Source organism: Hemitrygon akajei, chromosome 13 (assembly GCF_048418815.1).
Source record: "Hemitrygon akajei chromosome 13, sHemAka1.3, whole genome shotgun sequence".
NCBI lineage: Eukaryota > Metazoa > Chordata > Chondrichthyes > Myliobatiformes > Dasyatidae > Hemitrygon > Hemitrygon akajei.
In genome coordinates, this window is record NC_133136.1 from 75,382,692 (window position 1) to 75,525,905 (window position 143,214).

At 40.0% G+C, this 143,214-nt stretch overlaps 1 protein-coding gene across 3 annotated transcripts; it reads left to right on the forward strand.

Moving 5' to 3' along the window:
• The first annotated feature begins 17,285 nt into the window (after positions 1-17,285).
• On the forward strand, positions 17,286-98,994 carry ccdc149a (coiled-coil domain containing 149a). 3 transcript variants are annotated; one of them, XM_073064899.1, is made up of 13 exons: positions 17,286-17,517; positions 35,854-36,015; positions 52,287-52,325; positions 53,539-53,646; positions 61,313-61,429; positions 65,136-65,308; positions 69,488-69,560; positions 72,525-72,609; positions 78,821-78,965; positions 83,525-83,601; positions 90,472-90,504; positions 92,313-92,414; positions 98,172-98,994. In XM_073064899.1, the coding sequence occupies exons 1-13, from the start codon at positions 17,470-17,472 to the stop codon at positions 98,735-98,737; spliced, it is 1,728 nt and encodes a 575-aa protein (XP_072921000.1). In that variant the 5' UTR covers positions 17,286-17,469; the 3' UTR covers positions 98,738-98,994. The 3 variants fall into 3 exon arrangements, with proteins under 3 accessions (XP_072921000.1, XP_072921001.1, XP_072921002.1); XM_073064901.1 differs by lacking the exon at positions 17,286-17,517 and adding an exon at positions 20,260-20,385; XM_073064900.1 differs by lacking the exon at positions 90,472-90,504 and having other exon boundaries at positions 17,288-17,517.
• Positions 98,995-143,214: the final 44,220 nt, after the last annotated feature.

Genomic DNA, 143,214 nt, shown 5'->3' on the forward strand with positions numbered 1-143,214 from the left:
CAAATGTACCCGCCTCAACCACTTCTTCTGGCAGCTCATTCCAGGTGTTCACTACCCTTGGTGTAAAGATGTTGCCTCTCAAGTCCTTTCTCAATCTCTCCCCCCTTATCTTGTAACTGAGCCCTCTAGTTATGAACTCCCCAAACCTCTGGAAAATACTGTGACCATTCACCTTATCGATATTCCTTATGATTTTATAAACTTCAGCAAAGTCACCCCTCACTCTCCTGCACTCCAAGGAATGATCCAGTGTGGCCCTATGACTCAGACCCTCCAGTCCAAATAGCATCCTTGTAGATCTCTTCTGCACCCTGTCCAGCTTGACAATATATCTCCTGTAACAGGGTGACCTAAACTGGACATAATACTCCAATAATGACTTATATAACTGCAGCATAATGTCCTTACTCCCATCTTGATGCCCTGACTCCAGAATGCTAAACAACATCTTCACCACTCTATTTATCTGTGGGTCCACTTTCAGCAAACTATGCGTTTGTACTTCCACAACTTCCAAAACACTCGTCAGTGTCCTGCCATTCATTGTGTTTGTCCTGTCCTGGTTCAAATGTCCAATATGCATCACCTCACACCTACCTGAGCTCTCTTTGCAATTCATTGTAGCCTGCTTCACTGCTAATAAGACCCAAATTTGTTATCATCAGCAAACTTTCTACAGCATACAATCATATCTGAATCACTTACATAGTGAAAAAATAGAGGTGCCAACACTGGGGCACTCCACTTAGTCCAGGCCTCCAGTTGGAGAATCAACCTTCGCCCTCTGCTTCCTATCGCTGAGCTATCACTGAATCCCATCCAATCTGAACTTCTAGATCAGCCTGCTATGTGTGACCTTGTCTACGGTCCATGCAAACAACATCCACTGCCCTACCTTCCTCTCTTCAATATCTTCCGAAGAGTTTTGCTTACGACGGACAAAACCAAGCTGATTCTTCCTGATCAGAATTCTCTCCAGTACATTCTCTATTCAGAAATCAGGCTCAATGGCCGGCCTCCAGGCCCTGGTCTGCTCATGCTACCTTTCTTGAAGAATGGAACAATATTAGCTTCTCTTCAGTCTCCTAGAACTTCACCAGTGGCTAATGATGAAGCAAATACTTCTGCAAGGGTCTCTCTGATTTCTTCCGTGGCCTCCCAGTAGGTATATGGGTGCATATGGTCAAACACAGGGGATTTCATAGAGTCCTGGAAAAGTACAGTGCAGAAACAGGCCTTCCAGCCTGTCTAGTCCAAGCCAAAACTACTTGAACTGCCTACTCCCCTCAACCTCCACTGGAAACAAAGCCCTCCATATCCCTACCATCCATAAACATTGAAATTGAGCTTGCATGCACCACTTGTGCTGGCAGCTCAGTCCACGCTCTCATGGCCCTCTGAAGAAAGAAGTTCCCCTCATGTTCCCCTTAAACTTTTCACCTTTCACCCATGACCTTTGTCTGTAGTCCTACCCAATCTCACTGGAAAAAGCCTGCTTGCATTTAACCTATCTGAACCTCTCATAATTTTGTATACTTCTGTCAGATCTCCCCTCAATCTTCTACATTCCAAGGAATAAATCCTAACCTATTCAATCTTTCCTCATAGCTCAGGTCACCCAGACCTAGCAACATCCTTGTAAATTTTCTCTGTACTCTTTCAACCTTATTTACATCTTTCCTATAGGTAGGTGACTAAAACTGCACACCTTACTCCAAATTAGGCATCACCAATATTTTATACAAGTTCAACATAACATCCCATCTCCTGTACTCAGTACTTAGATTACCTGTGACACCATTTTCAATGAATTATGGACCTGTATTCCCAGTTCCCTTTGTTTTAACACAATTCTCAGTGCCTTACCATTCACTCTGTAAGACCAGCTGTAACTGGTTCTACTGAAGTGCAGCACGTCACAACACCCTGGGGACTTACCCACCCTGATTTGCTTCAGGATAGCAAACACCTCCTCCTGTGTAATCTGTACACAGTCCATGAAGTTGATGCCAATTTGCCTCACTTCTATAGACTCTGTATCTGCCTCCTGAGTAAAGACAGATGCAAAAAATGTATTTATGATCTCCCCCATCTCTTTTGACTCCACACATGGATTACCATTCTGATCTTCCAGAGGACCAATTTTGTCTCTTGCAATCTTTCTGCTCTTAACGTATCCATAGCATCCCTTAGGATTCTGCACCTTGTTTGCTCAAGCAACTTCACACCTGCTTTCAGCCACTCAAAATTTTGTACTCTCAAAATTTCACTTTTGACGGTCTCCCACTTACACCTTTGCCAGAAAACAGCCTGTCCCAATTCACACTTGCCAGATTTTTGCAATACCAGCAAAACTGGCCTTGCTCCAATTTAGAATATCAACCTGAGGACCACACCTATCTTTTTGCATATTTACTTCAAAACTAATGGCATTGTAATCACCAGATGCAAAGTGTTCCCCTACATAAACTTTTATCATCTGCCTTGTTTCATTCCATAACAGATCTACTGCTGCACTCTCCCTGGTTGGGACTTCTATGTACTGATTAAAGAAATTTTCCTGAACACATTTGAACTCTTTCCCATCTAGCACTTTTACAGTTTGGGAGATCCAGTCAATATGTGGAATGTTAAAATCACCTACTATCACAACCTTATGTTTCTTGCAGAAGTCTGTAATTGCTCTACAAATTTGCTCTTTTAAACCCTGCAGACTGTTGGGTGGTCTATAATATAATCCCATTCACATGGTCATACCTTTCTTATAACTCAGTTCTACCCATAAAGCCTCACTAAACAAGTTCTCCAGACTGTCCTGACTGAGCAGTCCCGTGACACTTTCCCTGACCAGTAATGCCACCCCGGCCTCTTTAATTCCTCCTGCTTTGTCACATCTAAAACAGAATATTGAGCTGCCAGTCCTGCCCCTCCTGCAGCCAAATCTCACTAATGGCTACAGTATCATAATTGCATGTGTTGATCTATTTCCTGAGCTCATCTGCCTTTCCTACAATACTTTTTTCATTGAAATATATGCAACTCAGGACACTAGTCACACCTTTTGATTCCTGATTTTGTCTGAGGTCTTATCAACATCTGTCTCCACAACCTCTCCACTAACTGTTCTGGCACTCTGGTTCCCATCCCCCTGCAGCTCTCATTTAAACCCCATCGTGCAGCACTAACAAACCTTCCCACTAGGTTATTAGTCTCCTTTCAGTTCATGTCCAAACCATCTCTTCCGTATAAGTCCCTCTTCCCAGGAAGAGGGTCCAATGATCCAAAAATCTGATGCCCTCCCTTCCACACCAACTCCTTAGCCACATGTTAACCTGTAAAATCTTCCTATGTTTGGTTTCACTAGCACGTGGCATGGGCAGCAATCTTGAGATCACAACCCTGGAGGCCCTGACTTAGCACCTAACTCCCTGAACTCTCTTTGTTGAACTTTGTTACTCTTCCTACCTATGTCATTGTTCCCTACATAGACCAAACCTCTGGCTGTTCACCCTCCCACTAACAAATGTTGAGGACTCAATTCGAGATGTCCTGAGCCTTGGCACTCAGCTGGCAATGTACCCCATTCCCGTTTTGATATGTCAATCCATGGGCTCCTCTACTGTTGCGATGAGGCCATGCTCAGGTTGGAGGAACAAAACCTTATATTCCATCTGGGTGGCCTCCAACTTGATGGCATGAATATCGATTTCTCTAATTTCTGGTAATAGGCCCCACCACATGCTCACCTTCAGCAGTCCTCATCCCCTTTTCCCTCTCTCACCTCATCCCCTTTTCCCTCTCTCACCTCATCCCCTTACCTGCCCATTGTGTCCTTCTGGTGCTCCTCCCCCCCCCCATTTCTTTCTTCCATGGCCTCCTAACCCCACCTATCAGACTTCCCCTTCTCCAGCCCTGTATCTCTTTCACCAATCAACTTCCCAGCTATTGACTTCATCCCTCCCACTCCCAGTTTCACCTAACACTTTGTGTTTCTCTCCTCCCTCCCCCACCTTTTAAATCTACTTCCCATCTTTTTTATTCCATTTCTGCCGAAGGGTCCTGGCCCAAAACATAGACTGTTTTTTTCCATAGATGCTGCCTGGCCTTTTGAGTTCCTCCAGTATTTTGTATGTGTTGCTTGGATTTCCAGCATCTGCAGATTCTCTCTTGTTTAGGCAACATACCATCCAGGAATCTTGTTCTTGCCCACAGAAACCTCCTTTCTGTTCCCCTAATGAATCCCCTATCACCACAGCTCACTTCTCCTACACCCCCTTCCCTCTGAGTCAGACAGTGAGAGAGACCTGAACATTATGACTTTCTTCTGCTAGTTTATCCCCTCCAACAGTATCCTGTTGTTGAGGGGGATGACCACAGGGGTACTCTGCACTGGCTATGTAACCCGTTTCCCCAGTTTCCTGTGTCCTGCACCATGGGTGTTACTACCCCTCTATATGACCTATCTATCACCCCTTCAGCTTCCTGAATGATCCGGAGTTCATCCAGTTCCAGCCCCAACTCCTTAATGTGGCGTGTTAAAAGCTGCAGCTGGATGCACTTCTTGAAGATGTTGTCCTCAGGGACACTTGAAGTTTCCCTGCCTTCCTACATCCCACAAGAGGAGCATTCCACTGTCCTAACTGGCATCTCTACTGCTCTAACTGATCAAATGTAAAGAAGGGGGAAAAACCCTTCCTATAGCTTTATTTTTGCCTTCTCTGACTGAAGCCTCAAAGAGCTAAAGCCTCAAATCCTCCACTCTATCTTTGTCCACTCCAATGATGGCCACTTGGCTTGCCCCTGCCTTACTTAAATTTGTTGTTGCCAATCAATACTGAATGCTTATTGGCCATTGCTCAAAGCTCCAAAACTGCTGCGAGTCCCTTCCTTTTCCGCTTGATCAATGAACCTGAGTGAACTACATCTTCTCAAGCTTCTGATCTCTCTGACTGTCCACCGGATAAATTATATCTCTTGACCTTACAGAGTTATCATTTATCATTCATCCAAAGTTTTGTATTCAACTAACAAAACACAACAGCAAAGGTTTCTCTTCCATTTCCGAACAGTTATTATTGGGATAGAAACTGAAATATACTGACAAATAGATTCCACTTTAATAGTCCAATTTAAAGTATAAGCACTTCAACAAGCCAAAGTTTTTTTAATCCCAAAAGTCAAGAAGAAATAATGCCCTTTGTTTCCTAAGTGAGATTAACTGGAACATTTTTACATGTAGGTTTGTTCTGAAGGCAGTCAATTGTGAATAGAATCTTGTGATAGATTTGACTGAGGCTGAGTTTATTGTGTGACTCAGAACAGGTACTATTGACCAAATGCCTACAAGAATTGATCCAGAACAACATCTCATTGCATGGATTGTCAACAGTAAGACCTCATGGAGTCAACTCCAGGTTCACACAGGATGGTAAATTACAGCATCTTACTCCAACTGTATAATTCATATTAATTCGTCATGAGAGATGCTGGACGTTTTATGGAGGGTGGAAGAAGTCTTTTACGAGGTAACATTAGAATCAAAGAACATTACAATTTGGAAACTGTTCATTTTGTCAGTCACGTGAGTGTGCTGCACCTACGCCACCTACTCCAAAACCATCCCATTGTTTGTTTTCTATTTATCTTTAATATCCTCTCTTGAGGAATTAATATTTTAATTTTTTTGAATAATTAATCACTTTTGTGTCAGTTTGTGCAAATAAAACTATTATGTGCTTTTGCCCTTTGTGCTATCACAATTTTGTATTTTATCATTATAATTTCAGATAACAGTGGACAGAATTTATCATTATTTCCTTGATTATAAGCATGAAATCTTGATTGGATTATCAATTACCATCCAGACCTTTACTTTAATATCCTATATAGAGTCATTCAAAATACTTCAGCGGCCACTTAGAGTTGATACAATATGTCTGTGGAAGATGATATTAGATATAAATCCAATGGCTCCATTTCTTATTTTTATGGCCTTCACTGTCAACTTCAAGGGTATGGTCTTGTGACTCTTCTTTAATTAATTCTTTCTATTCTCTCCATAAATACTGCTGGACTTGCTGGGTAATTTTTCTTCATTTTCTTTTATTTCAGGGTTCCATTATTCATGTCTCACACTTCCAGCATTTTTAAGTGTTTCCTCTCTCCATTTATCTCCTTCTAACTCAATCTGCTCCAGACAGAATATCTACTTTTAACAAGCCTTCAGTGCCCTTTAGCAGCTGTCACCAGAAGAAAAGTTTTCATCACTACCTCTTGCTTTCCACTTTCTCTTGGTACTCTCTGCCTCTCCTCACTTCTCTGAAAATTAAAGCATGTTTGATTTCTAAATGTTCTTAGTTCTGATAGGAGGACCTTGATCTGATCCATTAACTCTGTTTTTCTCTCTGCCTGTTCAATTTTTACACATTTTCTATTACAGATTTGGAGCATTTTCCTTTTTTTTTTGCATTTCATCCTGGTATTATTGACATCAATGTACCTCCCTATACCTTCTGCGCAAAGGGGCGATAGTCAATAGCCTCATCCCTATTGCAGCCTTGAACGTACCTTGTGGCAGCACTGAGTCTTCAAGCTTCTAGAAAAAACCTCACAGGGAGGGTCACCCAGCCAGGCAATGCTTGCTTGTGATAAAAGGGAAAGCAAAGAGAAATGAATAGACATTTATCATATTTGCAACATTTATTATTGTGAATTGAGGGAGAACTGAAAAAGTACAAAGAAATTTGGGTATACTGTATAAAGACCTTGTGCAAATTATTCTGTAGTGTCGCCTAACCTTCCCTTAGACAAGCTTCTCTAAGCAAGAGGGAGAATAGTGTGATATGGGCTGATTTCTCACCAGTAGAAGTTTGTTGCCTTCTACAAGGAAGAGCAACACACACAAAATGCTGGACGAACTCAGCAGGTCAGGCAGCATCTATGGACAAGAGTACAGTCGACATTTTGGGCCGCGACCCTTCATCAGGGCCTTCTTCTACAAGGAAGAATTAAGTATTAATGGAGTATTAATGAATTTGACCGTCACCGTGGTATGGCTGACAATATGTGGTTAAGGTATGGAGAAGTAAAAATTCCAATTATGATGAACACGGATTAGAAAAAGATTTTTCTTGAAGTCGGGGGCAGTGATTGTCAGGTAGAATGCTCTGAGTGGCGTAACTGTGATTAGATCATTGTTCTGACGAACAGACATCAACTAAATATTGACGCTCTTTCACTCTCCACAGACACACTCAATACTTCAAGGATTTAGTAGTTTTACTGCACATTTTTCAGCTTCCTTGCATTAATAATTGTAATTAAATTATTGAATTGTTTTCCTTTCTGTAGTTAGATCCTTGCAGATATGTTCCTAGTCTTGATGTCCACTAATACCTCTCCCCATCTCCCTTAGAGCGGGTGCCAAGAGGATTTGTGCCTGACAGGGCAAAAGAAATGCTTCTTCTTTTCACCCTTCCTGTAGTAAAGGTTGCAGCTGCAGCCCTTGAAACTTTTTATTCCCGTTCACAGCTTTTAGACATCCCTTCAAGACCTTGTACTGTTTAATATATCTCCTCTTTAAGAGTTTCTTGCTGTAATCTGGCCTTCCAGCATTACTCTGCTTCGATAATGGATATATAATCAATGAATACAAATATTGCTGGCTATATATTAAACCAACACACACAAAATGCTGAAGGAACTCGATCTATGGAGTGGAGTAAACACGGTTCCGGCTGAGACCCTTCATCAGGACTGGATAGGAAGGGGGCAGAAGCCAGACTAAGGTGGGTGGGGGAGGAGTAGAAGCTGTCAGGTGATAGTTGAGAACAGGTGAGGGGGAAGGTATATGGGTGGGGGAAAGGGGATGAACTTGAGAGGAGATGGTGGGTGTGTGGAATGCACTGCCTGTGATGGTGGTAGAGGCAGATACAATAGGGTCTTTTAAGAGAATCTTAGATAGGTACATGGAGCTTAGTACAATAGAGGGCTATGTGGTAGGGTAATTCTAGGCAGTCTCTAGAGTAGTCTACGTGGTCGGCACAACATTGTGGGCCGAATGGCCTGTAATTAGCTATAGATTTCTATGTTCTATGTTCCATGAGATAAGTGGATGAAGTAAACGGCTCAGTGGAGGGAAATAAAGTCGACATGTCAGGCCGAGAAAATGCTGAGCTACTCTAGCATTTGGTAGGTGATGTTCAAGATTTACAGCATTTGTAAAAATTCTTGTGTTTGTCATATTAAATGTTTGAGCCGTCAGCCTTTAGGATATTGCATTCTGGCTACATGGATACTAATTGCTGCAAAGTTGAAAGTTCAAAGTAAGTGTATTATTAAAGTACTTATTTGTTACCATATATTACCTTGAGATGACCTTGCAAGTGACCATGCTCTACACCACCATCCCCTTGCTCCACCTAGTTCACAGACCCTTTTTTCAAGTACTTATTTCCATACATTTGACTAACTAAAGTCAGCCTTATGGCTACTAGGAAGATTATGTGCTTTAGTCTTAGGCTGTTTCCATGTATATATAAGGAGAGATTTTCCTAGACATGAGCCAGGAAGATTTTTCTCTATAATTTCTTAATGCATTATGAAGTAACACATTCATTGCTGTAGTGGTTTTTCTCATATTGTTCAGCTGACTGAATGTGCCATCTGCCAGAAACACAAAATAAGAAATGTCAAGATGCTGCAATCATAGAACATGCAATAATCAATCATTTACTGCATCCTTTATCAAACGTGACATTGAAATTGTCAAATTTAAGTGCAATTTGCTGCTTTGGGCTGATTTTTCCTACTTTAACTGGGGTGGGGGGTGAGCTGAAATCACAAATTTTCCATCTTCCTCATTGTTCTTTACCGGTTAGAAAAAAGCAGTCCAATTTCAGAAAAATCCATCTCTGTTTTCCACAATTCTCAACAGTTGGCTGGCGCATCCATACTGTGGGGGTAATCATTGAGATGACTTTACATGAATGGAGTTGGACACTAGCCATGACTGTTTTGAAATCATGTAGGGAACTTTTAGAAATCACTGGGACTAGTATTAGCCTCGCAAGGCAGGCATTGGTGGGAGAAGGGGATGGTGAGTTGGGATGGAGTGAACAAAACATTAAAAATCGCAGTAGAGGTAGGCTAAGTGACCTCTTGACCTCTTGCTAAATGACCTTCTGCAGTTTAATAGGGTCATCTCTGATATAATCTTGACCTTGACTCCATTCTTCTCTTTGACCCCATAACCTTTGAAACAAAACTAGAATAGCCATACGAGGGGTGATTTATTAGTTTGTGGCCTAAGGTAGGAGTCGATTTTAGAAAACCTAGAACATTTATTTTTCAACATAGTCCCCTCCTACACTTAGTCCAGCGGTCGTGGAGCATACGGATCTTGAACCTCCAGTAAGTGTCCACAGCAGGGGTGATTGATAAGCTCATGGCCTAAAGTGGAAGGAGATGAGTTATACAGCTCTTGTTACATGCACATGCATTTCAACTCTTTCAGTGATTATGCAGAAAGTTTGAAGTTAATAACTCATCAGTTAATAAATTCAGTAGTCTTCCAGCCTGTGAGAAGAAACTGTTTCCCATCCTGACAGTTCTTGTCCTAATGCCATGGTATTCCTGCCTGATGGTAAGGGTGTTTAAAGAATTTGTTGGATGAATGGAAGGGATCATTGTCAATTGTGACCCTGTAAAAAGTTCTTGGGATTTGGGGGTCCATACCAAACTTCTTCAACTGTCTGAGGTGAAAGAAGTGCTGTTGTGCCTTTTTCACCACACAGCCGGTATGTGCAGACCATGTGAGATCCTCAGTGAGGTGTAAGCATGCCAAGGAACTTAAAGCTGTTCACCCTCTCAACCCCAGATCCATTGATGTCAATAGGGGCTAGCCTGTCTCCATTCCTCCTGTAATCCACAACCAGCTCCTTTGTTTTTGCAACATTGAGGGAGAGGTTGTGTCAGGGTGATGACTTCTTTTCTATAGGCTGCCTCATTATCATTTGAGTTTCAAAACATAATACCTCTCACTGGTAAACACTGAAGCAAAGTATTCATTAAGGATCTCCTGCAACTCCAGTCACATGTTTCATCTTCTATCCTGACTTGTCCTTCCAATGAGTCTCTTCAGGCCTGTGCAGGAGCTCGAGAGTATTGGGCTACAAGGCTTTTAGGGCACCTGAATTGATTAGTTGTTGCTTAAAGAAAGTTGTTTATCACTTAAAGTTCATCGTGTTTTTTTCTTGAGTGACTCGCTCTTTGTAATAAAGTCACCAGTTGCCTTCTGTATAATCATGCAAGTTTATTTTGATAGGCTCAGGAATTTCCTGTTACTTGTATTAATTAAATGGACACCCAGTTAGCACTAATTCCTAGTTTTGAGAATGTTACATCTTGTGGTGTTGCTCGGCAGATGTTCTGTTGGAATTTTTATGAATAAACATTTGTCACCATCTCTCCATTGGAGTCTGTCTTTCTTCTGCACTTGGGGCTCCAACATTGCCAGTGCACATTGTAACAGAAGAACCCTGTCAAGTAATGGACCCAGTGGAGGTTGAACAGTGGTGTTTTAACACCAGTTGGCTTTAGGTGAGAATGTCATCTATTCTCAAGTCCATGTTCCAAGTGTCTCTAATCTACATTCCGAGTTTCTCAAATCCACCTTCCGAGTCCACATTCTGACCTTTTCTTAGCAATATTCCTAGTTTCTCAGGTCCATGTGTTAAGCTTCTCTAGTTTTCTTTCTGGGTCTCAAGGCTTTTTCTGGTCTAAGCATTCCCAGTTCAAGGTCGTCAAGGTTTTCCAGGTTTCTGAGATTTATTCAATGTTGACAAGGTTTAATCCAATGTTTCCAAGGTTTACGCAATGTCTCCAAAGTTTTTTTCAATGTTCTCCCTGTCTCAAGGTTCCCAAGTCTCCCTTGAGGTTCCTGAGGCTCCCAAGTCCTTCTTGAGCTTCCCTAGGTCTCTCTCAGAGATTTCAGCTCTCCTTGGGCCATCGGGTGTCAGCCATAGGGAGGAATGGTACTGTGATGAGCTCTTTGAGCCTGTGCAGGGAGCCAGAGATTGTTGGGCTCTGAGGTGTTTAGAGCACCTGAATTGTTGTTTAATGAGTGAGTGTTGTTAATCGTTGTATTTTTTTCCTCTAATGACTCACTCTTTGTTATGCAGTCTCCTGGTACTTGCTGTTTAAACTTGTTAAGTTTATTTTGATAAGCTTGGAGATTCCATGTCACTTGTATTATTTAAATGGACACCTGATTAGTGCTAATTGTGGGGTCCTAGTTTTGAGAATGTTATGCCTTGCGGTGTTGAGCCACTGATGCTCTGTTGGAATTCTTGTGAATGAACTCTGGTCGCCATCTCTATATTGGAGTCTGTCTTTCCTCCATATTTGGGTTCCAACATTGCCAGCGCACATCATGACAGTCCTACCCTCACTCTAGTCATCATCCTGTACATTATATACATATGTGTAGAACATCTTGACATTTTCCCTAATTCTACCGACCAAAGCCTTGTCATGTTCCCTTCTAGCTCTCCAAAGTCACTCTTTAAGCTACTTCCTGGCTACCTTATAACTTTCAAGAGCCCTGTCTGATCCTTGCTTCCCAGAGTTAAAGTTTGCTTCTTTCTTCTTCTTTACTAAATGTTCCACTCTTTCTTTCAGCCATGGTTCCTTCACCCTGCAATCCTTTCTCTGCCTCAATGGGACAAATCTACTCAAAATCCCATGCAAATTTTACCTAAACAACCTCCACGTTTCCGTTGTACATTTCACTAAGAACATCTGTCCCAATTCACATTCCTAAGCTCCTGCCCCATAGCATCATCATTTGCTCTCCCACAATTAAATACATTTCCATACCATCTGCTCCATCCCCGTCCAAGGCCGTGCCAAAGATCAGGTGGTTGTGGTCACTGTCTCCAAAATGCTCATGTACTGAGAGATCTGTCACCTGATCAGGCTTATTGCCTAATATTAGATCCTGTATGGCCTCTCCTCGACTCAGTCTTTCCACTTATTATGTCAGGAATCCTTCACAAATCACATCTCGCAAATTCTGCTCCATCTAAACCCTTTTCACTACGAAGGTGCCAATCAATATTAGGGAATTGAGTCACCCACAACAACAACCCTGTTCTTTTTGTACCTTTCCAAAATCTGCCTACCCATTTGTTCCTCAGTGTCTCTGCTCCTGCTGGGGATATGGGGGAAAAGTGAATGTAAGTTGCAGGTTACAGGTACAGCTCTGGACTGCCCCTGAGTCACAACTACTGGTGGCATTTGGGTTAGGGAGGGGTCTCCACTTCCGCAGGGATCGCTCCCTCCATAATCCCCTTATCCATTTGTCCCTCCCCACTAATCCTCTAGGCACTTATCCATGCAAGTGGCCTAAGTGCTACACCTGGCCATAGACCTGATCCCTCATTTCCATTCAGGGCCTCAAACAGCCCCTCCAGGTGGAGCAACACTTCACCTGTGAATCTGCTGGGGTCGTCTACAGTGTTCAGCGCTCCCAGTGCAGTTTCCTCTACGTTGGCAAGACCTGAAGTAAATTAGGAGACCACTTCGTTGAGCACCCCCGGACCATCCACCACAGCCAGGATTTCCCAGTGGCCAAACACTTTAATTGCAATTCCCACTCCCATTCCAAAGTGTTGATCAACTGTCTCCTCTCGTGCCAAGATGAAGCCACCCTCAGGGTGGAGAAGCAACATCTTATGGGTATCTTCCAACCTGATGGCATGAATATCAATTTCTCCATTCCGGTGAACAAAAACTTTACCCCCCCCCCCCCCCTTACCTATTCTGACCTTTCACTTCTTCTCACCTGCCTATTACTTCTCCCGGGCCCCCCACTCCTTCACTTTCTCCTACAGTCCACTCTCCTCCCCTATCAGATTCTTTCTTCTCCAGCCCTTGACCTTTTTCACCCACCTGGCTTCACCTTATCACCTTCCAGCTAGCCTCTTTTCCTTCCTCCATCTTTTAATTCAGGCACCTTGCTCCTTCCCTCTCAGTCCTGAAGACGAGTCTTCACCAAAAACGTCAATTGTTTACTCTTTTCCATAGATGCTACCTGACCTGCTGAGTCCTCCAGCATTTCATTTGTGCTGCGTAAGAAATAGCTGCCCATTGACTTGATAGTCTCATTTTGGGCACATCAGGCAGAAATCTGATAGATCTGGGTTTTAGTCCATATATTGACAACCCCACCCCAGCTGAGGTTCTGAAATTCCTGTCATGGAAAGATATAATGTAGAATGTCACCCTGGTTTTCTGTAACCATATAACCATATAACCATATAACAATCACAGCACGGAAACAGGCCATTCCGGCCCTCCTAGTCCGTGCCGAACTCTTAATCTCACCTAGTCCCACCTACCCGCACTCAGCCCATAACCCTCCACTCCTTTCCTATCCATATACCTATCCAATTTTACCTTAAATGACACAACTGATCTGGCCTCTACTACTTCTACAGGAAGCTCATTCCACACAGCTATCACTCTCTGAGTAAAGAAATACCCCCTCGTGTTTCCCTTAAACTTTTGCCCCCTAACTCTCAAATCATGTCCTCTCGTTTGAATCTCCCCTACTCTCAATGGAAACAGCCTATTCACGTCAACTCTATCTATCCCTCTCAACATTTTAAATACCTCGATCAAATCCCCCCTCAACCTTCTACGCTCCAATGAATAGAGACCTAACTTGTTCAACCTTTCTCTGTAACTTAAGTGCTGAAACCCTGGTAACATCCTAGTAAATCGTCTCTGCACTCTCTCTAATTTATTGATATCTTTCCTATAATTCGGTGACCAGAACTGTACACAATATTCCAAATTTGGCCTTACCAATGCCTTGTACAATTTTAACATTACATCCCAACTTCTGTACTCAATGCTCTGATTTATAAAGGCCAGCGTTCCAAAAGCCTTCTTCACCACCCTATCTACATGAGACTCCACCTTCAGGGAACTATGCACTGTTATTCCTAGATCTCTCTGTTCCACTGCATTCCTCAATGCCCTACCATTTACCCTGTATGTTCTATTTGGATTATTCCTGCCAAAATGTAGAACCTCACACTTCTCAGCATTAAACTCCATCTGCCAACGTTCAGCCCATTCTTCTAACCGGCATAAATCTCCCTGCAAGCTTTGAAAACCCACCTCATTATCCACAACACCTCCTACCTTAGTATCATCAGCATACTTACTAATCCAATTTACCACCCCATCATCCAGATCATTGGTAGACCAACGTTCTGTGAAAGTGCATATTACACTCAGGACAATTATATACTGCCCTGGAATCTCTCAAGAAGTCATGCCTGTTAATTGGTGGATGCATGCTCAACACTACATTGCACAGTAGATGATTTATGGTGATTGAATAAATCAAACTGCAAAAATTTATTTTAGAATACTGTAGAAGTGTCAGTGATACTTTCTAGCTCCAGTTCTATAATTAGGTGCATACTTCCATAAAAAAACTATAAATCAATGGCCAAGATTTAATAATAAAAGTGTATTCATCCATGTTGTTTTATTTTATCTCATCTTCTTAAAAACTCAGAATGCAGAGCAAACATTTTTTGATTGCAGCTATGGACAAGCTGGGTTCCATTGCAAAGTAGCAAATAGGAGTTGGAATAGGCCATTCAGCCCTTCCAGTCTGCTCTGCTATTCAACATAATGATGACTTAGCTCATACTTTTAAGGTTTACTCCCATACTCTTCACATACTCCATGCTACCTTTTGAAGGATCTGTGATGAAGGAACTTATACAGTAGGAAGAGTAAGGTCAATGATGAAATCTAGTGTTGGTGGGAACCATTAGTAGCAGGAGGCCCTTCAGGTCTTTATTGTTGGAAACTTCGGTTGATTCTATAGTTAATTTTCTGCTCAGTCTTCTTATACATTGATATCTTAATAAACAAAATATTAACTATTTCAGTCTTAAATATTTTTAATGATTGAGCATGCAGTTTCCTCTTGAGTAAAAGAAATCCAAAGATTTATAACATAAGACCACAAGACATAGGTGTGGAATTAGGTCATTTGATTCCGCTAATGCCTCAGTGTAAATCCCCCAATGTAAAGAAATATTTCCTTATTTCATTCATAAATGGCATACTCTTTATCCTGAGATAAGACCATAAGACAAGAATGAGGCCACTCTGCCCTTTTTTACTGGAGGAAACACTCCCTGGCCTTCAACCTGCCAATTTCTCTCAGAGTTTTGTGTGTCTCCAGTTCACATAATGGATAAAGTTGAAACATTTCCATGAAAACTCCCTAATTATCTTTGAACTCTGCTCTCCTTGTGGACCACATACCATTAACTACCTACGTCACCTTCATGTTCACTTTCTGTATCTCATGTACCAGCACACCAAGATTCCTTTCTTGCAACGAATTCAGTACTTTCTAACTATCTTGGATGCACTCAGGCTTTTCATTCTTCCCACCAAAGTGAAAAACTTCAGATTTCCTCACACCTACTACACTCTTCTTAACCAGTCAAAGAGTACTTTTTAAAAAATCGCACTCCTCACTTGGCTCCTCACTTTCACTTAGCTTTGCACCTTCAGCAAGCCTGGTATGTTAAATTCTGTCCCTTCCTACAAAGTGTGATATAGAGGTTCCTTGGGACACAAATGACCCAACTTATAGAAAACCAACTTTATGGCATTACTTCCTTACATTTTAAAATCCCTTTAAGTAAGTGATAATAATAATGTTTCACGGTGTTCATTAATGACTGGATGGAGTACATACTCCACTAGTTTAACTGTGCACAATGTTGGGTGGTTATTCAATCAAATGAAATAATTATGTTCACTGCATGTAGGCAACATGATGCGGATAGTTATCGAAAATGGATGTTTCAGGCTTATGGAGAAATTGGCTTATAGATAGTTATAGTTATATTTTTGGAACCTATACTGTACATAACCCAGGGACTGCCTGTACTGATTCACATGTCACCAACCTGTGAATCTGTAAAAGAAAACAGAATCTTGGCCCGAAATGTTGACTGTTTATTTTCCTCCATAGACGATGCCTGACTTGCTGAGTTTCTCCATCATTTTCTGCATGTTGCTGTTTAATACAACTCTATGTTTTCTACAATTTAATGTTCTATCCATGCCAACATATTACTAGCAATAGAGTAATGCAAAACGGAACTAAGTCCTTCAGCCCAACTGGTCCATGCGACCGAGATGCTTACCTAAGTTAGTCCTATTTGCCCGTATCTGACCCATATTCGTCTAAACCAGGGGTTCCCAACCTGGGGTCCACGGACCCATTGGTTAATGATATTAAAAAAAGTTGAAAATCCCTGCTCTAAACCTTCCCTATCCATGTACCTGTCCAACTGTTGCTAACCTATCTGCCGCAACAACTTCCTCTGACAGCTCGTTACACAACATCCTCTGAGAAGAATTGCCCCCTTTAAATCTTTCTCTCTCACTCTTTAAACCTATACCCTCTAGTGTTTAATTCCCTTTCCCGGAAAAAAAAACGACGTGCATTCACCCCCTCATGATTTTATACACCTCTATAAGGTCACTTCTCAGTCTCCTTGTCATAATAATCTTGAGTCCTCATTTTATGTGACAATCCATTGTGCCTTCTGAAAATCCAGACTCACTGTTTTTAATGCGACACAGTAGAGCTTCTGCCTCAAAGTACCAGAGGCATGTAGGTTGGTAGGTTAACTGGCCACTGTAAATTGCCCTTCGTAGGTGATTTGTAGAATCTGGAAAGAACTGATGGGAACATAAGAATATAAAAAGTGGGATGAATGTAAATGGGTGATTGATGGTCAGCACAGACTGGGTGGGCCGAAGGGCCTGTTTCTCTTGCTATATCTCTTTATGGCTATGTTCTTTTTTTTATGACGTTCGCTATAATCAAAACAAAATCACTAGATTTGATAGCACGATTTCCCCTTCATAAAACGATGCTGACTCTTCCTAAATATATTACGATTTGCTAAATACCCCATTAACTAACCCTTGTTGATAGATCGCAGCGTTTGTCACTAACAGCACTTGCCACACAACCAGACCACAAAATTGGATTCACATACGACAACCAAATCAATACATTTAAGAATGGAAGGTCGGGGGAGGGGATAATTTTCTTTCAGTATTTAAATCAACCAGTTGTTCCTCCTTTCCACGTCGTGGTACTGCGATTTGAAAGAAACGGACAGTAGTGATTATGCTGGTGTTGTTCGGCTCACCTCCTTGCTGAACTTAACCTGGCTCGACCTGACGTCGAGCTCCGTTTACACATGGAAGTGAGGTAGTGCAGCTAGCAGGAAGCGACTGCCGGTGGCTGACTGATCCCAATCGTCACGCTCATTTTCTCTTTGGTAGCTTCTGCCGGCTGTGTTTATTTAAAAAAACACACACATACATATCCAGATTGGTAATAAGATGACCTCCAAGAGGAGCGAAGGCGAATGGCAGGGGCTAGTGAACGAGGTGAGCCTGCATAAAATAAGTCAATCCAAACAAGGCTGGCGTCCGGAAGGGAAATGTCATTCAGCCATCTGTTAGGAATTATATTCAAGATATATTGGTCCTGACGGGGACAGCACGGAAGCTCGAGTAATTACGCGACCGAAAGCTTCCTGTTTTTAAAAAAATTATTATTCATTGCTATGGTGTTAAATGTACTGGGGGCCAGATGTAAGAACACAGTAACTGGCGAGGCTGCGGTTCTCTTCCTGTCTCGGTTAGTTGAAAGTGGGAGCTGCGTGCTCTGGAACCAGGGATCAGGGTTGCACCTGAGCGTGGGGCGGCATCCGGAACTACCCCTTCAGTGTGGGGAAAACCCCAGAATGTATGACAGTCTCTGGAACTGCCTCAGATTCAGACTGAACCCCAACATGCAGCGCCAGTGTTTCGGCCAATCCTAGAGTACGGATCAGTGAGGGGGGCGCATCCAGACTGATTAGGATAGTACCTGGGTCTGTGTGGAACTATTTCAGAGTGTCGGGCAAGTGTGGAGACGTTACTGCCCTGGTGTGCGAGAACAGTGCGTGGGGCAGCATTATAAGAGTGGGCTATTAACCCGGTGAGCATGATCACCACTGATCTTAATTTCCTTACCCCATCTCTATATTGCTTGTTTCCTCTATAAATAGAAATTTATCAACTACCTTTGAATGGAATCATTCAGTGTTACTGAGATTCACCACCCTCTGAATGAGGAAATGTATCCTCTTCTTTGTCTACCCTGTATCTTGTGACTAACCACTGGGGTTAATCCAGTCAATGGAAATACCCCCACCATGCCCCTTCCCAACCCTTCCCCATCTACCCTCTTCAGCCTGCTAATTATTTTGCATATTTCTCAATGAGGTCCCATCTTATATTTTTGAATAGGAGCTTTCAAATTTCCTTCATTTGACAAATCCACCATCCTAGCAACCAGACTGGTGAATCTTCACTGATCTGCCGCCACAGCTGCTATCTCTGTTAGGTGGAGACCAAACGTGTACACAGTGCCAGGTGCAATCTCATTGAGGCCCTCTTTAATTATAGTAGGGTATCTTTCCTGTTGTACTCAAATCCTTTTGCAACAAAGGCCAAATAATTTGCCCTCCTGATTGCTGCGCCTGTGTTAGCTTTCAGTGACTTATGCACAAGGATACCTAGATCCTTTTGAAAAGCAACATTTCCAAAATTTTCACTATTTAAAAACACATGCTCAGCTGTAGGGACGTGTGTCATCAGCAAACTTGGAAATGCTGCATTTGCTCCACTCAGCCAAAATATCAATAAAGACTGTGAATAGCTGGGGCGCAAACAGTAATTCCTCTGGTGCCCTACTAGTCACAGCCTGCCAATGTTTATCCTTACTGTTTCGTTTTTTATCTGTTGGCCAACTCTCATTCCTCCAGCATTTTGTGTGTATTACTTTCATCCTTTGAATGTGTTTTATCCCCATTTCTATATGCCTTAGACTTGTTCACCAGTCTCCACACCCGTGACTGTTAAACGCCATCGATAAATTTGCCGATGACACAACTATTGTGGGCAGAATTTCAGGTGGGGACGAGGAGGTGTACAGGAGTGAGGTAGATCAGCTGGTTGAGTGGTGTTGCAGCAACAACCTTGCACTCAACATCAGTAAGACCAAGGAAATCATGGTGGACTTCAGAAAGGCTGAGTCGAGGGAACACACACCAGTCCTCATTAAGGGATCAGAAATGGAAAAGGTGTGCAGTTTCAAGTTCCTGGGTGTCAACATCTGGGGTCCAACGTACTGATGCAATTTCAAAGAAGTCACAACAGCGGCTATACTTCATTAGGAGTTTGAGGAGATTTGGTATGTCACCAAAGACACTCAAAAATTTCAACAGGTGTACTGTAGAGAGATTTCTAACTCGTTGGATCACCGTCTGATATGGTATGCACAGGATCAGGGAAAAAAACTGCAGGAAGTTGCCAGCTCCATCATGCTAGCCTCCCCAGCATCTAGGACACCTTGAAAAGGCAATGCCTCAAAAAGGTGGTATCCATTATTAAAGGCCTCCATCACCGAGGGCATTGCTGCCATCAAGGAGGAGGTACAGGAGCCTGAATCACATTTCAGGAACAGCGTCTTCCCCTCTGCTATCAGACTTCTGAATGGACGATGAACCCAGGAACACTTTCTCGGTATTTTTTTTTTGCTCCCTTTTTGCACTATTGAATTTTTAAGAATATACTTCCTGTAATTTATCGTTTTTATTACTATATATTGCAATGTACTGCTGCTGGAAAACAACAAATTTCACGACACGTGCCGGTGATTTTAAGCCTGATTCTGATTCCTGAGTGGGGAGCTTATCTGAGATCTCTGAGCAATGTTGAACGCACCACATCCATGTTCCAACACTGTGCATAGAACTGCCCCAGAATGCGGGTCCTACATGGAGGCGTCTCAGAGCGCGGGCAGTGATGGAACAATCCCAGGAGAGAGGGCAGTGCACGGCTCTGTTCCATACTGCACTGTCAGTGCATTTAATTACCTCAGAAGGTGTTATCAATACACAGTAAATGGGACAGTTCGTGGAATTACTTCCGGGCGCGGTGCCAGTTCACGTGGAACTACACTTGAGCATCTCCGGGCTGGTTTGGAGTGCAAATCCGGCTTCGGTTCGGATTCTCCACGTCATGGTTAGCGGTGTAGCCAGTGCGCTTGCGCCCAGCTGGGGCAGGAGGGTGTGCCCGGAGAACCGGTCGTGGCGGTGGCATTGTCAGGAGGGCCGGCGCTGGGTGCTCGTTCGGAGCCTGACTGTGGCAGAAAAAAGACACAAGTTTTTGATTAATTGTCTGGACGGCTTGATTAATTCACCAGCGGTTGGTTTTCAAAATCTCCTGAAATCTAGCTGTTTCCCTTCAGTACCGGATGCAAGTTACCAAATTATTGGGGGAAAAAACATTAGAAAGTGGCTTTAAATCGTAAGATGCTAGAAATACTCAACAGGTTGAGGGGCTTCTTAGAGAACGCAGGAGGCTATTCAGGCCAGCTCCCAGCAGGTCAATCTTACCACAATCTTGTCACTAATAATTAACGGTGAAATTTGTTTTGTGGCAGCAGTACAATACAGGCATAAGAAATTACTTTAAGTTACAATATTAAAAAAAATACAAAGAGGAATCGTGAGATGAGTGTTCATGGGTTAATGGACAGTTAAGAAATTTGAAGGTAGAGTGGAAGAAGTTGTTTCTAAAATGCTGAGTGTGGGTCTTCACACTCCTGTACCTCCTCCCTGACAGTAGTAATGAGAAGGGGCATATCCTGGATGGTGAGGGTCTTGAGGCACCATCCTTTGAAGGTAACCTCAGTGGTGGGACAGCTTGTGCCCATGATGGAGCTGGCTGATTCAACAACCCCTGAAGCCTTTTACACTCCTGTGTATTTGTGCCTCCATACCAGATGGTGATAAGGCAGACAGAAGGCTCTCCACGGTACAGCTGTAGAAATTTGCTAGTCTTTGGTGACATATCAAAGACTCTTAGATTCTTACTGCGCTCTCTTTATTTCCATCTACCATCTGGACAACCGATCAAGTTAACGAGGAAGTGAACTAGTATAAATATTTTTAATTTCTTAAAAATATTTTGCAATAATCAAAATAAAGATTGATGCATGAACAAAGACATATGGAAGAAGCTAAAGTATCATAGACATAAATAATACGGCAATATTATTTTTCAGTTATGGCAATTTATAAATGTTATGGTGATGGAATGATACAAAATTAGGGCTTCATATCCAGAAACCCTTATGAACAGTGCATTGTTTTTAAAAGTAAAATTATACCTCAGCACAGAATTTCAGGTCAGCAATTAAGGAAAGTAATGTGCTGCTGGCCTTGGTGAATCAGTCCTGTGATGTGAGTTTCCTATTTCTTGATTTTTGAATAATAGTCTGGTGCCTTCTCAGAGATGGGACTTGTAGTATCGAGCAATGGTGATTATTACTCAGTTACTGACGTAGATTGTTAAGTCATAGTTAATAACTGGCATAAAAATATTAGTTATAGCTCATTCAACAACATTTTTAATGTTTTGTTTAATGAGAATAATGCATGAAAGATTAAGTTCCCTTTACTATGCTGATCCTGTGTTGCTTGCAAATCTGAAGTCTGTAAAACCCTTCCTATTAGTGATTAAGCAACTTTGGATCTTCATAATTTATTGTACAACTGCATACTCAATTTATGCCAAGAATTCTCCTTGTTTCTTAATTAATGTTGTGGTGCTGAATACAGCAAATCATCTGCTTATTCCTGGACTTGTGATCAATAATACAGAACAATAACAGGAAGCATAGAGGGTTTCACCATCATTATAATTACCTCACTTGCCTCTCCTACTGTGCCTTCAGCATTTTATTGTAGAATTAGCCTGTATGTTTAATGCTGTACTTGCCACAGCTGAAGGGTGTATTAGCCATTATATGCTTTTAGGAAGTCTATTCAATTGGTAATGGAGCCTGGAACTGTCCCAGAATGAATTAAAAGTTTCTGCATGGATTAGTTTACATATTCAACAAATAGTATAACTATGGAATTATAATGATCCTTTCTAAAATAAGTTTTGTGTTATTTAATGACATAGGATGCCAGCTGGTGGTATAGTGGCATCAGCACCAGACTTTGAGGCGAATGGTCCCAGGTTCAAATCCAGCTGGCCCCTTGCATGGTTTCCATTTATGCTGGGTTAAGCATTGAGTTAGCAACTCAGCTTCATAAAAAGAACAGACAAATGTTAAGGAAATAGCAAAAAATGCTGCCCGATGCACCACAAGCTGTGAAAGAGAACAACAGCAATGATATAAGAGGGGTCAGTAATTATATCAGAAACAAACCCTAATCTGTTGTACTATTTTTTAATTATTCTTGTCCAGAGCTAGTTCATACTATGGTAGTTTAAAAACATCGTGGCTTTTGAGCAGGAGTCATTCCTAAAGAGTTGAAGAAGGATAAAGTGGGGTATTCAGATATTTATTTTATTGGTGATTTCATTATCATAGCATGCAGATTTTTTTGCTATTGTTTATTATTTCATTGTGGTGGATAATTAAAATTATTCACATTGACATAAATTTGCCTATATTTCCCTTTGTGGTATTCATTTTAGATATCTAATTTCTGTAAAAGTTGCCTTGTCTGTAGCTGGGAATAACTAAATGAGTAATTCCAATTCAAATTTTGAAGCAAGTTTATTATCGAAGTACATATACGTCACCATATACAGCTCTGAGATTCATTTTCTTGCAGGCATACTCAAAAATCCATAATAGAATAATAGCCATAATAGAATCAATGAAAGAATGCTCCAATCTGGGCATTGAGCCAGTGTGCAAAAGACAACAAACTCTGGAAATACAAAAAGAAAGAAATAATAATAAGTAATAAATATTGAGAACATGAGATGGAGAGTCCTTAAAAGTGAGTCCATAGGTCGAGGGAACATTTGAATGATGGGACAAGTGAAATTATTTCCTTTGTTTCAAGAGCCTGATGGTTGAGGGGTAATAACTATTCCAGAACCTGGTGGTATGGGTCTTGAGGCTCCTGTACCTTCTTCCTGATGGCAGCAGCAAGAAGAGAGGATGACCTTGGTGATGAGGATCCCTGACAATGGATCCTGCTTCCCTGTGACATGTTTTGTGTAGATGTGCTCAGTGGTGGGGAGGGCTTTACCCGTAATGGACTGGGCCGTATCCACTACTTTTTTGTAGGATTTCCATTCATGCGTATTGGTGTTTCCATGCCAGGCTGTGATGCAGCCAGTCAATATACTCTGCACTACACATCTATAGAAGTTGGTTAATGTTTTAGGAAATCTTCACAAACTCATAAAGAGTGGAGTTATCTTCCACATTCAAAGTGTGAGATTGTTTCTGTTTATATTGGAAAAAAAAGCATTAGTTTGAAATAGTGGTTTTTACTGACTGAAAATCATCTGAAGCAGTCATTAACTGAGCAACTGATTCCATGGTTGATGCCTCTCAGAAACTCTACAGTGATTTACTATTCTCAGCTCCTTGGATAGGCATCTGTTGAGTTTGTCTATGCCTTTACATAGGCTCATACCAAGGGTTTGGGGGAGCAATAAATGAACCTTTTCAGAGTATAAAGGCTTTAATGTAAACAAACACAGACACCACTTTCGGAGCATTATTTAGATAAGCTGACGTATAGTTTCCAACATTTTGTTTAAAATAAACATATTACTAAAGCCTAGGCTCTGTAAGGCATTGGTCAGACCGCACTTGGAATATGATGAGCAGGTTTGGACCCCTTTGCTGGCATTGCAGAGTTTCCAGAGTAAGTACATGAGAGTGGTCTCAGGAATGAAAGAGTTAACAGCTCCAAGCTTGTACTCACTGGAGTTTAGAAGAATGAGGGGTTATCTCATTGAAACCTATAGAATATTGAAAGGCCTAACAGCGTGGACATGGAGAGGATGTTTCCTAACATGGGGGAGTCTAGGACCAGTGGGCACAGCCTCAGAATATAAGGATGTTAGAACAGAGATGAAGAGAAATTGTTTCACCAGAGGATGGTGAACCTGTGGAATTCATTGGCACAGACGGCTGTGGAGGCCATGTCATTGGGTATATATGAAGTGGAGGGTAATAGGTTCTTTATTAGTAAGGGTGTCAAGGAAAGGAGGAGAAGGTAGAAGAATGTGGTTGAGAGCAATAATAAATCAGCTATCATTGAACAACAGAGTACTCAATGGGTCGAATGGCCTAATTCTGCTCACATGTCTAATAGTCTTATGGTCTTTAGGGTATATTTACTAACTTGGAATTAAAGTATAAATAATCTTTCTGATAAGGGGTTATAAATGAATATTTAAATATAAATTTGTCCTTGAAGGCTGAAGTGTTTTCCTGTGGTTGTTGGTCTGCAAGATGGTATAGAATAATGTTGTCACTTTGTTCCCAAGGTTGCAGAGCTTGTCAAAATTCTTTTGCAAACATTTTGTCAAAAATAATGTTTAGATTGTTGTTATAGAGTATCAACAATTTTGCATTGGCAGTGAAGCTGAGTATTGACAGCATTTCAAAGATAATTATTTGTCATTGATAAAGCTGTACAATGTCCCAGTAGTACCCGGGATAATATAAAACGAGGAGAAAAGAGGCTGCTGAACTTGAACTTTCTTGGCTCCCTGTAAATAGAGCTGTTGTAGTTATGTGCTTATTCTCAAATATCAATGATTAAAAAGGCAAGTATTGAAAATAATAATGTCTGTAAAGCATTCCAACCATTAAAGCGTTCATGAGATATTAGCTCACCATGATTTAGTCCAGCTAAACCCCAAATCATGGAATTATAGAATGGTCACAGCACGTAAGGCCTATTGTGATTGCACCAATTCTCTGTCAGAGCAATTCATAAATTCCACTTCTCTGTTCTTCTCCATAACCTTACAGATTTTCCTTTTCTGTGTGTTTATCCTTTTCACTTTTGAGGTCCACAATGAAAGATGCCCCTAGCCACACATCACCAGACAGTGCTTTCCACTTTCCAACTCCATACTTCCTAAAAAAAAGCTTTACCTCATGTCACTCTAAATTCTCCTGCCTTTTTACACCTGTGACCTCTAGTCCACATCCTCTACAAAAGGAAATGAACTCCCAGTACCCACTCCATCCAGTCCCCTCGTCATTTTAAAAACTTCCATAAAATCTCTCATCATCCTTCTTTTCCTTAAATAAAACAGCCCCTCCCACTCTGATCTACTTAACCCAGGAATGATTGTCATAAATTCTTTCTGAACCATGTCCTATGTTTCACATTCTTATTATGAGGAGACAACTTGAGCCAAAACTTCAGTTCAGGGCAGACCAATATTTCATTAACATTCAACATGATTTCCCTGTTCCCATTTTTCTGCTGATAACATCCCAACTTGTTCATCCATATCAGGAGGTCTACTACTTCTGCGTTCCCCTGGACAAACATCCTGCATCCTATATAGTTATTCTATTCTTCCTACTAAAATGCATCACCTTCCATTTCTCTGCATTAAACTTCATCTGTTACACATCTGTTCATTCCACCAACTTGTTTATATCCTGCTGTAGTTTATCACTATTCTTTTCACAGTTTGCAATATTGCCAAGTTGTATGTCATCGGCAAATTTAGAAATTGTAGTTGACACGTTCAGTTCTAAGTCATTAATACAGATCAAGAAAATGAATGGCCCTAACATTAATTTCTAGCAAAGACATTACTTACTTTACTTCAATTTCAAAAACAACCATTCACCACAACCCTGTATTGCCTGTTAGACAGCTTTGTATCCATGCTACCAATGTCCATTTTAGAGCATATGATTCAATTTTACTGAGAAGCCTGTTATGTGGCACCATATCAAAAGTACGCAGACCATATCAACTGTATTAACCTCATCAACTCTTTCTGTTATCAAAAATTATATGAAATTAGTTAAACATGATTTACTCTTGATAAATCTGTGCTAGCTTGCCATAATTAATCCATTCTCCTCAGTGCAACTATAAATTCTGTACTGAATCACAATTTTTGAAGCTTTCCCAGCACTGAAGTTAATCTGACTGATCTGTACTTGCTAGCTTTATCCTTGTTCTCTTCTTGAACAAGAAAGTATCACTTACTACTCTCCTGGTTCCAAAGAGTATTAAAATATTGCAATTCCCTCCCATATTTCCCACAAAATCTGAGCATGCATCCCATACTCTCCTGGTGATTTACTCATCCATATGAAGTATAACCAACTACTTCCATAGTATCAATGTTTAACACATCAAAGATCTCGAGTATATGCTCCCTCTCTATTAATTTGGAAACATTTTCTTCCCTGCTGAAGAGACAGCAAAAGTACTCACTTAACACCTTAATAGTGCCCTTACATTCCATGTGTATGTTCCCGTTCTATCCTTAATAAGTTTCTCTTCTCCATGCACTACCCATTTACTATTTATATGCCTCTGTAACACTTGGATTCTCATTTTTTAGCAAATGATCTTTTCTCATATCCTCCCTTAGCCGCTCTTATTTTTGTTTTAACTTGCCCTTAACTTCTTCTGTAATCAGTCTAATTCTCATTGGTATTTACAATCCAACACCTGCATAAGCAATTCTTTTATTGCTTTATCTTCCACTATTTTTCTTTGGTCATCCAGAGATGTTATTTATTGGTTGGTGCCTTAGTTGTACCTAAACCATCTCTTTATGAAAGGTAGCCCAATTGTTATGCTACAGCTTTGCCTGCCAACTTTTGCTTGCCATTTATCTTTTTCATCCCATGGAAGCTGGCCTTCCTCCAATTAACAGCAGTTATATTGATTTTATAGCAGAAAATTCCATGAGCAGATGTAGGTTCAAATTAATGCTAACAGCATTATGGGTACAATTGCAATGTGTTAGAAAGGCACTGTGAAGGTCTAACTGTTCCCTGTGGCATAAGGGAACCAGGGCTAGACCAGGATACAACAGGAAGCAATAAGCGAAGGGAGAAATAATGGAAGAAAGATCATTTTATATATAAATATATATGCAGGATATTAATTTTGTTTCCCTTTCTCCACCACATCCACCTCCCTTACTCAAGTTAAGGAAGAGACTTCTTTATTGGAACATTATTCTTGGATTTCATTTATCTTCCAACAACATTTGCCTTCATCCTTATCCAGGGATGTTGCCTTTTCCCCCCAAGTTTAGATTTCCAAGAACTTTATATCCAGATGGCTAGAAATTCCAGTGCACCCAACTGCAGGCCTCTTAGTTCAACACTCCATTTTAAAGGTGATCTTGTTCCAACAGTGCCCAACAGATTAAGACCATGGTGCAAGTTGCCCTGCGGCAATATTTTGGCAAATGATGTTGTCACGTATATCACTGACTCAGAAGCTTTGGAAGTTTTATTTGGGTCTCACAATAGGGAGTACCTTGTCAATTTTTGGATTGTCTAGTTTTGAGCTGGAATTGTTTGGCGGTGTGATTCACTTTGGGTGAAATCGATTTTCAGTTGGGAAAAGAAGCAGCACTATAAGATACAATATTTAGGCAATAACACATATTAGCAGTGCTATAGTAAGTGTGGATCAGTTATTGACTCTTCATAGAAGAGTTAAGAATGTACTATAGGCTTTCTATTTACTGGAGGTCAAAATATAGGCATTTTTAAACTCAACCAAGAGAAAATCTGCAGACGCTGGAAGTCCAAGCAACACACACACACAATGCTGGAGGAACGCAGCGGGTGAGGCAGCACTTATGGAGAAGAGTACAGCCGATGTTTTGGGCTGAGACCCTTCATCAGGACGAAGTAAATCAGTAATCCCAGTAAACTGCTCACTGGTATTTAAATTCAGTCTACCTTTCTGATTTGTTGTGTGATTTGTAGTGTAACATGGATCAACTACCAAAAGATGTTAAATTGTTATTAAAGGAAATAATTCCTCCAGCTATTTTTTTTGATAAATGCTGTTAAAGTATTTGTTTTGGAGCTAAAAATATTGCCAAGTATGCATAATATTTCTGATCAATCAATGCTATTTAAAGCATTTGAAATCTTCCTGTTGCATGTCTATCACTTTGCAGTAAAGATATTGACTATGTTTTCTCTCAAAAATGTAATTAAAAAAAACAATTATATTCACTGATTTGTTCAAAGGCAATTTTATTGCTTTACAGGCTCTTTAGGAGCTGCTGATTCTACTGGAGGTTGTTCTCTGTAACCTTTGAGGCTGACTTATCAGTGAACTATCATTTGGGTTGGGTTTTACCCTTTTGCTATAAATGCTGACCTCCTTCAGCTATGCAGGTTGATGGAAATTTTCATGGAATGTAAATGTAGCCAAGGGTTCCCCCAACCCCTTCAAATAATAGATTGGTTACCAGACAAAAGGCCATTTGGCCCATTATAGCCATGGCAGCACTTTACCAGAGGAACTCTGGTGCTTTCTCTGCACCGTAGCAAACTTCTTTTCTAATTTATTTTCGATCCCTACTAACCACGTACCACCATCTCCCTTTGACTCCATCCCAATTTATTCCAACCACCATCTTGCCTCCAAATTTCTTTTGGTGAACAAAATTCTGTCAGATTTAGATTCAAGAGTAAAAATTTGGCATTTGCAAATGAGGTCAAAATTTCTTTTGTCCTATACATGAATCCTCGTTTGTCTCGTGAAAGGGCCAGCTTTTATTTGATTGTTCTACTGCCAGTCCTAAAATCGCTAATCAATGGTAACCATTTCCAGCCATTTAGTTCCCCTTAATGATTTCACCTTTTAATCTTCTAAATTACAGGAAATATGATCCATGTTATATAATCACTCCTCATAATTTAATACTGTAAGACCTTGTATCATTCAGGTTAACAAGACCAATATATCCTTTCTAAGGTGCTATATCCAGAACTACATTTCATACTAGGTGTCGCTTAACTAGTGCTTTGTATTGCAGCATCTTAACTTCCCTTTATATTCAAGTCCTCTGTTGTAAAGGCCTGCATTCCAATTAATCTAAAAGCAAAAACATGTAAATGCTAGAAATCTAAAATACTGGGGTCATTCAGCAAGTCAGGTTTATTATGGAGAGGGAAATGGACAATGTTTCAACCTCTTATCAGAATTGGAAAAGTTAATAGATTAATTCCAATTAGACTTTTAGATTAATTTTTCTATCCATTTTAAAGATCTACATACATGACTACTAAATCTAGTTGGACAGATCTTTACCTTCCCACATTCTGCCATTTAACCTAATTTTTCATTTTTAGTCCAAATAGATTACACTGAAGTCTGTCTTCCTTTGGCTTAATCTACTGATAACCATCTGTGATGTTGTACTTTTATCTACACTGCTTCCAGTATCTCATTTATTTATGCCACTACTTCAGCAATTTATAAATATGGTGAATACTTGCAAACACAATGCAAGGCCTTACATTGCCCAGTAACCTAATCATCCCAGTAACTTAATTATCTCCTCTCAAAAACTCAGTTTTCTCTGGTTGGAGATCTATCCTGTCTCTGATTAGGTGAATATTTTCGTAGTTGGTCTCTTTGGCTTTAATTATGGACTCCAGTTATTTCCTAAGAACTGATGTTTCGCTGACTGATCCATAATATTCACTACTCATCTTATTTAACCAGCAAATAGAATGTGCTATTTTCCAATTTAAAGGATGGATTCTGTATCAAGAGAACTTTGGAGGATTATAATGAAGGTATCTTTAACTTCCTCATCTATTTCTTTGAAACTATGGGAGGAAATCACCTGACCCAGGGCATGTGCCATTCTTGTTATTTTTAACGGTGAAATTTGAGATCTATTCAACATATTTCTTTATTTATTCACTCCCTCCAAATTTCTTTTCATAATCCTTTTCTGTGTATTTTGCCATTTGTTTTGTTGCCTTCTACTTTTTTGTTTCTTTATAGCAGAAGGCAAAAACTTAAATAATCATACAAAGTAGAATTATAGAATTGTGCATGACAGAAATGGGCCTTTATGACCCACCTTGTTCATGCTAATCCCATTTGACTGAATTAGGCTCAGATCCCTCTCTTCCTTTCCTATCTAGGTTCCTATCCAAATGCTTTCTAAATGTTATAACTGTAAGAGCCTCTACCTCCTCTTCTGGCAGTTCAGTCCAGATAGGCTTACCCTTCTGATTTCCTTTAAACTTCTTTCATCTCACCTTAAACCCGAGACTCTCCTGTTCTTAGAAAAACGCAGTTCACCCTATCTTTGCCCCACATATATTATAACCCCCTGTAGATTACCACCTCAGCTTCCAGTATCTCCTGATAACTACAGCCGTCTATTCCACGCAACATTCTGGTAAATCTCTTCTGCACCTTCTCTATTGTTGCTGCATCCTTCCTAATGATCAGAATTGTACATGATATTCCAAACATGGGCTAACCAATGCTTTGCTTAGCCGCAACATGGCATTCCAAGTTTTATACTCAACGACTCATCCCATGCCAAGCGTCTTCTTCGCTACCAAATCCAGCTTTTTCTGAGCCATGGATTTTCACCACAAAGTCCCTGTGTGTTTCATCACTGGTGCCATTTATTCTGTTTGTTCTACTAGAATTTCACTTCCCAAAGTGCATTACCTCAATCTTATCTGGATTAAATTCTATCTGCCACTCTTCCACCACCTTTCCAGCTGATCTATATTTTGCTGTATCCTTCGACAACCTTTCTCACTATCTACAACTCCACTTATTTCCCTGTTGCCTGCAAACTTACCAGTTGGACCCCCTACATTCTCATTCAAGTCATTTATGTATACTAAGGGTATACCCCAGTGGCTCCAATGACTACAGACCGGTGGCATTAACTTCCCACATCATGAAGACCCTGGAGAGACTTGTTCTGGAGCAGCTCCAGCCTATGGCTAGGCCACACTTAGACCCCCTCCAGTTTGCCTACCAGCCCCGACTAGGAGTTGAGGATGCCATCGTCTACCTGCTGAACCGTGTCTATGCCCACCTGGACAAGCCGGCGAGCACTGTGAGGGTCATGTTTTTTGACTTCTCCAGTGCATTCAACACCATCTGCCCTGCTTTGCTGGGTGAGAAGCTGACAGTGATGCAGGTGGGTGCTTCCCTGGTGTCATGGTTTATTGATTACCTGGCTGGCAGACCACAGTACGTGCGCTTGCAACACTGTGTGTCTGACAGAGTGGTCAGCAGCACTGGGGCTCCACAGGGGACTGTCCTGTCTCCCTTTCTTTTCACCATCTACACCCGGACTTCAACTACTGCACAGAGTCTTGCCATCTTCAGAAGTTTTCTGATGACTCTACCATAGTTGGATGCATCAGCAAGGGAGATGAGGCTGAGTACAGGGCTACAGTGGGAAACTTTGTCACATGGTGTGAGCAGAATCATCTGCAGCTTAATGTGAAAAAGACTAAGGAGCTGGTGGTGGACCTGAGGAGGACCAAGGCACCAGTGACCCCTGTTTCATCCAAAGGGTCAGTGTGGACATTGTGGAGGATTACAAGTACCTGGGGATATGAACTGACAATAAACTGGACTGGTCAAAGAACACTGAGGCTGTCTACAAGAAGGGTCAGAGCCATCTCTATTTCCTAAGGAGACTGAGGTCCTTTAACATCTGCTGGACAATGCTGAGGATGTTCTACGAATCTGTGGTGGCCAGTGCTATCATGCTTGCTGTTGTGTGCTGGGGCAGCAGGCTGAGGGTAGCAGACACCAACAGAATCAACAAACTCATTTGCAAGGCCAGTGATGTTGTGGGGGTGGAACTGGACTCTCTGACGGTGGTGTCTGAAAAGAGGATGCTGTCCAAGTTGCATGCCATCTTGGACAATGTCTCCCATCCACTCCATAATGTACTGGTTAGGCACAGGAGTACATTCAGCCAGAGACTCATTCCACCGAGATGTAACACTGAGCGTCATAGGAATTCATTCCTGCCTGTGGCCATCAAACTTTACAACACCTCCCTCGGAGTGTCAGACACTCTGAGCCAATAGGCTGGTCCTGGACTTATTTCCACTTGGCATAATTTACTTATTATCATTTAATTATTTTTGGTTTTATTTTGCTATATTTCTACTCTATTCTTAGTTGGTGCAACTGTAACGAAACCCAATTTCCCTCAGGATCAATAAAGTATGTCTGTCTGTCTAAATATAACAAAGGTCCTGCCATCAATCCCACAGCACACCACTTGTTACAGACATCCAGTCAGCAAAACACCCATCCACCACTACTTTCTGCCTCCTATCTCCAAGCTAATTTTGAATCAAGTTTGCAAAACTGTACTCTAACCTTCTGGACAAGCCTACCATAGCTTTGTTGAAAGCCTTAAAGAGGTCAATATAAGCCACATCTATCTTTTTTCCTTCATCAAGTATAATAAGTTAGTCAGTTCTCGATTATTCAGGATGGCAAAGGTTATGCGGAGCAAGCAGGAGAACGGGGTTGACAAGGGTGATAGATCAGCCATGATGGAATAGCGGAACAGATTCAATGGGCCAAATGGCCTAGTTCTGCTCCTATGGTTTATGGTCAACCAAAAATCTAGTATTTTAAATAATTAATGGCAGTGGAAGTCTAAATACCGGTATCTTATAAGGGATGACTTTAAACGTATGTACACATTGGCTTTCTACTTCATATTCCCCCATAGTTTTGAATGGTTTTAATTGATTTAAGAGAGGAAACTTAAATATGTCAATCATGAAATTATTTTCATGAGAAAACAGGCAAATATAAATCAGGTATCCTGACCTAAATAGAAGAAATATTGCAATATATTGGACGAAAAGAAACTAGGTCTTTAAAATCTAGTCATAAAGTAATTGTGAAGTCAGTACAGAGTGATGAAAAAGAAATTATGCTTGACAAATTGATTGGAGATTTTTGAAGTTGTAACCAGCAAAATAGGTAAGGGGGAAACAATGGATGTAGCACAGTTGGATTTTCAAAATGCATTTGTTTTGGCTTTGTACTGGAAATTGTTAGAGAAGATTAAAACTCATGGGACTGAGAATAATAGCATGGATTAAGGATTAATTAACATTCTGAAAAGTAAATTATTTTGGCATTGGCAGGTGCTAAATAATGAGGTAGAAAATGGATCAATGTCTGGGCATCTGCTGTTTACAGTCTAAATCAATGATATTTGCATTGATAAGGAGAATTGATTGAAATGCATCCAAAAGTAGGTGGGAAAGAAAGCTCTGAGGCTGGAAAGGAATATGGGAAAGTTAAATGAATGTGCAAGAATGTGGTAGGTGAAATACAGTGTGGAGAAACATTACCTGCATTAATGGAAAAATAAGAGAAGCAACGTATTTTTGAGTAGTATAAAATTTTACGTCCGGATATCCTTTTACATCAGTCGCTTGAAGTTATTATGGATGCAGCAACCACTTAGAAAGACCTGGCACTTCCTTGAAGCCTAAGAATACAGAAATTGCTTCAAATGTACCAAATTTTAATAAGATCGCACTTGGAATACAATGTACAATGCTGGTATCTTTGCCTAAGGAAGACTACATTTCCTTTAGAAGTCGTCCCGTGAAGGTTCATGAGATTTTTATCCAATAAGGATGAATAGGCCAGATCTGTGTTCTCTACAGGTTAAAAGAACAGAAGATGACAGCAGCATACAAAAGTCTCAAGAGATTTGGCAAAATAGTGGTTGAGGAGTCTGGAGCAGATTTTTCCAAACCTTTCTTTATGGCATAACTCTTCCACATTTGCCAGCTTTCTTGAAATCCTACTACTCTATATTTTATGTTTTAATATTTTAAACTATCATCTGTCTGACTCCAAAGAGGACAATCTTCCTTTCTCCTCTCTACAAATCTTAACCACTTACACCTCTATTTCTCAATCCACCATTACACAATTTCTAATATCTACTTTCTGGAAATATTGAGTGTATCCTGAGAGTATATCTGGTTCAATTTAGGATTTTTTGATCGAGAAGGTGTACAATTTCAGACTAAGACATGGGATATTCAGGTAGAAGAAGAAAATATTCTCCTGTTTCAAGGACTGCATTGATATTTGGTTGTTGAGTATGTTTCAAACCCCTTCTGAATTATTGTGTGAAAACTTGGGACATTAGGGGATGTGGGGAAAGTGAGGGAAGGAGGAAGTTGGAAGGCAGAGTTGAAATGCAAGATCGTGAGTGATTTTTATTGAATGACAAAGTATTCTCAAATGGCTGAATGAGCTACTTCTGGTTCCATTTATAGTGTTGTTATTGATCAGATAGATGACAGCTGTATTACAAAGAGTGTCAGCAGGGTACTGGAGCCGCACAGTACCCTTGCATGCATCACCATATAGTGTAATATCTAATCAGCTAAGCTTTGTGAGTATAGATTTCTTTTGCTGTCCTGGTCCTCGATCTAAATTAACTTTATAGCCATGTAGAAATGGTAATGAGACTCTGTTACAATGGTTGGTCACCTAAATTGATGCTCATTAATTAGAATGTTTTACTGTGTTTGAATAACAAATTATGGATATCCAAGAGCGATTGGAAAGCTGAAATCCCGTCAAAGCTCTGTTTATATTTTCACAAACCAGGAGGTTGAAGCTTGAATGAGTTTCAGCACTCATTTTGAACCCCAGTATTTTTTCATCGTCATTTTGTTGTGTTAGCTGACAACAGGTGCAAAGAGGTTGCTGAATTTTCCATGCATTGCGGGCATGGTGATTTCACACAAGAAAAAGGTTGCTCTGAGTTTATCTGGGGGCGATCAAGAATTAGTGACTGAAGTTGAATGCATTGGACATAATGAATGAGTTGAAAGAGTGACTGTGTGTCTGTTTCCAATTTTAATATCTCTCAACAATTTGCAATTGAAAATCCCTTTATGAGCACTGCATAACTTGAATTCATTGAAGACTCCTTTAGATCTTTCTCCTAGCCCTTTGTCGGACTCATTTGACAGTATTGAAAGGAAGAGCAAATGAATGTTATACGAGGGGGACTTTTTAAACTAGTACACCTGAGTTTATAAAGTCCTTGGGATAAACACAGTAAAAAATCCAGCTCACATCCACTGCATCTCCAACATGGCAGGGCCAGATATTAACCTGGAAATCAGGCTGAATTCCAACCTTGTGCTAAGGTGATGATTGTAAGATCGGTTTGATAGGTAAAATTGCAGCTGAAATCTCCCAACAAAGGGAGGTGGAATATTAGCAGAGGAGTGTACATGCCCCAAGGTGGCCAGGCTGACTTGAGTACTAGGAAAGTAAAATTAAAATACTTGTGACATTTCACCATTCCCTGCTCCATACCAGGTGGTGGAAGGGAGCATGTGTTTTACCAAAATAGCTCCTACATTTCCCAGTTCATTACCATATTACACCCATTTCAGAATTAGCATGGAAGTTCAAGCAATTTTCCCTTCATCCTGATTCCCCCATGATCAGGAGAAAAAATGAATGCTTTATGGGAACATGGGTTTGGAACATCCCAGTATTTAGCTCAGATGAAAACTAAGCCTCTGAATGTTTCATTGGCGTGCACTGAAGGCCATGTTGATACTAAATGCATTTGATTTTCTGTGGCATGATTGCTTTAAAAATGCAGCAATTATTGTGTTCTAATATAGTCATTTGAAGAAAACGGGGTGGGTTTTTTAAATGGTAGCATATCTTTCAGTGGATAGTGGAAGCTACCTGTGGTACATTTGAAAGTGCTGCCTGCTTCTGTTGTAAAGAACAAAGCCTAAGCTTTGATCACTTTTACTCCTTGCTTTAACCTGACTTCAAAATGTTTCTTTTGTTCCAGTATTTGATTTGCAAAAGGAAGCTGGAGAGTAAGAAGGAGGCTCTGTTGATTCTCTCCAAGGAACTTGATACATGTCAACAAGAGCGGGACCAGTACAAACTAATGGCTAACCAGTTACGGGAACGCCATCAGTCACTGAAGAAAAAGTACAGGGAATTAATGGTAAGTTTCTACATAAATCTACAAAACTGTGCTCACCGGATGAATTTTGGGAGGACGTAGGACCCCTGTGTCGATTTTATAAACTGCTTTTTGCAGTGTTTTCCCTTTTTTTTTGGCAGACTGAAAAATGCAAATCAGCAGAGCGTATAAAGAGGTGCAAAAATTTAAACATTTTCTCATAAATCAAATAAACCTGTTTAGTACTTGAAATCATACATAGCTTTTTATATATATAATCTCTAACAGTACATGTGAAATTATTAAATCTTCTATAAACTCACATCATTAGCATCATCACAGATACATCCTCCCATGTTTTCCTCTCCATGTACACTGAACATATAAAATTTAGCTTAATGCCTGACAGCTGAAACATAAACATCATTATAATTTCTATCTCTGATTGCCTTGGTTAAGAAGCACAGAATTAATAATTATTCACATTCTCCTTACTGTGCTTATTTTTTTAAAAAGTGAATAAAGATGAATTGAGGAATATTCTTCAATCCTCTTTTTACAGTCAGTAGGTTCATTACAGACTCAGATCAACTCAGTTAATCTTCTGAGATCGGTTCTCTGCTTCTGACGGTAAAATAAGCAGAACTGCTGTGGAATATTTAATCTTATGCCCTACGCTATATCCTCGACTAATTGTTTTCCTTGATGCATTTTTAATATCCCAGCAGTCTTGAAATTATATTCTATGCAGTATTTTGTTAACTGATCTAACATGCAAGGTATTTTTCAACTCTGTGAGGAGAAGATAATTTGTAATCTTGTCTTACTGAAGGCTTAATGTTTTAGGGTATACATACACCAGCTTTAGCATCATTAGACTTGATTTGCGAATCTCTGGTGGAGGTTGTTGTATAAACCAGTTTGCAGCCTAGAGGCTTTGGAGTGATTAAGACAAAAGCAATCGCGAATAAAGCCCATTGCAGCCTATGGTTTTGTACCACCCTGCAAATGACAGACTGCATCATAAATATGGCTTGCGCAATTTATATTTAAAATACAGTACAGAAGTGTCCCATCCAAGGCTTTTGCCATATCAGGGTATAAAAGGTCATTTACAACATCAGTAGACTAGAATCAACTAGGGAGATGTTATAGATCAGCACTTCAAATGTACAATAATTTGGGAGGAACTTGTGGACTATTTGTTTCATGAACTATAAAGACATTCTGTCTTTATCTTCTTCTGTTTCTTCAAATCAAAACCTCAGATGCATCACGCAATCTGCTCAAGAAACTCAGCGGGTTGAACGGCACTTGTGGAGGGAGAGGTTTTGTCAGTGTTTCAAGATGAAATCTCCATCAGAACTCGGGGGTTTTTACCCAAAATAGAGTCCTGATACAGGTTTTCAACCCAAGGCATTGATAATTTCTTTCCCCTATAAATGCCACTCAATCGCCCCCCGCCCCTCCACAGTGGATTGTTTGTTGCTCCAGATTCCAGCATCTGTAGTCTCTTGTATCTGCATCAAATGCATTCTGGAAAACAGTTTTCATTCCAGCTTTGTCATTTTTAATATTAGTAATAACTCCTGATTTTTGCCCCCACAATTAAGTTTAGGCTAAATGGTTAAGTTGAGAGTTCCTGACAGGTTCCTAATATGAAAATTTACAATTATTTAATACAGTTTTACCCATTCCTTGTCTGTACCTAGATATTCCAGAAGACCAATCTGCATTTATTTGACCAAATTAGAATTGCCAACTTTTTATTTGAGTTAATGATAAATGGTATGGCTTAATTTTCTATGCACAGGACACGTTTAATATCCAACCTTGTCCATTTGATTTTTGAATAAATATGCTCCTAGGATCAAGAAACAAAATATTGATCAAAAAATGTCAAGTATATAATTTTGGCTTTGCTGTCAGGCAATTAAAACTAGATTTAGTCGAAGTGAAATGCAATAAAAAATGGGTGGTTGTTTCCAATTGTTTCACATTACTCAGGAAATTCATCCAGGCACTCTCAGAAGTTATTTACCTTTACATGATTAATGTCATTTCAGTATCAGCTTTTTCCACACCCTGATCGTCACTCCCTTGTCCCCTGAACCTTAATTTTCCATGGTGATTTTATCATGGAAAGTCTGCTCTTGTCTGGAGGCCTCCATTGTGACTGTTGGCCTTGACTTTAATTATAATGTCAACTATAATTGTACTCAGTAATCACTGGAACCCACCCGTTCACTCAGTTTGAGTTTACTGATCAGATGTGGTAAATTGCTGAATACTAAGTACAATATAAGACCTGCTTTTGTATCCCTTTCTAAGAGGAAAATTACATTAACAAATTTGTGTGTATTGGTTCCAGTTTGGAAGATGAACAGCTTTTCTGATAGTCACAATATAGTTTCCTTTTGCTTCTCATACTTAAGAGAAGAGAATGCTCAGGCCAAAGAGAACTGTCACGGAACAAAGTATTTTAATGTGAAATCTGCCTTATAAACATAATAATGGGACAGTGGATTTAATGTCATTTGTGTAGATGAGACTAGCAAACATTGAAACAGGTCTCATCTAATGAGGTTAGTTGTGCTTCAACATTCACCCCTACCTGAACCGTCCTAGGCGTACAATGCATCCACCTGTGTTCATGGTTACTGACCACCTCTGTCTCCCTCTTGCCACTAATGCCCTCCTGCTCCCCAATTTTCTCTCCACCAAAACTCCCTCTTCATCCCCAACACCCCAGTCAAACTTCATCACCACAGAACCACAAATGGCATGGAAGAAGCTAATTCTGCCCATTGTTGCTCTGTGGAGTCTGTTTAAGAATAACCCAACTTCTACCCCTGTCTCACTTCTACCCTTGTCACAAAAGTCAGGCAAATATTTTTGTTTATTTCAGACCAGCTCTCTTTTAAACGCTACAGGTGGATCTGGCAGTGCCTTCTAATCCCGAGCTACTCGCTATATTAGAAAAAAGCTTTTCCCTCATCATACCTCTGGGTTTTTTTTTGTTGTCGCCTTGATCCCTTCAGCATTGGAAATAATTTCTCTATCTACTCTATTTATGCTGTTCAGATTTTAAATTCCTTTATCATCCCCTCCTTTCCAAGGAGCATGGTGCCAACTCTTCTGGTATATTTATTTAACTAAAGTCCTGCATCCTTGGATTTATTTTGGTAAATCTGTTCTGTACTGTCTTGAAAGTGTGGCATCCAGTGGCTGAAGAAGTGTTTCTTTTAATGGTTCATCAAAACTTCATTGCTCCTATATTCATAAGAATATGAGAAATAGGAGCAGAAGTAGGATATTTGGTCATCGAACTTACTGCACCATTCAATAAGATATTGGTTGTTCTGTCCATAGGCTCAGCTCCACCTACCTGTCTTTTCCTCACAACCCTAATTTTTCCTGCTATGTAAAAATTCTAATTGTTTATATATAGACTTAATGAGGTAACCTTTGCTGGTTCCCTGTACAGAGAATTCCATAGATTTACTCCTCTCTGTGGAAAAGCAGTTTCTCCTCATTTCCGTACAAAATTTATTCCCATGAATCTTGAGGCTATGTCCCCTAGTTCTAGTCTCATTTATCAGTAAAAACAGCTTTTGTGCCTCTCTCTTATCTATCCCTTTCATAGTTTATATGCTTCTATGAGATCCCCTCACATTCTTTTGATTTTCAGTGAGTATAGCCCCAGGTGACTTAATCTCTCCTTGTAGGCTAACCCCATCATCTCTGGAATCAATCTGCTGTACCTTATCTGTACCGGCTCCAAAGCCACACATTTTATGCCTCTATTTGTAAAACTCTGGTTTTTGTATTTTATAAAATGCTAATTTTGTACATAAGACCTGCCTTCTACCTTCTAAAGTAGATTTCCTTTCCAGTCTCTGCTCACTCAACTACTCTCATAGTTCATAGTTCAAGTTTAATTATCATTCAACCATACCTGAATACCCATGAGTTCAGCCAAATGAAACAGTGTTACTCTGGGGGCCAAAGCACATATAAGATATCAGTAAAATACGGTAACACAGAAAATATAGTCCTAGACCCCGAGACCATGAATGTTGCAGCAGTCTGCAGTTGAACACAATGTGGCTTGTCATCTGCTGAGTGAACACTTTGGGGGCAGCACCAACTCCAGCTTGGACGCTGTATCACATTGCCATCAGCACTGTGGTGGGGTGTACCGACTTCAACGCCTCTCTCCTGTAAAGAGGCAACACCACGGCTTGACGCCTGGTCTGTCAATAAATCAGTGAATCGGACAGGCAGCATTTCATATTAACAATGTCCAAAAAGGTCTTGCGATCACAAAAAAAAAGCGGAGAAGACTGTCACTCGCTGTTAGACAGCAAACTGCCTTCACGCACCATCTCCTCCGACGCCTCTCTGACACAGGCGCCAGCACAATCCCACCAAGCCCAGCTCCTTCCGTTTCTCTGCCAGTGTGCAACTCGCTAATGGGGTACCTTTAAGTTCGTAATGTACAGCAGGGCCCTGTGATCATAAAGAATAAAAGACGATAACACCTTTGGTTGGCTCCACAGAAGCCGCTGGAACTGAGCACACCACCATCTTACTGGAACTCTTCCAGCCCTCCCGTTGTTTATTTTGAATTCTTTATGTTTGCTGCTGGCCTTCTCTCATAACCTGTCGTTCCTCATTTTCACTTCTCCACTCACTATAACATCCCAATGAATTGCTGCTCGATATCCTCCCTAGCAATGTAAATACCACTCAAATGTTTCTTTACTCACAGCAAATAGGTGGTTTTTGGTCTTGATCATCCTTGTCATCCTCTCACTCCAATATTCTCCTAAATTAATACTGCGCAGACCCTGCCCTTTCTCCCCACTAACTCCTCCTTCCTTTACCTATCTTTTCTAAACGTCAGGGTTAATTTAAGCCATCGCCTACATATTTTAGCCAGGTCTTTATTGTTGCCACAGCTCTGTAATCCCATGGGGTTAATTGTGTTTACAGCTCACCATGCTTATTTAATGCACTCTTTGCAATTATATGCATGAGTGCAAATTAACATCAGACCTCTAGCACTCTCTCATGCTTTGGTCCTATCTAATCACTTTCTGTTTCTTCATCTGGTGCTGTTTTTGATTTTCCAATTCCATTTGTACCGTTTCTCTGCTTTTTAGCTCCACCTTGCAGTGCTCATCCTTCGTCACTTTCAAACACATTCCCTAAACTTCAGCAAACGCCCCTGCAAAATGTCCTAGTACTGCTGTCAGTCTGTACAGGTTTGACCTTCCCCCGAAATGGCCCCAATGCCCTGGAATGGGAATCACTCTCAGCAAGTTGGCTCATCTGTTGTCCAGATAACTTTCACCCCATCCTGGTCTCAACTCATTGCCTGCAAGCTGGCCATCTTCCACAATGCTAGGAAGGCCTGGGGGCCAGGCTTTTGTGTACATTTTCTTATGATATGCCTATGCCACCCAGTGGGACTTCTGCACAATGATTAATCAAGCCCGGGGTTATTGCACATAACTCATGTAAGCCTTACAGACAAATATAACTCTCATTTTAAAAGCTGTTGCAGTTTATGCTGTGTAACATACTGCATGGAAACATGTCATTGGGTCCACCACATCCTCGTTGACCAATGAGCACCTGTCTGTATTAATGCCATATTCTAGTACTTGACCTGTAGCCTTCTATGCTCATGTGATTTAAGTGCTTGTCTGCCTACTTTTTAAATGCTTTCAGTGACTCTGCTTCCATCTCTCTCTAACACTGAATTCCAGGTAACTCAGCACTCTCTGCATTAAACTGCCTGCCCTTAGATCCCCTGTTAATCTGTCACGTCTTGTCCTATATCTACATCCCATAATTTTATCCGGTCTGATAAAGGGAAAAATTTATGCAACCTATCCTATCTATAAACATCGTAATTTTACATACCTTGTAGCAGCCATTTGAGCAAACCAACACCACTGTTAGAGGCAAAGCATGGGGAGTTAACCTGTATGGCACACCCTCTGATTCAATCCAATAATAATGTTCAAAAAGTCAAAGTAATGTATTTGATCCTTATTATCAACTAGCAAAACATACAATCTTGAAGCAATGAAACTAAAGCTAGCAATATTAAATGTACTTAAAGTTAAGTAACTTCAAGTGTAATTAAGCAATTAATAAAAGATATCGCACCAGGCAGTCCACAGCTCTGAAGCTGCCTGAAACATAGCAAGGATACATAACTGATACCTTCACTTTTATCGTGCCCCCTCCCACCCATGTAATTAGCTACCATAATAAATGCACAGCACAGAATACAGATAGAAAACTTGGCGCATGGCTTCTACATCCCTCAATCATGCCCCATTTTAACTTCCTCTGCTCCAGGGAAACGGACTGAGCCTCAACGCTCCCTCCTCAGAACTAACACTTGAGCTAGCATTAGGAGTTCACAAATTGTACTTACAGCTTTGAGCAAAATTGCTTTTTATCCTTATAGCTACACTTGCCCTTCCTTTCCTTACCGTACCTTATCCTCCGGTATATTGTGCTCCACTTCTCTTGGTTACAGAGCAGTATACAGTCCAATGCTTGCCCAGCCCTTTTACTTAGTAAAATGGGGTCTAATGAAGAGCAATGCACATAAAATGCTGGAGGAACTCAGCAAATCAGCCAGTATCTATGAAGGGAAATATAGAGTCGATGTTTTAGGCCGCGACCCTTCATCAGGCCTCAACCCAAGACATGAACTGTTTATTTCCCTCCATAGATGCTGCCTGACTTGCTGAGTTCCTGCAGTATTTTGTGTGTGTATTGCTCACGATTTCCAGCATCCACCAGATCTCTTGTGCCTTGGCCTTAATGTAAAAAAAAGAAATATCTGGAAACACTCTGAAAATCAGGCAGCATCTGTGGAAAGGGAAAGTGCGAATATTTCAGATCAAAGGCTCATCGTCTATTGATACTATCTGACCATTCAGCAGTAGGAATAATTTCAGAGGGTCATTCTTTGAAGCCATACCTATCCACAAGCAGCCTTCAAAAAAAAGTTAGAAATGGGAAACCACTCATATGTTTACTTGTCATTATAACTTAGAACATAAGACATTTGGATTCAGCTTGCAGAGTAGATTAGAAATACTTTATCTAGTAAAACTAGAAGCCCTCAATTATGAGATGCTGATGCAGTGCATATAATGCACACAAATGAGTCATATGAATTCTGGTCATGCTGCACACTGCATGCAAATATTAACTTCAGTCCTGCTCATGTCATGGAAAGCTGCTTTATTCTCTTTTGAGACTGACTACACATCATACATTTTTAAAATTGGACATAATCAGAATGTTGGTAATCCACACTATTTATGCACTGACATTTAATATAATTGTGCTGCATTCGATATTAGATCAGGAAAATTGCTTCAATTGCCAGGTAAACTAAATGATTTGGTTTTTTTTCTATTTTTAATAGTAAGATGATTAAAATTGGCTTTTTTTTTGACAAAGAAAAGTCACTGCGTTGGTTTATTTTATAATAAAATTTACTGTATTTCACTCTCCAGGGAGTAACTTCCACAAACGGCTTCCTTGTTCTTTTCTATTTCTTAATTCCTTCCATATACCTTCTATGATTTTACATGTGCTCATTCTATTTTGCAGTGGTCTTCTATGGCAATGGGTCCTATCAGTTGTAAGAGGAAGTGGTGCTGGGATTGAGACAGGTATTTCTTAGTTTTAGGGCTGGGATTGGCTGGCCTCTACTTTAATGTTCTTGGGATCTATGGTGATATTGGAATGCCAAGAAGTTTGGAGAGATTTAGCTGAAGTACTAGATTGTCTGGAAATGTGCAAGTCTTTTGGCCTAATATGGAATTGTGATTATGGAGTCCACATAAACTCACAATGTAAGTTGTCCAAATGATACTGAAAATGACCATAGAAAGGATGGGATGGAATGGAATGAGGAGCTGATAAAGACCTATGCTGCCCAGATGATCTCAGGTTTAGAAGGAACCAGGGACAGCCTGATAGGAAATGTGAAAAGAGAGCTTCAGTGACAGGAGGCCAGGCCACGTCAGAGCTGCTGAATCAAGTAGCTGGGTGGCATATGATGGGAGCATAGGGAAAATGAGGGGCAAGCAAAAACGAAGCTGAAACAATTGTTTGGGTTTAGGGTTGGCCTCCTTCAAGCTCTTTTGACCTATCACAACCTTAAGCCAAACTTTTCACCATGCATTCATATTGCCCATATACAGTATACGGTTGTCATCTTCATCTGAATACTCCCAGCAGCACTATTGAGCAGCCATCCATCTGGGATCTGGTATATTTACGTTTTTAACCTCTGGTTTAATTATAGTCATTAGTGTCACTTGTGTCGCTTGGCACTAATGACTATAGTCAAGCCAGAGACTTAATCACTTCAGCCCTCATGATACCTGTATCCGAGCTGGTGCTTTGCAGGGTCTGAAGCCCAGTGTCTTCAACTCATCCTCTACCACTTCTTCCTCAGCACTTATTGTTTCTTGTGTGATTTGGGTTGGAGATAATTGTCAATGAATCTGCACCAGTGCCTGAGTTGATGATGATGCCAAGAAGAAAGTGGTAATGGATAGTCCATGGTATTATTTGTGGGATGAGCTGGCACACAAGGGTAGAATGGATTCTCAGGACTAGAAGGTATCACCATGTCAGACAGATGAAGGACCCTTCAGAGCCATTATAAAGATGGAGAGATATGTTATTCAAAGCTACTCGGAAATAATACAACAAACATTTTGTGGTTATGGTATCAAGAAACGCAAAAGCAAATCTTCAGCTTACCATGTCATTCCCTGTCTATACCAATTCTGATTACCATCTCTTGATTCATAACCTATACCTTGGCAATTCCAGTACTCTCACAGTTGCTTCTCAAATGTTATGAGAGTACTGTACCTACATACTTCACCTTCTCAGACAATGCAGTCCAGTATGCAACCACCCTCTAATTGAAACATTTCTTCAGAACCCCTCTAAACTTCTACTGCTCACCTTAACTCAATGCCCTAATGCCTTAGATACCTCTGCCATTAGGAAAAAGTTTTGTAGTATCCACACTATCTTTGCCTATAATTGTGCGGACCTCTATCAGTTCCTCCTTCAGCCTTCTCTGCTTTAAAAACTAGTCCAGCCTATCCAGACTCTCCTCATTATTGCAGCATTCAATTCTGGGCAATATTCTGGTGGATCTCTGATACACCGTCTTCAGTGCAATCACATACTTCCTCTAGTGTGGCAACCAGAACTGCACATAATATACCAGAGGTGGCCTAATCAGTATTATAAGGAAGAGATTTATCAGTGAATGCACAATATTCATGCATATCGAAAGACTCAAAAATAACTTTGAAGGTCACTCACTTTAACCAGAGCATAGCACTGAAATCATGAAAATAATTTTTATCAACAGTGATTTTTGATTGGATGAAACAGCTGAGTCTTCTGGATATACATTCACACATCATGTGAAAGTGGCCTTGATGTAATTATAGATAATGAAAGTGAATACTCATCAATTAGATTTTAATTCAGTGCATTTTCAGGGCACCCCTATCCCATTCATCTTATGTTTTAGATTCACAAGCAGATTTTCCTTTTTTATGCTTTTTGTCCTAGTTAGATTTAAATGTGAAATAAGGGAGTATTTAAAATTCCTTTGAATTAAAATAGAGAAATATACTAAGTTTTAATTACCTTTGTGCCATCAGTGTCTCATAGCTTTCCACCGAGCATCTCTCAATGTGTAAGATGAAAAGGCACACAATCAATACTATTTTATAGTCATTGTCTCACCATCTGAATTGTTACCTAAAGAACTGATTTAGATTTAAATAACCCTTCACTGTTTTCGGCAAGTAAATTGAAAGATAACAATTCCACAAGCAATTATTGCTGAAGTCATTTCTGTTTACTGAATCTGGCAGAACAATCAATAGGGGGCTACATCTTCTGTGACTACGACTACCATTATTGGTTCTTGACTCTTCAGATCTACTACCAGTGTTCTTTTCAGCTTTCTTTTCTCTACGTTCAATGACTCACATCCCTGCTGAGACTTTGCCAAATCCTTTCTTTATTTCCAAGTGACCTCTGTCATCATCTCTGATAGGAAAGTGAGGCTAGAAATGCCATTGATTGCAGAGATATCAAATAATACTGCCCTAGCATACATTAACATCATTGATGAGCTACTGATAATATTTTTTGTAATACTGCTGTTGTTTGCTTCCCTGAGGTTATCAGCCACCTTCTGACCTTGTCTAGATGTACTGCTATCATTCCTCAGGTTTTTATCAACTTTGTGATGATGCTGTCTGAAAAAGTGGAGTAAATAGAAAACAGAATGAAAGGTGCACTTTCTAGTGATATTAATAATACCAATATTTAATTAAACTGAAGTAAATCTGGGGCTTCAGCTTATTAAAAAACACATACATTAATACTAAAAATTCAATATAAAATGCAGAGGATGTTCAACAGTCAGGCAACATCTGTAGAGAGAGAAACAGTTAACATTTCAGATTGATGACCTTTCATCAGAACCTATTTTAATAATTTTGATTTTGCTGAATTAGATATTATTGGATGGCAGGCTTATAAGATCACAAGGAACTGGAGTGAAAGTAGGTTGCATGGCCATCAAACCTGCATCATTATTCAAAAAGGTTGTGAGTGATCTGATCTTGGTCTCAGCTCCACTTTCACCCCTGTTCTCCTGAATGGTTGATTCCTCTACCAACCAAAAACCTGCTTATTTCACTTTTGAATATTTTCAGTGATTCAGTCTTCACAGTTCCCTGGGATAATGAGATCTAAAGACTTATGACACTTTGATGGAATTAATTCCTAATCAATCCATCTAATATGGGCAATACCCCAATCAAGGCAGGCATCCTTTCAGCTTCTACCATGTTAATTCCTCTGTGAATCTTATATGTTTCAGTAAGATTACCTCTTACTCCAATGCAAATGGCCCTATCTCAACAATTCCTCCTACACTAACCTCTTCATCGCAAGAATCAACCCCATGAAATGTTTCTCATCGGTAGCGCAAGGATAAGCCTCCTTAAACAAAAGAAACAAAACTGAGCAAAGTACAAAATCTGTGATCTCACCCATTTTGATTATGCAAGATTTCCCTATGTTTGTACTCTATACTTGTTAAAGTAAAATCCACTTGTCTTCCTGGTTATCTGCTGTGAAGTGTGTCTTGTTTCATATGTGAGGATAATCAGATCTCTCCATACAATGGTACTCTGCTGTCTCCATTCAAACAATATTCTCCTTTTATATTTTTTTATAAAAATGTATAATGTCATACTTCCCCTTATCATGCTCCAACTGCCAGTCTTTGCATCATCAGCAACATTAGCTACCACATACTCCATCTTTCACAGAGATCAACTTTAAATAATTGAGGCCATTGTGCTGATCCCTGTGGTACCCAGAATAATTCAGTTTACCATCCTGAAAATGATCTGTTTATTCTAACTCTATTTTTTTGTTACTTAATTGATCAATGGTATAGTTACTTTGTTGAAAGTAACCTATGTGGCATTTTATTCAGTGTCTTCTGAAAATCCAAATACACTACTTTTACTGATTTCTGCAAAAAATCTGATAATTTCGTTTCACTAAATCATGTTGATCCTGCTCAATTTTTGTAAATATTCTGCTTCTGCATACCTTCTTGATAATAGATTCCAACATTTTCCTGATAATAAATGTCTTGTAGTTTTCTTCTATCTGTTGGCCCCCTTTACTGACATACATTTATAGATTTTCAGTCAGGTGGCTTCTTCCTGGAATTTAGGGAATTATGGAAGATCACAATCAATTTTGCACTATCACAGTAGTCATTTTCTTTAATTCCTGAGGAGACTGACCAGTAGGTGTAGAGGACCTATTAATCTTCAATCCCTTGGCTTCTTGAAATGCTGCACTATCATGTGCTGTATGGTACTCCCACAGCAGGGACACCCAAGTTGGAAAGGTAAAGGTATAAAGAAGTGGAGAGGTTTTTAAGTGCGTCTGCGTTCTCTTGATGAAGAAGTTTTGTTATTGGGATGAGTGTTGATTCACAATTGAAAGCTTCTTGGCACAAACCTTCATTCTCAAGATGATTATCTTTTTTTTATCTTCCCACTGCCTCGGTAAAGCAGCCAGCATAATCAGAAATCCCATCCACCGTAGACATTCTCTCTTCTCCTCTCTCTCATTGGTCAGAAGATACAGACGCCTAAAAGCACATCTCAGAAGGTTCAAGAGCAGCTTAATCCCACTGTTATCAGACTCTTAAATGGGCCTTTTGTACAAAAAGATGAGCTTTTGGCCTCATAATTTACCTTATTATGATCTCACACTTTATCATTTACCTGTTCTCCACTTTTCCAGTAGCTTTTACACTTTATTCTGCATTGTTACCTTATTATAGCTCAATACACTGAGCAATAATTTCATCTGTATAAAGAGAATGCAAGATGGGCTTTTCACTGTATCAATAATAAACCAATACCAGTACTATTTCTCCTTTGTTCTTCAAAATGACATTAATGAATCAATCATCAACAATTGTGATCTGCTGAGACAAAAATGCATCAAAAATCTAAATTGAGGTCAAATCTGTAAATCTGTTGTGGTGGTTCCGAGGAAGAAAGCATAAAAATTGTCAAACAAGCCACCAACACATTAAAAGAGGAATTTATTGTGTGAATAGATGATAATCAACACTAATCACAGAAAGAAAGTGGCTGCCTGGCCTGCTGTGTTCCACCAGCATTTTGTGTGTGTTGTTGTTTGAATTTCCAGCATCTGCAGATTTCCTCGTGTTTGCTCTTTAAATTCACTACTGTGAAGCCTCTGCCAGTGATGCCTACGCTGAAGAAGTTTAAATCTTCTCTTCGACGGGAGTTCAGTGAAACCCTCTCTCGCTGCTCCCCATCTATAATTCCTTCAGCCCTTCAACTTTTCGATCATATTTTGACCCAGACCTGCTATTACAGCCATATATCCTTCCTTGGAACGTATCTCCGCCGCCAACTGACTCCAGTTGGCTTCAGGATCCATTTTCGAGCTTCTCAATTTGGACCTTCTGAGGATCAATTCCACGTCCCATTCCCATTCTGATATGTCTATCCATGGCCTCCTCTATTGTCAAAATGAATCCAAACTCAGGTTGGAGGAACAACACCTTATATACCGGCTGGGTAGCATCCAACCTGATGGCATGAACATTGACTTCTCTAACTTCTGTTAATGCCCCTCCTCCCTCTCTTACCCCATCCCTGACATATTTAGTTGTTTGCCCGTTCTCCATCTCCCTCTGGTGCTTCCCCCCCTTTCTTTCTCCTGAGGCCTCCCGTCCCATGATCCTTTCCCTTCTCCAGCTCTGTATCCCTTTTGCCAATCACCTTTCCAGCTCTTAGCTTCATCCCACCCCCTCCGGTCTTCTCCTATCATTTCGCATTTCCCCCTCCCCCCACTACTTTCAAATCTCTTACTATCTTTCCTTTCGGTTCGTCCTGACAAAGGGTCTCGGCCCGAAATGTCGACAGCGCTTTTCCCTATAAATGCTGCCTGGCCTGCTGTGTTCCACCAGCATTTTGTGTGTGTTGTTGGCTGCCTTAAAGTTCATTTAAACTGCATCTTCAAAATTTGCCGCCAAATGATTCCACAAGACAAATATAAATAAAAACTTCCCAATGAAAACTCTAGGAAATCTGCAGATGCTGGAAACTCTGTGAGTTTTGACTGATATAAAATCACTCACATACATTGATGATGCTATGAGAATGGAGATATACAGCTATTAGAAATATATATTGTTAATCAGCTATAGATTTTATCTCCAGAGCAAATATAGGTGTATCAATAAACGATACAACCTTATCCTCCTGACAAAACTGAACATAGTCACCATTCCTAGAGATAGTCTGACAATTTGACTTAAGAAAACAGATTTGAACTGTAATGCATACAGAGCTACAGATGGAAGGGGCTTTGACTAGTCCTGTCTTTACTTCTCAAAAGCTACATATTGCATTTGTAATCCTTAATATTATCAAAACCTCTCCAAAGCAAGGGAACAAATGAATAAAATGCTAATTCTGATTCAAACTTCAATTATATAAGTATGCATTAAAGATACCTTTTCTGCTGTAAAATAATAAAATTAAAATAACAGCACACGTAATAAGGTGGCCCTTATTCTATTATCTATTGGCCTTTGATTTTCTTTTTGTAATAATTATCAACATTCACAGTGCCTACCAAAGAATTGGCCTGGTGACAGTGCAAAGCAGAAAATGCACATATAGAGCCCAAAGTATAAGACCAGGCTGAGAATATCTTATTTCTAGATGTGTCATTCTCCTGACTGCTACTCAAGCAGGTATTAGCGGTGTGTCTAGTACAACAAAACTGAGAACATACTGTAACCATAAAGTGTGTATGAGGTATAGGAACAGCAAGCAGCAAGGTGCTTTGAAGTGAATTCGGTTGAATTGTGTATTTCACCTGGTGGGAATGTCAATTTGCCCAAAGCCTGCTGTCCATTTCTCTTTTATTTTCTTCACTACCTACATATTGGGGAGGTACAAATAAACATTGGATCTTTCACTTCATTTAGTGAAAGCTCTAAGCATAAAGAGTATTTTAATGAATAACAGTAACTGGTACAAGTTAACAACTCAATTATCGGTATCCGTGTCCATGGTTCAGATTAATAACTGTATTAACATACTTGCCCATTCCATTTCCTTTTCCCTTCAAGTTTTCCAGAATCCTGCCAACTCCCCGGATTGGGATTTGCTATTTTGTCTTCAGACTCCAGACTGTGTGCTGTTACAGCAAGTTTATTTTTATTCTATATTTTGCTAATTATTTGTTACTTTTTAAAGGCATATAGACAGAATCCACACGTGGTAACTTCAGTTATTTTGCAATGGGGACAGGCAAAATGCCAAGTACAAATGAGTGTGTTTAATTCTTGACAATGGTATGGTGCAGTATTGAACAAGTACGAAAGGTTCATTTCTGATCCCTAATTTCTTACAGCAATACCTGAGCATAGAAATATGAACCAATTAGCTGACACTGTTCCTGTTCAGCTGCCCCCAGGATCAGCTACTTACTTCTGGATACCAGGAGGTAACAGTCTGGACTCAACTCTGGTTATGGTGTCCTCATGTTTAAGTAGCCTGCTAAGTTGTCACTGAGTTGTTTCCTCACAATTGAAGAACAGCAACTCAAGTGATTTAAATGGGCTTGCCATTTTAAATGGGGGAACACACCCTAGGACAAGCCTTAGGAACGAAGAAGACATTTTGAATCAATGTATAAAGTTGAAACTAGAAGAAACAAGCAACATGAGAGAATAAAAAGTTACAAGAAAAGAAAACATGAAAAGCAACTGATAATCTAATCTGAAAGATGGTAAATCTGCTGTCTCACCGCACCAGAAACCCAAGTTCAATCCTGATCTTTGATGCTGTTGGTGCAGAGTTTGCATGTTCTCCCTTTGACCAGGTGATCCAGTTCTCTCCCAGATCCAGAGATATGTAGTTTAGTGGGTTAACTGCCCACTGTAAATTGCCCCTGATTGTAGGTCTGTGGTGGAATATGCAGGGAGTTGAAGGGTATATTGGGGATTAAAAATAAAGGATGAATGTAGAACTAGTGTAGATGGGTGGGATAGGCCCAGTGGGCCGAAATGCCTGTACCCTGCTGTATCATTCTATAATGCTGTTAGCCTGCTCTCTTTCACTTCCTCCCTTTGTCCCATCACTCAGTTACCTGCCTTTGAAATGCTGGAAACACTTACAGCATCCTATTTTGAAAAAAATTAGCTTTTCCAATCATAATTTTGTTCCCTGTCAATTCCAATTTTTTTAAATTGAATCTTTATCTTGTATCTTGGAAAAATGATGATCATTTTGTTTCCAGAATTCCATTTGCTAAAAGGGAGTGACCCATGAGCATCATTGAAATTTGCCTTCATGGGTTTGTATTTGTGCTACAGCTCAGATTGGAATTACCATACCTATGACACTGCTTTTGGTATACCTTCTTTACTGTCTTGGAACCTATTGAGAGTCATTTAGTATTGTTGCTTTGCTGTCTCAGATGGAATAAACCTGTGCTGCAAAGAATATAGAAAAATACAAATGAAAGTGTAATCAATAGCATTTCAACATTATAACTGAAGTGTTTTATAGATGTTGCATCTGGAATAATTTGTGAAAAGAGTTGATAGTTAAAATTTTTTTTTAACTCCTTAGGATGGCGATCCCACACTCCCTCCGGAAAAACGGAATCAGGTAAGATGTGAGATAACAGAACTGCTTTTGACAAAATCCAGTTGATGGTGGCTGTAATCCTGTTACATAATTAGATGCTGCACCAATTCTGCAAAAGTGAATCAGACACAGCATGCATCAAATGGCAATAAGCCTTACCTAGCATTTGAAATAAATGCTAGCTGTGATCAAATTTGCTACCAATTGAGTTCCTAGGATAAAACATGAGCACTGCCTGTTATTGAATGCCAATGAAAAAGATACTCTAGGTAGAAAATTGCAAACAAAAATTGCACAGCATCTGAATTTAAATCAGAAAACAATAGAGTGAAGGATCATTCCAAAAATATTTATTTTTAATAATAAATTAGAAGGTATTTTAAATATAGATGCCTCCTATTTTAGTGTAAGCCCTAAATTGTGAGCATGCTTTATAGATAAAGTCTTTTGATTTACTCTGGTTAAAGATCCCATCTATAAAGCATGGAGGGTGTATGTAGTTAATAATGATTCTGGCTGTTTTGCTGATACTGAAATCTAATGATACAGCTTGTCAATAATAATACATACCTCAGACTCTGCAAACACTCCCTTACTTTTATCAAGTCCCTTTTGTCATGGTCCATGATGCAAATGGACATGACATTTCATTCTGACCTTAACTTATCTTTGTTAATATTGATTTTGTAGTTAAGGTTTTACCAGCAGTAGAAAAAGCAATTCAGCATAATCTTTTTTTTTTTTTTTTTTTTTTTTAAACTTTTTTTATTGTTTTCAAATAGTTACAGAATAAAAGTGTATAAGAAAAAAAAAAATGTTACCCAGCCCCCCTCCCCTTAACCCCTCCCCCCTAACATCCCTAAAAAAAAAAGAAAGAGAAAAAAAAAAGGGAATGCCTGGATATTGGAAGATCCCCACACGCTCCACGGAGTTCGTAATAACTTTAGTGTATGCATTTATTTCTTTCCCCAAGTAACCAATTATTTCATCTTCGGAGCACCTATATATTTAATCCTGTCTTTTGTAAATAAGTCTTAATACACAAGTTTACATAATGGTTCATACTATCTGTCAGTTATTCTCCACCCCCCCCCCCCCAAACACTTCCAGTTAGTGAATTTTGTCTGTCCGTGGTGAGAAACACACCATTGAAGCTGAAGATAAAAAGTTTGTGTCACAAGTGAGCAATTACAGCATGGAAGCAAATGAACTCAAACTACATTTCGTTCCCCAGGCAAACCTGGCACAACTACTGAGTAGTTCTCGAGAGCGGAATAAACAACTCACAGAGGAAATCAAAGAAATGCAGCAGAGACTGACTGAGGCTCAGGGTGACAACAAGGTATAGTTTATAAGGATGGTTGGTGATGGAGGGAAGATAATCATGAATCTCGTCTGCTTGAAATAATTCAGGGAGAGGAAAAGAAGCCTTTAATTCACTATAATAATAGTGACAATTGGAAATTCTTTTTAAGTTGCATGAGGGAAGTTCATGTGGTACAAAGGATGGGAAGTAAATAACTGTAGCTGTGCAAGTGATTAAAATGTTCCAGTTGACTACCTTTTGTTATTAGAAGCAGTATGCACCTCAGTCCAATAAACATACTCAATTACTTAGGAACTGTCAGAAATTCACTATCAGTTGCTGGAATGTTCAAATGCTTATGCTGCATGTTGTCAGTATCTCCCTTCAGGTCTGCTGAACCTTACAGCCCATTTGCTTAATTTGGATATCTGATTGAAAGCTGCCAACATTTCTGTTGGAGCTTGCTTTTCTGATGATTGTGCAAATCTCCCTCAATCAAATAAATGATTGCAAATGACAAAATTATTAATTACTAAAAGAAGCCAACAAGTAGAAACTCTTTTTTTGAGTTTATGTCAAGGTCAGGTAGTCTCCTGTACTGACAGCAGATGTGAGAAATTTGAGATGCACCACTCATCTGCTATCAGAAATTTGCAACCTGCTCATGTCTTCATTTTCGATGTATGTTGGCAGCATTGAAGACCCTTGTAAGAAAATTATTCCAGCTGATGTGAAAATTCATTGCTCCTGTTCCTGTGAAATCCTTGGAGATGAAGGAAATTTTTGCTGAGCAAAATTTCCCTTCTCAGTTATTAATGGTCATTTATTGTCTTCTGTTCGTTGTCCCAGCTTGTCTCATTATAAACTTTATTTATTATTAACATTGAGCCTCATCATTGCCTTTTTCAATATAGTAACTACATGAATTGCAATTAAGAGAAATTCTACAATTACATAGTATTTCTTCCATAGCAAGAATCAGCTGCCACATATTTCTTCCCTGTGCTCCTTCATTGTGCTAAAATATAAACTTACTTACTTACTGTCCCTGTCTTGATGATGGAGTTGGCCTCTTTTCTCATCATGTGCCCAATCCATCTCCAACATTTTCTCTTGATGACACTGAAGGAGTAAGGTGTGGTTGGAGATCTTTCTTGGCCAGAATATAAGGAGGATTTTCTGGAGGCTCGTGAGTGGAACGATGGCAGCTTGGCGAGGTGGCTCTCTGTTTTGCACCAGCTTTCTGACCCATGTTAGAGTGTATAGCTCAGTGGAATTCTTGGCCTCTGTCTGCTACCTTATCAAAAAGCCTTCCAATGTTAATTCCAAAATCTTCAAGGAGTCTGAATATCATAAAGTCAATATATTAGTCATTTAGTAATTCTACCAATGTTACGTCTACAACTTTCTCTCCATTTTCATCTTTCAAATACTCGTGTACTGTTTTGTAGCTGTAATAACTTTTGAGATTTTTAGTGATTCTCGTCTCAAATATCCTCTTTATTTCGATATCTCTTTTATCATGGAGTTTGAAGTCCCTTCCTCCAGACTTAGCTTGTGTTTTTAACAAATGTTTTCTTTTGAATTTATTTAACCAGTTCAGAGGATGTCTATTTAATATGCATGCTTCTTCTTGACTATAAACATCTTGCAAACTTAATATTCTGAAAGTCTTTCAATTTCCTACACCAAGATACCTTTCAATAATATTCTTCAATTTATTTTCAGCTTTCGTTTCAAATGTACAAAATTTTCACATTAAAAAAGATGCTGTTTTACTCGGCACTAAAGATTATGGAAGTGACTATTCAAACCTTGTACCTGTTCTGCCACTCTTTTGAGTTATGTCTGATCAGTATAGCAACATTACAAAACTTTGTCTTGTTTCCATGTTCCTTAATTAGCCAACTCTAACAAACTATTGTGTTGGAAATAACATCGTGTTTTAAAGCTCATTTTTCTTACTGATCTAATGTCATCAATGTTTTGAGGAGTTCCAGATTTCCATTATCCTTTGTGAGAAGATGCACATTCTGGCATAACCACTGATAATCTAACTTTAACTTCATGTTTATGCACTCTGGGTCTGGGCACCTAATGTTCTCCAACAACTATGTAACTACTTCAGTTATATAGAATATGTCCTCTGATCACTCCCTGAAATTTCAAATGAAAAATTACATAAATGTCCCAAAGCCATGTAACCTAATCTAACCAATAACAATATTAGCCATGTGTTATTCTCATCAAACTGTTCTACGTCTTCTTTGAGACTAACATATGATTGTATAACTCCAAAGGTGTAACCAAAGGTTTATTAGTCATTATTAATGTTGACTGCCGGATCACTTGTGATATTATTCTTGTGAGGTATGATATTCTTTCCAGCGGATGCTTTTCTGCTCACTTGATGCAATTAGTGTATGTATAAGAATTTACACACAAAAATTTCTTTAATACTGATAAAATCACACCTCAGTTCCTACTTCCACTCTGTTGTGACATTTCCATTTGGCCCATTGAATGAGACCTTCCTGAACGATGCCCATGCTTTGCATCATCTCCTGTGCAATTTGTGCAGCTGCACCCATGCTTCAGATGGTTTTCAGGACAAATGGTACTTCAGGCCTCACTGCCATGAATATCTGTGATGCAGAGTGACCTGCAAGTGATGATTCAGTCTCAGACAATGGATCTTAAGACTTCATTGCAGACTGTCCTGATGGCCTTCAACCTTTGCAACTGTTTGTAAATCTCTTATAATTAGACATTGAAAATTGGATAAATGAATTTAAACATTTAAATGTTATAAACTATATAAAAATGAAATGATACATTTATTAAATAACATATTTCCCTGATAAACAAGCTCAACTTAAATTTTGGGCTGACCTTCAACATCTCAAGCTGAGTTGAGACAAAGACAGACAAAGTTAAACAGAGCCTTGTTAATATCTAATTGTGATAACTTAAATCAGTCAGGAGGCATGTCTATTTTTGGGGGTGAAATTGACTTCAAAAATGCCACTGTTAGTTCTTAAACCATGCCTTAGGAGTGTTTTACCTCAGTGACAATGCATTTTCTTCAGTACTCTTCCCTTGCTGCACTGCGGTTTATTTCTCCAGCCCAAGAGCATGGTTGGTTTGACTGAGGCTGAAGCACTGAGCCTGGGCTGTGGAATTGGGTAGGTGGACCACAAGCCTTGGGAACGGGGGAGAAGAAGCTCAGAGGCACTGGGTCAGATGATCAAGCTCACTGCAGTTGAGATACAACGTTACAGTATCTGCAAATTAGCTTCATGTATCTTCTTCCTTCAGGCCAAATTCAAACAAACGGGGCTACGTCTCATGACGGTAAAGCCAGTGGTCCAAAAATAAAAAGAATACATGACTGAACTCTATCTCGGTCTAGGTGGTGAGTCTAGTACTTGAGTAGGAAGTCGGATGCACTGGCATCTGACCTTCAGTATGTTCTTGCCTCCCTTCCTACTACGTATTGGTTTGGAAGCCATAAACACATGAAATGGTCCTTGGCGGTGTTCTCTTCTGATCTACCAGCAATGAGAATGTATGTTTCAGACCATTACTTTGAGCCAGTCAACATAATTGTGTGCTGGAGCACTTTAATACTTCAAGGGCACAGCGAAAGGAAATATTTGTCACTTTTTACAAATCTCTTCACTTAAAAAAGGAGGTTCAGTGATAAACATTACCAGTCGTTAGGAATGTTAATTAAATTCTGGTTGGAATAACATGGTTGAATTTATAGATAGGAATGAAGAGAGAACATCAACTTTCTTTCTCTTTCTCTGGTGTCAATTATATGAGAAATTACTCTAGTTTTCTGTTATTAATGCAGAGGAAGTCATAACCTAGAACACATTGTTCAAAAGGAAAATCATTTTTTCCAAGTGTAATGTACATTAAAGACAAAGGCAGTGATGCAGTAATGGGAAATGATGTAGTAATTATTGACACAAGAGGTGGTGAAGGTATGTGGGTGATAGAAGCATGAAAAATGGTAGATAGCAGATCATTTTGTTATGCACTTTCAGTTTGGACTTCTTTTCTTTAGTATTTGTGATTGAAGATGATTCATATTCATATTCTCATTAGATGAAGAGTCTTGAGTATTATGTTCCTCTTACACTTCTACTTCTCACTTCTTTTATGTTGTTCAGAACACAGTACAGTATACCAATATCATCCTGGAAATGTTAATTGGATGCCTCTGGATTGTCCGGCATTTGAATTGCAGCTTGACTAATGAAGATGGCTTGCTCAGTTTTTTAAATGGGTCACATTTTAATGGAGAGTTCATTCGTGGAGTTGTCCTGCACATTTGCAGCCAGATTCATAGCCAAAGGCTGTTGTTAAAAGATGTTCCAAGCATAAACAGATTGGGAATTCTGTCCATCACAGTATGATAGTTGCTGCAAGCAAGTCTGACATAGACCAGGGTGAACTTGTGCTTGGTTTTGGACGTCAACTGAAGATTGATTAGCCTGGTTGATCTGATGATACTTGCATTGTCATGTGACTGCAGTTGATAGTGGAAATTTCAGCCAGAGATATAAATCCATGCACCTTGTCTTTTTGGTCATTGTGATCACAGGGGACAGTGCATAACCCTGCAGTACTGGAAAGTAATCCATGTCATATGCACACATTTGCATCTAGCTCTGAAACTCACGATGCCTCTAATATCATCCTGAAAGATTCCAGAGGCAAAATAAAACCTTGAGAGTTTGCAATCTTTTCTAATCAGTCCCAACTTCCAGAAGACTGGGAAGGTGAGAAGCTGTCACTGGAATACCTGAGTGTGTAATTACACACTCTGTAATTCTGAAATACGGAATGTGTAATACCGTACCCCTGTGATATTGATTTTTCTGTTGCTCCCTTCTCCCTCCTTAATATATTTATGCTGCTTCAACAGAGGAAATCAAGTGAAAGTAACCATTCTGCCATGAATGTTGATGTTGTCAGCTGCGTAAACTCTCTTAAAACAAGTACTCTCTCCAAAGCAAAACACTCTCCGAAAGTAACTGAGTGACTGTGGTTACTAAACCTTCCTTGTCTCGGATCAGGAGTGCTGACCGCTAATTATTCCCATGAACAACTGCTTGATCTTACTTTTTTTTACTGATGAGATTCCTAAACCTTGCGTTAACCATGAGACACAGGAGCAGAATTAGGCCATTCAGCCCATCAAGTCTACTCCACCATTCCAATATGGCTGATCCCAGGTCCCCATCTGCCTTCTCACTATATCCTTTGATACCCTGACCAATCAGGAAACTATCAACTTCTGCCTTAAATATCCCCATGGACTTGGCCTCCACCACAGTCAGTGGCAGAGCATTTCAGAATTTCACTACTCTCTGGCTAAAAAAATTCCTCCTTACCTCTGTTCTAAAGGGCCACCCCCTCAATTTTGAGGGTGTGCCACCTAGTTCTGAATACCATCACCATAGGAAATATCCCCTCCACACCCACCCTACCTAGTCCTTTCAACATTTTGGAAGTTTCAATGAGATCCCCACACGTTCTTCCAAATTCCAGTGAGTACAGGCCCAAAGCTGCCAAACACTCCTCATGTGTTAACCCCTTCATTCCCAAAATCATCCTTGTGAACCACCTCTGGACTTGCTCCAATAGCAACACATCCTTGCTGAGATAAGGGGCCCAAAACTGTTGACAATACTCCAAGTGCAGTTTGACTAGTGTCTTCTCAAGCCTCAGCATTATCTCCTTGCTGTTATATTCTATTCCCCTTGAAGTAAATGCCAACATTGCATTTGCCACCTTTACTGCAGTCTCAACCTGTAAGTTAACATTCTGGGAGTCTTGCACAAGGAATCCTAAGTCCTTCTGCACCTTCTCCACATTTAGATAGTCCACACTATTGTTCCTTTTTACCAATACGTATTATCGTACATTTCCCAACACTGCATTCTACCTGCCACCTTTTTGCCCAATCACATTGCTTCCTCCGCACTACCTACCCCTCCATCCATCTTTGTATCATCCACAAACTTTACCACAAAGCCATCAATTCCATTATCCAAGTCACTGACAGACAATGTGAAAAGTAGCGATCCCAATACTGACCCCTGAGGAACACCACTTGTCACTGGAAGCCAATCAGAAGAGGCCCCCTTTATTCCCACTTGCTGCGTCCTGGCTGTCAGCCATTCCTCTATCCATGGCAGTATGTTTCCTGTTACATCATAGGACTTTATCTTGTTAAGCAACCTCATGTGTGGCACCTTATCAAATGCCTTCTGAAAATATTCTGACTGCAGGATTTCCAAATTCACAAGAAAGGTATCACATTTAAATATTGTGATGAAGTACCTTACATTCCTGGTTCAAGTGCTACGATGGTTGGATCGGGTTGGAGGCAAGTTTAACAGATTCAATAACCCATTCCTTGCCTGCTTAACATGGAGAAGGGTTAGTTAAATTTTCCCAATCTTTCTGATAGGCTGTACAGTTTATAATCCCCCTTTTCTGTTTTACAGAGTAAAGAAAAAACTAATTTCTATTCTGTCAATTTAACATACTGAGAAAGTATTTACTAATGAATGAAAGGGTTACTGTGTGAGGAATGACTGGCAACTTTTGGGCTGTATTCCCTGGAGATTAGGAGAATGAGGGGGATCTCATAGAAACATTGCAAATGTTAAAAGGCCTGAACAGATTAGATATGTGGCTTGTGGCCAAGTGGTTAAGGCGTTGGACTAGCGATCTGAAGGTCGTGAGTTTGAGCCCCAGCCGAGGCAGTGTGTTGTGTCCTTGAGTAAGGCACTTAACCACACATTACTCCAGTCCACCCAGCTGAAAATAAGTACTGGCAAAATGCTGAGGGTTAACCTCGCGATAGACTGGAGTCCTATCCAGGCGGGGCGGGGGAAGTCTCATACTCTCAGTTGCTTCACGCCACGGAAACTGGCATAAGCACCAGCCTGATGAACCTATAAGGCTCGGGACAGACTTTAACTTTTACGATTAGATATGGCAAAGTCATTTCCCATGATAGGGGAGTCTAGGACAAGAGGGCATGACTTCAGGATTGAACGACGTCCGTTTAGAACAGAGATGCGGAGAAATTACTTTAGAGGGTGATAAATCTGTGGAATTTGTTGCCACGAGCAGCTGTGGAGGCCAAGTCATCGGGTGTATTTAAGGCAGAGATAGATTGGTTCTTGATTAGCCAGGGCATTAAAGGGTATGGGGAGAAGGTAGGGGAGTCGGGATGACTGGAAGAATTGAATCAGCCCATGATTGAATGGTGGAGTGGACTTGACAGGCCAAATGTCCTACTTCTGCTCCTATATCTTACGGTCTTATGGACTAAATATCAAAATTAAGATTTTTAATAATTTTTTTACACTACATCGGTGAACTACTTTAGAAAGTTCATAAATCAATGTATGGTTAGAAGACTATTGATCTTTACAAGCAATTAATATCAAAGGTTGTAAAGTGACCAGTAATCATCGTTATGAAAATCAAAGTGATGCACAGACTAAAACTCTGGTTTTGCTGATCAAGGCTATTACCGTAGCTTGTTTTAAATGAATAGTTAACTGAAATGCAGACTGCAGTCACAGAAATGCTGCTAAGAGCTCTAAGCTCTGAAGATTGAATTGGACTTTTAAGCAGGTGATGATTCTCTATTTTCTTTTTCCTTGAGCTCCTAAGAATGACTATTGCAAAACAACGTTTAGGTGATGAAGAAGTTGGGTCTCGCCATTTTCCTGCACATGAACGTGAAGATCTTGTTCAGCAGCTGGAAAAAACACATGAACAGGTAAAAGAAAAGAAACTACACTGTTAAGATAAGATAAAACTTTATTTATCCCAAAAGAAATTATTGCTGCTCAGTCTGAAATATATACTTCAAGATACAAAATGTAAGCATTGTGGTACAAGAAAATACAAAATGTGTATTAAAAAGTAATAGTACAAAATACAGATTTGCAATGAAAGCATATACTTAAGGAGGAGGAGTTGTAGAGTCTCATAGGTACAGGGAAAAGGGATCTCCTGTGGTGTTCAGTGGTGCACCTCAGTGGAATCAGTCTGCTGCTAAAGGGCTCCTCTGTGTGTCCAGTATGTCATGGAGGGGGTGAGAGGGATTGTCCATAATGCTCTGTAGCTTCTACAACATCCTCCTCTCAGATACAACCACTAGGGAATCCACTTCCACTCCACAGAACCATCCCTTCTGACGAGCTTATCGATCTTCTTGCCATCAGCTGCTCTCACCCTGCTGCCCAAGCAGACTACAGCGTAGAACAGAATGCTGTCCAATGTTGTTACTGTAAATAACGTAATGTACTACTATCCAGTCTCTTGTTACCTTCCTCCCTACTTCACCATCCCCTAGCAACTCAGTCTTTACCAGAGCAGCTAGTCATTACCTGTTAAAATAATTTTTAACATCCCATGTGCCCATGTACTTCAATACGTAGGCATAAGGTTAATGTTTAGTTTTGCTCCCTCCATTTTCCAGTTTTGTTATTCTCAAACCAACTCTACAGCATTAAAATCTGGATCAAACAGTTCAATGTGCAGTAGATTTCACTAATATCTGCTTGCATCTGTATCTTTCTCTGCCAACTTTGCAGTTGCCACAACTTCAGTCCAAGTCATAAATATATGCTACAGCAGTGTACCAAATGCAACTGCTGTGATGGATCTGGCCAGCCTGTGTATTCATTCTTAAATAGTCAACATAGAGTCTTTCCAGTTGAGTGGTTCAATGAAAAATGAACAGACCTTATGGAGCCACCAAGTCAGATCCACTGCAGTTTTGTGGAATCTGGTTGTCTGCCAAATGGTACTATTCAGTTTAAAAATATACCCTCTCCTGAACAATCCAAGGGATTGCAGAATCTTAAAAAGAACATGGAGAACATGAAGTTCATTGGCAAGGTAGGTAGGATCTTTGCATGGGGTGAAAGTTGGGGAGTGGGGAGCAACAGCAGGGAAGTAGAGCAGAAGATGGTTGTGTGGTATTGGTTGATGCAGAGGGACAAGTTACCACAGCAGGGAATGTGGACTGAGAAAGGAAAGGTGCCCAGAAGAGCAAGCATTATTGGAAAAAGGGACAAAAAGTGATCACCAGTGACATAAGTTCCATGAGGTTCTTTTGAAAGAATACTGCCTACAAAAACAAAACATGTTTAATGTAAGTGGCTGTCGGCAGTGTTCTGCATTGATGATTTTGTCTTCTTCACAAAAACATTGTGCACAATAGATTTAGTGTATTGCTTGAATCTGAGCTGAGCACTTTCCACCTATACAACAATGTCTACTCTATCATTGCGTCTCCCAATCCCATCATCACATTGAACTTCCTTGCCTTTATTATCTCAGGGACTGACTTCTTTAATGCTCTCCTAGAAAAGTGCCCCGTTACAAACTGATTTTCAATAAGAATGCCCGAATTGTAATGTAACCTACATGAAAACCCATATTGCCATTGCCTAGTTCTATCCATCAACCACTGCAATACTAGTGAAAAATGTTCAAGGCTGTAACCTTTCACTTCAGATCCTTACATTGTCTCAGAACTACCTCTTAGTAATTTCCTCTGGTTGTGAGTATATGTGGGTATCCAAAATTAAGAACGTTTTTGTTTCCTCTTCTCCCTACTCTCCACTCTTTTAAACTACTGGTCCCATACTTTTCCCTTCATTACTGCTATCAATTACCTCCTCAAAAACATTTCTTCCACCGTAGATTGTCTCTCAATTTAATCACATTTCAGGTCCTTCTGCTTGGTGCTCATAAACATTACTCTTCAGTGTTAAGCAATTTTAAACACCTTCCTGACCACAGAAGTCCAAGAGGATGACATTGTAAATGTGATGGTCATTTCTTGCCAGCTATTCTTTCTTGTGACTCTGTCATTGATTTTTTTTAATGCTTCTACATTACTTTATCACTGTTTTAATGGCTGAGAGGATGAGGATGGAGGTAGTTGTGGGCAGAGGGGTGTTGGTGGGGGAACTGCAATTGCCTGTCGTGCGTATTCTGATTGTACCTTTGAAAGATGCAAAGTGCAAGGGCTCCCAGCATGTGCAACTGTGATGACCTGCATGGACCCCTCCAAATTTCTCACCACTCTGTATTGGAAATGTGCCACTGTCCTTTCATCATGATGAATCTCAATCCTGAAACACTGTACCCTACTACGCTGTGGTAGTACCTTTGCCAGATAGATGAAGGGCTAATTTATTGTGGCTTACTAAACCAGAGTATTTAGCAAAAACCCTGGGCTTAAGGAGCTACAGTCTCTGTTGAGGATTTGTTCAGACTTAGTTATTTCTTAGGCTTAAAGGGAAGATTAGGAAACAGTAAGAGGAGTTAGAGGTCAGTTTAGGGACAGGGATGTGGAGGTATTAATGGTCAGGCCATGTGTCCTCCAGTCTGCATTTTGCGTTCAAAGACCAGCATTGTGGATGTGTGTTGAAGGATATCTGTGGTCAGATGTTGGGCCGGCAGACCAATAAGGATGAGGGCTGATGCTTCCACTCACTACCCCCAATCCCAGTGATCAGGTTGATGGCAAATTCCGGGATCTGACTTCCTTGTGGGCAGGAGGCACAAGGGTTGGTGAGCCCTTAGGTACACATCGGTGAGACTGGAGTTCAAGGCTTAGTGTTTGAGGTCCCATCATCAGTGAGTCGAGAGTTCGAAGCATGGAGCTCAGGGTCTACGTTCACTGCCACTGGCAAATTCTGGGGTTAATACTGAGGATCAAAGCCCAAAGGTTGATCAGAAGTCCAGAAGTGACACCTAGTATCTGTGAGTCCAGGAGTCTGCTGGAGGCTCAGAAACAATCTGTCCTGATGTTCAGGGACCATTTGTGTGTGCGTAGATGTGCGCTTGAGGGTGGGAGGGAGTTAAGGGACTTGTTTCACGGTTGTTGTTTTGTGACTGTTGTTGTTACTTGTGTGTTCTGCAAACATCATGGGCACCAGAATGTGTGACAACACTTAGATGGTGTTGGTTTCTGATAGAAATGTCACATTTCATTGCGTCTTTCAATGTACGTGTGTTAAATGAATCTTTGTATGAATCTGAAAATTATGTTAGCCTACACGGTCAACAAGCTCCCCTCAGAGAGCAGCTTAGATTAGGATTAAAACCTGGATCCCAAGAGCTATGAACAAGCAGTGGTAACTGCTGTGCCACAGTACCACCTATATTACTGACAAGTCACTGTGTTTCTAATTAGAAGACCAGGATCCCAATAAAGTTTCCTACTTATGTAGCTGACCGCATGCATTCAAATGCAAACTCACTGTCCTGCAGCTGGACTTCAGCTGAAGGAGATTATTGCTGAATACAGACATGTAAGAAATTATTCAGTTTTAAAAATGGATGCTTTTATTAGAAGAGGTCTGCAATTTAAAGTTTATTTGCACAACTTTTTGCAATTTTTTGGGTAAATGACTTTGTCTTCAAGTAAAGAGTAATTTGCCAATAATTTTATTTTGTTGCAGATTGAACGGTTGGATCACGACTACCAAGCAGCAATGGATGAACTCCAGGATGTCAAGGTTGAGCGCTCATTTTACCAGGAGAAATCTGACCGTCTAAATCAAGAGATTAACCATATTCTTGGAGGACATGAAAACCGTATAATTGATGTTGATGCATTGTGCATGGAGAACAGGTGATTCTGAGCCATTCTCTTTCGTCTCATTCTTTTGGCAGCTAGGAAATGACAACTACTTTATACTATATGTGTGTGGTCATTGTCAGGGAATAGAAATGTATGATATATTATTATAAATGCATGGGAGAACTCGTATTTTCCCTGTACAACAACTCTCTGACTTACTGTTTCCTCTCCTGAGACTGGCTCTTGTTAGCACATGGATGCGTAACATCCACTCACTGTTGGCACTTTGTCTCCTGTTCATTTTTCACCTGTGAGTTTGGGCACAGAGTGCTGGATATGAAACTTAACATGTAAATTACTACGGGCAAGTCTAGTCTTGTCCTCATCAATTTACCATGTAGACATAATTTCCAGTGGATATTGATGCGAACTGTTAAATTAGCTCCTTTCCTTCTTTTTCTCCTTAGGATATTAAGATCTCTGAAACTATCTTTACTGAGAGCTAGTCTGATTAGCACAGACCACTGATTAATCCAGGTCCCTCAATTAAGCCATCTGCACTTAGAGGCATTTTCATTTGGCATCTCCTCTGGAAGAAAATAAAAGGCAGGACATGTAGTCGACAGAAAACCATCAGGGCACACTCTGTGCTGCATTGTGTCCATTCTAAAAAGGAATTAAAAGAGAAACATCCATTGTATAAATACGCAGTGGGAAGCAAAGGAGAGTTATTTCATTTGTGAGAAAGGTGTCGCATATTCCTCACTCATGAAGTATATTCTTTGTTCCACATTTTCACACTGAAGATTATTTTTAATATACTGCAGAAGTAGGCATCAAATCTTTGGTGATGGGGGCGTGCACAGTGAAGCACCTGAAATTTAATTCCATCCTCCTAGTGATTTACATTTATCCCTTGGTGTTCTGATATGGGATCATAAAATTCAAACAAGGTACACTAGCAAGTACTGTAAATGGAAATGGAAATTCCATCAGGGGCAAATTGACATTTGCAGCTGTCTGATATATTCTCTCAGTAGCAATTAATGTTGGAATTTAAATTTACACAACTTTAAATAAAGCTAATTTAACCTGAATGCCTCAATAGGCTAAATATACAATAAGAAAATATGGTGCAGGTTGAGATTGTCCTATTATCTAAATAGCCACGATTAAATTTTCTTCTGGTAATACATCTATATATGTGGTACTGGTTAATTGGCATATTTTCATTACTTGACTCCAGACATTTTAACCAATGTTTATAGACCACTTTAGCACAAAATTTCTAAGTTAAGTGGTGACCCCCTATTCTGTGGAGAGAAAGGCAAATTACTGAGTAGTTAGACTTAAATGTCCTTTGTGCACACCCACAAAGATTAGGGTGTCTAGTGTCCTGAGGGGGAACACAGAATATATTTGAAACTTTCCAAGAACCTCATAGTACCCAATTACTAAAAGAAGATGGCAGTGGCTATTGTCAGTATCTTCCCCTGTTGTCCTAGACCTTATGTTTCATATAAGGATTTGCATTCACACCTAAGATAAAGACCCAGTGTCCTATTTTTAAACTTAATTTTCAAATCCTGATTTTTTTTCTTTCTGTTTAAAAGGTCACATCTCACAATAAGACTCATTTTTCTTTTGACTTCCTTTTGACAGTTTTAGTCCCACTTGAATATTTCAGCCAGTGAGTGATGCTTTGTAGTATAAATGTCATACTTAAATAACAAAAGCGTGAGTTTCCTGAGATGAGTGCAGTTTACACCCATCTGATTTTGAACAGGATTAGTTCCAGTGTGAATCAAACAGTGCTAGTTTCACTTAACTTAGTTTCAGAGATAACTTCCCTATCATAATTATATAGCTTCAGGAAGAATAAGGGGATGGCATTGCTGTTGGATATATAATAGAAAGGGAATCTATAGTCAGAAGATGCTATGCAAGGCACTTTGTAAACTTCCATTGTGGGGCAAATATAAGCCATTGTACACCAAAAAGGAAAGGTTTTAAGACTTTTTAGCTCTTAGTTTCTATCCACAAAACTCCACTGAAGTAACCTATCGACCCACATCTCTCCCTGTTTCCTAATGTGCTTGTAAGTCAGTTTTGTCAGTTTTGAGATCTGTTTTGTTTTGAAAACAGTCTAGTTTGTAGCCTTGTCTTCAAAATAGTCCACAGGTCAATTCATGCAGTAATCATTATCTATGGGTCTGTCTCTGAGTTAGATCTTGCATATAGATCTGTCTTGAGGATAGATCTTTTTCATAGGTCTCTGTCTGTAATAGATCTTATTTAAATGTCTTTCTCTCTCTGAAAAGGAACTTGGCTTCATTTCTGCCTCTGTGATGAAGTTAATCTGTTTGTTAAGGTCATGATGATAAAGCAATTAATACTAAAAACCCCTGCTGATTATGCTGAGTGAAACTTAGTGTATCAGTTCCAATGGTACAAAAACAAGTATGGATGGTATTACTTATTCTGATGAGAGATTGATGAAATCCCAAAAGAAGCAGAACCTCACATGAATGATCTCATGGTGGCTGTCTTCAGGCCTACACTGGTGCTAGAAAGTTTGTGGTCCCTGTAGAATGTTCTCTATTTCTGCATAAATATGACCTAAAATGTGATCAGATCTTCATCCTTAGTCCTAAAACTAGATAAAGAGAACCCAATTAAATAAATAACACAAAAAAAACATTATACTTGTTCATTTACTTATTGAGAAAATGATCCAACACTTATTTGTTGGAGTATGTGAACCTTTGGGGTAATGTCTTCTATGAAAGCTATTTGGAGTCAGATGTTCCAATCAATGAGATGAGATTGGAGGTGTGGGATGTAGAGGCGTCCTGCCCCATATATAAAAAAATATACACAAAGTCAGGTTACTGTCAGAGCCTGCTCTTCTCAAGAAAGATCTGTTTATGTGCACCATGCCTCAATCAAAACAGCTTTAGGAAGACCTTAGAAGAAGAATTGTAGAGAAGCTGGAAAAGGTTACAAAAGTATTTCTAAAAACCTGAGTGTTCATCAGTCCACAGTAAGAGACTCTATAAATGGAGGAAGCACAGTACCTTAGCTACTCTCCCTAGGAGTGGGCATCCTGCAAAGGTCACACCAAGAGCACAGCGTGCAATGCTGAAGGAGGTGAAAAAGAACCCAAGGTTAACACCAAAAGACCTGCATAAATCTCTAGACTTTGCTAAAGTCTCTGTTCATGTGTCCACGATAAGAAAAACACTAAACAAGAATGATGTTCACAGAGAAAACTACTGCTCTCCAAGAGACCCATTGCTGCACTTCTCAAGTTTGCAAAAGACCACCTGGACGTTCTACAACACTTCTGGGACAATGTTCTGTGGACAGATGAGACAAAAGTTGAACTTTCTGGCAGAAATGCACTTTGCTAATTTTGTTGGAAAAAGGGCACTACACACCAACACCAAAACTTCATCCCAACTGTGAGGCACGGTGGACAGAGCATCATGATTTGGGGCTGCTTTGTTGCCTCAGGGCCTGGACAGCTTGCAATCGATGAGGGAACAATGAATTCAAAATTGTATCAAGACATTTTACAGGAGAATGTCAGGATAGCAGTCCATTACCTGAAGCTTAATAGAAATTGGATGATGCAACAAGATAATAATTAGAAAGGCAAGAGTAAATCAACAACAGAATGGTTTAAAAAGAAGAAAATTTGTGTTTTGGAATGGGCGAGTCAATGTCCTGACCTTAATCTGATAGAAATGTTGTGGAAGGACCTGAAGCAAGCAGTTCATGCAAGGAAGCCCACCAACATCCCAAAGTTGAAGCAGTTGTGTAAGGAGGAATGGCCGATGTGGAGGACTAATCAACAATTACTGGAAGTGTTTGGTTGAAGTTATTGCTATAAAAGTTGGGGGGGGGGGGGTGCGCGGTCACACCAGTTCCTGAGAGCAAAGGTTCACATACTTTTTCCAACAAGTACATGTAATAGTTGATTGTTTCTTCGATAAATAAATGAACAAGTATTATGTTTTATGTGATTTATTTAATTGGGTTCTCTTTATCTAGTTTTTGGTCTTACATGAAGATCTGATCGCACTTCAGGTCATATTTATGCAGAAATAGAGAAAATTCTACAGGGTTCACAAACTTTCTAGCACCACTCTACTTTGGAAGCTGGCTTGTCTGCTTTGACATAATGGAGCAAAGAAGCAAAACTATCTTATTTTTTTCTATGTCTAGATATCTGCATGAGCATTTGAAGCAGATCCAGGAAGAAGTCAGCATCCTTAAAAATAACATTTCTAAATACAAGGTATTGTTGTGGAAGACTGACTAATGCATTAAATCTCATGCCAACACATTTGGAATAAGTAATAATGGATAAAATTTGTAATCATTTCAAATTGTATTCTTTATCTGTGTTGTCAGTCTTTTATTATGGAAGTCATTTTGTCCCAAGCTACTGAAGTTTATGGCACTGAATAACCAGCATAATGCCTGACCACATTCATCATTCCCTCTGCAGTCATCCAGATTACAAAATCCTCAGGCTGCCCTGTATAAGTGTGTACTCCCTTGGTGTACATACGTCTAGATTAAGGACAAAATTGGAATAATAAAAAAAATTGATCCTTGATAATGTAGCACATAAATCAAAAAAAGAATTCATCACTTCAATTTCTCTTTACTAGTTCTTGCTGTGAATTTACTTTGATAGATCTCCATGGCTTCATAAAGATGTGCCCAAAGTTGTACTTTGGTAAATTGGCTTTTTTTTAACCTGCTGTCAGATTTTCAAATTTGTGATTGAATCTATGGAAGTTAACTGATGCTTTCTATAAAGTGAGCATTACTGCTTCATTGAACTTTTGCATTCTTGTCTATAGAACCAAAAACCCATGTGCCTATTTTTAGAAATATATTGGGTTTCAAATGCTTGTTTTCACTCTGATAAGGAATTATTGTTTCTTGTCCTGCTTTCATTTTTCTCCCAGCAAAGAAAATGTTGATGCCTTATAAAAACAGAAAAACATGAAATATTCAGTAGGTCTGGCACCAGCTACATGGACAAACAAGAGTTGATGTTTCAGGTCTATAATATTTTGTCAGAGCTTTTCTTATGGAAAAGTCATCAGAGTGAAATGTCAGCCCTGTTTTATTCTTCACAAATGTCCCACTCAGAATTTTCAGCATTTACTGTTTTTAATAAAAAAATTAACTTATTCCTTGCCTGACTTGCTGAATATAATCACCATTTTCTATTTTGGTTTCCAGATTTCTATGAAGTATAGAACATATATCACTGGCCAGGCCATTCAGCCCAGGATGTTGTGCCAGTCTCAATGCCGATTGTACTAAATGTCCTTCTGTGTATCACTCATGTCCCTCTGTTCCCTTTGTAGTCTCCTTCCTATCTCTTAAACTCCACCAAGCTTTCTGTTTCCACTGCTACCCCAGGGACACTATTCCAGGCACCTATCACCCCCTGCATTTAAAATAAAATTGCCTATCACATCACCTTTAAATTTCACCCCCCCCCCCCCATCCCACAAAAGCATGTGCTGTGTTAGACTTCTTTTGCTGGGGAAAAGATTATGACTGTCTACCCTGTCTATGCCTCTCATTTAAAAAATTCTCTAACTGGTGTCCCACAGTCTCCGATGCCATACAGAGAACAACCCACGTTTGTGCAACCTTTCCTTGTGGCTCATACCCGCTAAAACAGGTAGCAATCTGGCAAACCACTTCTGCACCCACTCCACATCCTTCCCATAATGGGGCAATTAGAACTGCACACAATACTCCAAGTGTGGTCTGGCTAATGTTTTGTACAGCTGCAGCATGACTTCTTTAGCATGCCGTACTCCTCTTTACTACTATTCAAATGAACTATGGACCTGGACCCCAGTACCCCTCAGTACCTCAATACTATTAAGGGGTCTGCTATGAACTACTTTCTCCTTTCATTTGACCTCCCAAAGTGAAACACCTCATACTTGCTCAGAATAAACTCCACTTGCCACTTCTCAGTCCATATCTTTTAACTGATCTGTATCTGCTGTATTATATGATAGTCCTTTAGTCTGTCCACAACTCCAAAAATCTTGATGTCATCTACAAATTTGCTAATCCACCCATCTCCATTTTCAGTCAAGCCATGGATAAGCATCACAAACAACAGAGGTCCCAGCTGATCGCAGATCTTTAGCCAGAGTAACAGCCTTCCACCCCTACTGCCTGTCTTCAATGGGCAAACCAGCTCAGAGTCCAAACTCGCAGTTCACCCTGGATCCCATGTGTCTACATCTTTCGAACCAACCTACCATGTGGGACCTCATCAAATGCATTAATAAAGTCCGTTCCTTGCCCTCAAAGCTCCTTTGTCTGTAATTCTATTGTTTTTTGAAATTGTCTTGCCTTTGGTTGTCCAATAATATAAGCAGTGCTGAGGAATCACAGGACAACCCAGTAGCTGTACATAGACAATAGGTGCAGGAGTAAGCCATTCGGCTCTTCGAGCCAGCACCGCCATTCAATGTGATCATGGCTGATCATCCACAATCAGTACCCCGTTCCTGCCTTCTCCCCATATCCCTTGACTCCGCTATCTTTAAGAGCTCTATCTAACTCTTTCTTGAAAGCATCCAAAGAATTGGCCTCCACTGCCTTCTGAGGCAGAGCATTGCATAGATCCACAACTCTCTGGGTGAAAAAGATTTTCCTCAACTTCGTTCTAAATGGCCTACCCCTTATTCTTAAACTGTGGCCTCTGGTTCTGGACTCCCCCAACATCGGGAACATGATTCCTGCCTCTAGCGTGACCAATCCCTTAATAATCTTATATGTTTCTATCAGATCCCCTCTCATCCTTCTGAATTCCAGTGTATACAAGCCCAGTCACTCCAATCTTTCAACATATGACAGTACCGCCATCCCGGGAATTAACCTCATGAACCTACGCTGCACTCCTTCAATAGCAAGAATGTCCTTCCTCAGATTTGGAGACCAAAACTGAACACAATTAGGATACATCATTGAGAATGCTTTTCCTATGTATCTGTACTGAAATCTGTTTTGAAGATTGCTATATCTTTTTATCTCTGAGGGTAATTTCAGTTTATAATGGTAATTAAGAATGAGAATGAACTCTTGATTCATTTACATCTCACCTAAACTCTATTATTCATTTAATGGTGTAATCTGCATGTTAAGATTAGATGAAGCTATTAAAATAAATGATTTCCTCACCCCATTACATCATTTCTCTTTCACATAGAATGCTCTTGAACGTAAAAAGAACACAAAGTCAAATGGAAGAGGCAACAGTAGTGCCCTTACAGGGGTTCTTTCTGCCAAGCAAGGTGAGGCATGTCCAGTGTGTTTGGGATTGCTGGAGAAAATTTGAACCATTACTTACTGTAAAGGAGAGCAGATTAGAAGGATTTAACCTTCAAAGGTGAATCAGAAACCCTCTACGCAGCACACGTTAGCACTCAATTCAAATTCCATCCGATCCTCCTTCGAGAAATTATCCTGGCAGTTGCTTTCTCCTATTTTAAGGATGCAGCAAGGGACTACATGGACCCACCCTCCACACAAAGCCTTTCCCACAGGGCCTTTAGTGAATGGTTCAGTGAGTAGAATTCCTGGTCGCTTTCCCACACAGCTCGTTTAAATCTGGAAAGAAAATAACAAGTATCATTCAGTGGACTTAACTGTTTACATTTAAAATAGATTTTTCTTTTATGTTGCTCCTGGAATAAATATAGCTCAATTTTGTATGCTCTTTCATAAAGTATTGAATAATAATTATATGATGCTCTTGGTGTCATTTGCTGTTAGTTACTCACTGAAATATCTGCTATTATTTGATCCTCGCTTATGAATATTGATTATCTAATTCAGGTAATTGTTACAGCCAAACCTGATTCCATCCACATCCAGATGTTGACAAAATGCAGATGAAAACTGTGCCGTAAGATAGTGATCTGGAGAAACCAACATGCGTCCCCCCCCCCCCCCCCCCAGACCTCTACTAACTAACTCAGAGCTCAGAGGATTAATTATAGAGCCTCCGTTTCAATGAGCCATCAGTGCTGGGAATCAAATTTTGACTTGACAGATTATATTGTTCAGCATTTCACTGGATAAATGTGCAGAACCATTGATAAAGCTTTAACTCCATATGTTTTTCACTCTGCTGGCCATAAATGTCAACATCTTTGAAATGTTGGTGACAGCTCTATTTTTGAGATTAGATCTGAGTTTTCTCAATGAACTTGCATACCCCTATCCTTAGAAACCTGTTTAAAAATTACAATAAGAATGAAGTTGCTGATCTATCCCAATAGCACTTTGACAATAAAATTGCCTTTCAAATCTCCTTAACACCTCACCCCTATCCACTCCCAAATTCCACCCCCTCCCCACCTCAGTGATGCCCTTCCCTGTAATCCCTATGCAGAATTTCTCGAGCTGCAGACAGAATAGTATATCTGCAGCATTATAGCTCCATGGTTCAGAAATTAGCACTGGTTTATTATTGTCTCAGTTACTGAGGTACAGTGAAAAGCTTTTGTTTTTCCAGGCAGATCATGCAATGATTAACTACCTTGAGGCAGTAAAAAGAAAACAGAATGCTGACTATACTGTGATTACGAGGGAAGTGCAGTGCAGGCAGACAAATAAAGCCCATGGAAAAGTCAACTCAAGTCAAGTTCAAGTTTATTGTCATTTCGATCATAAACTGCTGGTACAGTACACAGTAAAAATGAAACAACGTTCCTCCAGGACCCTGGTGCTACATGAAACAACACAAAACTACACTAGACTATGTGAGACAGCACAGGGCTACACTAGATTGGGAGTGGGGGAAGGATCAAGTGTTCTGGAGTTCATCTTTTAGTGTATGAGGTTCGCTTAAGAATCTAATAACAGTGAGATAAAGCTGTCCTTGAGTCTGGTCGTTAGTGTCCTCAGACTTTTATATCTTCTGCCCGATGGGTTTCATGATGGTCTGAGCTGCATTCACAATTCTCTGCAATCTTCAGATGGTATTCTTCCTATGGGGCATCTAAAAAATTGTTAAGAGTCGTCAGGTCACACCCCCTTAAGAGTCAGTAAAAGTATGGTGCTTCATCCTGTACTTCAGTTCTGAGGTTCAGTATTGTTGGGTTTCATGGGCATTCCCTATTGCTATATTGCAAGTTCTTGGAATAATCAACAGAGTCCAACAGATGTAATTTTTCTGAAATCAGCACCTCAGGGGACCTACAGAGATACAAGCAATTTTTTTCCTGCTACAAGGGAGAACTGCTGCTGAGTGAATGGATGCTGTTTTGATGGCAGGGGTGAGGGCAGTACTCTTGAGGGGTCAAGAGGACTGAGATGGGTTACTGAAGAACAGTGCTGCTCTTTGTGTAAATGGGCCAAAACAATCCTCCACAAGAAACCCCCACTTTGCCTGTGGGCTGATGATAAATAGCTGAAGTCTCCTCTCCTTGAGTCTGGAGATCAAGTGATCCCGAACAGCAAACTGTGAAATGGCTCAGAAATCATCAGCAACAGCCAGGAATGATCCTTACTTGAGAAAGCTGAGAGTAGCTGTGGCCCTGACTTTATTGGCCAAGCAGACAAGGCACACTTGAGATTGTATTTGAGGTCATGGGAGGTCTTACTAATCGAGTTTCCCTGATACTGTGCTTTGAAGGGGTCAACATTCAAACAGGGTTGACTCAGAGAGGACATATAATGCAGTTTAATTGTTGGTGCTTTAAATGCATGACATTAGGGAACTCTGGATTAGTAAGACCAGTGAGTTCTCAGAATAAATAAGAACTGTGCTTTTTTGCACCATAAAGTTTGAAAATCTGCTTGCAGAAGGAATTATTCTGTTGCATTACTGTCACTGCCATTTCATTCCAGAAAATGTAGGGGTAGTGTCACAGTCACGTAACAGGTAGTGTAACTATTACAGTGCCAGTGACGATGATTAAATTCTGCTGCTGTTGGTAAAGAGCTTCTATGTTCTCCCCATAACAGTGTGGGTTTCCTCCCACATTCAGACAAAGTACAGGTTAATCGGTTAGTTGACCGCATGGGTGTAACAGCGGCTTGAGCTTGTTGGTCTGGAAGGACGTGTCAATCTGCTGTGTTTCTAAATAAATAATTTTTAAAATGTGCTAGGAGAATTAAACTTAAAAAAAAATAGGGAATCAAATTTCCCAAAAAGGCCAAGACACCTAAAAATGTGGAGAAAATTCATCTATTGAGGGTTAACCTGAGTTTCAATATGGGAATGTAAGTTGTTTTCATTGTTATGAATAAAGATTTCTCTACCTTGCATCTCAAATAATGTAATTTTCCAATTTTCTCCATCCAACTTCTTAAAATAAAGTTGTACTGTATATCTGAGTAATTGGATACAGGTGGGTTAGGAGTTTAATTGGCTTTGGGACTGCTGAATGGCACGGTCTTATCTTGCTAATGACTTGTGTTTCTGTCCTTAATGGTTAGAGGGAATGCTATTATAGTGATAGTAATTGCGTGAAAATTAGATTTTGCGTTGTTTTATGCAAGCAGCTAACAGTAATAAGTTGTTTTTAAGAGATGCGAGTTAAAGTTGTATTGATTGGTCTGTGGATAGTATTTAATGACCAGAAACAACCAAAATAAGTTCTGAAATAAAAAATGCTTTGTGATCTTGCAAAGAAAATTACTTGTGCCTGTATTTAAAATTATTAAGTCAATATCGTGATTCTTCTAAAAGCATGTTGTCTGCCTTTTAAGTCATACCTGAACATAGTATTGAAACATAAATGTTGCCCTGATTGCAATCTGATGGAAAATATACAATATTAGACTGTAAGGCCATCAGATATAGGGCAGAATTACGCCATTTGGCCCATTGAGTCTGCTCTGCCATATCATCGTGGCTGATGCATTATTCCTCAGCCCTGTCTCCTGCTTTCTCTCCATATCCCTTCTTGCCCTGACCAATCAAGAATTTATCAACCTCTGACTTAGACCTACATAAAGACATGACCTCGACAGCTGCCTGTGGTGACGAATTCCAGAAATCCACCACTCTCTGGCTAAAGTAATTCCTTCTCATCTCTGTTCTAAAAGGACACCCCTCTATTCTGAGGCTGTGTCCTGTGGTCCTAGACTCTCCCACTATAGGAAAGGTTCTCTCCACTCTATCAAGACCCTTCAAGATTCAATAGGTTTCAATTAAGTCACCCCTCATTCTTCTGAAATCTAATGAATATAAACCCAGAGCCATCAAATGCTCTTCTTATTACAACCCATTCAAACCTGGAATCATTTTCATGAACCTCCTTCGAACCCTCTCCAGTGTCTGCATGCTGTGGAAGTATTCTCTTCCACTAACCCAAGTTCATTGGAATTATTATCAATTATGCAATGTGTTTTATTTTTGACATAGTTTAAGTTACTGAATAGATTGATCTTTTTGTGAATGCAACGATTTTGAATTAGCAACAAAATTCTCCATGGTGACATTCAGGTCTCTGAATGTCTCTTAACCTGGCATTTGCTCTGCAAGAAGCCTTATTATAATACTATGTTTTTTTATAAAAGACTATTGGAATCCATGCAACTGCTTAATAGTACCAGAAGTCGCCTCAAAATGAGGAAAGAAAATTAGAAATTTTAGTACAAGTGGTTGAAGGGAGACTGTGCATCCCAAGGATCTAAAGCACAGCAATAATTTTGAGATTTTTTTATATTGTTGATTTTTTTCATTCTTCCTTATTGCATGAGAAACGTGCATGTACAGAATATACAACTATGTATGAATCTGATCCAGCCATTCCTCAAATAATGACTTGTCATACAAAGCAAAGTTCTATACAAAAAAACAAGCTCAGGCTCTTACATTAAACTATAGTCTTGATCTGTAGGGAGGACACTTTCACAAATTTCCTCTCTCTACAGTGGCAACACACGTTAGGAACGCAAGAAAAGCAGTCAACAGCCAGTTTTGCTATGCCATAAGATCATGGATGATCTAGTCTAAATGCCTGCGTAGGCTCCCTGTCCCTTCATATCTTTTCACAAGTAGATATTTACTGATCTTGGATTTTAACATCTTGAGTTGGAATCTATTTCTTTTGTGGGAGACATTTCACACTTCAGCCATCTTGTCTGTATTAACCTATTACTAAATTTCTTCTTGTAGGAGGAAAGATCTAATTTGAAAATTTAGTCCATTTGGCCTTTACCCCCTCACCAATACAAAATAAATCTTTTAACTGACCACCACATTGTAGTGCTCTGCATACGAAGACCCCTGAATAGCTCTAGATCTTCGATTTTCCCAGTTTTCCACTATTTAAATAAGACTTGGATTTATCCTTAGTGTGGATTCTTTTAAGTAAAGGTTAAAGTTACCCAGTATTGATTTATACTTTTATCTAACATGAAATCATTCCCCTCAAAAATCTGCTACCTTCAGAAGAAGGAACATAGTCAGAACATGTAGATCTAGAGTTGAAAACAGTTTGAAAGAAAACAGTATTTCTTCTTTCCACAAAAATCTGGGCATAAATTGGAAATTAAAAAAAAACGAGTCCAGATTCTAATGACGTGAGTTTGCTATCCACCATCTATTTGCTATCCATCTATTCTGGATGGCAAGACTGCATTAAAAATGTGAGCTATTTGATGGAAATTAAAGTTGATGTAGCATGCAGCCTCTTAAAGGCAGATTTGGAAAATTAATTTTTTTAACAAAAAGAATTACAACTCGTGTAACATTTTGATGAGTGACCTGATGCTAATTTATGCCAAGGGGAATTTGTCCCAGTTGCCAAAAGATATTTGTGATGTTCGATGTTGAAGTGTAGCAGGATGGTTATCCTCGAATAAGTCTGTGGTGCAGCAACGTCACTGAAATACATTATAAATGTGATGCAGTGAAATTTGCAGGGTTACTTATCTCGTGTTGCTCGTGGGAAGTTGTACTCAAAGAGAATATGGTTCAGAAAAATAATATTGTTATTAGGCATATCTGCAACCCATGACCCTTTTGAGCACAACTCTTCACCAAGAATATTTGATCGGTGAATTTATTTTAACAGTTGAAGCATCTACCATGTCAGAATCAGGTTTATTATCACCAGCATGTGTTGTGAAATTTGTTAACTTAGTAGCAGCAGTACAGTATGTGGTAATATAGAAAGAGGAAAAAAAAGTAAATCAATTGCAGTAAGTGTGTGTGTGTGTGTATATATATTAATATATATATATTTCTATTGAATAGTTAGATTAAAATAGTGCAAAACAAATAATATATATTAAAAAAGTGAGGTAGTGTTCGTGGGTTCAATGTCCATTTGAGAATCGTATGGCAGAGAGGAAGAAGCTGATCCTGTTCACCAGGAAGTTCACCTGAAATGTTACCATGTGTGCAAGATGGAAAAATCTGATTTTAAATTTACTGAGCTTATTAAGATTGGCAGGAAGAATTTCAGTCCCAAAATAGCTTTTTTTTAAAATCTGTATGTATCCTCAATATAATTGACAGTATTTTATCCATTTTGGTTTCAGTTCAAGAGCTTTTGTCAGAAGATCATGGTTGCAGTCTGCCAGCTACTCCACAGTCCATCTCAGATCTGAAATCATTGGCGACTGCTTTACTTGAGACAATTCACGACAAGAACATGGTCCTTCAACATCAACGCCAGACTAACAGGCACGTGTTTAATTCTGCTCGATAACTAGGGTTCTTTTGTGCTGCAGTTTTAAATCTGTTGATTCCATGACAGCAAAGATAACTAAATTATTACGGGTTGTTACATTTTTCCTGGAAACAAGCAGATTGAATTAAGGAATAATTGCTATGATAGCTGATGTAATACTTTGTCACGACTGAACTGAAAACCAATTACAAAGTGGTTGTCTTTTTATAGAATAAAGGTCCTTGATCAAGTAGAACAGCCTTTCCCTGATTTTTCTAAATGAAAGTTGTCTTGGAAATAGAAACAGTTTTGGCATGGATAGTAACTTCATCTCCCTTGGAAATACATTACCTGACACTAGTAATTTATTTTAATATTTGCAAATAGGTCATGACAATCTTAATGAAGGTTTTAAAACAATACAGTGGATTCCAGTTAATTGGGACACATCTTGACCAGTACACTTTGGTCCAAATAAGCAGCTGCCCCAATTAGCCAAAGTTTCATGGAAATAGTTAGAAAGGTATAAAAATGACAAATTACTGTGTATCTGAGTAATTATGTATTTAAATGAAATACAGAACAAATTAGAGCACTGCCAATACTACTATAGTACTGCAAAACTGTGTATTAGTTCCTAATAGTTTTCGATGGAGTGTATGCTTTTCATTTCATTGACTGTAAGTGAACAAAATCAGCACAGAGTGCAGAATTAAGACTGCCTTCATAGAATACTTTCAATGATTGCATCCTCTAAATCTTCATCTTCATTATAACAATTAAAGATGATTGTCAATGTCCTAAAATTCTTCATAGTTCTGAACTTGTTGAAGTGGCATTGACAATCTCTTGACCATCTCATTGACAAGTATCATTATACAAGTTTCAGTAGATATCGTTATACAAGTGCTTTGTCCATTTTTCAAAAGCAAATCTCCAAGTGGCCTCAGACTGGGAATGGATTGCTCATTAAATTATTTTTTTCACATAAATTCCATACGTGCAAGGTTTGGTAGTAATTTGTGAATTCTGTAAGGATTATCTGAACTACCATAATGCAGGAGTATACTGTACCGTTGCCCACATTAATCTGCTACCTTGACTTCTGATAGATTGAACAGAAAATATAGGATTCCCATGAAGTCTTCCAGCTCTTAGATGGTGGAATTTCTTTTACTATGAACCACTTCTTTGTTGGTTCAAAGCACTTTTTTGCATTTTTTAAAATACGCTTCAATATATTAGGAGTGTGATGCAATATAAAATTGCGTCTTCTAATATGTACAACTGGAGTTGATACTGAAAGAGTACATTGTGCTGTCAGTCTCAGCTTGAAAGTCTTCGTTTCTACTGCTAAGGCAGAGAATTATACCTCAGAAATAGGTTGAACAGATTTATAGGAGCTCCTTAGTCTAAACATTCTTTACAAGTCCAGTTTGATCTAATAAACACAGAGATCCATTTATGTCACAATTTCATTAAAGAACAAAAATTAAGACCAATAAGTCATGAATGTTTTAACGTTTCTTGCCGTTACACAAGATACAATCAAATGTGTGCACATACATGCATGCTCGTGCACGTGTAAATACGCACAAAATGACTTAATCTTGAAAAAAGTGAATGGAAATTGCATTTGATGCATATTGCCACAATATTTTAGCCTATTTAATGTTAAACAAGGAAGATTCCTGTTTATTCCATAGAACCTAACTACTAATATTACAGAAGTAAATGATGGTATATGTAATAATTGCTGTTACTAGTCCAAAACAAGATGGCTGTCCTTTAATAAGTCAACATGTATTAAAATCTGTTGTTAATTATTCTTTGTGTTCCACATATTTCCTTTTAGTACATGGGAGCAGAATTAGGCCATCGACCCATCGTCTGTTCTGCTATTAGATCATGGCTGATTTATTTTCTCTCTCAATTCTATTCTCCTCCCTTCTCCCCGTAATGTTTGACACCCTTACTAATCAAGAACATATCAGCTTCTGCTTTAAATCTACCTAATGACTTGGCCTCCACTGTAGTCTGTGGCAATGTATTCCACAGATCTGCCAAACTCTGGCTAAAGAAATTTCTGCTAATCTCTGTTCTAAAGGAACATCCTTATATTCTGAGACAATACCCTCTGGTCCTAGATTCTGCAGCTGTTGAAACCATTCTCTCCATGTCCACTCTATACCGGCCTTTGAATATTTGGTAGGCTTTAATGAGATCCTCCCTCCCCCCTCCCCCATTATTCCAAAATGCAATGAGTACAGGCCCAGAGCCAATTAAAATGCTCCTCATATGTTAACCCTTTCATTCCGGGATCATTGTTGTAATCCTCCTCTGGACCCTCTCCAGTGCCAGCACATCCTTCCCAAAATTGTTCATGTGTGCCTGGTGGCTTCCAGGGTGAAAACTAACACAAAATACTTCTTCAGATGGTCCACCATTTCTTTGTTCTCCATTACTACCTCTCCAGTGTTGTTCTCCAGTGGTCCAATGTGCACTCTTCCCTCTCCTTTACTTTTTATATACCTGGAAATACTTCTGGTATCCTCTTATATGACTGATTAGCTTATCTTCATGTTTCATCTTTTCTCCTCTTATTGTGTTTTCAGTTGCCTTCTGTTGATTTTTAACTTCCTCTAGCTTCCATTATTGTTGCTATATTGTAAGCCCTTTCTTTTGCTTTTATCGTGTCTTTGACATCCCTTGTCAGCCATGGTTGCCTCATCCTCCCTTTAGAATACTTACTCTTCTTCAGAATGAATCTATCCTGTCCCTTCCAAATTGCTCTCAGAAACTGCAACCATTGCTGTTCTGCCATCATCCCTGCTAGTGTTCCCTTCCAATTAATTTCCCTCTCTCATGCCTCTTTTGTTCCCTTTACTTCATTATAATGCTGAAGCATCTGATTTTAGCTTCTCCCTCTCAAACTGCAAGATGAATTCTATCATACTATGATCACAGCCTCCAAAGTGTTCTTTTACCTTAAGCTCCCAAATCAAATCTAGTTCATTATAGAGAGCACCCTCATATCAGATATTATTGTCTGGTTTGATGCAGCAGCATCTCACAATATACAAAAACTACCGTTGATTGTCAGGTCTTCAGAAAAGTTCATTGGCTGCAGTCTACCATACTGCAGGACTTGTATGTGTCCAGGACAAAGAAATGGACAGAAAATATCTTTTCAGACACTACTCGCCCTGCAAACTACCCTTTCAAAAGCTCTCTTCTGGAAAGTGCTATAGCGCTACTAAAACAAAAACTTCACACCATCTAAAAAGTTTCTTTCCCCCAGCAGTAAATCTGAACAACCATTCTAGTTAATCCCTCCCTGTACTGCTCTCTTACCCCATCACTGCACTTCTCTGTAAGCACTTAAAGCCATTTACTATAATGCTGTTTACATTGTCAATACATGCCGGTATTAATGAACATTTTATTCCATATCTGTACCTTAACCTCTAACTTTATGTTTGAAATAGTTCTTTATAATTATTGAATGTTGTTTTTGCTAAATGTCACATTAACACACCACAGCAAATTTCTAATACATATAAATAAATATGGTGAATAAAGTTAATTATTGATCCTTGCAACAGAACATTGTGTCTGTTTCCCTGACTATGCTGTCCCCAATTATAGCCACATTTCTCTTCTCTTACCTCGCCCCCCCCCCCCCCAAAAGGCTTGCTGAACTATGGTACCACGGATTGGTTACTTGTCCTAACTACAACCCCAACACACATCCACAGAGGGAGCAAGAATTTCAGATCTATTGGACAAGCTCAAGGGCTGAGGCTCTTCCAGCACCACCTCGTGGATACCCCTACCTGTCTCACTCGCAGTCACACTCTCTTCTCCCTGACCACAGACCACATACTTGAGGACAGCTCTGTTTGCGGTCCAGAGCTGGTACAATTGCCTTGCTGCTGACAACAAAACTCATAGCATGATTTATGATGAATTATTAATGATTGTTATGGCCATGAACCAACTCAGTTAAATTATTGTCTGCTTTGGTAGTGTTTTGAACTTATTTGTTGCGGCATATAAGATGATCGTCTGCGAGAAAGGTATGATGAATGCACTCATTATAGTCTGAATATATCATATAAAGAATGAATAGCCTTTTAATAAACAACAACACACACAAAATGCTGGTGGAACACAGCAGGCCAGGCAGCATCTATAGGGAGAAGCACTGTCGACGTTTCGGGCCGAGAGTCTTCACCAGCTGTGTTCCACCAGCATTTTGTGTGTGTTGTTGTTTGAATTTCCAGCATCTGCAGATTTCCTCGTGTTAGCCTTTTAATAATAAGGGTTTAATGCTATTACACCATGGTTTGTTTTCTTGTGGTAAGTTAAATGTATAAATTTATTCTCATGTATGGGATTTGGATGCGAATTTGGACTTGAGATTCAGAATCAGCCATGATCTTATTTGAATGATACAACAGGCTCAAGGTATCGTAAGAGAAATTACAACTTTTATTTTGTGCACACTTTTGTTCTTGTTTTGAAGGCAGTTTTGTTCTCTGAAAGTCTAAAATTATTCTCATCTCTAAAGGATTCTAGGCAATCGTGTGGCTGAGCTTGAGAAAAAGCTAAGAACCCTGGAAGTTTCTGGTTTGTGGAGTCTTCCGGGTAAGTACCAGCCAGTGGAACCTTTCCTTCTCTAATGTTCATTTTTGCAATCTTTTTCATTTATGTTCATGTTTATAAGTCTTTCTCCAAACAGTTTAGAGGGGAAATTATGTAAAAATATTATGAGCCACTAAAAGTAATTTAGATCCTGGTATGCTTGAGAATCTGACGTAATAGACCCGCTTTCTCAACCGTGTTGTTGAAACTGACGTTGGAAAAATTGCTGTTCCATGTATTTTTTTCTGCTTATGACCTTTAAAAGTATTTCTGGACTTCTGCCAATCGTTGATGTTTGTGCTTTAGGAAGTGTGTGCATTATACATGTTTGATTATGCACTGTCATCTGCCAACATTATTTTCAAGATCAGTGAATCTCTAGTACTTAGTAAAGTTAATGATGCTTTACATTGCACAATAAGGTGTTATTTTGTATGGAGTTAAGTGCATTGTCTCACACATTTGCAGAGTACATATTTGAAGTTTTATTTGGGCAAATCAGGTACAAACTTGCAACATGAAAAACACACATTTGAATATCTAACATTTCCTTTTAAAATTCTGTTCTCAGCTATCTTACTAGAACCATGAATAAATTTATTTTCAGAATGCTAACATTCTTGCTAGAGTAAAGTCACAGCACACCCACTGAATGATCTGATCAAACATATACTCGCATTCCAACTTATGCTGCTGGGCCAGGAAACTGTTACCCAGGTTTTCTACATTTTTGATATGGACTTGGACTTTAGACTTTTTTTTTCAGTTTTATAGTTTTTTATATTCTGAGTTTTTTGCCCAATCTTTTTCGTTTCTTTGTGTGTGGGGGGAAGGGGATTCAGAGGGGAGGTTGATGTGCCTGTTCCATTTTTGTTTTTGTGCGGGGAGGAGGGTTTTGGGGTTGATGATTGTGCTGCCATTCTTTTCTTTCGTAGTTTCATTGCTATCTGGAGAAGAAGAATTTCAGAGTTCTATACTTTGATAATAAAATGAACCTTTGAACGTTTAGTAGCTGGATTCTGGTGTTAGATGCCCAATGCATTGTAATTAGGAGTTTTTCTGGAATCTAGCTCCTGGCTGCTTGGAAGGACACCGAGTTGTAAAATGGTGTGAGTCACTGAAAAATAGCCAACTATCTGCTATCAATGCCCTGAGAGAGAATTTTTAAAAATCTGTTTCTGTGAACTTCCTATAAATCACACCATTCACCAAATCAGCATCTTCTTTGGTTTAGTTCAGTATTACTTTAGTTCATCACTGGGCTAAAAGTTGATAGAACACAGGAGTTAAAGCTGAAGTTAGAATTTGCAGGGTAGTTGGAAGGGATGGTGAATGAGGAGGCTCTTGGCTGTCATTTGCTATTAATGATGAAATGGACCCTGATCAGTGAATTTTTTTCCACCCTATGGGTACTCATGGATTTATATTTTCTGATGGGCAGGGCTGATGGGTCTTTGTCCAAAACCAGAATGGTTTGGAGATTGAAGGAGTCTTCCTTCTTGTGTTACTGAAACTGTTTGTCATAGCTAGGGGAGGAAACACATTGCCTATCTGCAAAAGAGCAACTGATCTCCCTTCAGCTTGCCAATAGTGTTCATTTGCTAATCTACAATGGAGAATAGTCTGAACCCAAGCAGGGTATAGGTGTGTGGAGAGCCAGATGTGGGGCTATGGGTATTGGGTTGTCAAAAATAGGAAGAACAGAGGCATGAAGATACAGAAAAGGATAATTGGGGAATATGGATAATGGAGTGCAAGGAGAGGACAAGGGGTTGGCAGTGGTTTGGAGAAGGGCAAAACTGGGGATTTGAGTGGGGCCAAAATTATAGCAAGAATTTTGCTTCAGGTCAGTACACTATTATGTAGAGATGGGAAACGTCACAAAATCAGAATGTTCCAAGGCTTTAGTCCTGTGTGATATTAATGAGAGCTGGGTCAACAGGATGGAGAGTATCATCCTTTAGTCTGAGATTATTTGCAAGATGGGTAAAATAATTCCAGTGTGACCTGAATCAACTGAAATTATGTCTAAATAGCATACATTATTGTATCCAGTAAAATAGCATCATTAAGTGGCAACTCTTTGCATGCAACTCTGATGGGAATCATCAAATATTCCTGTTTAGAACTGTAACAGCAGAAGTCCACAGTCACAGCAATGTGTACTTCTGTAAGCAGCATCGATTTAAAACATTTTAAAAAAAATCTATCAATACTCAAAATCGCCAAACTTTGGATCGTAGATTTGGGTCGTGAGTACAGTTCCCCTTTAAGAAAATTGAAGCGAGGACGCAGCACCTGTCTATAGGTATGAAACACAGAGGCCTTAGAATTCCACTTCTGATTATCCTGCTGGTGAATGTGCAGTCCCAGGAAAATAAAATTGAAGACTTCAGAGCAAAATTGCTGTCCAGAGGGACATCAGGGACTGCTGTGTATTCTACTTTATGGAAACATGGCTCACGCTGGCAATTTCAGATGCAGCTCTGCAGCCCTATGGCTTCACCATTCTCCACAAAGACAGGACAACTCAGTCTTTTAAAGGCAGAGGAGGTGGAGTATGCTTTATGATTAACCCATTGTGGTGCACAGACGTTGCTGTTCTCTCAATCCTGCTCACCCGACCTGGGTTATCTAGTGCCGAGGGCGATTTCCACCATCACCACGGTAGTGGTGTATATTCCTCCTCAGGCCATGCCAGGCAGGCACTGGAGGATCTAAGCTCCATAACCAGCAGACATGAAACAGCATACCCTGATGCCTTCCCTGTCATTATGGGGGAGTTCAACCAGGCCAGCCTGTAGAAATCTCTGAACAACTATCACTAACATATCACTGTGGAACCAGAGGAGCTAACACACTTGACCACTGTTATATCACCTTCAAGAATGCTTACCAGTGTTCATCCCACTTTGGAAAGTCTGATCACCTGGCTATATTTCTACTCCCAGCGTATTGACAGCACCAGTGATGAGGATTGGAAATAACATCTCCTCCTTGCTGACAATTAACACAGGCGGCCCTCAAGGATGTGTGCTTAATCTACTGCTTTACCCTCTCCACACTGATGATTGATGTGGCTGGGCACAGCTCAAACAACATCTATAAATTTACCAAAGACACAACTATTGTTGGCAGAATTTCAGTTGGTGATGAGGAGACATAAAGGAGTGAGATAGATCAGCTGGTTGCAGCAACAACCTTCCACTCGACATCAGTAAGGCCAAGGAATTGATTGTGGACTTCAGGAGGGGGAAGTTGAGGGTACACGCACCTGTCTTCATTGAGAGGCCAGAAGTGGAAAGGGTGAGCAGTTTCAAGTTCTGAGAATCAGAAAAAGCTGCAGAAAGTTGTAAACTCAGCCAAGTTTCATCATGGACACCAACCTCCCCAGCATCCAGTACACCTTCAAAAGGCAATGCCTCATAAAGGCAGCATTCATCGTTAAAAACCCTCAGCACCCCGGTCGTGCCCTCTTCTCATTGCTACGATCAAGGAGAAGGTACAGGAGCCTGAAGACACCCACTCAACATTTCAGGAGCAGTTTCTTCCCCACGGTCATCAGATTTCTGAATGGACATTGAACTCATGAACACTAGATCACTATTTTCCCTACCCTTGCACTATTTATTTAATTTAATTAATTGTGTGTGTGTGTGTGTGTGTGTGTAAGTATATGTATATGTCTTATTGAAATTTGTAGTTTGTATTATGTACTGCTACAAAAAAAAACAAAAAAAAGTTTCATGACATATATGAGTGATGATAAACCTGATTCTGATATGGGTCTCTGTTGTGGACTGAGAGTGGGAAGGGAACAGGGAGAAGGGAATCATGGTTGGGAAAAGGGAAAGGGAGGGGGGAGGGAGCAGGAAACACCAAAAAGACATTCTGCAATGATCAATAAATCATTTGTTTGGAATCAAGTGTCCTTGCCTGGTGTCTCAGGCTGGGTGTGCCTGCACCCATGCCACCCCCCACCTCTGGCACCTCATCTCTGCCACCTGTCCCACACAGTTCCCACAGTGCTCCACCCTTGCCATTCCCTTTGCCTCCCCAAATTTACAAACTCGCTCTCCACTCCACACTGACAAGTACAGTACTGTGCAAAAGTCTTAGGCACCTTTGCTGTATATATGTGCTGAAGAATTTTGCACAGTTCTGTATGCCAGTGATATGAAATCATTCTTTCTGATTTACTGAATTGTATTCACCAAACAAATGTCACAGCACTATCATCACCTCATTCACAATATGGTTCTGAGAACTATATACTTAGAAAATTGCAGTCATTCTCGTGCATAGCATACCGAAGTGAATCTTCAGCTCTGAGATGTCACGTCAGTACCCAATCACAAGCCAACCAGCAAGCTTACGATTATCTAACAGTTCTTTCCATGCAAATGATCACCTTGAGGCACATTTCCTTTGATTTTTTTTGTTTGATTACTATTGCTTATTTATTGTACAAACAATATCACAGTATTGAGCTGAGTATCAACACTAAAATACGGGGCTATAGTACATACCTGAGAAGTACTTTACAACCCTGTCCACCGAAGGATTATTACTGACATTGAGTGTATTATTGAGAGCAATCACATTGCATAGGCTGAAACATGCAATATAAATGATAAGCACGAGAACGTCTGCAGACGCTGGAAATCCAGAGCAACAAGCACAAAATGCTGGAGGAACTCAGCAGGTCAGGCAGCATCTATGGAAGTGAATAAACAGTCGACATTTCAGGCCAAGACTCCTCGTCAGGACTAGAAATAACATATTTACCAGGTGTAGGATCGAAGGTTTAAGCCAGTGGCTTCAAGTAACACATGATTCAATTGCAAAACTAAGTATTTGTTACGGGTAACACTTACCAGGTCTGCTGCCCTGAGTCCAAGTTTGGGTAGGGTGGACCCTTAGGTCAGGCAAACGATTTGGTTCAAAACACAAAAATACAATGGCAGATGCTGTGGATCAAAGAATACGAACACAACGCTGGAAGAACTCAGCAGGTCAGGCAGCATCCGTGAGAAAAGAGTAGCCAATGTTTTGGGCCAAGATGATTCCTGATGAAGGGTTTCAGCCCGAAACATTGGCTACTCTTTTCTCACGGATGCTGCCTGACCTGCTGAGTTCTTCCAGCGTTGTGTTCGTATTCAAACAATTTGGTTTCATGCATCTAACACTGTTCCATCTTATTCATAAAATTTCAGTCTTGTGTTTGCATTCTTCATCTGGCAACAGCTGGAGCGCTGTCCATTCTGTCCATTCACCATTCTTTCTGATTTACTGAATTGTATTCACCAAACAAATGTCACAGCACTATCATCGCCTCGTTCACGATGATGAAAGTATGCCTCAGCGAGATCTGAAAGGGCCGAAAAGTAAATTTGTTATTATTTAAAACTTAAAGATATCAATGCACTCTTGATTTTTACAGATTTTAAAATTTCTAGATGAAGTATCTATTCCAGGAAAATTATCATCAATCTCCCATGGCAATTTATCCAGTCTTCCCAATCAATGATCTATATGGCAAAAAATAAAACTGAATTTATTGTCCCTGTTTTACATCAGTAAGTTATGCGGAGGCTCCCTAGGTTATGGATAACCCCATTTATAGAAATCCAACTTTAAACAAATTCTCCAGTACATTTTTCAAAGCATTTTCCCATTACTACTAATGGTATTCATTAATGACGGAATGATGTATACTGTATTGGTTTAATTCTGGGTGGTGTTAGGATGATTATTGAATGAAGGGAAAAGGTGTAGAAAGTACACGTGGAGTGATGTGTGTAACTGGATGATGAAAGCAGCAAGTGGTCAGGTCTCAGGAACAAATCTCTGACACAGTCCGAGGACTGCCCTTATCCCTCACCCTGTACCATGCCAGTGAATGTTTGATGAGCCCAATTCTTCTTACTGTGTAATGACCAAATTTGACCTCAGTACTCTACGCATGGATGACTCAATAGGTCACCATAATTTGATCACTTTTGCAGTCCATTCCTCTGCTTATGAAACTGAGGATCCTGTGTACAACTTAACCACTTTCTCCGTCTGCCCTTCCAGTTTCATAGATTTGTTCACACGTATACCCAGGTCACATTTTTCCTGAGCCCCCATTTAGAATTGTACCCTTGTAATGTATTGCCTTTTGTCTTTCTAAAGCAGCAAGACCTCATTATTTTTGCTTTGTTCTATTTCCCGTGTCGGTCAATCAAATTAACAGGGTGACTCATAATAAGGCATGAAACCAGCAACATGGATCTCTGCAACAGACTCTGATAACCGAGAAATGTGGAGGGAGGTTATTATTTGGAGCTGAGAGCAAAGGTGACCATCTAGCTCCATTTGATTGGGATTGTGCTGACCCTCAAAGATCAGTCTCAGTCCCGGATCTGTGCTGAATTACTAACAGCATGGCAGGCAACAGGGTTAGCAGGGGTTCCAGCTACGCTATTTATAAAATGTGATTGAATTTAAATGAGATTACCTCCACCAACCGTCTCATTCCTTTCTATTCCTTTGTTAATTTTTGTCCTACTGTGGTACAGTAATGTTACTGTTACTGGGAATTGAGGGGAATGCTGAGTTCACAGCATGAATTGTGAATCTTGCATGATTAACATTACACGTATAGAGAGTGCATTTTAGTTGCTTAAATACATCATTTGCATATTTGTAAATCTGTGATGTGACACTGTGAGTAAATTATGTTTGTGTGCTGGTGAAGAAGTTGACCCGGAGTGGAAACTGTATAATCAAGTCTGCTAAATATAAAACATATTAAATAACTTTCATTAATGCAGCTTTTCTTTCCTATAAGTAATGGCCTTTTTTTTCTCTTTCTTCGCTATCCAACAGGTCTGAGCTACAATATCTCTGTGGGATTAGGGAGTAGGTTTTGTTTGTACATACTCATTGAGACATGGCATGCTTAAAAGTTAATTGTTTAATTTCATTACTGACTCAAAATATCTGCCTGAAAACTTAATCTGACTCTGAAAATGAAACTGCTGCATGCAGCATTGAAATGGTCAGTAGCATTGCATAATCTCAGAAATACAATTAAAAATATACATTTAACAGTGTGTATTAGTATCAATTATAATATCTAGATTTACATATCATGGGTAAATTAAATATTGGATGTTAGTACATCAGTGGCCCCAGTCTACAAGCTAACAATTTCAGTTGTACATGGAAGACTGAAATCAACCTATTGATCAGCAATGAAAGGAAAATCTTGTGGACACACTTGTGCCTGGCTACCTGTCCAACTTGCTCATGACAACATATTCACAACGGGAAGAGAACGAAAAGAAATGTAAATGAGAAGGATAATCTGCAGTTGTTTTCCCTTGGTGTGCTGTGTGTAAGGAGGTGGGAATCGTGGAATGCAAATACCACCCCCCCCCCCCCCCCCACCACCTGATTTCCATCTATTAACTTCATTAGTTGAAAAATGCAAAACTACATTAAATTACCCGTGGAAAAAATAGCATTTATATATATATCAACTTTTAAGATGGTCTCAATAAGCAATACAGTTAATGTTACCTTCCTTAATTACTGAACACTTCTGGTATTAGAATGTATTTTACACTGTTATATTGTTATCTAAACACTTTACAAGTACTTCAATATTCTGGGAATCAGTAAGTGCTAATATAGAGTTCGTTGGATCTGCCATTAATCTGACTCCAAAGCCCTGGACCACATTTACAGTGAGGTACTTTCTGGGTACTGATAAATGAAAATGTATTGGAATATTAAATTTGGGGTTTGTATCAATGCTATAGAGTACATTGTCGCTGATAGTGAAGTTAGCATAGATTTCAGTGGGATCTTGATTAGCTGGGGTAGTGGAACGAGGAGTAGCAAATGGAGTGTGAGTTAAGTGTAAGATAATGCATTTTGGAAAGTCAAAAGAGCATTGAACTTACACTGTGAACTTAGTACAAGTACATAGTCCGATGAAAGTGGCATCACAGTTGGGCAGGGTGGTGAAATAAACCTTCTACCATGCTGGCCTTTGTCTAAGTATAGGAGTTGGGAGAGTCTGTTGCAGTTGTGCAAGTCATTGCTGAGGGGAGTACAGAGTACTGTTTTGGTCACCCTGTTATAGAAGGGATTATAGCTAAACTGGAGAGAGTGCAGAAAAGGCTGATAAAATGCTGCTACGACTAGACTGGCTGAGTTTATTCCATGGAATGTAGAAGAATGGGGGGGGGGGTGATCGTATAGAGATGTTTAAAATTATAAGGGGCATTGATAAGGTGGATGGCGACAGTCTTTTCCTCAGGGTCAGTCAGTCCAAAGCCAAGGAGCATAAATTTAGGGTGAGGGGAAAAAATTAAAAAGGACATTTTGACGCAGAAGGAGGTGAGCTGCCAGATGAAGTGATTGAAGCATGTTCAGTAGTATCATTTCAAAAGCAACTGGATAGATACATGGAGGGGTGGGGCTTAGAGGAATATGGGCCAAACACCAGAAATTGGCACTAGCGGTCAGCATAGACTCAGTGGGCTGAAGAGTATGTGTCCATGCTCTGTGCCTCTACTAGTACAATTCTGTACATTAATTTTAATTACAACCTTTCATGAGATATAAAAATCTGTGAATCAGGGTGTGCAATACTTCAATTATCAGTAATTATATTGCAACTATTTTTTTTAACCTATTACAACTTTTGATGACAACAGGAGGGAGAGAAACTATAACATTAACTGATGCTACCATTCATGGGGATGAAGGAGAAAGATCACCTATGTTTGAGGATATTCAATCACAGATGCAGCAAAATGGTAAGTGAAGTAAAAACATGGCATTTCATGAGCAATGCAACAGGTCAGGTAGCATCCATGGAGAGGAATAAGCAGTCAATGTTTCAGGCCAAGACCCTTCATCAGGATTGGAAAGGAAGGGAGGCGGAAGCTATCACTTTCCTGATTATACCCCATCCCCTACCTCCCACCGCCTTAATCTGGCTTCCCAATACTTTTCCCAACATGCCTTTGGATTGCCAGACCCATACAGTGTTATCTCTTCCAACTGGTGCATTAATAAAGGCTTTTTGAAAACCTGATGCAAAGAATATCGCCCACAATGGCCTCATACACTCCTTATTGACTTCCTCAAGCAAATCCCTTGCATTTGTGAGGTAAATACATGATGGGTTTTCTCTTTGGAGTGATGGAGGATGAGAGATATATAAGATGATAAGAGACACAGATCGATAGTCAGTGACTTTTCCTAAGGCGGAAGGGACTAATACAAGGGGCCATAATTTTAAGATGATTGGAGGGGGATGTTAGAGGTATTTTTTTTTTGCATAGAGAATGGTGGGTGCCAGGGGAAGTAGTAGATGCAGATACATTAGGGACATTTAAGAAACTCTTAGATAGGCATATGGATGATAGAAAAATGGGGGGCTTCAACTCAGTGACCACTTTATTAGGCATGCCTGTACACCTCCTTGTTAATGTATATAATCGTCCAATCGTTTGGCAGCAACTCAATGCATAAAATTAGGCAGACATGGTCAAGAGGTTCAGTTGTTCAGATTAGAAGATAAATGTGATCTAAGTGACTTTGTTCATGGAATGTTTGTTGGTGCCAGACAGGGTGGTTTGAGTATCTCAGAAACGGCTGATCTCCTGGGATTTTCACACACAACAATCTAGAGTTTACAGAGAAAGGTACAAGAAACAGAAAAAAAATCCAGTGAGTGGCAATTCTGTGGGTGAAAATGCCTCGTTAATGAGAAAGGTCAGATGAGAATGGCCAGACTGGTTCAAGCTGACAGGAAGGTGGCTTTAACTCAAATAGCCAGGCATTAATGCAGCAGGGTGCAAAAAAGCATCTCTGAATGCACAAAACATTGAAACTTGAAGTCGAATCCCCACTTTATTGGGTACAAGAAGTGCCTAATAAAGTGGCCAATGAATGTATGTAGAAGGGAAAGGTTAGATCAGGAGTTCCCAACCTTTTTTATGCCATGGACCTCTTACCATTAACCGAGAGGTATATGGACCCTAGGTTGGATTGGACTTAGAGTAGGTTAAAAGGTTGGCACAACATCATGGGCCAGAGGGCTTATACTGTGCTGTAATGTTCTAAGTTCTATAATACATTTTCCTGAACAATGTTGATCATTGATCACTTCAGGTTAAATTCCTCTCTAGGTGATCATGAGCAACATCCCTTGGAACAGATTTTAAAATGGCAGGTCTAATAACTGCTAGGACTTTATCCACTTTACATTTGGACCACATAGGCCCTTCCTAGTTTACTGGAAATGATCCTCAATCTCAAACGAGCCTTTGCCTCACATATTGAATCTGCATTTTCCCCAGTACTTAGAGATGAATTACTGTGTATCGTTACCTTGCAGCATGTTCAGTCAAAATGCTTTAATCCTGGTTTTAGACCATTGCCACCTTGGCTTTTACTGAATCAATTCCAGCAACATTGTTGTCACTTTAGCATTACCTTCAGTAATGAAAACCATTGCAAATTATCCATTCAGTAATTCAGCCATATCCTGATCCTCTTATCTAATCTGCCATGCTTAATCTCTCAAAGGGCCAATGTGGTTTTTCATCATTTTCTGAGTTTGAACACAATTGAGAAAGCTTTATTATTGCTGGTATTTCTGCCCTTAAATCCTTTACCGAGCACTTTTTTAGCATCTCAAATAGTGACTTAATTATCCTCCGTGTCAGTCTTCCATTGCAGCTACTTTATGCAAAAGATTTTCTTAGGATGCATGCCTTTTGTTTAGCCTTTTAGCTTTCAATGTGCTGTCCACTTGCATTTTTACCTGAAGTGCATCTATTTATATATAAATAAACAGTTTCTACTATTTCATACTGTATTTCATTTTCCCTAATTCGGATTAAAATCTGGTACTCAAATATCCTTCATCTACCCACAATATCATATATTAGGAATTCCCAACATGGCGTCCATAGGCTCCATGGCATTAAAACGGTTGGAAACCCCTGTCATGTATCGTCCTAAAGTTATTCTTAAAGGCTAAGTACATAATACTGTTCTCCCTGGCATTATCCCTAATATCATAAATTAACAAAAACAATCATATTATTAAATGTTTTCCCTCCTCACTACTTGGCTGCTCTCTACTATGCAGTTAATGATTGGATAGTTGAGAATCAATCTGACGATGGTTCCATACACACTTCCTGCCTAACAAGTCACACCATCTTTCTGATCTTATTTGTCCTTTGAGGCTTGTTATGGACACCAACTTTAAATCAATTTTCTGTTCCAGCCTGTTTATATGACTCTTTTGCAGGCAAATGGAACAAGGTTCAATAGACATCATGGTTGGCATGGACAAGTAGGGCAACTCTGTGTTTCTTTGCTTATCTGTCCTATCTGTTTCAGAATCCCTTACTTTTTCAGCTGAAGGGATATGTGTTAGATCAAGCCATTGTTTAGGAATGAAAAGTGAATGCATTCACATCCATTGCTACATCCACTTGTGATTCTAAAACTTGGGTACAGAAGCCTTTTAAGAAATTCTTTCATGCCTCATGTGGTTTCTCTAATTAAATTGCCTTGTTCCTTGTAATTAGAACTAAGTTTTTAATATTTCCATCAATAGCACTTTGGTTTCCAGTCCTAAAGGAACTGCATACAGAATTAGTTTTTTATGCCTTCATCTTAATTTAGCTCAAATGCCTCTCAGACTCAGATTACAAATTCAGAATCCAACATGGAAAAACATTTTGCACTGGTATTTTTCATCTATTGTACCAAAAGTCAATTCTTCCCCGTACTCAGAGTTTCTATCTTTTTATTAAGGCTAACCATTCTACTTTATCTTTTTCTCTGCACTTGAGCAAAATGTTTTTAAGTGAGTTGAATAGTAATTGAATTTTGATTAGAATTGGAAATGCTTCCTTAAGTTGGTTTCAGAAAGTGTATGATTAAAACATGATTTTTTTGCTACCTTTTCATTTATTCAATTTGCTTTTGCTCACATTGTGAAATAAATCAATAAATTTAATCAAAACTAAAAAGTCATGTGCTGATAATACTCAGCAGGACAGGTAGCAGATGTAGGGAAGAATCAGAGCTAATGTTTTAGATCTATGGTCTTTCATCAAAACTTAATAGCATACTAATGAAAGGTTATAGACCTGAAATATTACCTTGCTTTATTAATGTAACACAAACTATTTATGATAACTTGCTACCTTTTGTGTCCCACCTCCTTCCCTTTCTCCCATGGTCCACTCTCCTCTCCTATGAGATTCATCCTTCTTCAGCCCTTTACTTTATCCTCCCATCACCTCTCAACTTCTCACTTAATACACCCTCCTCCATCCTCCCTCCTTCCCCATCTCCTGGCTTTACCTATCACCTTCTAGCTTATACTCTTTCCCTCCCCTCCCGCCCGCATCTTAGTTTGGCTTCTTCTCACTTCCTTTCCAGTCTTGATGAAGGGTAAACACAAGGAAATCTGCAGATGCTGGAAATTCAAGCAACACACACAAAATGCTGGTGGAACGCAGCAGGCCAGGCAGCATCTATAGGAAGAAGCACTTTAATATAGGTGGGAAGGGATTGAACAAGGGGGGATAAAATAAGTGTCAAGGTATGCAGAAATGAATTTGGTGGGGCAGGAGCCTTCTTTTCTTTCAGTTAGTCCTGACGAAGGGTCTTGGCCCAAAATGTCGACCGTGCTTCTTCTTACAGATGATGCCTGGCCTTAATGAAGGGTTTCAGCTCAACATTGACTCTTTATTCCTTTCCATAGATGCTGCCTCACCTGCTGAGTTCCTCCAGCATTTTGCATGTGTTGTCGATGTCTTTTGTAGACTTTGTTATTTAAGGATGGAAAGTGCCAAATGGTGATGTGTAAACTTGTTAACAGCTAATTATGTACAATTGTTTGTTTTCTTATTTGTGATAAACAATGGGTTTCAAACAGTGTATAAAGCTGGATTTTTCCTTAGGGTTGTTATACCCTGGGAATTAGCTCACACTACCTATTAAATGCTCTCAATGGTGCACATCTCACCTACCCTCTGACAACCAAGTCTATCTCCTGGCCTTCACCTGTGGCTTAACTACTAAACCCAGCAGAACCATTTCTACCAACAGGAGAAGGGACAACAGTAGATCACAATGCCTCAAAACCAGTCACTTCAGAGCAAACCCTGAGGAAAAAAATTGAGATCTGGAGTCCCTAGCGTAGTCCTACGTTGAGTTTAATGCTGATTTGCATCTCCTGTAATGCCACTGGGTGCCAAGCTCTCTCAGTCTCTGGTATTCCTTTGGATTTATCAGCTGCATGGAGAGGGGAGCCTGCTGCATGGGCCACTGCTTGCTCTCCATATTGTACCCCCCTGGCTTGCAGATCACATGGACTGCTAAATCTCAATATCCACGGTCAACCCTGACCAATAGAGGGCCTCCTATCAAGCAGGATTATAGGGATATGGGAGCAGGAGGGATTATAGGGATATAAAAGTGGGAGCAGGAGACAAAAAGACATTGGACCAATTAATTGCACCTGTGATAAATTTTTAAAATTAGGAACAGAAGCCACCAGCAGTACTACATTTCAGATTAGGCAATAGATGATATAAAATAATAGGAAATGGGCTTTTGAAAAACAGCAAGCAATCAGACCAGGTTAATCTGGCAGCAGTCCATATAAGATACAACAATTAGGGTTGATTGGTCCCTACTTATATAGAGAGTAAGTCAGCAGATGTGAATGTGGCAGGCAGTGAATCACATGTGAGTGTAATGTCATTCCTAAAAGTGAATGGGGAAAGAGGCCAATCTAGCTTTACATGCAAGCTCACAACAAAGGCAGAAAGAGAGAGGGGGCACGCAGGCAGCATATGAATTTCCTGGAGTTTGGCTGTAAAGATAAAAGTTTGGCTTCTCAGTCTTTGAACCTCTTTTTGCAAGTTTCATATTGGGAACAGAGTAGAATGTACTCGCAAAAAAGACCTGAAACAGAATTTGCCTAAGAGGGAAACAAATCAGTTCTGGAACCACAACTTGAAATAGAAATTGTGATAGAAATTTCAGAACTTTGCTTTTCAAGTTGGCTCCAGCGGTCAGTTCTGTGACACTGTCTGGCACCTTGGTCACATTTCTCTCAAATCTGACTAATGTAGATAAAATCATGCGAAAATTAACTGGTGAAATATATTTTCAATCTTTCATCAAGTAATTTACAATCCACAAATTCTTAAAGAAATCCTGATCTTTCCTTACCAATAAGTATTATGATAATTAGTACAGTTAACATTTGAATCTAATGCCTTTTGCAGGTCAAGAAGTTTGCTTATATTGACACCATAGGTTTGATGATGTTTTAAAATGCAAAACTAGCTCCACACAGAGCTTTATTTCCTCTGTTAGTAACACCAGACTGTGAAGAATGGTGAACGAGATAATGGAATTGAGTACATTAATACGTTAGGAAAATAGAGAATTAATTGGGGTCAGCAAGGTCCACTGTAATGAATATTAGGATTATAAAATGTCACTGATATTTTGTCAATTTACAGATCAATTAAAAGATCACGAGACTCCACTTCAACCTGCAGCACTAGAATTGACCAGTGAAAAGCAAAACTCCACTGGGTCTGAAGAAATGCAAGTGGAACAAGCTAATAATTGTGGAAGTCCAGTATTTTTGCCTTTAGAAACAGATGCCCAAACAATGGATTCACCAATATCCCAATCTCACTCAGGAAATGAAATAACAAAAATGACTGAAAAGTTAGTTACTACTGAATTAAGCGACGGCCGTAATGAAACAAGTGCTTCAGAAATGCAGCTTATTGAAAAATCTCACAATCATGATGCTCTTTCATCTGTATTGGAATCCTTCATTGCCAGTCCGGAATCAGCCAAAGAGTCTAATTCTGAATGTGACCAGTGGAATCAAAATGAATCAACTAATGAACCATTGGATAATCTTGGAGATAACACAACTTTTGTGTCATTAAATGTGACTTCCAAAAGAAATTCAGATTCTCAGCTGCACAGCCTGGTGACTACAGATTCACAGTCAATATTTGAGAGTGATACAGAAAATACTGGAGAAAATCATAGAGAACATGTGGCATAGTTCATATTTTGTTTATTTCTGTAGTTTAAAGATTATGATAAAACTTCTAAATTTAATTTGAGATCAACAAGAAACAGTAGTTTCCTTGAAAACTCTTTTGGTTGTGCTGGAAAATTTCTATATTGTATGCAATTATCTGAATTACACTAAGAAGGAATTTCCATATTTGTTACTTCAAAATAGAATAAATAATCACAATGATTAATAACTACTGAAAATAGTTAGGATAGAGTGTTAATTAAAACAATTTTCTGCTACCTTTCTGATGGGTTTCAGTTTATAGTACATTTTTTTCTCTTTCACCTAAGTAAAAGAGTCATTCTAAACTTCAAACTAAAAAGAATCTGTGGATAAAGTTTTAAGAGGAGTTTTATTTTTCTCTGTTCTGTTTCAAGATGTTTCTCTTGCAGACAAATTTGTCCATTCTCTTGAACTAAAGATGCAATATTGAAGTTGCTTTGTATTATGTTCATATGTCCTGGTGTGGTTCCATTGACTTCAATAGAAGCAGAGTCCAACATGAGAATATTGGTTGAACACCCTAGCATGTTCCTCTACTTTAATTGACTTGTACCATCAGGAAATCTAAGTGCTGCTTTGTTCATAAGAGAAATTTTAATTTGAAAAGTTAGTTAATGGTTTTTGAGTAGATCTTTTCTCTGAAGCACTTTCGCATAAAGCAATATTCTCTCCACAGATGCTTACTAGCTGGTGGTTTTCCAGCACCTCTGGGCCTGATTTGCTGCAAGTTCTGTTTTAATTTTTGCATTTTATGATTTCCCTGGTATATATTGCAGAGTTATAAGGACTGTGATATAGGATTGTAGTGCTGATTACATAAATATCAAGTTTTTCTTGGAATAACTCTAGAGATTTGTTCCTTTCAGTTTTTCTAATTATTGCTGGTGATGTACAATAGCATCACTAATATTAATTATTGGCAGGCAGGAGCCAACAACACCAAAATGTAAAAGTTTTATTATACATGAGTTTAAAAACATGTATTTCATACTTCTAATTTTAAGAAAAAACGAAGACATCAACAAGAGGAAGTAGTGTTCTCAATATTGCAAAATATCTGTATTTCATTAATAATCAAGTCTATGGCATCTGGAGAATTTGACCATTGTGCTAATAGGAATTATTTATTTTGATTATGAATTAGTTTTACTAATTAACATGGATATTTTGCAACAGACAAAAACCATGGAATTTTAGAGCATGGAATAACCATGGAATAGAGGTGCTACCAATCACTTAAATGCAAAGGATCAGCAACAAGGCTATCACTTTATTTGGATTGGTAATTCTTAGTTAATTTTACATGGAGGGTATGTGTTCATAGCATTCCAAGAATCATTAAGGCTCAAAAACTGTTTTTTTGAAAGAAATAATGGCAAAAATAACTGGACAATCATTTTAAGATTAGCTATAAGCAGGTAAAGGTATAGCAATGGCTTTCAAAGATTACTTTCTATGCCATTGATTATATAATCAAAACTAATAATAATTTTGGCAGTAATTACACCTTGCAGCTAAATTAAGAACAGCACTCTGCAAGATTGTGGTCTGAAAGAAATTCATCATAACTTTTGATTGAATCTGTGGGGAATATTTGTCTGACTAAATGACTGTGCTTTCATGTTAGTTTATGTGTTCTTTATAACTTTATTAGTGATAGAAGTCATGTTTGTCATAATATTTATTATTTTTTCAATTTGTGTGTTTGATGGCTTTTCCTACAGAAAAGGACTGTGCTATTATTTTGCTTGAAAGTTGATTGATTGAAGTTTTATTATTGGCTGCATGTCTTCAGGCATCTCACATTGAAAGTTTTTTTCTGATCAACTCAAACTGAACAAAGGTGGATTTTCTTCTAAATATCTTAGTCCTAAAATAAGAATCATCTTCATGGGTAAAACACATCTTAAAGAGAGATTATTGCCAATTAGAATTCTTAAATCAATTTCGGTCTGGAAAGTTATTTAGAACAACAGGTAAAGTATTAATTAATTATCAATTAACTAAAGCCCTTTCTATTTTGTAGAAATTTAAAAAGCACGTTAATTGTATTATTTTTTAGCATTTTTAAAATTTTTCTTAAGCACAGTACGGGCCCCTCGGCCTATGATGTTGTGCTGACATTGCTATGAAGGGTTTGCTCTCCAAGAAGACTATTCATATTATGATTTTCCATATAATGAGCCATGTTTCATCATTAAAATTGGAGTTACTTCCTGAAGAAAGTTTTTTCTTTCGACAGTAATGCCACCGTGGATGCCTGGTTAACAGGCAAGGAAATCCTGATAGTGCTGTAGACAGAAGAAAAAGGGATGTTTTAGTGTACTGGACTTGTTTGATGAAGTATCATTGACCAACTATCAAAAGAAAAGATTGTCTCGTCTGTTTCTAAAGTACATCTTTTAAGTGGCCTTCCTTATGAACTGGCAATCTGTAATCTTTATCTTTGGTAAATTAGTTCAATTCTCTGCATATGTTTTGTATTTATTTTTTTCACGCAAGCTCTGTAAGAGATCATTTTTATTTTGAATCTTAAATTTTGGTGATGATTTCTGAGTTCCAATAGGACAGATTTCCATTACCTGAATGGCATGCCCTTGTGTTACAATAGTTTTTTGTACAAAAATAAATCACTTGTTTGAGAGGACAGCAAACTCAGCAGGAAGTTAATTTTAAATGAAGGTTGCAGATGTGAACATTTGAATATCTTGTGAGTTTCTTCCACCATTTCCTATCATCTTTATATTTGTCCTATGGCCCTCCACAGAGACTGTCATGTTACTAATTCCCCTTTTTTCCCCAAGTTGATCATTTTATTGCACCATTTTGGTTCCAACTTCAATTGTATTGAATCCTTTGATAAAAAAGGGAGTGGCAATTATCATTTTTACCTCCAGGTGGTGTTTTGTTATGTGGCAAGATTCGAAAGTTCAAAGTAAATTTATCCAAGGCTACTGACAGCTCTTTCATGTGCTAATTTTTCATGCCTAGCCATCTCGATTGCTATTAACCTACTGTTTAATTGGATTTATCCCAGTTTTGTCATGCCAAAGGGTTAAATACTGAAACACCACTGGAGTAACATTTGTCTTTTCTTCAAACTAGTTGCTTGATATTCTCCACTATCCAACATTATAGGCTGGTCATTTGTTGCATTTTGCATGCAAATTGTCTGGTCCAACTCCCTTGTGTTTCAGTAAATACACATAAAAATTAATTAAAAAATCATCAGCCAAGTAGCACTTTCAAGCTTGATGAGGTTGTAAATAATTTATTTGTTTTTTGTTCATCATTTTCTCCTCTCTGTATTCTGCCCATTGGCCGAGTGTGAGCACAGTTTGTCATGATGTCACACTGACCTCACTATCAGATGGAACAGTGTCTATTAATAACATCGGCTATTAATAACATCGGCGTTTCTGCACATGACAGCCTTCAAAGCGACACAAAAGAAACGATATATCAAAAACAAAGGCACACATGTGAATATGTCATATTATATCGATTAGCAATGAATCAATTTATGGAATGGAAATAAAACATTCATTTGGTTTTCCCTTGCCAGTGTAGGCTTCTTCTAACACTCTGCTAATGGATGAACATATAGTGTATGTCAGAATTGAAATTCTTGAATATAAAAGGTATATCTGGAACTTTGCAGATTCCAACCACAGGAATAGTTATTTACCTATATTCCATGTCCATTTATTGGGAGGCTTTGAACAAAACTGTGTAAAATATATTTTTGTTAATGTTGTTTTCTGGGAAGATATTTCATTTGTCTCATTATTTGTAAAACTCTATACATTCTATCACTCAGAACACTAGCTGGATTAGTAATTTCTAGAATGTTGGCAGTGTTGTACATCATCTTTTGTGGGCAAAAATTATTTTTTCTTCTGTTGCTTCCATTTCTACTGAACCAATAATCAATATTTATTTGGAGTTGAATTCCATCACGTGAAAGATAACACCATAATGTTGCACAATTTTTTGATTTTATTTCTAAAAAAAAAATTAGATTTTGCATTTTTCCCCCCTGGACTAAACTTGTTTGGTTTTTTTGGATAGATTAGCCTCAAACACCAGAAGTGCACACAGGGAATGCTGTAGGTGTCTGGGCTTGGACGGAACCATCTGTGGACTCATTGTGTCTGTAACTGCTACTGTGTTTTCCTTTCTTTATTTGATAAAATCTGTAATGCAATCTTAGCTCGGCAGTTTCTGTAATTTAATTAAAGCATCAAAAAACCATTCTGGTAAGAAACACCGATTAGGTGTTTAATTTCTTTGGCTGTTTAGAATAAAGTGTTGATGGGATCCTTGTCCACTTGATCATACACAGCTCCTCGGGTTCAATCTAAGTGATACTCCTGGCCCCTCTTCAGTTTGCAATCAGCATTTGCCTTTGCTGTTGAGCATGACTGGAGCAGGTTTTCCTAGGTTTTGCCCACATGCTTTTAAAGGAATTTAAACAGGATATCAAGCCAGTATCCACACAGGCATAAATAAATGCCAAGTCACCTGGTTTTCCAACATTCACTAAGCTCAGGCCTTCTTGTACACCAGATGTATACTGCTGGTTCCCTGTGCTAAACCAGAAGTTCAAACAGATCTCACAACATTTTACTTTTTCACTACTTTCAGATTCAGTTTATTGTCATTTAGAAACCACAAATGCAATGCAGTTAAAAAATGAGACAACGTTCCTCCAGAATGATATCACAAAAGCATATGACAAAACAGACTGCACTAGAAAGTCCACATAACATTTGGCAATCCCCAATCCAGAGTCCGGAGAGGCTGCTGCGTATTAATATCGCGCTACAGTCTTAGCACGTTCCCTGGAAAGGAGCTCCAAATCCACCAGACAAAAACAAGACTAAAAACTAAAGCAACAAGACCTGCACAAAACCACATAGTTACAACAGTGCAAACAATAGTATAATTGATTAAAAACAGACTATGGGCACAGTAAAAATAGTCCAAAGATGTTAAAGGACTATAATTAATGAATGTTGCATCAGTAGGAATGGGAACTGGGACAAGGAACAGAAAATGTCATCAAACAGCACAATTGCAAAAGTAAGATAAATACCAGATGAAAAGAGTACTCAGACATGATGATATGGGAGGGAAGATCCTGACTCTCAAGGAACGTTCGGAAGTAAAAGTGAAGTTTCCCTCAGCTTCATGCTACTTGCCCCTCTGCATGTATAGCATCCTTCAGAAGGATGCTGCTGCCAGCAGTAATTTCTTTGTACTGTTTTTTTTTACAGTAACTGTCTCAAACCCATTCCTTTCCTTGCTTGGAGTTGCATTGCCTTTGAAATCCAATTGCCGCAAAATGCCACTGCTATCAAGTTTAATACATTACTTAAATAGTAAATTTTGTGGATACCATTGTACTCAGTTAACCTTTTGTTGAATACTTGATACAAAATAAAGCAATTTAGTAAAAGATGCTAACTTATTAATGCAAGAGATTCTACAGATACTGGAAATTCAGAACAAAACACACAAAATGCATTAGGAATTCAGCAGGTCAGTCAGCATCTATGGAGAGGAATAAACGGTTGTCATTCCAAGCTGAGGCCCTTCCATTAGGACTGGGAAGGAAGAGGGAAGAAGCCAAAATAAGGAGGAGGAAGGGAATGAGTACAAGCTGGCAGGTGATAGGTGAAACCAGGTGAGGAGGAAGGGGGATGAAGTAAGAAGCTGGGAGGTGATAAATGGAAGAGGTAAAGGGCTGGAGAAGAAGGAATCTGATGGGAGAGGATGTAGAATAAAGGGAAGGAGGAGGGGTACCAGAGGGAGGTGATGAGGAGAAGTGAAGGTGAGGATGCCAAAAACTGATACGTCGGAATGGGAATGAGAAGTTAAATTGAAATGGGTGGCTACAGGGAAATCCTGTCTTTTGTGGTGGACGAGGTGAAGGTGTTTGATGAAGCAGCCCCCTATTCTACATCGGATCCCATCAATGTGGAGGAGGCTGCACCAGCAGCACCATATGCAGTAGTTGACCCCAACAGACTCACAGGTAAGTGTCACTTCACCTGGAAGTTTGGGGCCCTAAGTGGCACTTGTAGAGGCACTTCTACGTACAGGGATAGGGCTTTGCAGGGGCTTCAATGCAGGGAGGTCAATGGGAAGGTCCTGGCTGCCCTCTTACTCCTTCTCAACTGCCCACCTCCCTCTGGTGCCCCTCCTTCTCTTTCTGCAATGCTCCATTGTCCTCTCCTATCAGATTCTGCCTTCTTCAGTCCTTTATCTCTTCAACCAATAAACTCGCAGCTTCTTACTTCATCCCCCCCTCCGCCACTCACCCACCTTCCATCTCACCTGGTTTCACCCTACATTCTCTCCCACCCCACCAACCACCCTATTCTGGCATCTTTCCCCTTCCTTTCCAGTCCTGGAGAAAGGTCTTGACGGAAAACATCAGCATTTTATTCCTCTCCATAGATACTGCCTGACCTGCTGAGTTCCTCCAGCATCTTGTGTGTTTTTCTTCCTTTATTGCTGACTGTTTTCTTTGCGCCTCACCTGAAAAATTCCTGGGTTGATTTTTTTAATGAGGTCCCACCAGGTGGATAGATCTTCCCAAGAGGGAGATAAAATCACGAATCTGTTTATTATTTTACATTACCTATTCACATCTTGGTCCATTTCTCTTCAATGGCTTTAAAAGTGGCACAACTTCTATATTTTCTTACAAATGTTTGCAACAACTCACAGAGCAATCTCATTCCCAACTAATTTTCGCTTCATCAGTTCTACCCACATCCCCAATAGCTTTCCTCAGTTGGTTCAAAATGCAAGCAGTTAAGGATCTTACTAAAATGTTAAATTCAGTGTGTTCCAAAGCAATTGCAGCAACTGAAGAACTATTTTATTAGATGTGATCCCTGATGTAGCACTGGAAGAGCAGCAGGTGAATTGCACACATCTTGTTAAGAGGCAGGGTCATGCAGGAGCAGAGCTTCTGGGCAGAACCATTGGCTCCAGGATGCTTCACTGTGACTTTCTAGACTAAATGCAGAAGCACCATTTTACTGGCCAAGAGCTTTAGGAGGCATCTGCTCCCAGAGTCCCACAAACACAGCAAGCGAACATGCAGCATAGTTGAGCTGGCTCCATCGCCATCCTTCCAGCTGATTGCAGAGGCTTTGCTGAGATGATGATGGAGGAAGGGTCCACAACTTCAATCGGAAATGTGAAATGTTTGCCTAAAGAAGGCTTTAGCGATTTTTGCCCGTCATCTTTCTATCAAGTCTAAGTGAATTGTTAATAACAATCACAACTTAGGAGTGGGAGGAGCTAAAGATGGTGCCAGAGGTTCCTGCAGAGCTGAGCAACTTCTTCAAGTTCAACTGCAAAACAGCATTTTAATGGTCTATGGGTGGAAGTGGGGGGGGGGGGGGCAAATGCTTTCTGCTGGGACAAGGTGGGGGAGGGTTGATGCTTTGTTGCTGCTTGTGCATGAGAGGAGGGAGGGGGGCTTTTGGGTTTTTCTGTCATCCGTTCCCTGGGTTCTTTTACTCACCATTTTGTGGATGTCTGCAAAGAGTAAGGATTTCAGGTTGTATCCTCTGACATTAAATTTAAATTTTATAGCAATCTGAATTAGAAATAATTGTAAATATTGACATAGTTGCAGTCTTTTTACATGGTTGGCTATAGCATTTACCAGTATCTATAGCTATACTCTTCCCAATGAAAGTAATTTTGTTGGTAAAAAAAAATACTGTGAATTCCTTACATTTTGTGGCAGATGCTTGACTGAGGACGCTATAGGTTGGGGCAAGGTTCAACAGTCAGTTTATAGTACTATATATTCTTGAATCACCACTAATCTCTGTATTAATTGTTGGAAAATGGGCTCTTCTTGCAGAGTGCATAGCAGCGTTAAAGGAATCCTGGTTTTCCTTGAAGATGTGGTGAACTTCTAACACAGCTGTCCTCCATTTTTCTCTCAGCTACTCTGCATAATCTTCAGCATGCAGACAGAATTGTTTAACCAAAGGGACGTTTCACTAAGTGACTTCTTTTTAAACCTAAGTGAGGCCACTGTATTTATCAAACACTTTATTTCCTGAGCACCCTAGGTAACATGGGTCACATAAACTCACCAACTCAGAGAATTTAAGTTGTGTGGCCGCATAGAAAAACTTTTTTTAGCTGTAATTTTTTCATAGTCTTGGTTATAGGCAGGAGGACATCAAAAAAGTACACAAAAATGATCAGAGATAGTGGTATGAGACAAAGAGAAATTAATAATATTTAACCTTTATGTCAAGTGTATTTCCAAGTCAATAGGTGAGCCCAATGTCATGCTGGGTCTGATCTAGGCTGTTTAGTAAGTTCATAAATCCAATTGCCGTTGTTCAAGATTCAAGATTAATGTCATTTCCTGTAAAGTGTAAAAGAGGAGTCTGGATCTGTTTCAACACAAAAAATAAAGAACACAATACTAATTTTAAAAAACACCATAAATATAAATTCATAAGGCAGCTTATATACTTAGATTTTATGTGCATAAAGTGACACTGGGCTATACATAAGGAGACTGACAGGAAGTAATAAAGTCGTGATGGAGTTAGTGGGTGGAGGTGTGGATATGCATTACTGCTTGAGGAAAGTAGCTGTTTTTGAGTCTGGTGGTCCTGGTGTGGATATGCTACTTAGCCTTCTCCCTGATGGGAGTGGGAAAACAATCCATGAGCAGGATGGAGGGATCCTATATGATGTTACTGGCCCTTTTCTGTATATACAGGAATGTCCTGATGGCAGGTAGGCTGGTGCCGGTGATGCATTGGGTAGTTTTGACTACCCATACAGAGCCTTCCTACTTGCCACAGTGCCATTTCCATCTCAGATAGAGATGCAGCTTGTCAGGATGTGGATGTGTAAAGTCCAGCTCTCAAAAGATTCAAAGTAAATTTATTATTGAAGTGTGTATACAAAATACAACTGTGAGAGCAGTCCTCCTCCAGGCAGCCATGAAGCAAACAAACACCACGGAACCCGTTCAAATAAGACATCTAACTCCCAAAGCACAAACAAAAACAAATTGTGCAAACAGCAAAAAGCAAGCTAGAAACTCATAGAATATCAAACGTCAAACCCCGAGACCAGGAGTATTCAGTTTAGCTCAGTTCAGTATCCTTAGCCGACTGCAGGCTGCAGATTCAATCTTCACCAAAGTGCCCCGGTCTGCACAGATCGGCCCAATAAAACCTCTCAAAAACAGCAACAGTGAGTAACCAGAATCCAGAATGACATGCAACATGAACATCAAAGTCCTCCAAAACGAGTCCACAGCCATGAGCCTCACCAATCAATCCTTGCAAGGTGGAACACAAGGCTCTTGCACTTTCCTCTGACAGCAGCTGGTAAGAGGGAGAGAAAGGCCAGTCAAACAGAGGCAGATGGCACCAAGCACCCACCCTCGTTTTCTTCGACTTCCCCCTTGCTCAATGCCTCAATCGGAGCCGATCATGGGCTCACACCCCACTTCCAGGCCTCCAAATCCACAGACTCCCTCAAAGACAGAAAAGCACCACATCGCTCAATCGGCCCAAAAACACACCATCAAAATGTAAGTCACAGGTTCCAATCACCCGCAGCTCAGTAGCAGAATCATATTTCAAAAAAGTAGTAAAACAAGTAGTCTTGTGAATTGTCTGGAGGATGTCACCGTTGGTCACGTTGTTCACTGGTGTCTTCTTGAAAATCTTGAAAATCTCTTCAGCTCAGGAGGCAGAGGTGCTGGTGAGCTTTCTTAACTGTGTGCAAAGTGTTCTGAGACAATGAAGGTTTGTGCGAGATCTGCATTTCCAGCAGTTTGAAATAGCTTGCAGTTTCTGTTATGTTCATTCTTAATGAAGACAAACAACATGGGTAAAATACAAGCATATTTTTAATTTACAAAATGGCCTTAGCTCAGCTCACTCGGCACGTGACCAGCACACCAACATCGTTTCCGGTTCAGCCCACATTCCCAATGGGAACTGAAGTTCTTTATATGTACACACATAACAATACACCTTCCCCCTTTAAAGAAAAACAAACACAATACCATGTCCCCATAAACCTGTAAGAAACAATAATCCTTTGCAACAAAAGTATTTACATTCTGTAGTCAGTCTCTATTTCAGTCTCTATTAGCTACTTTCAGTCAGTCTCTGAGGTGGTTTAATGATCCTTTGTTGTCTTCTATATGTTTCCACAGGTATATTGCTTGTATTTGGTGTGTTAATATTTGTGTATTTCTGAGAAGTCTGATCAGCAAGTTAACTTCTACATCTGCTGGCTCCTTTGGTGTACTGACAGGTGACGTGTCACAGCTATAGTTTGGAGCTTGTGGTCATAGATCCACATGGTTCCTTCTCAGAAGTGTTCCTTGCTCCGTCTTGATCTGGTAGGAAGGTGGAGCAACTTCCTCTTGCATATACCCATTCATGGATCATGTGCTGGAAGCGTCATCTCGAATTCGCACGCAATTTCCGGGCTTCAGGACTGGTAGCCTTTTCACAATCTTGTCATGATACTGTGACTTTTTTTCTTCCCTTTTACTTTAGCCAATTTGACCTTGTGTGCTCCTTTAGGTGCCAACGTGATTTGGTGCCCTGGAAGGTTAGTGCGTATGCGTGGACACCTCAGCATTTGGGCCGGTGAACGGCCATTCTGCAGTGGTGCAGTTCTATAAATCATCAGAGTTTTGTGGGAATCCTTCTGTCCATCATGAGGCCTTCACTACCTTGACTGAACTCCCCACTAGGCCATCAGACTTGGGCGATGTGGGCTTGAAGGTATATGTCTAAATCCCCAATTACTGGCAAAGGATTCATATTCACAGCTTAAAAATTGTGGTCTATTGTCTGATACCACTTCACATGGAACTCGATGCTTTCACAGCTTTCATGCAAACACAGCTTTCAGGATGGAGGTGGCCGTTTTGCTGGATGTTGATTGCAGTGTTGCAACCTCTGGGTAGCTGGAAAAGTAATCTGTTACAACAATGTGACTCTTCCCATTACATTCAAACAAATCCACTGCAACTTTGAAATACAGCCTGTCTGGTACAGGATGTGGTATGAACAATTCTGCTTGCTGCTTTGGTCTGTAGCTAAGACATATTTCAGATGAAGCAGTGGTCTGGCTGATGTCTTGGTTCATTCTTGACCTGTACGTTACTTCACAAGCTCTTTGTTTATGTTTTCCCTCACCAAGATGATCTGGAGCACTTCCTTGCATGGAGACACTGGACTCACAAACCTGTTCACTTTGATGACCATATCTTCAACTGCTGACATTTCAACTCTGCCTACTCAATAACCCTGAATACACATGGGACAGTCATTCTCAGTTGCTGGCCATCCTTTCTGTGATGTCTCTTTCAGTACTTTCATTGTTTCATCTGTCCCTACAGCTGTCCTAATCTTCTCTGTTCTATCAGGAGATACTGGAATGGAGGTGACAATCATGCAGGTACATCTTCATGAATCTCTTGGTCACTCTTTTCCTCCTTGTCGACTGCTCAAGGCAGTGCATCAGTAGCAAATGTATACTTTCCTGGTATGTGGATCATCTTCACATCATATTTCTGCAGCCTCATCAACATGCGCTGTATCGTCATGGGACAGTCATTCAGTGGTTTCGATGTAATTGAGACCAGTGGTTTATGGTCTATTTCTACCTCAAAAGCTTGTCCATAGATATACTGATGGAAACTTTTCACGTGCATATGTGCTGGCGTAAAGCTCTTTCTCCATTGTGCAGAGTTGACTTCCACACTTGTTAAAGCTCTTGATGCATGGGCCTCAGGTTGCCATGTGTTATCATGCTGCTACAGTAGTACTGCTCCAACACCATAATGGGACACATCAGCTGATATCCTAGTACATCTTTCCAGATCGTAAAACTTCAGCATGGGCTCTTCAGTTAGGACTTCTTTCAGCCTCTGTAAACAGTCTTCCTGCTCGTGAGACCAAATCCACTCATTACGCTGCTCAAGGACTGACCTAAGTGCTGCGGACACAGTAGACAGCCGAGAGATGAACTTAGCCAGGTAAGTCACCATCCCCAGGAAATGTCTCACCTCCGTTTTGTTTTGGGGCCTCTCCGCATTTTCAATGGCTCACATGTTTCTTGGGTTAGGCTTCACTCCCTCTTCCGATATGACATTTCTTATGAAGGTCAGTGTCTTAACACCAAACTCACATTTCTCATTATTTAATTTCAAATTGACATTCCATGGTAAGTCAAGCACCTGTCTCAGTTGTACATCATGTTCATCCTTGGTTGACCCCCAGATGATGACGTCATCCATCATGGTCTCAACACCAGGTATGTCCTCAAAGATCATGTGGATGGTTTTATGGTAGATTTCTGGTGTGGACAGGACCCCTTACAGTAGCCAAAGAAAGTGATATCTTTCCTGTGGCTTGTTAAAAGTACGCAGTCTTGAACTTGCCTCATCCAGCTTCATCGGCCAAAACCAAGATGACTCTAAACCACTTGGCACCCGCCAACTGGAACATGATCTCCTCCTGTGTTGGCAAGTTCAAATGCTCTCTCTTGATGGCTCTATTGAGATTTCTTGAGTCTAGACATCCACAACTCTCCATTTCTCTTTTGCACAATGACTAATGAGCTCACCCAATCTGTTGGTTCTTCAATTTCCTGTATGATATTTATCTGTTCCATACATGCTAGTTCTTGTTTAAGTTTGTCTCTAAATGCAAATGCAATATTCCTGCATGCATGGACAACAGGAGCTACTGTCTCATCTAGATGAATTTTGTGTACACCAAAATTGAGACCTTTAAAAACATCTGCGTACTCTTCCATGAATGAAGTGTGGCATCTTTGGTCTGTGAAGCCATTATGAAAACTCTTTTCACCAGGTTGAGCTTTTCACATGCACTCAGACCTAATACTGAATGTACTCTCTTTACTACAATGAGTAGCTGTGCCTTTAGGTGCTGCCCCTTGTGTGTGAAGGTCACTTTACAGCCTCCTTTTACTGAAATGTTCTTACCAGTAGAGCCTATCACTTTTATCTTTACTGGGTAAATCTTGTTCTTTACTTTGAGAGCCTTGTAATCATCCATGGATAACAGATTTATCTGGGTTCCAGTGTTAGGCTTGAATGTCACATTCACAGACATTGGAACACTCCATTCTGTTTTACCAGTGCCAGCAGTCTGTAGAGAATCAACAAGGATTTCCTCCATTTCCTCAGCAACCATGTGCACCTTTCTCTTGGTAGCTCCTGCTTTTCAGCACTTTACAAAATGATTTTTCTTCCCACAATTATTGCAGGACTTCCCATAAGCAGGACATGACTTTGGGATGTGCCTACCCCCACATCTGCTCCGTTTACTCTTTGAGCCCAGCTCCTTGCTTTGCTGTTACTTTGTGAAACTTCTTGTATACTGCTCCTGTTTTCACAGCATGCACTGTTGTATCTGCTCTGTGTAGATCCTTGGCTTGTGCTTGTGTGATCTCCACTGCCATGCACATACTCACAGCTTTCTCTTGTGCCAAATCTTTTTCATGGAGCAATCTTTCCCTAAGCTCAAAATTTGAGCCCATTAGAGACAATTTTATCTCTAAGTAATGAGTCTCTTAAATCTCCAAACTCACAGGATGTACAGTGTGATGTACACTTCTCACAGTGTGAGAAGCTCAGGTAAGTATTGGTCAAAGCTCACACCCTGTTTCTGGTCACTGGAAAAAAAACTTGTATCTCTCAAATACATTGTTTTTACTTGGGACAAAATACTCACTAAATTTTGTCGTCAGGCAGTCTCATTGATTTGAAACTATCCACACTGTGGGTTGATGGCCACAGCATCTTTGCCAATTACATGCAGAAAAACAGACACTTTCCACTTTTCATCAGCCCCTCCCCCTGGACAAGCCACTTATATATTGAATTGCTATTTGGAGCATTTACAATTATCAGTTAGATTGCCGTTAAATTGCAGGGGTGTAGGAGGACTTAGGTTATCCATGATGGGAAATTGGTTGGCCTTTCTCTCACCTGAATTTCTCTTGCTGAATTCAGGATCAACGTGGTTTCTTGCCTCACTGGTTGTGTTTTCTGTCCGTTTACTAGCGTCTTATCCTTAGTCGAGTGTGGTATACATTTATGCTGCGTGTTTAGACCTCACACCGACTTCCAACACCATGTTATGTTTGTTCTTAGTGAAGACAAACAGCATGGGTAAAACACTAGGACATTTTTTTAATTTACAAAATGGCTTTAGCTCAACTAGCTCACCAATGTCATTTCCAGTTCTGCCCACTGGAAACTGAAGTTCTTCATTACGTACACACATAATAACACAGTTTTCCACTGCTATGCTGCTGATGTAAATGAGGGTGAGGGGTGGGAGTTCTCCTGAAGTCAATAAGCATCTCCTTTGTCTTGCTGACATTAACAGGTTATTTGCCTGGCACCAGGCCTCCAGCTATTTCATGCCCTCTGTGTAGGCCATCTCACTGTTGTTAGCAATGAGCCCCACCACTGTCATGTCATTGGCGAACTTAATGATGCATTTGCTGTGCAGTCACATGTGAGCAGAGTGTGCAGTAACGGGCTCAGCACAAGGCCCTGGTGGGCACCCACGGTTGTGCATCCTGACTATCTGTGGTCTTTTGGTTAGGAAATTCAACCCATTTGCAGAGTGGTGTATTTAAACTGAGTAGTAGGTGTTTCTTCACCAAAGTCTGTGGGCCAGGATGCTAAATGCCGAACTGAAATCCAGACACAGCATTCTGACATAAGTGTTCTTGTTTTTAGGTGTGTCAGGGCCAGGTGCATGATAGGTGCTATGGCATCAGTCATAGAGTGGCTCTGAGTATCCAATGTGGCAGGAATGGATTTTTTGATATGTGCCGTTATCAGCCACACAAAGCACTTCATGAGGATTGTTACAGGTGCCACTGGGTGGTGGATGTTTAGTTCTGAAAGTATCAACTTCTTTGGGTACAGGGGTAATGGGGGCTAAATTGAAGAATGTGGGGGACAGCAGCCTGGATGAGTGAAGTGTTGAAGATGTCCGAACTGGCTGCCTTATGGGGATGGACACTCTGCAGAGTCCTTCTCACATCTGCGGCTGCTCACCTCAGAGTGGGATAGCCTTCATGGCCATTGTTGAGTTGTTTTCCTCAAAGTATGCATAAAAGTTGTTTTGATCACATTTGAGAGATCATTAATATGATTATTGAGGTCACTAGCAATGGCAATCCTTTCATAGTTCAGTATAATAGCGGATAAGTATTCTGAGAATTCCAAAAGAAAACAGGCATTGGAATTAGGAGGGCAATAAATAATAAAGCAGGGGACAGGATTCGTACCACAAATTTTAAAACATAGTACTGTGGTAAAGTCTTCGGCACATGTATATTGCTAGAGCGACTAAGACTTTTGCACAGTACTATGACTTATGTATTGGACTTACAGCTGCCACAAAAACAAATCATGACATATGTGAGTGATGATAAATCTGATTCTGGACTGAGAGTGGGAAGGGGCCAGGGAGAGGGGATTCGTGGTTGGGAAAAGGGGAAAGCAGAGGGGAAGGAGCGGGAAGCACCAGAGAGACACTCTGTAATGATCAATTAACCAATTGTTTGGAATCTCAAGGATAGGTGTGTCTGCACATGCGCCACACCCCCGCCCCGGCACGCCTTCTCTGCCACATCCCTCCCACAGTACTCATCCTCCGTTCCCACATTCTTTGCCTGCCAGATTTACAAACCCACTTCACGTTGACAGATATATATATGTGTGTGTGTGTGTGTGTGTGTGTGTGTGTGTGTGTGTGTGTGTATGTTTAAGACTTTTGCACAGTAGTGCATGTGCCTCAAAACTTGAAAAATTATTGACAGGCAGCAGATTGCATCTAAAATGCTTTTTCACGACCTCCACCTCGGCCATTGGGCCTTGGTATGCTAAAACTGTCATAGTTGTTGGGGTACATAGTTCAGATCTAGGTCTCAGTTAAGAACATAAAATTAAGTTCTGTAAATGTAATAAAATAATTTAAGATAAAAGTCTTATTTGAAAGGAGGGGTCAAGGTCTTTTTCCCCAACGTAGAAATATTAAATATGGGAGGCCATAGCTTCATGCTGAGAGGAGAAAAGTTTAAAGGAAATTTACGAGGCAAGCTTTTTTCACACAGGATGGTATGTGCCTGGAAAACATTGCCAAGGGAAGTGATAGAAGCAGATTTGATGGCAAGGTTTAGGTGACATTGAGAGAGACACATGAAAAGACATGAAATAAAGGATGCAAACCATATGCTGGCAGATGGAAATTGTTTAGATCGGCTTCACGGTCAACATATACTGTACATGATGGACCAAAGGACTTGTTCCTGTGTTGCACTGTTCTGTGTTTTAATATCCACACTCCTCATGATAGCCTGACACTTCCAGAATTGTCTTTCTGGGGTTTTTTTTATTTTGGTGGGAGTGCAAAGAAGTTTTGATACTATGAAGCTGAAAATAAAAGGATACCCATTTAAGGGAAGGAAGAACAAAGCAGGCATCCTTTCTCCTGAGAAAAAGCTGAGAGAATGACCAAAGCGAACTGTTTAAAAGTATGAAATGTTTTGATCAAGTGGATACAGAGAGAACAGCAGTAACCACAAAAGAGCCCTTGTCAGTCCAGATACATTTGCTCATGCACCATTCAGTTTTATTATTCTTGAAGTTTTCCTCTTAAGATTTCAGAATCAAATTAATCAAAACTTGCTCACATGCACTTTGAAAATTTACACATGCTTAAGTTCTTCACATTAATGATATTGAAGCGAGGTTTGTCTTTTACTTGGCAAGATGGATTATTTTGATGTGTAATTGGGGATTGGTCCAGACGAGGACTTGGCCGTAGTTGTGATCTGTGCACCATTGATCAGGCACGTGGTAGGACACAAATATTTGCACAAAGGATAAGGATGAGGTAGGTCAATTGATGCCAGTGTCTTGAGCAATGTTTTTATTTACATGTTTTACCAGTAAAACTGATGTTTGGGAACATTATCACATAAGAGGGACAAAGATCAAAAATATTGGCTATTTTCCTTGAAGCTGGGTATGGCACATTGCTCAATGATGAGATCCCATCCTCATCCACTCAATAGCTGAAAGTACTCAGTTTTTACTGATGTTTCCTTCCTGCTAAGGACTAATTTATATTCTGTTAGGTTGTGTTTATCCATAGATGGATGGGAAATTTTAGGTTCCTGAGTCTGTTCATATCCAGCTCTATTAATTTTCATTGGATGGATATAATACAGGTACATGTTTGATAGAAGACGCTGTGTATCCTTGAGTCTAATCTCCCAAACCAGCAAAAGTGGCAGTTACTTAATTAACTGATCAAGTTTCCATATTAATGATGTCCAGTTCCCTGTCAATTACATACATTTTACATGGCTCATAGTTTTACAGCCCAAAGTCATTGTTCTGTCAAATAATGATAAGTTTACAAATAGGGATGAAGTAGTTGGTTAGGGGTTCATCTAAGACCAGCTTTCTCAGATTCCTGTCATTTAAGTTCCTCTTTCCATTCCTATATTGACCTGCCTGAGTTTGGCCTTCTCCCCTGCCAGAGTGAGGCCCAATGCAAACTAAGAGAGCCATGTCTCATAGTCCACCTGGGTGGTCTACATCCCAATAGTAAGAACATTGAATTTTGTAATTTCAGGTAGCACTCACCTCCATTCCAACCTTCTTCTGGTCCTTACATTCTTGTCCCCTTCCACATCCCCTCCATTCCCCACTGCCCATTTTCATCCCATCGCCCTTCCTAGTTCCATCAACTTAGTGCCTATCATTTCTGCCACCCACTCCCCCTCACTCCACTATTTGGTTCTAGTTCCATTTGACCTTCACCTCTCCCCTAATGGGTTCCATTATCACCTTCTTTACTCATTAGATTTCTACACTGGTAGCTTATCGCTGCCTGAGCTGTCTTCACTATCGTCCGTCCCTCCCCACCTGACTCCAACTGCTTCATTTTTCTGCTTGCTTCCATATAGCATCCAGCTGCCTCGGTCTCCAATCTCCAGCCTTCCAGGATTTTGTCCTGAAATGTCAACAGTTCTTTTCCCCACACGGATGCTGCCCAACCTGCCAAGATTCTCCAGCAGGTTGGTAGTTGCTCAACTTTTCTGAGACCTTATCCATAAATGGAGAATCAAGCCATCCTTAAAAAAAGAATACGATTGAAGTGGAGGGGATGCAGAGGAGATATTGCCTGGAATGCCGAACTTCAACTAGGTAGGTTGAGTTTGTCTACTTTTGAATACAGAAAGATGTGTAATGATCTGATTATGAAAGGCACAGACAGAGTAGATAAAAAATGTTCTCCCTAGCAGTAGTGGTTATAATCAGAAGGCATAGGTTTAATGTAAGAGGCAGGACAGTTAAGGGGGAATTGAGGATTTTTTTCACCCAGACGGTTACTGAAATGTTAGAGGCAGTAACTCTCACACCATTTATGAAGTATTTTAAAGTGTACTTGAAGCACTGAGGCATAGAAGGCTTCAAGTGAGTGATAAAAATAGGAATGGTATAGATAATTGGCCCATCAGTTCAGTCTTGCTCTTCATCATGGACATCAAGGATCAAAAGGCCTGTTATATGCTGTGTCAGTGACCCCAAGGCTCCTGTTACCTCAGAAGCCACTGCCTAGTGCCAGATTCCTTCAGCACCCCACAAGGATGATGAATCACCATTGTGTACACCCAGACAGAACAAAGAGGGAAGGTTCTATTATATGCCATCCACTTCTCTCATCTGAGACCATAGAACTTAACTCAGGACAAGACAAAGGCCCATTGGTCCAGACTTGCAATGCTCTTGGCCAGAACGTCATCTCAAATGGAAGGAAAATCCAACCATATTACACTGGCAAACATTGCTACACAAACTGATCCCAGTCATGTAGATGCCACTAGTCAGCATGATTCTGGGATCAGCTTTTCTCAAGACATTTCCTTCCTTACAGAATTCCTTACCTCACCATTAGGTACAGGGACCAATAATTCATCAGGGGTGCTTGATAGGTTTGTGGCCTAAGGCAGAAGGAGATGAGTTATTAACTTCAAACTTTCTGCATATTCACTCAAAGAGTTGCCTGCTTGTGCATGTAATGAGAGCTGTATAACTCATCTCCTTCTACCTTAGGTCACAAACTTATCAATGACCCCTTGTAAACCATCACCAAAATTACGAACACAAGAGGTTCTACAATCACTGGGAATTGCCCCATTCATAGCCAGCAGCATTTTCTGGTGGCCAACTATTTTAATTCCACTCCCCATTCCCATTCCAACATGTCAGCCCATGGCCTCCTCTACTGCCATGCTGAGGCCAATCTCAGTTGGGGGAGGAACATTTCATAGTCCGAACTGGTGGCGTCCGAACTGAAGGCATGAAAATCGATTTACCTAACTTCTAGTAATTTTCCCCTGCCTCCTTTTCTCTTCTTAAATTTCTCATTCTGGCTCCCTCCTTGCCCCTTCTCTTCTCCTCACCTCCCTATCACCTCCGCCAATGCCCCTCCTTTTTCCCTTTCTCCCATCATCCACTCTCCTCAGATTCCTTCTTCTTCATCCCTTTACCTTTTCTACCCAACACCTCCCAGTTTCTCATTGTGTTGGCACGTGGCCAAGTGGTTAAGGCTTTGGGTTAGTGATCTGAAGGTCATTAGTTCGAGCCTCAGCCAAGGCAATGTGTGTGTCCTTGAGCAAGGCACTTAACCACACATTGCTCCTGTTTATAGCCCAGAGGCGACAGTTGGTCCAGTATGGACAAGACAAGAGATCCTCCCTCCCCTGCCCAGCTACCTTCCTCCTCACATGGCTTCACTTATCTCCTCCTAAATTGTACTCCTTCCCCTCCTCCCATCTTCTTATTCTGGCTCCTTCCCCCGCTCTGTTCCAGTTCCGATGAAGGATCTCAGCCTGAAATGTTGACTGTTTATTTCTTACCATAGGTGCTGAGTTCTTCCATATGCTGTGTTACCAAAATAATGAAGGGGTTTTTATCCAAACAGTAAGGAGCATACTTAGTCAAATGAAACTTGATTTTAGCAAGTAAATTTGTTGTTTTCAACCAATAAACTATTCTGTAATTTTTTAATTACTTAAAGTTGAATAAAGATAAGTTGCAAAAGATCACAAGGCTAAATATATGTTTCTGATGTTCTTCGCTGAACATCTACGCTCCGCCAGAACAAGCAGGATCTCCCAGTAGCCACCCATTTTAACTCCACTTCCCTTTCCCATTCCAATATGTCCATCCATGTCTTCCTCCCCTGTCGTGATGAGACCACACTCAGGTTGGAGGAACAACACCTTATATTCCGTCTGGGTAGCCTCCAACCTGATGGCATGAACATCGATTTCTCACACTTCCAGTAATGTCCCCCACCCCCACTTCACCATTTTCCATCCCCTTTTGCCTCCCTCACCTTATTTCCTTGCCCACTCATTGCCTCCCTCTGGTACCTCTCTCCCCCTCCCCCCACCTTTTTCTTTCTACCAATGCCTTCTGTCTCTTTCACCAATCAACTTCCCAGCCTCCCCCTCCCCCTCCAGGTTTCACCTATCACCTGGTGTTTCTCTGCCCCCTCTCCCCACATGTTAAATCTACTCCTCAGCTGTATTTCTCCAGTCCTGCCGAAGAGTTCCAGCCCGAAACGTTGACTGTGCTTTTTTCCATAATGCTGCCTGGCCTGCTGAGTTCCTCCAGCAGTTTGTGTGTGTGTTGCTCAGGTTACCAGCATCTGCAGACTTTCTCTTGTTTCTGATTCTCATCATATCCCTCAGTTTCTATCTCTCATCTCCACATCCAGGGTGTTCTGGGGATGCAGTTAGCTTTGTATGCAGTTTGTTTTGTATAAACATCACTTCCTCTGTGTCATTGTATATCATTTCCTGTGTGGGTTAACTTGGATTTCAACTTGAAGCACACAATGAAATGACATCCATCTTCATCCGCTCTTAGCTTTCCCTTGAATCAGCAAAATCTGTGTGTCTTTACCTTCATTAGTATTGGTAAACAGTTAGCAGATATATGTTGAAGTAAGTATTACGTTTATCACTTATCATTACTAAGATATCGTTGCACCACGAGCTTACTCTTGTTTACACAGCATAGTTTTGGAATGTTGCATGTGTCTATTACCTTGATTAACACCGATTGCGAGAATTATCAGCAGTATTACTATATTCAGACATGCAATGTTTCTGTATTGAATTTAATGCGCGTTTTACTTAACTTCCTGCAGTTTTACAAGTAACATCTCATTAAAAACCCTGAAGGCAGTTTCCATCTTGTGTGATTTTTGTGAAAGTGCTTAACTCCCTGCAGAGCTTTGTGTATCGACACTGCGAGGGCAGTAGAGTGAAAAGATAACTCGCCTTCAAAGGCATTGCCTGTGGACTGCAGATACTTTTGAATGCCATACATGACAATGTCAGCTTCCGGCCCGAGCAATGTTGATCACTGCGACCTGGCAGTCAGGTCAGAAAATAGCACATCAAATGCGTTGTCGTGATACTCGCTGCATGATTAACGTAGCTGCAGCACGAGCTCGCACCAGAACTGAAACAGGAAGAATGAGAAAACGCTCGCATAGACTTGGAGAGAGTGCGGGTAGAGACTACAATAAGCGCGCTCAAGGAAGAGCGTGAAGCTGAAGCTGCTTCAGCAGAGGCAAAGGTGTATGAAGCAGCAGTGAGTCTACACCAGAATCAGACATGCTTTGATGTCACAAAGGTCAATGCAGAATATGTCCAAACACATTTTGACTGTAAAAATAGATGGTGCACCAGCCCTCCAAGTAGAAGCTATCCACACCAACATGCCTTCCACATAATCCAGTTACTGACAGTCAAAGTCTACAGCAGCAATGGCCCACAACACCCTCTTCTGTAGTTCTGTTACAGTAAGCACTTCAGTCAGGAGTTGCTACTGGTACCAAACCCATTTGCACACATGGACAGACTGAACTTTCATCTACCCCAAGACACACATTTGACAAACCATTCTCCACAATGCCCTGATTTGGGAGCCGCAGGTGTATTGGCATGGTATCTGGCTCGTCGAGACCTAGTCACAGCAGGGCTAGAAGCCTTCAGTAACAAGTCTGCCAGCTATCTGCCCTTGAAGTCAAGCAATGCTGTGGAAGGACTAAGCCTCAAACTTGGCGATTTGGGGGTCACTGCAACATGTAGAAAGGGTCAGGGCAGTTCACATTAATAATCCACCTGCAGATCTACAAATGCTGTGGCAGAGGCTGGACAAACACTGTGTCTCTCTAGAGGCAATTGAAGAATCTCTCTTCAGCAGACTCTAACTTCCCAAAGCTCTCACACAAAGAACCATGGAAGCTCCTTGAGCTTGCAGATCTGTCGCTGGAACTTCAAGCCACAAAAAAACAAGGATTACCTACTAGAACTGAGTTTCTTGGACACTGGAAAAGGAACCAACCCTAGAGTGAAGAAACTATCAAGCAGCATGCAAGAACAGTAGATAGCCAAAGGCATCAAATATAAAATGAAGCATCACGCCCACTATCTGCCATTTTCATTCTTTGTGAAATTCATAGGCCACCATGCAGAAATGCAAAATAACCCTAGTTTAATGCTTTCAACTTCTGGTAATACGGCATTCAATGAATGGTCTCCAGCAAAACCATGGGAAACCAAAACCTCAATCTCGGTGAACAAAACTAAAGTAGAGAACACTATTATGAACTCTGATAGATAATGCCCTGTCCATGAGAAACCTTACCCCTCAAGGGCAAGCAGAGGGTGAAGAGGAAAAGCAGAGCTGCTTTCTAAAGGAGCATTCAATGCGTCAAATATTGTACTTCAACAGACCACCAAGTAAAAGATTGTGAGTCTTTCATAAGTGCAACAGTAACCAGCACATATCAGCACTTCATTCGGGGCCAGGTCCTTGGGCTACTATTTGTTCCAGCACACACACAGCAGAGCAGAGTGGGGAGACAGCTGAGCATCCATCAGACGTGACTACTTCCTCATGCACAGAGGTATGCAGGAAAGGATTCCAGGGCAAATCCTGCTCGAAAATCCTGCACCTACCCGAAAAGACGTACTAAGCAAAAAATACAGACGTTTGTAATATAGGATGAACAGAGCAATGTGTCATTTGTAAAATCAGCTTTTTTTTGACACATCCAGTATTCAAAGTTCTGTTTCCCCCATACACTCTGTTCTGGAATAGCCAATAGATGAGCCAGTGGATTTGTCGTGGAGTCAATAGAAGGGGAATCTGCTTACTCTTGCCAACTCTCATTGACTGCAACCATATTCCCAACAAAAGGGATGAAGTCCCAACTCCTGAAGCTGCATACGGTCATTCAGATATTAAGGATGTAGCTGAGAAGAATCCCCTACTTGACTCTTCTGCTGAGATTTACTGCTGCTTGGCGGAGGCACCATCCACGCACATAAGGTGCACGACTAGCACAATGGTCAGCACAATGCATGTAATGGCCAACAACTGAAGCTGGGTTGGGTCATAGTGGGTGAATTCTGCCTTGATGGTGCTCATCAACCCACTGAGAATGGGTGACCAAGCCATTTCTGACCCTGTGACAGTAGAATCTGTATGAAAGAGAAGATTGTAGGTAAGAAAACCAAACACCCTATCATACTTATTTCTGCTCAACCAGATTAGGCAAGCTGGTCTTCTGTCACTCAGAAGATGATTACAAGCTGACACCTTCCATCAAAGATGAGGGCTTCCTTCAAATCATGAACAAAGAGTTTAGTCAGTTGGGTCGCTCCCCTTACTTTCCATTCTTCCTACCAAACGACACAGCCCTTAGTTGACTCATATCCCACGCTGCACATTGAGAAGGAAACTGGAAATGAAAGGTCATTATGTGGAGTTCATGGAGAGAGTCTTCAGGAACAATCATGCTGAGTTAGCAACTCCACCAGATCCCAACAAAGAAAACTGGTATTTGCCCAACTTCGGTGTTTACTATCCTCAGAAACTTTCACAAATACAAATTGTCCTTGATTCAGGTGCACGGTTCAAAGGTGTATCATTGAACAATGTGCTCTTGTGGAGTCTAGACCTGAATAACAGTCTGCTTGTGGTCCTCATACACTTCAGAACTGAGTCCGTCACTGTGATGGCAGACATTGAACAAATATTCCGTAGCTTCTGAATTAGAATGGATCATTGAGATTCTGATTTTTGTAATTTCATGACAATCGACCAGACAACAAGATTCTGGAGAACTGTGTGAGAGTTCACATATTTGGTAACTGCCTCTCACCAGCTGTGGCTACCTTTGGCCTTAAGAGAACAGATATTGAGGGAGAAAAGGAATTTTGGACTGAAGCACAGAAATACAGTACAAAAAGAGGCATTTCGATGTTGATGGTCTTAAATCATTTTTAGTGCAGAAGAAGCAGTCAGTGTGCTGAAAGCAGAGTAAGACATGTTGGCACTGTCTAATCTGAGACTGCACAAGATTGCATCCAACAGTACTGTGGTCATGCAACCTTTCTCATCTGAAGATCTGGCCAAAGCTTGATCTTGGACAGGACCTCTGTCCTATGCAGTGGAATCTGAGGTTGTGCTCAGTTATATATTTAATTAAACAAGGAGGTTCTACGTTTATGTACATAATAGGATCCAATGTATCAGGCGATCTACTCAGAAGAGCCAATGGAACTATGTTCCTACTGATCTCCACCTGGCTGATCATGCCTCACGAGGGCTCCAAGCTAATCAGTTCACCCTCTCCTCACAGTTAAGTGGCCCTGCATTTCTTGTTGATCCCCACCAGGAATAACATAAAGGCCAGTATTTAAAAGGTGAGAATGGTTAGACTGTGTAGTAAGACTGTTTTCAAGACTAGTATCTGAGACTATCCTTCTTTTACCAAAGACTTAGTGAAATGATCATTTGACTTTTGTTTCAATAGTTAAGTTTAACATCCTATGGATGCCAGGTGGCATGTTTTCGCCTCAAGAGATACAGTTCATTTTGGATAAACATCACTTCCTGCACATAAACTTTTTTTTAATATCATTTCCTATCCACGTTGATTTGGATTTCAATGTGAAGCACACAGTGGAAAGTCCCATCTCCATCTGTTCCTTATTTGCCCTTGAAACTGCAATATCTGTGCATCATAAGCTTTGTTAATATTGGCAAACATTTGGCAGATATATTTTGAAGTAAGTATTATGTTTATTGCTTATAGCTACTGGTCCTCTGCAATCTCCATCAGCACAGATGCACCAGGAGGCTGTGAGCTTAAGAATGTAGAATAAAGCCAGAGTATCCCAGGGAAACCCATACAGTCGCAGGGAGGATATGTGAGCTCCATGCAAACAGCACCCAAATTCAGTACTGAACCTGGCTCTCTGGGACTGTGACCCATTACTCCACTACATGTTCCACCATACCATTCCTTGCTATTCTATTGTAATAAACAGAATAATTTAATTTAGCAATAATGAAGGTTAAGATGCTTTAGTTTTTTGCAGCATTATTGTACTCAAAATTCTGCTAGTTTAGTTCATCATTTGCAAAAGCCAAAATAATATTAACATTGCAGATGCAGTTTTATGTCTTCGCCCCTTTGGATGAGTTACTTAACTTGGAAGAATTCATTCCTATATTTTTTTTAAACAGTTTAATTAGTATGAATGGTTTACTAGAAAGAAAATGAATACATTTTATGTTTTTCTTAGTGCTTCTTATTGAATTTTTGAATTAAAAATTAAAATTTTGAATTTCAAATTCATAATCTAACTTTTAAAGTGCAAGTTCTAATACAAAAGCTAAGAAAGCTTGATAAATTTAGCCACGCTGCTTCCGCATGGTTAAAATCCTTTAAGTCACTGGTAAAGTGAAGCAGACAAAATATGAAACCGGCTGTTAATTCATAGCCAACCCAAGGTAAAATTTAATCCCAAAATAATTGCAGTAATAGTTTGCAGTTTTAACTGAAGTTTGTATGAAATACAGAAAGAATTGTTTTGTTTTTGAAAGAGTTTTAACTGACTAGAAGTAGAGAACATAAGTTAAAGCCTATTTTCCATAAGATGTTTGAGCAGTCAAACAGACAATTAGACTGAGGATATATATTCTGCATTTGGACATAATGTATATTTGATTCAGTGCAGCACATTCTAATCAATCACTAGACTTTTATTCACAAACTAAGTGACGCAGTGGATGCAAATATTGGCTTTTTTGCTTTGTGGACCAATGATTCAAATCCAGTGTGGATTGATGAGATGAAAGTTTAATCTGTTTTTGTCTGCCTTGACCAATGTGAAGTCTGTTTATCTATTCTCAATTAACATAATTTCACTATATTAACGTGCCTGGAATTGAACTGATAATAGAATTAAAGATACACTTGGAAGGATGGTATGAAATACCTGTGTAATATTTATAGAATAGGTACAGAATGTTCTCTGATTAGTACCACAACGTACCTTAATTGTATGCAAATTGAGTTTTACAGTTGTGTTTCAATCTGAAGATATCAGTGAAACCAGTAACACTTGCCACCCCATAGCTGTATGTCTCAGGTGTTGTTGGTACCACTAATATCTCCAATTTTTAAAAAAATGTTGTTTGCCATTACTGATTTTGTTCACTTTGAGCATAGGCTCCAATTTAGAAAAAAAAATCAATTTTGCTCTCAGAATCTGTGTTTGATTTTTCATGAAATACTATAAACTGAATTGACAATAATAACGTGAGAGGAATCATCCTGGAATGTTTGTGTATTCATCATCCACCCTGTTGCATCAAGGATTCTTAATTGATGGCAATCTGCTAACTCTGGTTTATGAACAATCTAAAGAACTGCAGCTTCTGTACAATTTTTTCAATATACCACTATCTGTCAGCTGGGTTGAAATTAAACTGACATTGATACATAAATCAGTCAATCTGCAGAATGGACAGTACTGTAGTACTTCTGCTCTGAATCCTAAAGGCAGGTGATGATCACGAGCATTTTTATTCATTCTTGTAGAGTAGTTATTGTGTGCTTTCTTTCCTGCATAATTTCTTCTGTAGTATAGATGCCTGTAACAGCAATGTCAAGCAACAAATCAAAATGACATAAAAGAGAATCAAGTTTAATATCACTGGCATATGTCATGAAATCTGTTGTTACATGGCAGCAGTACATTGCAATACATAATAAAAACTGTAAATTACAGTTTTAAAGTTAAAACCAAATAAAGAGAGCAAAAACAGGGGGGAAATGTAGTGAGATGGTGTTCATAGGTTCAATGTCCATTCAGAAATCTGATGGCAGAGGGGAAGAGGCTATTCTGGAATGTTGAGCGGGTGCCTTCAGGCTCCAGTACCTCCTCCCCGATGGTGGCAATGAGAAGAGGGGATACCCTGGGTGATTGGGGTCTTTACTGATGGATGTCCCCTTTTTGAGGCATCATTCCTTGAGGATATCCTGGATGCCGGGGAAGCTAGTGCCCATGATGGAGCTGACCGAGTTCAGAACTTTCTGCAGCTTCTTTCGATCCTGTGCAGTGCATCCACACCCCCTCCCCAAAAACCAGATGGTGATGCAGCCTGTTAGAAAGCTCCCAACAGCACATCTGTAGAAATTTGTGAGTGTCCTTGGTGACATACCAAATCTCCTCAAACTCCAAATGAAATATAGACAACGTCGTGTAACTGCATCAATATGCTGGGCCCGGGATAAATCCTCAGAGATGTTGACACTGAGGAACTTGAATTTGCTCACTCTTCTGATCCCTCAATGAGGACTGATGTGTTTGTCCTTGCCTTACCTTTCTGAAGTCCACAATCAATTCTTTGATCTTATTGACGTTGAGTGCAAGGATGATGCTGTGTCAACACTCATCCAGTTGATCTATCTCACTCCTGTATGCCTCCTCATCACCATCTGAAAGTCTGCCAGGAATCAGTTATGTCATCGGCAAATTCATAGATGGCATTTCAGCTGTGCCTAGCCACACAGTCATGGATGTAGAGAGAGCAGAGCAGTGGGCTAAGCACACATCCTTGAGGTGCACCAGTGTTGATTATCAATGAGGTAGAGATGTTATTTCTGTTCTACACAGACTGGTCTCCCGGTGTGGAAGTTGAGGATCCAGCTGCAAAGGGAGACACAGAGGCCCAGAATTTGGAGCTTTTTGATCAGAACTGTAGGAATTATTGTGTTAAGCACTGAGCTGTAGTCAATGGATAGCAGTCTGATATAAGTATTAGTATTGTCCAGGTGATCCAAGGCCACAAGACGAGCCAATGAGATTGCACCCTCTGTAGACTTATTGTGGTGATAGGGGAATTGCAGTGAGTCCAGATTCTTACTTAAACACTAGTTGATTCTGGCCATAACCAACCTCTCAAAGCACTTCATCACCGTAAATGTGAGAGCTACTGGATGATAGTCATCGAGGCAGCTCACCCTGCTCTTCTTGGACACTGGTATAATTGCTGAGCTTTTCAAGCAGGTGAGAACTTCCGACTGTCACAATGGGAGTGTGAAAATGTCTTTGAACACACACACTAGTTGGTTGGCACAGGTTTTCAGAGGCCTACCAGGTACACCACCAGGGCCTGTTGCCTTGCGAGGGTTTACCTTCTTGTAAGACGTTCTGATGTCGGCCTCCAAGATAGAAATCATTGGGTCACCACATGCTGTCAGGATCCTCATTGCTGTAGTTTTATTCTCTCTTTCAAAGTGTGCACAACTGCTTTCAATACTCCTACCAAATTCATTTTAACTCAACTTAGATCAAGGGATTGTTGATAAACACTGAAGATCACAAACAAACAAGGACATTATTGTAATAATACCTCTGTTGTGGTGTTGAATGTTCTCTATTTTTTTCAGCAATACCAAGCATTTTCAGACCACTTAATGCAGACATTGGTAAATTATGTGACAAAATACCTTGAAATGAATATTGGAGGAATATTCTCTAAACATATTATATCCACTGTATGTCAGCATGGCTCAAATTGGTAGTACTCATGCCTGTATCAGAGGTTTAAGTCCGTTCCAAAAACTTGACACAAGAACTTATGCCAATAGTTCAGTGCAAAACAGAGAGAAGGTTTGAACTGTTTGAAGTTCAACAAAATCTCCATCGGACATGATCATAGAAAATCCGATATCATTACTTTGAAGAAAATGGAATCTTGGTCATTATTTAACTCCTGTTATACATCTGATCATTAATACTTTGGCTTTCAATAACCAACCCTACATCTTAATGCTCAGACTTCAAAACAACTGCATTCACATAATACCCTCTGGAATATCGAAAGGTTATGAAAGGCTCTATATTAATGCATTTAATTATGCTTCCCAATTTTTTGTGAGTTCTGAGCCAATACAGATTGGATCTGTAAAATTCAATCTGCAAATAAATTTTGTGCATCCTAATGCAGGGTTTTGACCCAAAATATTTACAATTCCTTCCTCCCCACAGATCTGCTGACTTCCTCCAGCAGACTGGTTGTTCTTCCAGATCCAGCATCTGCAGTCTCTTGGACCTCCAAATTCTGTAAACACAGTGATCATTGGGTCATACAGCGTGAACAAAATGTCTATAAACGAGATTGAATAGCACTACTTACGTCAATGCTGTGTGTTTGGAAATGACAAGATGATAACCTTTTCTGGGTCATCTTTAGAGGTGCATTCAGTTCCTGATGTGGGTCAAGCTGGTATGTTTGATGCAACTTCCCATATAGTACCCTATTTGGAGCATTGTAGGAGAACTTACACTGAGATATCCTGGGAGCAACTGTCATTGTGTACTCCCAGTCCGCTGTCAGAATAAGGTCCATCTCACTAAGTTAATTCCCATGCTCACCTTTTATTCTCCAGCCCCTTACCCCATCATCCAACCTCTTTTCATCAACTAATGTCCTTACTGGACCCAGCTATAGTTCATTACCCATTCATCAAACACCCCATCAACTACTCAAATGGCCCAGTCATCAACAACCCCCTCCCCATGGCTCCAGTACAATGTACATGATCAACAGCTTGTTGCTGGCCTTTTTCAGGTCTATAACCCCCATGTCATTCTCCTTTCCACTTCCCCCAAACTCTGTCCTTTGAAGCACAGATCTGTCCATGGAGAACCCAACACCTTTTGAAAAACACTTGAGCTCTGTAGCCTTAGGCACCACTGAAGTTCAAAGTGATGAGGTTTTGATTAAAATGCTCAGTGGTATGCCACTGATACTGCTGTGTCTATCAAACTTGTCCGTCAGCATGCACCAGAACTTCTAGGCTTGTGGAGGACGGCGGACAATAGTTGTAACTTGAAAAATACATAATATTAAAAATTGCTGATTTAACTTGAAGTAATACAATTAACTTCATATAATCTGCAATAAAATGTTAATACTGACAATATATGTGACCATACGGATTGGCAGCAATGTAAATCCTCAGGAATAGTTGCTCTTTGATATACATTATTTAATCACTATTGATGGCAGTTACATTATTTATCTGCAGTGGTTATAATTTAGGTCATTAGAGTGTTGATAAATGTGTCATTTTAGCTTTTATATTGTGTTTTTCTTCAGCTCTGTTTTTGAACATATTGTTTATGTTACCATGCAATAAAGGCATGGCATTAAAGAGAGTTATTGTCTAGGTCAATGAGCAAGCATTGCAAAAAATCAAATTGCATCCTGATATACATTACAGGTAACTCTAATAAACAAATTTCACAATTCATTAATTGCAGAGTATCTATCTTAAAATTCTATTTTTTCCTTAGAAGCACACAGACAATGCTGGAGGAACTCAGCAGGTCAGGCACCATTGATGGAATGAATAGACAGTTGGCATTTTGGGCTGAGTCCCTTCTTCTATTTTTTCCTTGTTGTTTCCATCCTCTTTAGAACATGTAGTTCTGATGCAATTAGCATAACAAATCAAGTGGGTCTGAGGCATAAAAATACTAAATGTATTTAATGCACACAGTGGCATTTAAAGCAGATAAAAGGCTCCCTTTCACCCTGAAACATATTCAAGCACAGAACACATCACTGTGTTGTGAATATTTGTTAAGCTACCTCATTTTGGGTTGTTGGGTTGATGTGAGGGTACAAAGGAAATAGTCTTGAATGTCAACAATACGTGGGTTGCATTGGGCTAGGTGTAATTTCCTTCATTGCAGCTGGTACCTTGGGAAAGGGCTGAAACACTCTTCGGCTGGAATTGGTGAAGTAGTGGAAGAGTATAGTCAAATACATGCATGGAGACAAATGAAAGCTCTGCAGCAATAACCTGTTCAATGAAGCCTGACCCCAGCTTGACTGACTGCATGTTCTGTCACTGTCAGCAATCCGAGCATAACGCCGGGGAATTCAATGCATGATTTTCAATATTAATGGAATATAGTTTGCATTTCCCTTAAGTGAAGTTTCCCTTCTAAACAGAAAAAAAGTGAAGCACGAAGTAAATTTATTATCAAAGTATATGTATGTCACCATATACAACCCTGAGATTCATTTTGTTGCAGGCATTCTCCATAAATCCATAATAGAATAATAGCCATAAAAGAATCAATGAAAGACTGCACAAACTTGGGTATTTAACCAGTGACAACAAACTGTAAAAATACAAAAGGAAATGATAATAATGCATAAATAAGTAATAAATATCGAGAACGTGAGCTGAAGTGTCCTTGAAACTGAGTCCATTGGATGTGGGATGTTTCAATGATGGGTTAATGAAGTTGAGTGAAGTGATCCCCTTTGGTTTAAGAAGCCTGATGGGTGAGGGGTAATAATTAGTCCTGAACCTAGTGCTAGAGCCCAGAGGCTCCTGTACCTTCTTCCTGATGGTAGCAGCGAGAAGAGAGAATGTCCTGGGTGGCAAAGGTCCTTGATGACGGATGCTGCTTTCCTGCGACATTTCACGGAGATGTGCTCAGTGGTGGGGAGGGCTTTACCCATGATGGACTGAGCCGTATCCACTACTTTTCATAGGATTTTCTATTCAAGGGCATTGGTGTTTCCATACCAAACCATGATGCAGCCAGTCAATATACTCTCCACTACAATGAATCCTGGAAAATTCATCTCAGTGCAGTTCAGATATCTAACAATGAATGTCTAATTTTCAGATCTACATACGTAACTAACAAGATGCCATACACTTTAGGGAACAAGGACTACGCAAAAATAAAATAGCATGGAAGTAGAAAAGGCAATATGTTTACAAATATACAGTTGTTCTGGAATGCTGGGTGGGTTCTGCAAGACTCCTGTGAACATTGCAACAAGAGACTAGTACTAGGTCCCATGCATACTTGGGTAATACTGTGAATAACTGCTAGATTTTGTGATTTAAAAAACCTCATGAAAAATTATCAGAACCAAAACAGAACTCATTTTATATATTGACTGTTTACAAGAAAATTCCACAATGCATTCCATTTCCTGTAGTGCCCTGTCTTTCTCTGCATCAAATTTAATCCAGTTTCCCCTCAACTTTGCAGTCATCCCAGCCTTAACTACTCCAGATGGCAAAAGATTTTCCAGTGAACTTCATCATAAGTGAATTTCTCTTAATCTTATTCCCTTCATAAATATTTTTTTATAATTGATAATTTATTTTATTTTAATTGTCCAATATCAGCTCCTAATGTATAGAAAGCAGGAATAAGCCATTTAGCCCCTTGTACCACCATTAAATAAAATCATAGATGATCCTTCTTTCCTCAGCATTACTCCCCCTTATTTCTCTAATTCTCAAAGTTCAAAGAATATTTGTACCAAAGTATGTATACTATATACAACCTTGAGATTTGTCTCCTTACAGGCAGCCACAAAACAAAAATCATTTACAAAAAAAGACCCAGTCTGCAGGAAAAAATAACAAACTGTGCAAACAATAAAAGCAAGCATATAACATTCAGAACTGAAGTTCACAAAAGTGAGACCGCAGCCAAAAAGCCAGTCAGCACTGCAGCAGGTTCAGGAACTCAGTTGTTGCAGGCCACAGCCTCAGTTCTGTGCGGAGACGAGTAAACCTTGTGGAGGCCTGTTCCTCACCTGCGGCCCTGACATCCCGACCTTTTCAATCTGGCCCAGCCCTTAGATCGGCCAAACCTCAGGTTGTTTCTTGTTCTTGAACCCAGGTCCCACCACTTCAAACCGCTCTTAGGCCAGGTGCCACCTCCTCAATTTGGCTCTGTGCTTAAAATGATTTTCCTTGCCCATGGGCCCGGGCTAGGGCACCACCAGCTCAATTCTGAATCGCCTCTGCTCACCTCGCTTCGGTTCTGCTGCATCATGTCCACTCCAGAGGTGGCCAAAAGTTGGCTCATTCCCTACTCTCATGTCCGGGCCAAGCTGCGCCGATTTGTCCTGTACATGGCAGACTGCCACTGTCCTGCACTTTCAATTCTTCAGTTCACACCACAAGATGCCAGATCATACAAGCTGTTCAACAGCTCAACGCCAAAAGGGAAGTTACAAGCTATTGATTGCAGTGATCATATCTAAGTAAAGGGGAATTGATACAGTCAGTTTTTTGTTTTGTTTGCTACCTACAAGTCGTCACTGTGCTTCACCAGTGCCATCTTAAACTGGAAGCCTTGATTTGTACTAGCTGCTTATTGGTATCTTCTCTTCAGCCACTGTAAGATGATAATATTCAATTACTCAGTTATGAAGTATGATTAATCAATCTTCAGTTACTGCTGTTGGGATAAACCTGCGACCATATTACCCTTTAAAAAGGTCCCGTGAGATGCAGCTCTGCAGATTCAGCTCAGTTTCACTTCTTTCTCCATGGAAAATTCCAAAGGCCCTTGGTAACTATCAAGTTTCTTGGAATTTCTAAAGCCCCAGAATATTCAAGCAATATGGGAGTAGTGTAGGAAAAGGGCACTTAGATAGTTTAGCCATGATCAAAACAAACTCTAGTTCTTGTTTTTCCAATCCCAGGGATAAGACTGCGTACATTCTTCTTAAATTTGCCCCTTGTGCCTTCTGCCTGATCTTATACACCTTACATTAGATCATCCCTCAGAATCTTATGCACCAGGCAATAAAGTCCTAGCATGCCCAACCTCTCCCTATATCTTAGTAACTCAAATCCTGGCAACATCCTGGTAAATCTTTTCAGTTTCCTTGCCAACTTAATGGCATCTTTCCTATACCAGGTTGACTAAAACTGAAACTAATATTGACCATCTGTCTTGACCAATGTCTTGTGCAACAGCAGTATAACATCCCAACTACATAATGCATACAGTAGTTTTACATAAATTCTATTGCATTTCTTTATTTTCCTGTAAATGGCTGCAAGAAAATGAATCTGATAATATATGGTAACACGCACGTACTTTGATAATAAATTTACTTTGATCTTGAAAATTTACATTTTTTTTCAGAGGTTTGACAGATGAATGTGGCGAGAATGTTCTTTTCTGACTGAAGTGTCCAGAACTTAGGGTTATCGTCTCAGAAAAAGAGGTTAGATCTAAGAAAAGGAGAAATTTCTTCACACAGTGTTAATTCTCGGAATTCTTTGCCCAGGTGGAATGTTTTGGACCATTTATTGGGTTCAGCCAAAATAAGGACTGAGACATTTCTGGATTTTAAAAGAATCAAGGAATTTGGGGATAGCTTAGGGAAAGGGCACTTGCATCGATTAGCCACACCCTTGATAAAGGCTTGAAGGGTCAGAAGGCCTACACCTGCTCGTAGTTCTTATGTTGTTCTATGTTGTTATAATGTTGTATATCATCAGGCAACTAGATAAATGCATGATAGAACTAAAGGTTTGCTCATTCTCTACAAATTCCAACTGTTTGCAAATGTGCTGCACATTGAGAAAATACCCAGTCCTCATGTCCTCATTGCCGATGATCAAAATGACACCATTCTATTAATCCCAATCTGCACAGAAATGAAGTACTGGTACATTCTAAGGTGATCCAACATGAGCAAGTAATGGGAAGCCAGCATAGTGAAGGAGGACTCTGATTAAATTGAAGAAGGAGATAGACATGGAAAATGTGCATACTGTGATTGAAAATGCTATTATATTTGGAATAGCACTAAAATGAAAACACGGATGAAAATCTAGAGCCTAAGTGAGCAGAGGCCTGCCCTGTTTGCACGTCCTTCATGCCTTCTTCATTTTTATAGGAAGACCCTCAGTAGCAAAGATGACCAAAGTTGAGCTGACTAATGAGGCCAGTTTGGGAACTGTAGTCTCTTCCACTGATCACGCAGGAGTTAGGCTGTTGGTGTGGATGGGTAGATCATGAGGTGAGTTTCTTCTTCTGCCACCTACACATGACTTCTATCTGCTCCTGATACACAGCCTTAAGAGCTGACTGCCATCCTAAACGCTTCTTCTACTCTTTGAGCTGTTGTGGGCCAGAGACCCTGAGGATTCAGTGGGGATAGTGAATTTCTTCAAGGAGCCATTCAGAACATCCTTGGATCTTCTCCTCTGTCCACCCTGTAACCTCTTCCCACAACAGAGCTTGAATCAAGTGTCTGTTTTAGGGTATATGGTGCTGGGCATGCAGGTGAGATGGCCTGCCCAACACAGTGTGGATTGAGTCTAACTAGATCTCAGTACTGAAACAAGGTGCTTGTTCTTCGACTGCATTTGGAGGATGTTGCAAAGACAGCGTGATGGTATTTTTCCAGTACCTTGAGATACCAACTCAAAGTAGCTCTGGAACATATTGGAGATAAAGGATCACTGCTACCTGGTAGACAGTTAGCTTTGTACCATTAAGAGGGCTTGGTTTTCAATATCCTTTTCTTTAATCACCAATATCTGTCTTCACTGGAAAGCAGAAAGTAGTTCACATTTTTTGGCTCACTCCATGGACAGAGTACTTGCTGGATGACAGCCTGGTGTCACAGGAACCAGTTGGGAGAGGACCTCTGTCTTGCCGTTGTTGAGTATAAATGTCCAGCCTCTCATAAGCTTCAATGAAAGCATCTGTGATGTATTGGAGCCTGGCCTCCAAATAACACAAGTGTTTTGTGTACGTCACAGCTTGACCACCAGTTTGATAACTTTGATTTTGGAGTGTGGTCATGACAAATTGAACAGCTTCCCATTAGCTCTGAGGAGTAGCTCCACTTCAACATTGTTTTGTTTTGGAGATGACATGCAAACTGCAGTAAGGAGGATTGAGAAATCTGCTAAGGCAATGACACAGCATTGGCTGACATCAGTCTTCACTGAGATGGTTCTGTTGTGGACCCGCTAGTTAATATCATGGCTCACATTCCGTCATGCATCAAACATAAAATGAAGACAAATTTGTGGAAGGAACTCAATCATTCAACTTATAATATTTATTGTTGTTGTTGTTGTTATTATTCTTTTTTGTACTTGCACTGTTGAGGTTGAAAGGGATAATAAATCAGACATGATTGAATGGCAGAGTAGACTCAATGGGCCAAATGGCCTAATTCTGCTCCTATGACTTATGGTCATATAGTTTGTCTTCTTTTGCACATTGGTTGCTTGTCAGTCTTTGTGCGTCATTTTCATTTGTTCTGTTGTATTTCTTTGTTGTACTGTGAATATCTGCAAGAAAATGAATCTCAGGGTAGTGTAGAGTAACATATATGTACTTTGAACCCGCTTGTAAAGCATAAACAACAAGGAATGAGTCGGAAAGACTAGCATCAGTTTATCTTAACAAAATGCTTGGAGAATGATTTTTTTTCCATAATGAACACCCTGTCCTGTCTTATTACAGAGACAAACTGTGATGGCAACATTCTAGTCCAAGCACTGCTAGATAACATTGTTGTCCAAGTAAGGAACTGTAAAACGGAACACAATACTCTGTCCATCATAAGCATTGTTAACTGCTGGGCTGAGCACAGATTAATTCTCTCTATTAACTCCACCAAGACAACCCCAAACAATAGCATCAATAAAAAGATTGATGAGGAAGATCAATGTTCAAGCTCTCAGACGTCTCAAAAAACTTGGTCTTCTCAGTTAGTCAAAGTCAAGTTTATTGTCATATGCACAAGTATATGTATGCATATGTGCAATGAAAAACTTGCTTCCAGCAGCATTGCAGAAAGATGGCACCATATAAGCAGCACTCACAAGAAAAATAAAATGAAACATAAACACAATTATTACAGAAAAAAAACACAATTAGAACAATAACAAAATGAAACAGTCCATTTTATTGCCAAGTGATCAAAGTGGTTATAGTGTTACTAAGCTCTAATAATTAGCTTGTGCTGGTTGATTCAGGAACTGGATGCTTGAATGGAAGTGGCTGTATTTGAACGTGGTGGTGTAGGACTTCAGGCTTCTGTACCTTCACACCAACCTGTAAACCAGCATGTAAAAGCCACAAAGTGTCCATAATTCATGGAGCACCATAATTGACATCTGTGAAGAGACTTTGAGGAAACAACTTTGTTTTGATGAGAATGACCAGGAGACTGAGGAGTTAACTAATCACAAATATAAAGTGTTCCAGGATTTGAAGTTCCACAATTCCTTAAGGAAATACTATAGCTTTGCATGCAGCTGAAAGCAGAGATTTAGCAAGCAACCCATGAGCTGAAGAACATGAAGAAAGAATTCAGGAGTATCAGCAAATTGCAGACAACCTGAACAGAGATAAAAGCCCTGTAACGGTCACACACCCATGACCCCCACTGAGGGTCGTTAGTGGAGGTGGGGGTGGGGGGGCCAATTCATCAGGTCAGAGAGACAATCAACATCTACTGGAAAGGAAATTTATAACACCTACTCAATTGCAATACTGTCCTTGATGTGAGCATCCTTCACTTCGTACCACAAGTATCTGGCCCAGCCGGTCTGTCATCTGACTGACAAGATGTCGAGAAAGTCATATCCAAATTCAAAAGTAATGAGGCCTCGTGAGTAGATGGCATCCCTGTTGAGATCCTAAAACGTGGTACTGTATTGAAGAATGTTACTCACAAACCTGAAGACTATCACTCACATCTGGGAAGAGGGATATATACATATACCAAGTGACCTTGGAGATTTCACAATCATGAACATCTTCAGAAAAGAAGATAACTCTGACAACGGTGGCTATGAAGCATTTCCGTTCTGTCCATCACAGGGAAAACAATATGAATATGAATATATTCAGAATTCCTTTCTCCAGGGCAGAACAAGATCAACTAGAGTTAGACCCAACCACTGATTGCCCTACACTCAATGACCAATGTCCTTAAAGCTAGCCTACTGCTTTGCCTAGCACAGAGGCAGATGTGTGTGAGATGTATGGATGTTGTGTGCAGTACAAGCCTCCAGAGAATACAATGGCCCATTCCACATAAATAGTGTCATACCACATGGGAACAACCCATCTGCTCCATTTGTCCATTCTGAACAAGTTGCCCATCTAAACTAGTCCCATTTGCCCACATATAGTCCATTTCCCTTTGAAACAGGGGTTCCCAACCATTTTATGCCATGGACCCCTACCATTAACAAGGGGTCTGTGGACCCCGGATTGGGTACTCCTACTCTAAACCTTCCCTATCTACGTACTTGACTAAATGTCTTCTAAATGTTATTATTGTACTTGCCTCAACCAGTTCCTCTGGAAGCTCACTCCAGATACATACCACCCTCTGATTGAAAACACTGCCCCTCAGGTTCCTATTAAGTCTCTCCCCTCTCACCATGAATTATGCCCTCCAGTTCTTGGTTCCCCAACCCCAGGAAAAGCGCTATGTACATCACCCTGTCTTTGTCCCTTATGACTTTATAATGGATTTTAGATACCTTGATCATCTCCAATGCACCAAGGAGTGAACTCATAACCAGCCCAAAATCTTCCTATAATTCAAGACCTGGCAAGATCCTTGTTAGAACATAAAATATAGAACGGTACAGTAGAGGAACAGACCCTTTGGCCCACAATATTGTGACTGCCCAATTAAATTAGTAATTAAACGGTCAACTTAACTAATCCCCTCTGCCGATACAATGTCCATATCCTTCCATTTTCCTCATGTTCATGTGCATATCTGAATGTCTCTTATAAAGTGGTTATAAAAATACCCACAACTGGAAAAGCAGCACCATGATTATTATTTACTTGTCTTCATCCACACCTGTTAATACGTAACTACGTCTACCATCACCCCATCCAGTGCATTCCAGGCACTGTGACTGTCTGTGTAAACGAAACTTGCCATGCACATCTCCTTTGAAATTATCCGCTCTCACTTTAAACACTTGCCCTCTGGTATTAGATATTTTGACAATGGGAAGAAGATACTGTTTGTCTACTCTATCTGTGCCTCTCAGAATCTGATAAACCTGTAGCAGATCTTCCCTCAGCCTCCACTGCTCTAGGAAAAAAAGTTTGTCGAACACATGCCCTCTAATCCAGGCAGAATTCTGGTAAACTTCTTCTGGACCCTCTCCAAAGGCTCGACATCCTTCCTAAAATAGGGCACCAGAACTGTGTACAATACTGCAGAAGTGGCCTAACTACACCTTGACTTTTGAACTCCGTGCCTTAGCTAATAAAGGCAAGCACACCATATGCCTTCTTAACCACCCTATCAACCTGTATAGCCACTTTCAGGGAGCTATGAACTTGGACCCCAAGATCCCTCTGTTCATCAACAATATTAAGGGACTTGCCCTTAACAGAACACTGTTTCCTTGCATTTACCCTAACAAGGTGCAACATTTCACAAATAATTTCCTTCTGCCATTTCACCATCCATATCTACAACTAATCTATATCCCACTGTATTCTTTGCCAGTCTTCTACAACACCACCAATCTTCATATCACCTGCAAATTTACTAATCCACTCATCTACATTTTCATCCAGGTCATTTATATACATCATGAATATCAGAGGTCCCAGCACAGATCCCTGTGGAACACCACAAATCACAAACATCCAGCAAGAATAAGTCCTTTTGTGCACTATGCTCTGTCTTCTATGGAATCATCTGAATGAGCCTCCCATGAGGGGCCTTGTCAGAGCCTTACTAAAATCCACATAGTCAACACCCATTGCTCTGCCTTCATCAATCACCCTCATAACCTCGTAAAAAAAACTCAATCCAGTTAATAAGACAAGACTTATCCTGCACAAATTCATATTCACTCTTTCTAATTAGGCCATCGTTTTCCAAATGCTCATTGATCCTATCCCTAAGAATTCTCTCCAGTAACTTCCGATGATCCTGTAGTTTCCAGGATTATCACTGGTTCCCTCATTGAATAATGGAACAACATAAGCTACTCGCCAGTCCTCCAGGACCTCACCTATAGCTAGAGAGGACACAAAGGTATTGGTCAAGGCCCCAATAATGTCCTCTCTCACCTTTCTCAACAATCCAAGATATATCCCATCAGGCATTGAGGATTTACCCACCTTAACTGCCTTTAAGAAACCCAAAACTACCTCCTCCTTTACTTTGAAATATCATGCCATATTGATACATTTGGCACTGATCTCCCTATCCTCCATGTCCTTCTCCTTGGTAAATACTGATGCAAAATACTCAAAGACCTCACCCACATCCTCCGCATCCAAGCAAGTATCATCCCCCCACTCATCCTTAAGTGGTCCTACACTCTTCCTAGTTATCCTCTTGTTCTGCATGGAAATATAGAATGCCTTGGATGCTCTTTGATCCTACTTGAAAAGAACCTTTAGTGGCCCCTCCTGGCTTTTCATAATTCCCTTCTTGAATTCTTTTCTGGCTTCTTCATAATCCTCAAGAGCTCTGTTTGATTCTAGCTTCCCAAGATTTACATACTTGTCCTTTTCCTTCTCGACTAAATTTATCACCTCTCTGGATATCCAAAGTTCTCTTACCTTACCAAACACAAAGTACACTGCAGATGCTGTGGTCAAATCAAGACGTACAAAAAAGCTGGATGAACTCAGCAGGTCGGGCAGCATCCGTTGAAATGAGCAGTCAACGTTTCGGGTCGAGACCCTTCGTCAGGACTCAGGGTCTGCTGAGGGCCCGACCTGCTGAGTTCATCCAGCTTTTTTGTACGTCTCTTACCTCACCTTCCTTGTCCTTCCTTCTGACTGGAGCATACCTGTCCTGCACTCTGTGCAGTTGGTCTTTAAACACCCTCCACGTGTCAGATGTGAACTTGCCCAAAAACAGCTGTTTCCAATTAACTCTTCCTAGTTCTTGCCTAACGCTCTCAGAATTTGCCCTGTTGCAATTTAAAACTCTCCCACAAAGGTCCATACTTATCTGTATCCATATCTATCTTAAAATTTAATGAGTTCTGATCACTTTTCCCTAACTGCTCACCAGCCGAAAGGTAGATCATTTAGCTAGGCTCATTACCCAACACCAAATCCAGTACAGACCCTCCTCTTGTTGGTCTATCTACATATTGAATTAAGAATCCCTCCTGGATACACTGAACAAATTCTGCCCCATCTATTGCATAAAGAAGGTGCCAATATACACTAGGGAAGTTGAAGACCCCATGAAAACAATTCTATTATTTTAACACCTTTTCTTAATCTGCCTAAATATCTGTTCCTCAATGTCCTGGTAACTATTGAGTAGTACAATCCCATGAGAGCAATTGCACCTTTCCTAGTTTTCAGTTCTACCCATATAGAGTCAATGGACAAACCCTCCATTATTTCCCCTCCGAGTGCAGCTGTGATATTGTCCCTGATTAGTAGTGCAAATCCTGTCCACTCTTTTATCTCCCTCTCTGTCTTTTCTAAAACATTGAAACACCAGGACTTTAAGCACCCTTTCCTGGTTGCCTTTCGACAATGTCTCTGCAATGGCCACAACGTCATAGTTCCATGTACTGATCCATGCTCTAGGTTCATCACATTTACCCATAATACTCCCAGCATTTCAAACTATCCTTCCCATCATAACTATTATTTTGCTCCTGACTGTTTTTATTGGCCCTGACATAAGACATAGGCCACTCAGCCCATCAAGTCTCCTCCGACATTCCATCCTTTTCCCTCTCAACCCCAGTTTTCTGTCTTCTCCCCGTAACTTTTAAAGCCTGACTAATCAAGAAGCTATCAAACTCTGCTTTGAATATACCGTATATTCCAGAGTATAAGTCGACCCCCCATTTTCAAGGTTAAAAAAGTGACTTTTTCACGTTACCTTTGTATAAGCCTACCCCTTTTGTAGAGGTATATGATTTAACCAGAAAAGATCACAAGATCTCACATGCCGGTACTCAGCTTTGCCGGATCCGGAACCGGGAAGTTTTGTGAACCAGTGCCTGCTAAGAAAACAGGCTTACACATTGTAGAGCGTTATAAGCGAATTCTTAATAAATAAATCAGGAAGGGAAATTTTGGATTAGGTCTCCAATGGTAAAGAATCCTCAGAATTGTAACCCCCGCAAAACCATTTAGCGCCCATTGTAATCTCGTTAAAATGTAACACAGGGTGGTGAGATCAGTACATCTATTCAGTATTGAGTTTGCGACTACCATGTACAAAAGATTAAAACGAATGCGATATGATGCTGGCTTCAAGCTGAAGGTTGTTGATTTAGCTAAAGGAACAAATTCTGCAGCTGCTAAGAAGTTTAGTGTAAACAAGAGAGAGCGAGAGAGTGGAGAAAGACAAGAGGACACGCTAAGGGAAATGCCAAAGACGAAATGTGCAAACCGCAGGAAAACATGCCAGTGGCCAGAACTGGAAGAAAAAGTCTTAGAGTGGATGAATCACCAGAGATCGTCTGGATACATTGTTACCAGAGAAATGATTCGAGTTCAAGCGTTGAAATGGGCCAAAAAACACCGTGAAGTCAGCGAAAATTTCAAAGCTACACGAAGTTGGTGCACCCGATTTATGAATAGATGTGATCTTGTGTTGAGACAAAAAACAAAGATTGCTCAGAAAATTCCCGCGGGATGGTGTTGTTTACGTTAAAGAATGCTGTTGGATGGATGAAGCCGGTTGCTTGAAGTGGGTTAAAGAGGTGTTGCATCGACGTCCCGAAGGTTTCGGGAAAGAAAAGTCGCTACTTGTCTGGGACGTCTTCAAAGCGCACTTGTCAGGTGAGACAAAAGCAGCATTGAAAGCTGAAAATACGGACATTGCAGTCATCCCCGGTGGTTTGATCTCCGTGCTCCAGCCACTAGATGTGAATTCAAACAAATCATTCAAAGAATTCATGCGACGACAGTGGAATGAAATTGACTCAAAAACAACCAATAAATATGACCTGTCTTTCGTGTATCAGTTTTTCCAAAGTTGGCACCCTCTGTATAAGCCGACCCCCTAATTTTAGGACCAAAATTTAGGGCCAGATTCTCAGCTTATACACTGGAAATTACGGTGCTCAAAGCCACGGCCTCCACAGCTATTTATGGCAATATATTCCTCATATTCACTACCTTCTGGCTAAAGAAATTCCTTCTTATCTCTGCTCTAAATGGATGTTACCCCATTCTGAGGCTGTGCCCTCTGGTCCTAGACTCACCTACTATATGAAACCTCCTCTCCACATCCACTCTATCCAGATATTCAATGGGCTTCAAAGAGATCCACCCTCATTCTTCTAAATTCCAGCCAGTACAGGCCCCGGGACATCAATGTTCCTCTTGGGTTAACTCTTTAATTCCCAGACCATGCCTGTGACCCTTCTCTTGAAACTCTCCAACATCAACACATCCCTTCTTAGATAAGAGTCCCAAAACCCTCACCATAATCAGTGCAGTCTTATAAAGCTCTTATATTCTAGGTCAGGGGTGGGCAAACTTTTTGACTTGTGGGCCACAAAGGGTTCTAAAATTTGACAGGGGGGCCGGACCAGGAGCAGATGGACGGAGTGTTTTGGTAATACACCTCATAAGAAAAAATAAAATATCATGGGATATGTAGAAAACATGTGCTTTAATTTCAATTGAAAATGAACAAATGCATTACAACAAAATATCTGTCTTTGAAGTCCCATGGTATTTAGCTATTTATTGAAATGACTTTTAAAACACTGAAAATTAAATGAATAAAATACAGCTTTTTTTTAATAGTAACAGTTATTATTTTAAAGCACTGAAAATTCTGTTATCCTTCAAGATATTATCATCATCACTCTCCTCCTGACTGTCTTTATTTCAAAAACGGTAGGAGATGCAGGTCTACTTGGCCTGCTCCTTCTTATTCAATTGTCCCCTGTGCCAAAACTCAACAACGACCAGTGTCACTGACAGAACAGTGACAGCGCGCCAGTAAGCGGAGCGCGTTATTTGATCTGGAGCGCATTTTTTATTTTGAGAACGTACGTGCACCTGCGCACTACTCATGTCCATCACTTAACAGAAATGACATGTAACATGTAAGGCTTACTGAAAAAAATATTTTCAAATGCATTTTTTACATAACACAA

Bases quoted from the DNA above. Each gene is read 5' to 3' on its own strand.
- ccdc149a (XM_073064899.1), top strand. From the start codon at position 17,470: ATGACCTCCAAGAGGAGCGAAGGCGAATGGCAGGGGCTAGTGAACGAG. The intron at 53,647-61,312 runs GTATAGTTTATA...TTTTTCCTTGAG, and splicing joins AGGCTCAGGGTGACAACAAG to CTCCTAAGAATGACTATTGC. The intron at 72,610-78,820 runs GTGAGGCATGTC...TTTTGGTTTCAG, and splicing joins GGTTCTTTCTGCCAAGCAAG to TTCAAGAGCTTTTGTCAGAA.